Consider the following 133,316-nt stretch of genomic DNA (forward strand, 5'->3'; position numbering starts at 1 on the left):
CAGAAGAGGGCATCAGGTCCCATTACAGATGGTTGTGAACCGCCATGTGGTTGCTGGGAACCGAACTCGGGACCTCTGGAAGAGCAGCCAGTGCTCTTAACCGCTGAACCATCTCTCCAGCCCTCTATCAGTCACTCTTAGATACAAAGTAAATACTGTCTGTTTGAAGCGAAATGAAGATTGAACTTATGCCAAGCTTCTTCCCACACCTGGGTCTTCCTACTGACAGTGACATTGTGACCTGCTCAAGGTCACCACCTTAAGGACATGACCCCCAACTCCAAGCTGGCTGCTGGGGGGAGGGGTCCAGGGGCCTTGACGGTATCAAGAGAAAGAGCAGTAACTAGCACAGTAGCTACCCAATGCAGTGGCACTGGCTCCAGGTGCCATGGGGCCAGCTCCTCCTGTGGCCCTCGCTCCTTTCTTCTGCAAAGTGGAGTGACAGTGCCCATTTCCCAGTCACAGTTCCATAGGCAGCAGATGTCACAGCTGCCCACAGACTTTGTGCCAAGCCAGGGCACCATCTTCCTGCGCTTTGGAGAGCTCTTTTCTGACTTAGAGGCTAATGTCACATTATAATGCTGGGCTGGCTTCAAGGGACACAGTGGCAGGTCACGGAGAAGGTCAGCCATGGGTGAGGTCACTTTGGGTTCCCTAGGTTAAAAATGAGCCAGCAAACTCCTGACACTAACCCTAATGTCACCCAGTTAGCATACACCCAATTCCTAAGCCAGACAGGAGTTTGGATACTCAGCTCTCCCCTGGGAGTAAGGGGGTCAGGGAGGCATGTGCTAAATCAGGCCTTTTTGTGAGGAGAGGGATAGGCTTGTGGAGAGGCCTGGGTAGGCTGGAGTGACAGAGTGCATGGCCAGCTGAGGACAAGGAAGACACAAAATCCAATCTCACTGGCCCTAAAGATCCACACACAGAATCCTTTTGCCCCAGAGTCAGGTGTGGCCCTGCAGGTGCTGGGCAGGGAAGAGCTGATCTTACTCAGGCTTGGGGACGGGGAAGGGGGAGGCTCTTGTGGCGGGCAGGTTGGTCCTGTTAATCCCTATGTTCCACTGATGAAGGCACAAAACATGCAGGGCAGAACACAAGAGTCTCCAGAGTGATGAGCTTCTGGAGTGGACTTTAGCCATCTCTGAGGTCACAAACAGGCTCCCCAAGTCAGGGCCAGCCCCATGCGGCAGACGTGAAAACTGAGACCAAAGGTCTGGGCCACCAACATGGGACTTGAGCCTGTAAGAGCAACACAGGCTCTGGCAACCCCACAGAGACCAGCTGCATCCTCATCCTCATCCTCATCGCCAGGCCCCTCCCGTTTTCAGGCACCAACTCCTCCCAAGAAGCCGACTACACAAACTGCTCCCACTGCCACAGCCCTCAGGGACAGAGTCACAGACAGAGAGCCTGGGTCCCTGCTCCACCTTGTTTGGTCAAGCCAAGCCTCGAGCGATCATCTCAGGCATCCCTGAGTCCCAAGAACCTTTGAGAATCTAACCACAAGCCCTCCCCTCATTTGACTCAGTTTCCCACTGCCTGCCAAGAGGCCCGCATGGAGAAGGCTGAGGCTTAGAGAGAGTATATGCCTTCCTGCCTTCCTTTTGATCGGCTAGCCCAGGTTAGCCACCAATTCTCTATGCAGCTGGGGATGACCTTGACTTTGGATCTTCCTGATTTCCTCCCAAGAGATTACAGGCATGTGCCAGCCGTCTGGGTTTATGAGGTGCTGAGGGTAAAATAAAGAGCCTCAGGCATACTAGGCAAGCACCCTACAAGCTGAGGCACATCTTAGCCCTGGTCCCATCTGAGGAAGGCCCTCCTTTTCCCTTTTCCCTATAGCCACACACACCCTTGCATATCTTTCTGTGAAGATGTGCTCAGAAACTATGCACACTACGGGAGCTCCCAAACGGGCCCCCTCCAACTTTAGCCCTTCATTTCAGCCTTACCTCCCCTCTCAGTGCTCAGGGCCAGCCAAAACCTCCTTTTCATTTGGCCTTTTGGCTGGAATGTGGGAGAGTGACAGGGGACCCTGACTACTATTTGAAGTCATATTTTCTTCCTGGAAAGACTGGAGTCCTGAGCCCTGACGGCAGAGTCCCTGTCCCCAGGGGAAGTTCTCTCACATTTTCGGGTTCCTGGAACAAGTGTTAAGGCCAGAAGGTGACAGTACCCCAGGCTAGGTCAGAAGTTGCCCTAAGCCTGTTAATAGGTGACTCATGGTTGGACGCTGAACAGGGGTCATCTGTGGGTGTGCACTGCGGATTGCCATAGAAACATCGAGAACAGAAATACAGGCTTTCATACATCAGAATGCAGATCAGCCGTTGGGAATCAGAAGTGGGCGGCCCCTTGCTGACGGCCTCAAGCAGACGTGTCCACAGTCAACAACTCCTCGAAAGGATCATGAGGGCGGGGAAACCGGCTTGGGCAGCTTTCGTAGTGTGTTGATTTTTTTTTTTTAAGTGCATCGCAAGCCATTTGTTTCAGTTTACTGAATAAATCTTGATTTTTTTTTTTCTCACAAAGAATGAAGGAAGTGGACGTCTATGGTTAAGAGCACTCATTGCTTTTCCAAAGGACCTGGGTTCGATTTCCAGCACGCACACAACAGCTTACAACTCAGAATCCAGTTCCAGAGGACCCAACGCCCTCTTCTGGCCTCTGCCGGTCCCAGGCACATGCGTGGTGCAGGCAAAACACTCCAACACAGAAAATAACCCAAGAATAATTTTTAAGAGAATAAATGAACTTTCTGGCCTTGACTTCCCGGGCCAGTGTGTGTACTTTAATGTCTCTATCATTTGAGTATGCCGATATCTGTCCTCAGCCGGCTGGGGCTTCCTGGGGAGGACGGGCACAGTGGTGTATACGAAGCGGCTCTGAAGGCAAACCTAGAAACATCATCTATTCTTGGGGGTGGCCTCCTGTTCTCAGAAAGCTACGCCTTGCTTCTGAAGTTCAGACACCCAACATGGAACCTTGCATAGAAATGAGCCTTCACTGAAATGACTGAGTTAAAGATGGACTCATGGTATCCTGAGTCAAGAGATTTGGGGAGTGGGGGGGGGGGGAGAGACAGGGTCTCTCTGTGTAGCCTTGGCTATCCTAGACTCACTTTGAAGACCAGGCTGGCCTCGAACTCATGAAGATCCACTTGCCTCTGCCTCCCAAAGCAGAGTCAAGAGATGTTGATGAGAAGTGGAGGCACGGGCCAGTGGGAAGAGCCATTGTGGCAGAGATAGAAGGTCCAAGGGCAGAGGGTAGCAGAGGCTGGACCATGCCTCCTGATCCCACAGCGGAAGAGTTGCTCCTTTCTGGTGACCTTCAGATGCCCTTGAATCCAAGGTAGAGGTATTTTCCTTATTGGAAAAACAAAATCTCCTACCTGCCCTCCCTGTCCAGGTGCCTTCATGTCACCACAGTTACTATGGGACCCACAGTCACAAGACCCCCTGTGATTGTATGCTTCGAGTTTGAGTACAAAGCAGGACACAGAAGGAAGCTAACAGAAGAGAGGCAGATAACAGAGGCCAGAGTGTGTTTGTGGCATGATTGTGTGTGTGTGTGTGTGTGTGTGTGTGTGTGTGTGTGTGTAAGGGTTGTTTGTGGTATGTGTATATGTGTGTTTGTGTGTGGTATGGTGTAGTGTATGTGTTTGCACTGCGTGTCTATGTGTGTACTCATGCATGCTTGTGGCATAACTTCTGTGTGCCTGCATGTGCGTTTTCCTTTCTGTTCTATTCTAATGGTGACAGCCTGCACACACAGGCTTGTGGTCTGCCTGTAAACTCAGTCCTCAGCCAGGAATCTTGGAAGAAATCCCATGTCCTTGGGGCTCCCAGCCTCTCAGCTAACAACAGCAGCCTCACCCCACTCCCCACCCCCCACCCCGGGGTGGGGCTCAGAAGCTGAGGGACCTCCTTGGACAGCTGCAGCCTGGGGCTGAGCCACCACCTTGCTGGGCCTCCAGCCTAAATGGGGCTCCCCTCTCAACCATCCTGAAGTGGCAGAAAAGGGGATGGGGGTAGGGATAGAGGTTTAAGGGTGAGGAGTTCTAACCTGCATATATCCTGGGACAGACCCTGGCCCTAGCCTTCAATACCCACCCGCCACCCCCCCCCCACCCACCACACCCCCCCCACCCGCCCTTCATGCCTTTCCCTCTAAGCTGGGACTGTCCCACATGAGAGCAAGGTTCCTGGCTCTTTTTTTTTTTTTTTTTTTTTTTGGCTGGCAACAAAAAGCAGAGCCAGGCTGACAGAACCTGTGATTTCAACACCTGTGTTAGCTGAGGCCTAGTAGGCCCTCCCCTCCTGGCCTCCCAGCCCCCACATGGGTCTCTGCTGCGTGGCTGGCCGGAAGGAAGCAGTTCGCACAGTCTCTGCCAGAGGCTTCCCAGGAAGAAGCTATAACCCCTGGGGCCCAGCAGCAGGCTCACAGCTCGCGTCATTATGTGTAAGAGCTGCAGCAGAGAGTGCAGGCCAGCACGGTGCTGGCCTTCATTAGGCAATCTCTCCTTCGAAGGATTGTTCCTACAGCCTCATTACACAGAAACACTTTGACTGCTCCCCACAGGTCCTTTGTGTGTGTCCAGCTCAGGATCTCTGCTGGCAAAGACTCCTGGGGCATCTCCTACAGTTCCTCGGCACACAGGCAGAGCCCTTACTCCCTCCAACCAGGCTCTGCAATGTTTGTTACCTACCACTCCCTGTCTCCTAGACCAGTGAAGGTGACCCTTAAGGCTGGTGTCCTTGAGTTGGTGCTGGCCAAGGTCTTGCCTTTGAGGTAAGGCCTCTACTGCCACCTGGTGGTGGTGGTGTGACAGACCAGTGGTTAAACTAACTGGAATCTGATATTGCAGACTGATAAACCAGCCTGCAGCCACAAGGCAAGTCCCCAACAGAACAGGACCAGCTTCTACCTGCCTTCCTCAGAGACCCCAGCCTGCAGATTTCCTGTGACACTATAATAACCTTCCACCAGGGGGATCCAGAGTGCTGGCTTTAAGGTCAGGAAGCTCTCAACCTTCCTAATGCTGCGAGCCTTTAATATAGTGCCTCATGTTGTAGTGACTCCCTCAACCATCAGAGTATTTTGGATGCTACTTCACAATTGTAATTTTGCTACTGTTTGAATGTAAACATCTTATATGCAGGACATCTGATATGCAACCCCCATGAAAGGGTCTTTGGACCCCCAAAGGGGTCACAACCCACATGTTGAAAATGGCTGCTTTAAGATCAGAGGTGTATACTACCCCAACCTTACTAGGCCAGTGACTCCGTTTCTTCTTCTTCTTCTTCTTCTTCTTCTTCTTCTTCTTCTTCTTCTTCTTCTTCTTCTTCTTCTTCTTTTTCTTCTCCTTCTTCTTCTTCTTCTTCTTCTTCTTCTTCTTCTTCTTTTTTTTTTTTTTTTTGGTTTTTCAAGACAGGGTTTCTCTGTGTAGCCTTGGCTGTCCTGGATTCTCTTTGTAGACCAGGCTGGCCTCGAACTCACAACGATCCACCTGCCTCTACCTCTGCCTCCCAAGTGCTGGGGTTAAAGGCATGTGCCACCACGCCCATCCCTGTGACTCCATTTCTAAAACCAGGATTCTTTCACCTAATATATGTGACCAAGTCACAGCTTCTGTGTAGGTTGCATGAGGACTGTCAGTTGCCAGTGTGACCAGTGCTCTACTGGACACAGTAAGCCCTCTGTTAGGGAGTTTCCCCACTAGACAGATGATGGCATCACCATACTACAGCTGGCAATGGCGGGGAAAAATGGCATCACCATGAAGGTGACCATCCTAATTAGCATTAGGTATCATCGTTGGCAGAGTCTAGGATCACTGGGGGCAAGGAGAAAAGTCTCCATTGAATGAAATGTCATTTATCAGATTACCCTGTGAGCATGTCTGTGGGAGATGGTCTTAGTCATTAATTGGCATGGGGGGGGGGACCAGCCCACTATGGGCAGCACGGTCCTTTGGGCAGGTGGTCCTGGGCTGTATAAGAAAGCTGGTTAAGCTTGAGCCTTGGAGCGAGTCAGCAAACAACACCCTCCAGGATTTTTGCTTCATGTTCTTGCTCTGGTTTCTGCCCTGGCTTCCCTCAGTGATGGACTGTGACATGAAAGTATAAGCCGAAGGGACCCTTCCCTCCCCTAAGCTGCTTCTAGTCAGAGAGTTAGTAAAACTAAGCTTAGCAAAAAGCAACAGAAAGAAAACTAGAACAGCAACAGTGGTGATGGTGATGCTGATGGTGATGACGTCGTCGTGATGGTCTTGGTGGTAGCGGTAGTAGTGGCAATAGCATCAGCAGGTTGTCAGGTCTCAAACCTGAGACAAATGGCTAACTGAGGTGCTAACATATCAAAGTGGATGCTGCCCACCAGCTTCTCTCAGCATTGGACTACCTGCTACAGTATCATCCGGGCTCGAGTGCCTAACCCTAACCCTAACCCTAACCCTAACCCTAGCCCTAGCCCTAGCCCTAGCCCTAACCCTAACCCTAACCCTAACCCTAACCCTAACCCTAGCCCTAGCCCTAGCCCTAACCCTAACCCTAACCCTAACCCTAACCCTAACCCTAACCCTAACCCTAGCCCTAGCCCTAGCCCTAGCCCTAACCCTAACCCTAACCCTAACCCTAACCCTAACCCTAGCCCTAGCCCTAGCCCTAGCCCTAGCCCTAACCCTAACCCTAACCCTAACCCTAACCCTACTCCTAACCCTAACCGTAACGCTAGGCTCTCCTGTCCCATAGTTCAGAAATTCTTCCCACAGCCTATGGGACTAGCAAAGACAGAAGCCCCATAGCCAGGCAACCTCTGACAGCTAATTAGACCCCAAGAGGGCAGCTTGAAGCCACAGACACAGTTGTACCCAATATGTTGGTGTTGGGTCATCCTAGCCTCCTATAGGACAGCATCCAGCAGACCTCACCATGACCCCCAAAGAGGTCAGGGTCACCTGCTGAAACTCCTAGGCATGTAGAGTCTATGAAATTAGCCCAAGTGGATCCTAGAGATTTCCAGGCCTTTCTGTTGGCTGCCCCAGAGCCTCACAGTGTCCCTGACTAAGTCTAAGATCCTCCTAGACAAAGATGACAGGGCTGATCACTAGGGCTGCCTTAAGCATGGCCATCTGCTCTGGGCCTAGGGGAGGTCTTGGGACCTTGGTCCCAATAGTAGCTGTGGTGACATAAGGTCACCTGGAATCCTGGGCAGGGAGGGCAGGTGGGGAGCCATAGGCTTACAGGCAGCCCCAGAAGGAGTGTGCAACCAAGCCCCAGGACTAGTTTTTCCTATTGTAAGAAGGGGAGTCTCTTGGGGATCTCCCATACCCCCACGATCCCAAAGCATCTCAGAGGGGAAAAGCAGGCCCATCTGCAGCCTTTGGGGCTCCCAGGTTTTAGAGGCATGTGAACAGAGGGTAAGAAGACAGCACGGGGAAGGAAGGGAAGAAGAAATAGAGGGTCCCAGGGGAAGATTTTTCTAGCACCAGCCCCAAAATGTGACTATGGGACAGGAAAGCCCCAAGTGGATTAAATGGTGGAAGAGCCTATGGGTGTCCTGCGGTAAGATATAGAGTAAGCATGGCTAGGGGGGGGTCTTTCCGGGGGGGGGGGAAGCCATCTTATACAAGTTCAACATGAGGGGAGTGTGTGTGCACAGTGTAGAGTATGTGGTGTGTTTGGTGGGTTCGCTCTGCGTGATAGGTACCATGTATACACTGTGTGTCTGCTGCATAGTGCATGTGATATGTTTGGGATGAACGGCGTGTGTGTGTGTGTGTGTGTGTGTGTGTGTGTGTGTGTGTGTGTGCGCGCGCGTGTGTGCATGCGTGTGTGCGCGCGCGCGCGTGTGTGTGTGCGTGTGTGTGTGTGTGTGTGTGCGCGCGCGCGTGTGCGTGTGTGTGCGTGCGCGCGTGTGCGTGTGTGCGTGTGTGTGTGCGCGCGCGTGTGCGTGCATGCGTGCATGTGTGTGTGTGTTATGCATCATATGCATTTTGCTGTGTGCCATGCATGTGATGGGCAGTGTGTATGCTGTGCCTCATGGGTCCTGAGTGCACTACCGGGGCCTGTGTGGCCATAGTGCCACTCCTAAGAACCTGCTGTCTCCTGCCTTATCCCAAGTGGAAGGCTGTGATCCTCCAGACAAGGCCTCCCCACCACTGGGATCTGAAAAGGCAGCAACAGGCTGCCCTGGGTAGACACAAACTTCAAGGCCCTAGGTCTGCTCTGGTGAGGGAAGGTGAGAGGGAGCCTGGTACCTCCAGCATGGAGTTAGGACACAGCAGGGCAGAGCTAGCTGTAGAGGGGACCATGGGCTTAGGAGGCAGGAGGAGATGCCAGAAACCCTCTCAGGGCAGGCAGGAAATGCCTAACGCACCCTCCCAGGCACCCCACCCGTCACCCCAAAAGGAGACAGCATGACACCAGACTGCAAATTGCTTCTGTTACCTGCTCTTTATTGTCTGCCAGGGGCTCCATTCTCATGGGTGACCAGGGTCCCCAGGAGCAATACTACATAGAGAAAGTTACAGGAAGAGGGTCTGAGAGGAGTGGACTGTCTGAGGCCAGCACATGAGCTGGCAGAAAGTGTGGGCAAAAAAAAAGAAAAAAAAAAAACAGAGGCTGCCATCCAGGGCCTCAGCAGAGGGCTGTCAGAGTTGGCTAGCTACCACTCACTCTGCCTTTGGAGCAGAGCTCAGATGCCACATTCCAGGAGGGCAGGTCATATCTTGAGAGTTCAATGCCATCATTATCTCTGACTGGATAGTGTTGAGCCTGGGTCACCCAGGACTCCATAGCACCTCAGGCCAAGACCCCAAGCCCTCTAAGCCACTCACTCAAACCCTCAGCCCTCTGAGGAAGAAGAAAGGAAACAGAAAGGAAGGAAAGTAAGAGGGTGGGCAGACTCTGCTGTGGGCCCTGGGCTTGTCAGGGGCCTCAGGGGACAAACCAAGGTGAGGCCTGCTCAGGACGAGGGTGCCGAGCTGGGCTTCTCCTCCCGTGACACAGGAATGGCCCTCTCGCTGTGGCCAGCATCCAAGCCAGACTGGACCTTGGGGCCAGAGAAGGTCAGCATACCATCCGCAGACAGGGAGCAGGAGAGGGCAGACTGGTCCACATTGGAAGGCAGACGGTAGCGACGGTGAAACTCACGAGAAATGTAGCCATGATCATCCTGGGAACCACCGGGGAGAAAGGCATGATCAGGGATGATGGGGCAGCAGTGGCCACCATCCCACTGGAAAAGGAACCTCCCAGACCACACAAGGTGGCCAGGGTGCAGGGGATCTCACCAGGGCTAGGCTTTAGGATCAGAGCCCCAGGGCCTAGCTATCTCACCATGAGATTTACAGAGTCACAACCAGGCTCCTTAAACCCTAGATTTACAGCAAGCTTCCGAGGGACCTCTAGTCAAGGCTAACTACAGATGATGGGCCAGACCAGGGCCTGTGCTGTGGAGCTGGCTTTTGCAGATTTGATGGACTATGTTGTCCTTGCTTCTGCACCTCTCCCAGCTTCCTCTCCCCTTGGACCCACAGGGATTGCCCAGGACTAGCTGTCAGCAGTCCCACCCAACAGAAAACTTCAGCCAGGCAGGAAACTCATTTTCTCTGGAATCCTTGGGGGCAAAGGCCAGGAGGTTGAAGGTATACTCCCAAGCCTGGCCAGGGGTCGGGGAAGCCTTGTCCTGGCTCCAGCACATAATGAGCTTGGTTCAAATGCTGACTGAAAACTCAGCCAAGAAAAACTGGTACTGAGAGAGATGGAGAGATGGCTCAGAGGTTAAGAGCACTGGCCGCCCTTCCAAAGGTCCTGAGTTCAATTCCCAGCAACCACATGGTGGCTCACAACTATCTGTAATGAGATCTGATGCCCTCTTCTGGTGTGTATGCATGCAAAAACACTGTATATATATGAAAAATAAATTAGTTTTTTAAAAAAGAGAGAGAGAGAGAGAGAAACTAGTACTGGGGTGAAGACCCTTGCTCCTAGCCCTTCTCTGCCATCTGGCTCACATGGGCACTACACACCTAGCCAGCCTCATTGAGCTTGCTGCAGAGGTCCAGCTTTATGAGGAGCCATTGCTTCCAGCCAACATCAGTGCCTAGGGTTCCCTTAATCCAAAGCCCTGAAGCTTCTCCATATGATCAAGAGCTATAGGGCAGGGTGAGGAAGCTGGGAAGAAGCCTGCCTCTCCCGGCAAGGGGCCTCCTTATGCCTCAGGACTGCCACTTATTAACAGAAATACCACAAGGGCTCCTCAACTTTTGGTGTATATAAATGCTAGCTCTATCCGGGCGGTGGTGGTGCACGCCTTTGATCCCAGCACTTGGGAGGCAGAGGCAGGTGGATCACTGTGAGTTCAAGGCCAGTCAAGGCTACACAGAGAAACCCTGTCTCGAAAAACCAAAATAAATAAATAAATAAAAATGCTAGCTCTTCTGTCCTCCGGGTTCTCCCTCCCCAGCCAGGTTACATGTGAAAGTATGGCTGGGGGGGGGGGGTTGCGGTGGGGGTAGGCTGGGGGAGCTACCTTCAGCACTTTGCTCCCTCCCCCCCCCCCCCCGGGTCATTTCTAATCCCTTGTCATCCAGAAGATCCAAGGGTGATAGCTAGAGGCATGCCCAATACAAAGGTCCTCATCCTGCATCCCTGAGTCCCTTTTCCTGCTGCCTGGACCAGCCAGGGCTGAGGACAGTAACCTCCATGGTCCTGGGAGGGGCCATCCCAGGACAGGAGCATTTAGCCCCTCCCAGCAGGAGCAGCTGAGCCAGCACAGCCTCCCTTGGTCTCTCCGGGCACACAGGTGGGCTTCTCTGTGGAACTCACCTGCCTCTCGTTGTGCTTTCCGTGGATCTCCACGAAGTCCTCCAGAACCTTCACGGTGAGGTCCTCAGGAGAGAAGTGCTTCACGTCCAAGAAAATGACAAACTTGTCCCGGTCGGATCGGACCTGAAACCCAAACCCATGCGTGGAGCTCCACAAAGGGCCGCCAGCTCCAGGGACAAAGGATGGAGGAAAACAGCTGCGGGATCCCTGATGGGTTGGATGGGACCAGCCAGGGAAGTGCCTGGCCAGCTGTCAGAAGCGAAAGTCAATCCTGCCACGCCTCTACTTCCACAAGCCAAGAGAGCCCATGCATGCTGGAGCTGGGACTGTCCCCTGGACCCCACAGGTAAGACCACCACTGACCTCTAGACCCAATGATTGGGCAGTGCTTGCTTACTGCTACCCAGCCGATACTGGGTCAGCCGATTGATTATAAGGTGGCTGGCTAATTGGTTATAGGCTGGAAAGCTGGTCATAGTAGGATGGCTGGTTGGTCAATGAGTGTCATGGCTGATCACAACAAGGTATTGGTTTTCAGTTAGCTGATGACCAGTTGTTTGGTTATGGGCTACTGGCTGGTAGTGAGTTGGGGGGTGTGTCTTAATGGGTTTTAAGTAGCTAGTTAACTAAAGGTAGCTGGTTGGTTATGGGTGATTATGGGTGCCCCAGGAGCCCACATCACCTGTCAGTGCTGCAGCAGTTCCACTATGGCCTGCTAGCACAAAGCTTTTTGCATGCACTCGTCTTTCCCTACCCTGACTAAATCCTGCGTTTGGGCGATTTGCTTCCTGGGGTTGTGGCAGAATCTGTTTCGGGAGCCGCCTTTTGAAGCAAAGGGAGACTTGGCTCTTCCAGAACTGTGCACCACTTGGGTAGGGAGGATCGTGGCCTTTCTTTGGCCATCAGAGAAGCTGGAAGGGAGCCCCACCCCCCTGCCTGCAGCTTTGCCAGCTACAGAAGGCCCCTGCCCTGCTGTAAGAAGAGCTTCGGGGCAGTACATCCCACCCCCACACCAAGAAGAAAAAGTACAGGGAGCGGCCAGCACAGGATGCTCGCCTTTGCCATGTAACTTGCCTTGATGGGGTTGGTCTTGGGGTTTCCAGCATGTGGTTGATGCATTACAAACCACATATGGGTCATGAGCTGATGGGAGGAAAAGACAGCAGTCGGGCTCGGGCGGGTCTCCTCCTCTGACCCGGTTCCCAGGGATGTGGGAGTCTTTGGCAGCTAGGCATGGGGGCTCCCACCAAGCCTCTGCAGGGTACGAGGCTGGGAGAGGCAGGGACACTGCTTAAGGAGAGCATGGGTCAGCTGTGCCCCTCGAGGATCCCTAGCTGTCTTCTAGGCAAGGCCAAGACCCCTCTGACCGGCAAGGAGAAGCCAGTGTGGCTGCATCTTACCTCAGAGATGCCAGAGTCCAGCACCGTGCGGAAGAGGGACTGGCGGTAATAGGGGCTGATGGTGGAAGACAGGAAGGGCAGCAGGTCGTATTCAAAAAGGCCCTCGCCGAAGAACTGGTCGAACAGTCGGCTGGGGTAGAAGGGCCCCAGGGCGCGCTTGAACCAAGGGTGCTGGATGGTGACGTCCATGTTGTATCTGGCGATGCAGGGACCGAAGGCTGGCGGTGGGTCAGGCAGGGGCCTCTGGGCAGTGCAGTGGCGAGCTAGCATTCGGACCCTCCCTATATACGCCTGCACAGAATAGGTGGGATTAAGGGATTTCCCAAAAGGCCTGTGCTCAGCTCGGGAGGGAGGCTGCACCGTCAGCAGCGAGGTTGCTCGCCCAGCGACACACAGGGGCCAGTTCTCCGTCCAGATGCCCCCAAGGAGGTCTATGGAGAGTCTTATCATCCAGGCCAGGGACAGCACTACTTCCTCCCGTGCTGTACTGAGGGACAGACACTCCTGGCCTCCCTTGGAGGAAGAGTTAGGATACATGGATACCCGGATACCCGTTTCACAGGTGGGGAGACTTAGGTACAGCTTAGCAAGCCACACCCAGTTCTCACAACCTCCCTTGTGAAAGCTGTATCTTCAAAGCAAAATACGATTTGTTTTTTCTTACCCGTAACAAAAATTACACAACTCCCAGAAATTTCAAGGAAGACGGGAAAACAATGAGGAAACGGGCCAAGAATCCTGTCCAAATCCTCCTCCAAGTCCCTGCTCTTCCCAGGGTGTCTGTATGCTGGATGTGATTCTGGATTTTTCCTGGGCTGGAGAGATGGCTCAGTGGTTAAGAGCACTGCTGCTCTTCCAGTGGTCCTGAGTTCAATTCCCAGCAACCACATGGTACCTCATGACCATCTATTAAAAAAATGGGGGAAGGGGTCTGGACTTTTCTCTGTGCAGCTCCTTCTGAGCTCTTCTTCCCATGGCCACCATCCTCAGCAATGTATCAAGTCTTCCCCACATGACTTGCACACGCAGAGTATTAAACCAGCTGTGTCTGCCCAATCCAGAGCTTATGCAAATCACTCTCAGGTCTTCCTGGGTCTTAAGGGGCAATGCTAGAGAGGATTCTGCTCCTCGATGTGGGGCTCTCATCCAGGTACCACCAGGTGATAGGCATCCCTGAACCCCCGCTGTGTGTGGCACTGGCATCTGATCAAAGGTCCTAAAGGAATGGCTTTTGCCCTGAAAGCTTGTGATCCCAGAGGAGGGATTTCCTGGGGGTTCCAGAAGCAAAGATGCACGTGATAAATGCTGCAGGAAGCAATGGGCACCTCACAGTCTGCCCCCCCAACACTTGTTGACCACAATTTAGTAGTTCTTCAGATGACACTAGGAGGCAGATCCAAGCATCACCCTGTAGGGGGTCTCTTCAACCACCATGGCGTGCCTCATGAGAGGCAAGCAAGCAGTTCAGTTCAACATGACTACATAGCTGCTGTTGGCTCGAACTTCAGGAGTCTGACCCAGGGGTGGTTTATTTTAGGCATGGTTAGGCACGGCACAATTTGGTGACAACTTTTCTGGAGATAATGAATTCAATCCCTCGTGCACAATAAAGCAGACATAAGTCTCTTTGAGGAACAAAGCCAGTTAAATAAGGGCCAGACGTGACTACATTGAAATTCTTTGTAAAGTTATGTACGGCACCTTCCATAAAGTTAGGTTCTGAAGGTTGGACTGAGAAAAACAAGCTTGTGAGAAGGGTCTGGGGAGGAAGGGTCTAGGGCGGTCTCCAGCCACACAGAGAGTGCAAAGATCTCCATGCCAGAACGCAGGCCTCATCCCAGCCTTCTGGGAGGATGACAGGTGTCGCGGCGTTCCTACCCTCGAAGGAACAACCCAGTGTGCTACAATGCCAGAGTCCCCTAGTGTTTATCTGTGAGCACAAGGGCCTCCGTGCCTCCTGTGTCACTCCCCTTTACAAACCAAGAAAGTGGGGCTTAGGAAGGCTGGACGCAGGAGCACATTGCTGCACTTTGAAGAAGGGAAGGGCATCCAGTGCAGAGGAGGGCTCAGACAGTAGCACATCGGCACTGGGACCAGCATCTAGGCAGTGGCAGGGGTTAGTGGGGAGGGTGATCTTACTATGTTGAGGGCCTGGGCTGGCTAGGTTGAGAGGGGTTAACCCATGGAATGGTACTAGCTATGTCCTCATGGAAAGGCTCAGTCAAACCAGGTCCATGATCAGGGCTATACAGAGCCGTCCTAGAGCCTGAGAAAAGGAAGACAGTAGTGTTCATTTATGCTCAGGCATTCGGGGTCCAGCAAGAAGGACCAGCAGGCAAAGGGGCTTGCAGCACAGCCCATCCCTGACCCACGGAAAGAGCTGAAGGAAAGAATGCATCCCACAAGGTTGTCCTCCAACCTCTACATCAGATGGCCACATACATACGTGCATACATGCATATATGCATACATAACAATAACTTTTTTCTTTTGGTTTTTCGAGACAGAGTCTCTCTGTGTAACCTTGGCTGCCCTAGACTCACTTTGTAGACCAGGCTGGCCTCGAACTCACAGCAATCCGCCTGCCTCTGCCTCCCGAGTGCTGGGGTAAAAGGCGTGCGCCACCACACCTGGCCATAATAAACAACTTATAAACCAAACAAAAACCAATCAAGTCTAGCCTTGGGGACCAGTAGCTACTCCAGAAGCTGAAACAGAAGGATCTCAAGTTCAAGGCCTGCTTTGGCTAGAGTGAACTCAAGGTCACACTGAGAAGCTTACAGAATGGTCTCAAAAGAAAAGCAAGGAGGGCCTGGGGACGGAGCTCAGTGGGTAGAATGCTTGCCTAGCATGCACAGAGCCCTAGGGCGGGGCTCTAGCACTACGTTAGCCAGGTGTGGGGGTGCATTTAGGAGGTGGAGGCAGGAAGATTGGGTGTTCAAGGTCAGTCTTGACTATATAGCAAATTCAAGGCCAGCCCAGCCACATGAGAGCCTGCCTTTAAATAATAGATAGATAGATAGATAGATAGATAGATAGATAGATAGATAGATAGATGGATGGATGGATAAGGGCTTGGGGGCTGTTATAGTGGTAGAGTGCCTACCTAGCTATCATGAATGAAGCCCTAAGTTCACTATTCACCGGTATCACACACAAAAATTAAATTTTATATTTTTTATCACCGATTTTTAAAAGTCATTTTGACCTCTTTAAATGCTTCACTAAGGGCTGGGCATGGTAGCACATGCCTTTAAAAGTAGAAGTAGGCAGATCTCTGAGTTCAAAGCCAGCCTGGTCTACAGAGCCAATTCCAGGACAGCCAGGGCTGCACAAAGAAACCCTGTCTTTAAAAAAAAAAAAAAAAAATGTTGGGTTAAGACAAAAAGACTGTGTATTTTCAATTTCCACCCACAACACTGAACATAGAAGACAGTATTCTGTTCTGTCTCCTAAACAGACCCTGTATGTGAACAGAGTCCAAGCTGGGACTACAGGCGGGAATAAGGCCAAGGTACCAGCCTGAGACCTCCTCCTGTGCGTCACATAGCTCTCAGTGCCACAGAGGACAAGGCAAGCTTTTATATCCCTCATATTCCTGCTCCTAGAGAGAGTGTGGGTTCCTAGTGGTAAAGGCTCAGTGGGCTCACAGCCCTCACGATAGGCCTGGCCTTCGTTATAGCCAGGCCTGAGTGTACACTGCATGGTGAAGGTCAAGGTCAAGCGAGGGAAACTTAAAGGGCCCACCATTCTACCTCAGCTCAGGTTGCTGTGTGAATACCCTGTAGCCACAGTCTGGGTGGCTTGAACAACACAGATGCATTGCCCTGTAGCTCTGGAGGCCAGAAATCAGCAATGTATTCTCTTGGAGCCGAAGGAAAGGTGCTGGCTGGGTAGGGCCTCTTGGAAGCCTTGGAGAGAATCAGCTTCCTGCTTTTCCAGATTCTTCCAGCCCGTGACTCCGCCTCCACCTTCAAAGGAAGCCAAGGATAGCCAAGTCTCCCTAATATCCGCGCCCCGCTCCAGCTGTGACATTCGTTATCCCTCTTAGAAAGTTGTTCTGCTAGGTGTGGTGGCGCACGCCTTTAATCCCAGCATGCAGGAGGCAGACTCAGGCAGATCTCTGTGAGTTCGAAGCCAGCCTGGTCTATAGAGTGCATGCCAGGACAGCCAGGACTACACAAAGAAACCCTGCCTTGAAAAACAAAGAAAGAAGAAAGGTAGGAAGGAAGGAACGGAACGAACGAACAAAGATCTGTCCCTGAATGCTACAATATCAACCTTCCAGGCAAGATGTGCCTACTGGTACAATGGCTGTTACAGGAGTAATCAACCACTTTCTACATGGACTTGAGGCCAGCTCCAAATGCGTTAACTCATGCAAACCTTATTAAAAGCTCATGGCTAGTGAAGTCACAGGTGCTAACCGGAAACCTACTAGTACTGTTTTACTAAATGGACACATTGTCAAACTACCTTCTAAACACTCGCGTTCAGACTTGTAGGTTAGTGCTGCTCTCACCCTTGGTCAGAGAAACTTCTTGTGGCTATGGGTAGCAGTCAATCCACAGACTTCTAGCAAGCCAAAGTGCTGAGAGCAAGTGACTGTTAAGTGATCAGAGCTAACTGGAACATTTATACCGACACACTCAAGTGTCAAGGAACATCTCAGAAGAAGGGATGGAGGGAATAGAAGAGCTTGGGGGGGGGGCTGTAAAATGCTCTATTCCAGACATGGCAAGGCCGATGCTCCCATGAACCCACAGAAGCTGCCTGAACAAAATCGAGACAGTGGGCATTTCACCGTGGATAGAAGAGGGGGTATTGGCAGTTGGTGGCTTCTGGGAGAAAGGAAGTCATTTTTCTTTGGGGGTATTAACCACATTTGGACAGATGGTTTCACAGCCACAAGCATGCAGGCTATAATATAGAACTTTGAGCCGGGCATAGTAGCACACACCTTTAATCCCAGAACTCGGGAAGCAGAGGCAGGCGGATCACTGTGCATTCAAGGCCAGCCTGGTCTACAAAGTGAGTCCAGGACAGCCAAGGCAACACAGAGAAACTCTGTCTCAAAAAAAGCAAAATAAATAAATAAATAAATCTAAACATTTACTCTCTGGGGAAACTTTAGGAGTCACTAAGCCCACGATCATCAGTGTCTGGCCGGGCATGTTTCTGTCTGAAATGCCCTGATCTAGCTGTAGTTGGCGCCATGTGCCTTTAATTCCAGCACTCAGGAGGCAGAGGCAGGCAAGACTGTGAATTCAGGGCCAGTATGGTCTACCTAGCAAGTTCCAGCCATGGCTACATAGTGAGACTCTGTCTCAAAAAAGGGGGGAGGGGGCACTTACCGCTCTTCCAAAGAACCTGAGTTTGATTTTTGGCACCCACATTGGTCACCTCACAATCACCTGTAACTCCAGATCCAGTGCCCTCCTCTGGCCTCCCTAGGCACCTTCAAACACAGCATTAACTCACACAGACACCCATGTACACATAAATAAAGTAAGTCCTGGGTGGGAGGAGTCAAGACAGTGTTTCCTGTGTAGCCCTGGCTATCCTGGAACTCACTCTGTAGACTGAGATGGCCTCGAACTCAGAGATATGCCTGCTTCTGCCTCCCACTGCTAGAACTAAAGGCGCGTGCCACTACCACCCAGCTTAAAATAAATATTTTTTTGTTTGTTTGTTTGGTTGGTTGGTTTTTTTGAGACAGGGTTTCTCTGTATAGCCTTGGCTGTCCTGGACTTGCTTTGTAGACCATGCAGGGCTCAAACTCACAATGATCCACCTGCCTCTGCCTTAAAATAAATCTTTTAAGGCACTAAATATGACTCAAAGGAAGAGCCTTCCTGATATGAGACCCAAGAGGGCACAGCATCTTCTGATTGACTCTGTTGAGAAAATTTTACTAGAGAAAATTTCTCTGCCATTTTGCACACATCTTCAAAAGATGGCAAAGGCTCGGCACCCCTTGATTCTGGATTCACAAATGTATTTGGACAAATAGGTGCCACGAGTGGAGCTGAACTCCCAAGTTCACACCAAGTCCTAACCTTCAGTACTTCAGAGGGTGTACTGAGACAGGGGCTTGGAGAGGGTAGTACATGTGGAATGAGATTACACAGGCAGGCCCTAATCCACCATATCCTTGTAGGAAGAACACATTCAAACATAAGGAAAGAGACTGGGGGGGCGGGGCGGTGCACACAAAAAAGACCACACGAGGCTCAGCAAAAAAGATGCTCTGCAGGCCAAAGAGGGAAGCCTTGCAAAGTTTCAGGGGGTGGGGGGTAAGGCAAGAGTGTCCTGAGGAGCCTGCTGGGTAGTATCCCCCTGCCCGGTGTCTCTGAGCTGTGTACTACCAGCCCTCAGTCAGTGTTCCTGTGACACACACACACACACACACACACACACACACACACACACACACACGTTTACTTATTGGTTTCCCCCAAGTACAAGCATAGCAACACAACACTAGGGACTGGGAGAAGCCGATGAGAAGCTGAAAGAGACCTCTCCTGGGTGAAAAGGAGAAAATGCTCAACTCTACAGAAATTGCCAAGCTCTAGGGTGAGAACAGTTGTGCCGCAAAACAGTGAAGAAGGGGCAGGGAGTTTGTGCTGTTGCTACTCAGAATGCAGCGACGGTGGAAAGGGCAGCCATCAAGGGCTTGGTACCCTACAAGGTGCATCCAAGGTCTTGGAACCTACCTTCTGCCCAGGGGAAGAAGAGAGGCTCCCTGACCTTGTCACACAGCCCTGCATGCTTGCTCTATGGAGAGCCTATCATCTCCACTACATGGGCAATGCCTTACAAGGCTTTCTGGAGATGGAGATGGAGGTCCAGAACTCCTGTTAGGGGTGTGGATGGATCCCTGGGACTCTACAAATCTGCATGCATGGATGATTTTCAAATGACCTCAGTTTCGGGGGTGGGGAGGAGGGGCACTGCTGGATCAGTGCTGATTCTGTGGCCCTCGGGACCACTTGTGCTTTATTGCAGGTTTAAAGCTGTAAATTGTAGAACTGAGTCCAAGCCAGGCATCTCATTTAAGTGCAAACATCAGCCCGTGCCTGAACTATGTCACCGAATAGATTTGCAGTCTCCTTCCTAATTGCTAATTGCTTTAAGGAACAAACTAGAAAAAAAGTCGCCGTTATCCATAATTATCACTTGATTACACTGAAACCAATTTTGTCCTGTGAAGGGTGGAGCGTTCATAAAGCAACCAACCTGCACGCGGCCGCGCATTCTGCCATCTGAGGGGCAACAGCGTGAATTCTTTGTCCCATCTTCTTTTCGGGTTACCCAAGTTGCCAGCATGGTGCTTCTGCTTTGGGGTATTAGTAAGTTACAGAATCACAAACTCACCAACCCTGGCCAGCAGTCTCAATCCCCCTTGACTGGGACCTGGGAAGTGGCCAGCCCAGCATGTCCCATCAACAGGTGATGTCCCCACTTGCAGGTTGAAAAAAAATCCATTTCCCCAAGTCAAGGAAAGACAAAAGACTAGTCTCCTGGACCTCAAGGGTCTGAGCAGACAGGAGTCCCTGTGGGAACTCATATCACAGACCCATGCTGAGGACTGAGCTGCTAAAAGCCTGAATGCAAATGGCCACCCACCTGCATCCAGCATCCTGGGGAACCTACAAGGGAGGCCTTAGGCTGCGGAAGCTGCAGGAACAAACGTTACTCTTGACCCAGGAGATGGGAGTGTAGGCTTGATGTCAGATATTCTCAAGAGAGGAGTCAGGAGCAAGGTGCCAGAAGTGGGGAGATGTCAGGAAAGTACTCCAGTTAACCATGTGTTTGAAGAGACATTTCTACTGAGTGTCATGTGCCGTAAGTGTGGGCTATGTGTGTGATTGTGTATCTATAGAGTGGAGTTGGGTGGAGTTGGGGATAAATATGTGTATAAAATTTGTGTATAAAAGAGTGTCCTTCCAGCGAGGTACAGTGGCACATGCCTTTAATCCCAGCACTTGGGAAGCAGAGATAGGTGGATCACTGTGAGTTCGAGGTCAGCCTGGTCTACAAAACAAGTCCAGGACAGCCAAGCTAACACAAAGAAACCCTGTCTCAATAAATAAATAAATAAATAAATAAATAAATAAATAAATAAATAAAAATAGAGTGTCCTTGGTGGAGTGTAGACCTTCACCTTGCGGACCCCTCCCCCCCCCACCTTCTCCAGTGTCTAAGCATAGATGCCTGGCAAGAAGGCCCTAGTGACTTGCTTCCATGTCCTCCCCGTCTGGTTTGGACAGCAGATTTCCACCCAACCTCAGCATTCCCGCTTCACTGCACAGGGCTCAGCCACCCCACCCTGGCAGAGCTGACATCTGCTTGGATTCCTGCGACGCCAGCAGTCTGCTGCGCAGTCAGAAAGCTTCGTTCGATTTTCCACCCCAGGGGCCAGGGCTCCTGCACAAAGCAAGCACAGGGCGACCAGCATTGTGGTGGGACAGCAGGAATGCGCCCTGCTAAGCCCTGGCCCCAGCCTCAGGGGTCAGCAGGTCAGACAGGACTGTCTGCTGCCGACACCACCACATCCGGGAAAGGAATGAGGGCCAGTCTTGCTTGCCAACCCCTCCCAGGGCAAAGCTGCTGGCTGTGCATCAGTGAAAACCCCCCACCGAGCATCTGAAGAGGCCAGCCTGGGAATTGACCCACACCCCACCCCCATCAAGGACTCAGAGGGAAATGCTGTTCTTTTTCTTTTCTTTTTTTTTTTTTTTTTTTTTTTTTTTTTTTTTGGTTTTTCGAGACAGGGTTTCTCTGTGTAGCCTTGGCTGTCCTGGACTCACTTTGTAGACCAGGCTGGCCTCAAACTCACAGCGATCCCCGCCTGCCTCTGCCTCCCGACTGCTGGGATTAAAGGCGTGCGCCACCACGTCTGGCAGAAATGCTGTTCTTAACCTTTAATTGTCAGGGTGATAGCTCTGTCTACTATACTTTAACTCTTAACTTTCAGGCTGGTAGCCTTTTCATTTGGGGTCACTGTTTGAGGCAAGAAACTCTCTCTCTAGCTGTACTTTAGCTCTTAAACTTTCAGGCTGGTGGGCTTGCTATTTTGAATCACTACTTGAGATGAGAAACCACAAATATATCTATATTGTAGGATTGCGGAATCATCAATTCATTTAAACAGCACTATGACATGAGTGTACATCTTCAATATAATCTGCAGGAAATCTGCCCAGCAGAGCAAAGCGATAGACAGTGGGGAGGGGGGTCTCTACCAAAGCGATAGACAGTGGGGGTGGGTCTCTACCAAAGCGATAGACAGTGGGGGGATCTCTACCAAAGCGATAGACAGTGGGGGGTCTCTACCATGGCAGATAAATGAGACAAGCATGGAAAGGTGATATGGCAACAAGCAGTCTTGAGGCAAAAAGCCCTGGAGATACACCCATCCGTCGTCAGCCATGCACAAACCACCGGGCTGCCTCCAGGATGTTTGCTTGCCTGCTTTGGCCAATCCAGCATCCAATGCTCCCAGCACGTTCCGTTCCTTCTCAAGGCTGTGTTATACCCTATCCTCCAGACGAGCTGCATCTTAGAAAGATGCTGGGATCCTGGTGGGATGTGGACAAGCTAAGATCAGGTCCTCAGGGAGCTCCCAGAGGAGGAGCAAGCTTAAAGAGCCTTACTGGGACAAGAGGTGTGGGTCATTTGGTAGAGTGCTTGCCTAGCATGCATACGGTCCAGGGTTCAATCCTGAACCCTGATTAAAATGAGTAGGGTACTGCATACCTGTGATCACAGCATGTGGTGGCAGAGGCAGGAGAATTATAGTTTCAAGTCTTGGCTGCATAGTGAATTGGAGGCTAGCCTGGGCTACAAGAGACCCTGGCTTTGTGGTCAGACATCTTCCATGCTGCAGCAAAAGCTATTGTTCTGGTTCCAACCCTGCTTGGCTCTGTTCTTCCCCCAGGGGCCTCAGAGTGCTGCAACAGGGGGCTGCACCACAGTGACACAAACAGACTCTTGGCAAAAGTGTGAAACTTAAGTGGGTCCCAAAATCTACAGGAAATGGTGCAGGTGGAAGTGCAGATGGCAGGGTGTGCCTCCAAGGAGCCAGCACATGTACCCTTGCTATACCAATTTCCAGAGGGCTGGAGGCTTTTCTGTACACCAGAACCCAGCCACAGAGCCCTAGAACACCCCCGACCCAGGGTTCCAGAAGAAACTGGAATTCTATTTCCAGGGAGCCTTCAGATGGTGACCCCAGGGGTTATAGAGAACCCCCACTGTTGACAGGAGGGCTGGTGGAAGCACTGTTTTTAGGGAGTTCTAGACTTGGGGAGAGAAAGGAAAGGCCACCTGCAAAGATACTTGCAAGATGCAATAACAAAAGCCAAGGAAATTAACTCAGCACACAAAGTATTCATGAGGCAAAGAGAAGATTAGTCATTATTTAGAAGTCATTGCTAATGGTAGGTATGACCACAGAGAAAGAGTATTTATTTATTTATTTAAAATATTTTCTATTTAATTTTAATTTATATGCGTTGCTGTGAGGGTGTCAGATCTTGGAGTTACAGACAGTTGTGAGCTGCCACGTGGGTGCTGGGAATTGAACCCTGGGTCCTTTAGAAGAGCAGGCAGTGCTCTTAACCACTGAGCCATCTCTCCAGCCCTATTTACTTACTTATTTATTTATTTATTTATTTATTTATTTATTGTGAGACAGTGTTTTTCTATGTAGCCCTGACTAGCCTGGAACTCTGTAGACCAAGTTGACCTCCAACTCAAAGATCTACCTGCCTCTGCCTCCAGAGTGTGGGATTAAAGGCATGTGCCAACACACCCAGTATTTTGTTTTTTGAGACAAGGTTTCTCTGTGTGATAGCCCTGGCTGTCCTGGACTTGCTCTGTAGAGCAGGCTGGCCTTGAACTCACGGTGATTCACCTGCCTCTGCCTCCTGAGTGCTGAGATTACTGATGTATGCCACCACCCACCACACCCGGTCCCATACCTAGTGTTTATCTGTGAGATTTTAATTATTTTATTTATTTGTGTGTGTGTGTGTGTGTGTGTGTGTGTGTGTGTGTGTGTGTGTTGGAATTTCACTTGTGTGTAGATACCTACAGAGGGCATCAAATGCTCTGGACCTGGAATTACAAGTGGCTATGTGCCACCCAGTGTGGGTGCTAGGAGTCAAACTCCAGTCCTGTGGAAGAGCTGCAAATGCTCTTAACTGCTAAGCCATCTCTTCAACTCAAAAAGGGTTTATTTTAGTTCCAGTTCCAGGTTATAGGACACCATAGCATGGAAATCATAGCATCGGGAGCTCGAGAGAGCTAGTCACAAGACAGCAGCACTCAAGCACAGAAACAATGGTGCATGCATTCCCATGCCACACCCCTGCTCTCCCTTTCATTTGTGCCACAGCCCAGCCCATGAATGGTGGCACCCACATTCAGGATGAGCTTTTTCTCTTCTCAGTTATCTGGAATTAAAAAAAAAAAATCCTAGGGGCTGGAGAGACGACTCAGAGGTTAAGGGTCCTGAGGACAATTCCCAGCAACCACATGGTGGCTCACAACCATCCAGAATGTGATCTTATGCCCTCTTCTGGCTGTGGGTGTACATGCAGACAGAGCACTGTATTCATAATAATAAATAAATCTTTTTTTTTTTAAATCCCTAACATTGAGTGAAAGTGATGCATGCCTTCCAGCACTCTGGAGGCAAAAGCAGGCATATCTCTGTGAATTCGAGGCCAGCCTAATCTACAGAGCAAGTTCCAGGACAGCCAGGGATACACAAATAAAACCAGTCCCGAAAGCCAACAAAAACAGTAACAACAAAAAGATGCTAACTCTCTTGGCTAAAGGACTTCACATGGTAGGCCCTGGAACGAGCCAAGATCCGAGAGTCCCACACACAAGTCTTAAGCCTTGTTAATGACTGTACTTCATGTGGGGTATCTACGCACATCTTCCCCTATTTTCTGTTGCTGTAACAGACTGCTTCAGAGTGGATAATTTATAATGAACAGAGATTTGTTTGGCTCAAGCTGAGAAATCCAAGAGCATAGTTTTGCCACCTGACAAAGGTCTTGGTGCCATATCATGCCACAACACAACAAAGAAGGGCAGAAAAAGAGGAAAGGCATGAGCCACCTTTATCAGGACCCTACTCCCACCACCGGAAGAACCTTCATCTGGCCTCCTAGGCAGAGCCCTCCTGGTTCACACCTTGGAAACGCCCCACCTCTCCACACGGTGGCGCTAGAGACCAGGTTTCCCCACACGAGTTCTGCCTGGGCCGACTACAGCAACTGGCCTGCGTTAAAGGGAAGTGGCAGACCCAGCAGAAACCCACCAACCATGGTTGTTTTATACCCAGTCAGCCAAACCGAAGCGCACCCCCCCCCCCCCCGCCCATGGCCTCTGCCCAGCCAAAGCTCCCTGGGAGTGTCTTTCCTGAGTGTCCACTCGCCTCCCCTAGGCTCCTTTGGTTCTAGATTCTTCTCCTCCCCTGGTATCACCCAACCCATCTCCTCCCGCTCTCTCCTCCCAGCGCCCCAAGCTCCATGTTTTCAAGCACTGAGACAAGTGCTGAGACATGGCCCTTGCCACAAGTTCCAGGATAACTCAGGATTTACTTGCTTGTTTGGTTGGTTGGTTGGTTTGGTTTTCTGTTTGTTTGTTTGTTTGCATGCTTGACTGATTGGTTGGGTTTTTTGTTCTTTTGTTTTGTTTTATTCTGAGACAAGGTTTCTTTATGTGCCCCCAGGCTAGTCTGGAGCTCACGATGTAGCCAAAGATGATCTTGAATTAGTGGCAACCATCTTTCCTCAGACTCCTGAGTTAGAGATATGAGCCACCACACCCAGCAAGTCCGAGGAAAAGAAGCCCAGCCCCATGAACAGTCATCCCCCACTGTCCTTCCCAAGCCCTGGGCAACCTTATAACACACAACAACAACAACAACAAATTCTTTAAAACCTTACTAAAACAATCTAGATGAGCAGGGTGTGGTGGCAGCACTGAGAGGCAGAGGCTGGCCAATCTCAGTGAGTTCAAGGCCAGCCTGGTCTACAACCAGGACAGCCACAGCTACACAGAGAAACCCTGTCTCCAAAAACCAAAAGGAAAAAGAAAACAACCTAATTTAAAAATTGGCTGTGAGCCGGGCAGTGGTGGCGCACGCCTTTAATCCCAGCACTCAGGAGGCAGAAGCAGGTGGATCGCTGTGAGTTTGAGGCCAGCCTGGGCTACAAAGTAAGTCCAGGACAGCCAAGGCTACGCAGAGAAACCCTGTCTCGAAAAACAAAAACAAACAAACAAACAAAACCCCAAAACACTACAGTTCTAGGTGTCAGGCTCCTAGAACTGGAGTTATAGACAGTTGTGAGCCATGTGGGTTCTGGAAATTGAACCCAGGGCTTTTGGAAGAGCATCTGGTGCTCTTAAGTGCTAAGGCATCTCTCCAGCCCAAATTTTGTAATTTTTATTTTATGTGTGTGGCTAAATGTCTGTGTGCTCACTATTTGTATGCAGTACCCAAAGAGACCAGAAGAGGGCACTGGAACTAGAATTACAGACAGCTGTGAACTGCCCTGTGGCTGAACTTTCTCTCAAAGAGTACACATTTTTATACAAATAGTTACAAAGTCTCATTTGCAAGGATCATGGAAATAGAAGGAAATTAGCGGCATTCTTTCAGAAAACATTGAAACAAACTAACCAGTATCAACTGAAAACAAAGAACAAATAGTATCTATTTTATGACCTATCAGGGCCGGCTCCAGGATTCCAAATAAAATAAATTCACATTTTTGCAACTAAATAACTCATGCCAGCAGAGGGATCGCATTACACCTGGCTTCCAGTTGACTGTGTGGTCACTACTACCTAAATAGTAACAAAGTGACTTGTTAAATACAAGGTAATTACACACTGGGATCTTTCTGATGTTGATTGCTGGGAAAGCTTTAAACTTAAGTGGGCTGTGTAGAAGCTAAATGCCTGTCTGTATTGATACCTTATGAGTCAACAGGTTCACGTGTTAGAGGTCCTGAGAGTAAATGTGAGCATCAGAGGCAGGCGTGGTGGTGCATACCTTTAATCTCAGCACTTGGGAGGCAGAGGCAAGTGGATCTCTGTGAGTTCGAGGCCAGCCTGGTCTATAAAGCGAGTCCAGGACAGCCAAGGCTACACAGAGAAACTGTCTCAAACAAACAAACAAAGTGGGCATCAGAGGGAATGGAAGGGAGTCTCAACTTCTGAGGCAGCACCAGGAAGTAAGAGTCTAAGTCACCAGACTTATGACTGAGCTGGGTTTTTGTTGTTGTTGCTGCTCTTGTTTTTGTTTTTGTTTTCTATTACTATTTGTTTGGGTTGGGTTGGTTTTGGGTTTTTTTGAGAAAGAGTCTCTATATTATCCTGGCTGTTCTGGAGCTTGCTATGTAGACCAGGCGGGCCTTAAATTACCAGACTCTACTGACTTTGATTCTTGAAGACTGGCCTTAAAGCTGTGCACCACCATGCCAGAGTTGGCTGGATGTTGTTTTGTTTTTGTTGTGGTGGTGGTGGTGATGGGTTTTTTTTTTTGTTTGTTTGTTTGTTTTGTTTGTTTGTTTTTGTGTTTTTTTTTTAATGGGGAAGGCAGAGGCAGGTGGGTCTGCCAATTTGGGGCCAGCCTGGTCTATATAGTAAATTCCAGGACAACCAAGGCTGCATAGTGAGATCCTGTCTCAAAAAAATAAGACAAAATCCGAGTGGTGGTAGATTCACTTGGGTGACAGAGGCAGGCTTATCTATGAGTCCAAGACTAGCCTGGTCTACAGAATGAGTTCCAGCACAGCCAGGGGTACAGAGAAACGTTGTCTCTCAAAAGCATTAAAATTAAAAACAAAACAAAATTTAAAAAAGAAAGAAAGAATTGCTTTGGCCCAGAGACCATGGGAGCACACAGTGAAGGGGCTAGTCAATTGTCTTGTTTTTTGTTTGTTTAATTTTTTTTTTCTTTTTTGTTTTTGGAGACAGGGGTTTCTCTGTGTAGCCTTGGCCATCCTGGACTCACTTTGTAGACCAGGCTGGCCTCGAACTCACAGCAATCCGTCTGCCTCTGCCTCCCAAGTGCTGGGATTAAAGGCGTGCACCACGACGCCCGGCTGTTTTTTTAATTTTTCGAGACAGAGTTTCCTCTGTGTAGCCTTGGCTGTCCTGGACTCACTTTGTAGACCAGACTGGCCTTGAACTCACAGGGATCTGCCTGCCTCTGCCTCCTGAGTGCCAGGATTAAAGGAGTGCACCACCTCACCTGGCTCAATTGTCTAAACATTTGCAATTGTGAATGTGGTGGTGTTGGCATTAAATCTTGCAAAGACAGACAGTGCCAACATCTACCTATCAGTGGTGGGACATCCGAATACTTCTCGAGGCATTTATCGTCTCTGTCTTAAAGGAAATAAAACTTCTTTCACAAAGAGAGGGAAAAGTAAATGTCAGAAACATGACTATTCAAAAGACGTTCAGGATGTGTTGAGCGGCTGTGCAGAATATCAAAGCCTGCCTTTTCTTTCATGCCAGCTTATCTGTTAGGAGTTTATGGAACTTACCAAGCCAGCCAGGCAGGACACATTTCCTGGTTCCTTTGCATAAGAGGCAAAATGCCCAAGTTCACACCTGAAGCCTTTTCCACCCTGCCAGCTTCACCGTGCCACCTGTTGTTCCTCTCTTCGCCCACCCGGCCTCCTCAGGCCCTGGCACCTGTTCAAACTATAGTTTTCCACACAGCAGATTCACAGAAAACCTGCCAGGGTGGTTTTCAGCTGTTTCTGGGTAAGAAGCTTTCCATGGTGACAGGTGGCTTTCCACCCTGGCACATTTGCATATTCATGCTCACCTTTAAAGTTCAGCTGCTCCTGCTACATTGCAGCTTGTCATGACCAGCATAACCACTCCCCGACATATGGTGGCGTCCTCACTGCCAGCTCCATTACTGGCAAAGATATTCCCACATTTGCACTTATACATATTCCCTCTCTCTCTCTCTCTCTCTCTCTCTCTCTCTCTCTCTCTCTCTCTCTCTCTCTCTCTCTCTCTCTCGGCTTTTCCAGACAAGGTTGGTTTCTCTCGGTAGCCCTGGCTGGTCTGGTACCCACTCTGTATACCAGGCTAACCTTGCTCTACCTGCCTGTCTCTCAATTTATGTTTTGTTTTTGTTTTTCGAGACAGGGTTTCTGTGTGTAGCCTTGGCCATCCTGGACTCACTTTGTAGACCAGGCTGGCCTCGAACTCACAGGGATCCGCCTGCCTCTGCCTCCCGAGTGCTGGGATTAAAGGCGTGCGCCACCACGCCCGGCTCTGTCTCTCAATTTAAAGGAATGTGCCGCCTCCACCACGGTGGCTCATGCCTTTGATTCCAGCACTCAGGAAACAAAGGAAGGTGCATCTTTGAGTTCAAGGCTAGCCTGGTCTACAGAGTGAGTTCCAGGACAGCCAGGGCTACAACAGAGAAACCCTGTCTGGAAAAACCTAAAAACAAAACAAAAAGTGAACAGATGCCTTGTGTGTTCAGGGCCTTGGGAACCAGGAGGAATTGATTTCTCCGGGTTCGTCCTCGGGTGGAAGAGGCTCCATAGGCAGAGACAGCAGGCAAAGTCATCAAACCAAGAAAGATGACCCCATAGCCTGGGTCTCAGCCTGAGATAACGGGATTAGGCTCTGCCTAGAAATTTGGTAATTTGAAGGTGAGCTGGTGAGCTATAGGTTTCAATTCCTCGAGGAAGCCAGACAGGGATTCTTGTCTACAGCTGCACCAGTGGGAGGTCTGGGACAGGATAGCCAACAAGGGGAGAGGGCGCGGTCCCAGCGGCGGGAGCGGGAAACTGCGGTGCTGAGCACGCGCGGAACCGCTGCGCGCGGGACCCACCAGGGCGGCAGGGAGTGCGCAGGCGCCAGAGTCGGAGGGTGGAGCCTCAGCCCGCTCTTCGTCCCGCCTCCGCGCCAGCAGCGTCTCTCCCAATTGGGCGACGCCTCTACGACGGGCGGGCGGGGGGCGGGGGGAGCGCCGTCGCGTCCGGTGACGTCTCCCGCGGACGTCGATACAGTCGGCGGCGTCGACTGCCGAGTCGGACTCGTCCGCTGGAAAATGGCGGAATACTTGGCCTCCATCTTCGGCACCGAGAAAGACAAGTGAGTAGGGCCGCCCTGCCGGGACCTGGGCGGGGGTGGTAACGGGCAACGGGTGCGGGCCGAGGCAAGCAGCGGTCGCGTCCAGGTCTAGCGGGTGGCTTGGCCCTGGCGGCCTCGCGCGGCTTGGCCCCGCTGCCTCGTGGGCCGGGCGGCTCGGGCTGGGCCTCGGCGCCTAGGGCTCCACGGTGCCCCACGCCGGGTTCTACGTGGGGCCCTGCTCCACGCCGCGCTCCTGCCGCCGCCCCAGTCTCCTGTGGCGAGATGAACACGTTTCTTGCAACTTCGGGCTTTGAGTGTCGTGTCGGAAGTGCGGTGGCACCGTGCTCGCGAGCACTCAGTCGCTGGGGCTGATGATTGGAAGCGGTTCCGACTGAATAAACCTCCGCCTGCTTAAGTCTTGGTGGACCCGCTTTTTTTTTTTTTTTTTTTAAGGTTTGCATATCCGTAGGTAACTGTTAGGGTAAGTGGAAAAAAATAACAATAGTTCCGCATGTATTTGTATGCCATTGTGGCCCATACTCATTTCCAGTGTGTCGGCCGAATCTTAGGTTAAAGGAAATGTCATCATACGCTTTGAAGGATCATTCCTACTTTGAAAACCTAAAAGTTAATTGTCTGGCTTAATCTGCTATCAGTAAGTAATCACCGTCTTTGTATTTTTGAATTTTGTTATAAGGTTTATGCAGGTATTTGTCACAGTAAGCATTTGCAATAGTAACATTTTTGGTGCCACATTCTCACTGTTGAAAATGTTCTATTTTCCAGGATGGAGGCTGTCTGATCAGGGACCTTTATTATACAGTCTACTGTGTTTGAAAGGGAATGTTTCTAAAAGTCTCATGGCCAAATCGGCAGTCACTTTGGAGACATTTTATTGGGTGCCAGGTCTAGGTCAGTCTTCCAAGAATCAGATGGGATAAAATTCGCGTTCTCAGGAAGTCATGGAGGAAGGCTGTGTGTGTTGTGTTAGTTAAAAAGATGACTAAAATACATTAAAGGCACTGGAGAGGTGACTCAGTGGTTCAGAGTGTGAACTGCTCTTGAATCGGCCAGGAGTTTGGTTTCCTGAATCCACTTCATGCTCTCTGATGTTTCTCTGCCACCTGTAACTCCAGATCTGGGGAGATCTGTTGCCTCTGCCACCACACACACCTGCACTTAGGTATTACACCCCTTCCCACACATATAGGTAGGTCAAAGTAGAACCTTTAAAGTACTTTAAAATCAATGTCCAAAACCAGGTGTTGTGGTACACTTTGTCCCAGCATTCCAGAGACAGAGGTAGGTGGATCTCTGAGTTCCAGGACAGCCAGAACTACATACAGGCCCTGTTTCACATGCACATTTGTTTGGTGCTATGGAAGATTGCAGTCTCTAAATTCTGGGGTTACAGAGAATATGGCCTGGAACATAGTGAAATGTGTGTGCCAGTTCTGCCATGAGGTTTCCCTGCCTTGATGCCGAAAGGCTGGGACTTACAGAACTTAGGGCATAGTAGTCTGCCCCTGGGTTCATAGCTGTGTTGAAGGGCCATCTTAGCAAACTATTTAGGATTTTTTGGTTGGTTGGTTTTGGTCTTCAGAAACAAGATTTCTCTGTGTAACATTGGGTAGCTGTCCTGGACTCACTTTGCAGACCAGGCTGGCCTTGAACTCAGAGATATGCTTGCCTCTGCCTCAGTGCTGGGATTAAAGGTGTGCACCACCACTGCCCAGCAGTTAAACAAACAAACAAAAAACTAGGTTACTTATGTTATTACATCTGAAACAGGCGCATGGGGTGCCTCTTAACTTTGGGGTTTTTAAAGGGGAAAAATGTGGGTCTTTACTAATTAAATATTTAGTGGTGATATTATTATAAGCTATATTTTTCTGGGCCCAGCTTGTCTGATAGAAATCACCCTTTTTTTCCTTGTACTTCTTCCCTGCCTCACCCCCCACCCCCCACCCCCCCCCCTACTCCCCGAGACAGAGTTTCTCTGTATAACTTTGGCAGTCCTGGAACTCTCTGTTTGATTTGGTTTCGAGACAGGGTTTCTCTGTGTAGATCCGGCTGTCCTGAACCTGCATTGTAGACCAGGCTGGCCTCGAACTCAGAGATCCCACTGCCTTTGCTTCCCAAGTGCTGGGAGCACAGTTGTTCATCAGGTTCCTCCCCTGAGAAACTTAGATTACTTTCTGATCATCAGTAGAGGATAACTGGTCTTCGTGGTCACTAAATTTCACTGAGGTTGAACCTTCAGTCCTTTCTTCATGGTGAGGACTTTTGGTAAAAGTATCAGTGAGGCAGCATTCCTCCCTCTGCAGCTGGCTTCTGAAGGGAAGCTGCACCAAGTACCTGTTCACTCCACGATGGCTTTGGTTGCTTGTGGCAGCACGGAGTATCTGTGGTGCTAAGGGCCTTGATGGCAGGCAAGATGCTCCTGTGTGGTTCCTCAGGCTGGGTCTCTGGATAGCACATTTGCACTGAGGTGAAGCCAAGACACCTGGTTGCTGCAGAGCAGTTTGGAGCTTCCCTCTTGGTTTGGTGGCGAGTTGGAGACAGCCTCCGCTGGCCTTTCAGTTCTCTGTAGATAATGATAGCACTCCCGTGTGGCTGTGCACACACCTCAGTTCCGGAAACAGCACCTCGTTGGCAGTGTCCTGTTCTTATAGGTGGCATCCAGGATCCAGAGGGAGACAGTCTTTAAAAAAGCAAAGAAAATATTACACAGAGAGGGGGTTTGGAGTAACAGGAAGCTGGTTAGAGTTAGAACACTTCTGTGGGGAGCTAGGGTAATGACCACTGACATACTGTCTGCAAGAGGAAACAGCCAGCAAGAACTGCCTAACTTCTGTCATCTGGAAGAAAAGGAGCTGGGAAGTAGGATGAAGGTAATGGTGTTCCTGCCATGTCCTTCCAGAACTAATCGGATCTTATTTTCCCTTACAGAGTCAACTGTTCATTTTATTTCAAAATTGGAGCATGCCGTCATGGAGACAGATGTTCTCGGTTGCACAATAAACCGACCTTTAGCCAGGTTTGTGTGTTGTTGGGTTATTTATTTATGTATTTATTTTCTTAACGTCAATTATCAAAAGTTCTTGTGCTTTCAGGGACAGTTAATGTTTCCTGCATTTAGCAGGTCACTTTTTTCCCTCTAGTTTTATTTTGCATTTGTTGCAGAGGGTGATGGACCCACCCAGTGGAGAGTCTTGCTGTTCTTAGCCTTAGAGGGGCTTCTTAAAATGTGGCTGGATGTTGGCTGCAGCTGAGGTTCACTGCCCTGTTCTTCCCCTTATGGATAGACACTGGTGGATACAGAGGGATTTCTGCTCACTGGGCAGTAGTGATGTAGTCCCCGGGCAAGGCATGCTGGCATGAGTGTCTGTCAGCAGATCCAGCATGTTCTAATACCCAAGAGGACCCCCTAAGGCATCATGATCATAGAAACTTAATGATAGGCCAGGCTGTGGTGGTGCACACCTTTAATCCCAGCAGAGGCAGGTGGATCTCTTGAGTTCAAGGCCAGCCTGGTCTAGAGTGAGTTCAGGGCTCCAAGGCTACACAGAGAAACCCTGTCTCTAAAAGAAAGAAAATAGGCATAGAGGCCAGAGATTGGAAGTCTTGCTGAGGCTGTCTAGCTTGGGCTGTAGGGTTCTAGCCCACACCTGCTTACAGGGTCCCTTTAAGCTACAGATAAATCTTTTTTGGGGGTATGCATCTTTCTTTCGCATATTTTGCCCTTCTTACATGCTATAATATAATCTTTCTGTAGAAGTTTAAGAAATTGCCCATTTGAGCCAGGTGTGGTGGTGCACGCCTTTAATCCCAGCACTTGAGAGGCAGAGGCAGGTGAATCACTGTGAGTTCGAGGCCAGCCTGGTCTACAAAGCGAGTCCAGGACAGCAAAGGCTATACAGAGAGACCCTGTTTCAAAAACCCCACAGCCTCCCCCCACCCCAAATTACCCATTTAATACAAGGAGGGAGAAGAAAGGGATCTTGCTTTTAGAATGTAAGCCCTCAGGAAACTATGCCTTGGATGGTTTTGTTTTGTTTTGCTTTTAAGATTTATTTATTGTGTGTACGTGCTTCATGCATGTACACCTGCACACCAGAAAAGGACACTAGATCTTATTATAGATGGTTGTGAGCTACCATGTGGGTGCTGGGAATTGAACTTGGAACCTTTGGAAGAGCAAACAGTGTTCTTAACCCCTGAGCCATCTCTCCAGCCCCCAGTAGTGGATGTTTTAGAGGAGAAAGCATAATGATAAGTTTCCTTCCTGATCATCCCTGACTACCCCATGGTTAGTGTAGGAGGTGCCTGTCCTCTAATAACCCTAAAAGTGTCCCTCTCTGTGAATTTTAAGACTATTAGAGCACCTGCTTTAAACTGTGTTATGAATGTGGTGTTTGTCTGACGATTATTAACAAAATCTCCTACCTGACATGGTGGGTGGTTGTAGGCTGCTGACTTTGCATGCCTTCAGTGTCCTTGTGCTGGTTAACATGCATGTGAGGTAGTGGGCAGAGAGACTGTTCTTGTGAGCCAAAAGCCTTTGCTGCCTAAGCACTATGGCCTGGAACAAAGTAGGGAAGAGCAGGCCCCGTAGATCGTAGATCAATGATACAGTAACGGCCTCAGTTGTGTTGGGTTGGCTAGTCAAGTAACTGTAGCTTCCCCTTTACAGTGCTTTCACTACAGTGAGAGCTCTTTATGCCTCAGTACTGGGGAGACCTGCAGGGGGACCAGGCATCCACTTTGCTCCCAGTTGGAAGCTGGGTAAAGTCAGCTCTGAAAAACTTCTGAAGGTGCAGGCCCAGAGTGGTAGAGGACTCAGTGGTTCAGGGTGTGTGGTCTGATGTTCAGCCTTCCTCCCAGGTGGGTTCCAGCAGCAGACCTGTGTCCCAAACACTGTTCCCTACCCTACACCCTTTGAGCACAGCTGGAAGCCAAGCTCACTGGTCTGCTGAGCGCTTAGAGTTGCTCTCTTTATAGCAAGTTGTTGAGAGGCCGTCTGTGCTGTGGGTCACGCAGTCTGTTGGCTAGCATAACGTAGTGTAATTCAGGGTGGGTTTCTTTGTAAGCTCTAGTGATGTGGACGTGAGATTGATGTACTATATTAGCTTACTAACTTAAACATGGTTTGTTTTTTCAGACAACTTGATTTTAAGAAGAACGGTACAGTGTAAGGTTTCAAGTCTGCCTGATCCAGTTTAAAGCACAAGGGCTAAAAGGATTTTTTCCTTAAAAGAAGGATCGCAAAAGAGCAAATGTTTTAACTATTGTATTATGTAAACAGAGACCCACCAAGAAAGTGTAAATAAGAGTCAGGTATCCAAGACAACGGGCGTGGCTGTTTTGCTAAGAGACCTTGAGTGCTGCATACAGTTGAAGTATGCATTTGGTTAAGAGAGATAACTGTGTGGGGAATATGATTATTATGTGACTTTTTAACATGTTCTTGTGTGCTGGCTTGAAGTACAAGAAAATGTTAGTGTTCTCTTCTCTTGTATAGAAGCACTTTATCATTGGTAATGGGGACCACTCAAAACGACAACGGATACAGTTCCTTCTTGGTTGCTGGCTGACTTGACGACCCAAGTCACTGCTCAAACTCTGTTTTCATAATATGATGGTTTTGGTATACTCTGCACAAGACACAAGTGTCTGACTTGTGGCAAAACAACAAACAAACGTTAACCGTTTGCAAACAAACTGTCTCTTTGCAATTGTCTAATATATGCACAGCAGCCAGTAGAATTCCCCTTTTTATTTTTTTTTTCCCCGCAGACCATCTTGATTCAAAACATCTATCGTAATCCCCAAAACAGTGCACAGACGGCTGACGGCTCACACTGTAAGTCCCACAGTTGGAGAAATTTTTTTAAACGATGGTGTTCAAGAGCCCACTCTTAATTGAGACCTAACGCTGGCTCTGAGCTGCTGACATAGAGCTGTTGCAAACAGGACACGGTGCTGGAACCGCGTGGCGCACAGCCAGAACTTGACAGGGGCCACAGGCGCTCAGGAGGCACTTCTCCTAGGGAAAGTCACTGGCCGGCCTCTCCTGTTGACTAACATTTGTCACGAGAGTACCTGCCCACATGAAGCGGGTTTTAACCCGGGTAGCCAATTGCTGGCCTTTACCGTGACTGAACCCTGGCCTTTCTTAAGTTCTTTCTGTAAAGTTAAAATGGTAGGAATATTAAGGAGTCAACAAGGTAAGTTGCCCAGTAAGTGTGGGTTTTATTTCACCATTATGATTTTTCCTCTAGGAAGTGGAGATTTCATGACATGAGATATTGTATTTCTCTGGTACAGCCCTTGGTTGGTCTCAGGTGTGAGCTCTTTTCCTCTCAGTCTCGTCAGCTAAGAGCCAGTGCCGTCCTCGCTTGGCTGGCACTTGGCAGTGGAGAGTCCACTGTGGGCAGACGTGCAATATTGGCATCTCATGAGATCTCCCAGCACTGCAGTGTTAGCGTAGTTCAAGACAGCCACCAACCTAGGGGACACCTCTGCTCTAGAGAAATAACCTGCTCTCTTTTCAGCACTGACTCAACTGAAGCGATCGTCACAGGCAGCCGGTGAAGTGTGTACATTCAATTTCCATAATATAAAGTTGTTGCGTTTTGTATTTCAGACCATTGCCCTCTTGAACATTTACCGTAACCCTCAAAACTCTTCCCAGTCTGCTGACGGTTTGCGCTGTAAGTTCATACAAGTTCCTTCCCCGGTTCCCTGGGCTTGCGTGTCAGAGCTCAGTGTCCACTCCACCTGGTCTGCTGTGCTAGTGTCAAGAGCCGCCCACGTTCCTAGAGGTGGCAGGAGCTGTTGTCCCCTCTCACCTGCTGGAGATCTGAGTTCCTGTCCCTTAGTCAGGATGACAGTGACTGGCAAGGGCACCCCTGAAGTAGTTGGGACTTGCTGCTCTTTGTTCCCTCCGCACTTGGACCGTCACCCTAGGATGCACTGGGATTACAGTGTTCGAGGTCTGCTCTTCCCTCTGAAGAGCAGCAGCATCTGAACGGCTCTCTCGCTTTCTGGAACTCAGTGCAAATTGCTTAGAACTTTTCAGATTTTGTCACTCCATAAACTGCATGTCAGAGGTCACCCTCTTCCGTGAGGGCCTTGTTCTGAGTGTTTCCCAGGTGAGGGTCTGCAGCCCGCACTGACCCACGCAGGTGTGCTGACCAGAAGAGCACTCCGCAGAAGAGATGCTCGGAGTCCAGGCGCCCACTTTGCATAGATAGCATCTCAGCTTCTGGGAGGTAGCGTGCTGCATCTGGCAATAAAGGGTACTCATGGGGCAACAGCTTGAACCTGTATCCGTAAACACTCACTGCAGATTTCTTCATGTGCTGGGAGTTACTATACTTAGGTTGTGATTGCCTACAATGGAACACTGGGATGAAGTCGTGTCCAAACCCAAGGTAGACTCCCTTGGATGGCCAAAGGCTAAAAACCCCAACCTACATGTCTTGGTTGGCCTACCCTGGGTAAATAGATGGTCCCAGGGCCACTGCCCATTGGAGCTGCCCAGGCTAGGAGGCATCTGGTGCTCGTTGAGGGGCCAGGTGTTGTGCAGTGCTGACCCTGACCTGACACTAGAGCAGTCTCTAAAGTGAGAGAGCAGTCACCTGGCAGTCAATCCCTGGTTTAAATACTTGGTTTTATTTTTTCATTTTTAGAAATAAGGTGTATAGGAGGAGGGAAGTGTTTATGTGTGGCTTGATTAAGTAATGTTTGTTCCTATTCCCGCCCTGGGGTACAAGCGAATGGAAAACAGGTGATTGGCAACGATGATTGTTCTTCGTTGCCTGGTTGCTCACTCGGGGACTCTGCTTTGCTGACAGGATGCTGTGTTTGCTGTCTCTATTTGCAATTCACATTTTGAAGTGTACTGTAAACTGACTTTTCGGCTCTTATTAAATCTTCCAGTCTTGGGGGTCCAGGTTGTAGAAAGTAAATGAAACTAACTCTTCATTTTAGAGCAAAGTAGTTACCACCTTGACATGTGTAGAGGAATGCACTTCAGATACACAAATTAAAGTTAAATGTGAACCTTAGTTTTAAGAGTTGCATTTCTGTAAGAAAAGTAGTCGTTTTCTAAGTTATAGTACTTAGAATATACTGAGCCCACTGGTGTTCTGTCTGGTCCATGTCTTGGGTGCTGGTCTCAGTCCTTTTGAATGGAGTAAGTGTAGCTGTCCTAAAACCACCACCAAGTGTCTTTCAGAGACATGAAAGCCTAGAGCTGTGGGGGTGGGGGTACTTTTTCCTGTTCTCATTCCACCCGAATACAGAAGGCCTTGCCTTTAACTGCTACAATCTGCCTGTGGAACAGGCTCCTAAGCCTTTTGCTTTCTAAGCCTTCTCAGCCAGGCCTGGGCACCCCTGAAGGTTTGGTCAGGCACCACATACGCGGGGCAGGCTCTTGTCAAGAGAGCCTGGTGCATTCAATTAAATTTGGGTTTTCAGGCCAGCTCATTTCCTCAAAATTCAAAATATCTAAAGCAACTCCAGATAGAGATTAGAGGGGAGCTGATGTTGTCATAATCAGAATGTGGGTTAGCTCTTAGTTTCAGATACCAAAAGACTTTTGAGGAAGCTCCAAGACACTGCCCCATACCCACCCAAGATGCCCTTGGTGGGCACCAAAAGAGGGAAGTGGGTCTGGGGCTCTCCTCTTGTCCAGAAATACAGCTCACAGAAGGGGTCGGTCAAAGACCCGGCCTGGCCAACAAACCAAATCCCTACCAGGCCCTTGCCAGCTCTTCACCCAACTGGTCTGTGGTGTCTTGGATTGAGGCTGAGGTTGTGCTTGCTGGAATAGCCTGAGCCTGGGCAAAAGTGCTCATGAACAGCCATGACTTCACAGTACTGAGTGTGGCTAACATAGTAAACTTGGTGCAAAGCTTGGAAACACCTCCAACAAGGTCTAACTGTCTTTGTAACAAGACATCCAAAATGCTGCCGTCTGGTGGCTTTGGTTTCCATCACAGCAGGAAGAGTTTTCTAGCAGTCAGTGCTTGGCAGTGTGTAAAGACACATGAGCTCTTGATCACTCACCCTGGGTTCAGCTTCCATTTTGACCTAATAAAAGGGAAATCAGTGTGCTTTCCTGGCCTCCAGTCTTAAGGAAAACATTTTTATTTTTAAACATCTTGATCCAAGAGTCACCTTTTTCCTTGAACTTTGTGTGGCCCTTTTGGTACCAACTAAAGCTGGCTGTGGTTTTGGTAGCCAGGACTGAGGTGGTGGGCATTTAAGATCTCAGCAACTCCAAGGCACAAGCAAGTCGGTGCTCCTGTAGCGTGCAGCTCTGGCCTGGCGTCCTCTAGACAGTCACTGTAGCAGTTGAGCTTGAGGACGGCAAGGCTGCAGGGCTCTCACCAGCGGGGTGTTTTTGGCTGCAGGTGCCGTGAGTGACGTGGAGATGCAGGAGCACTACGATGAGTTCTTTGAGGTAAGTGTCGGGACACGGTGGGAGAGGGGCCGCCATGGGGGCGGGCAGTGTGCAGTGCTCACCAACCTGTGTTCCCCTTCAGGAAGTCTTCACTGAGATGGAAGAAAAGTACGGAGAGGTTGAGGAGATGAATGTCTGTGACAACCTAGGAGACCACCTGGTGGGGAACGTGTATGTCAAGGTACAGACAGATGGGAGCTGTGGGTCGCCAGGCGGCTGTGGCTCTAGTGAGGAGTAATAGCTGGGTAGAAGCTGCTTGGACTGGCTGGGATTAGTCGGTATACTTTGTTTCCTTTTCCAGAATAACACTTAGGGGCGCTCTTTGTGGGTTGGAGTTAAAAGGGAAGGCAACACTAGCTTCCTGGGTCCATCATGAGGGGCCGGGAGGGGCTCTACTGCATCAGCCCATAAGTGTTCTGCCTCTGAGTGTGTAACAGTAGGCGGGTGGAGAACTAGGCGTCAACACAGGAGTGGAGTGGCAAGCATTTTGGTTTGCCTTTCCAGTTCCGACGTGAGGAGGATGCGGAGAAAGCTGTGATCGACTTGAATAATCGTTGGTTTAATGGGCAGCCTATCCATGCAGAGCTGTCCCCAGTGACTGACTTCAGGGAAGCCTGCTGTCGCCAGTACGAAATGGGGTAAGTAAGGATAAGCGCGGCTCTGTGGTGGGGGACAATGCTCAGTCAGCATGGGCACGATGTAACTAACATGTCTGGATGTGGCCCACAGAGAGTGCACAAGAGGAGGCTTCTGTAACTTCATGCATCTGAAGCCGATCTCGAGAGAGCTGAGACGGGAGCTGTATGGGCGCCGGCGCAAGAAGTGAGTCCTCTGGGTGCATGGTGAAGTGGGAGGCTCCCCAGTGCCGAAGGAAAGCAAGCTTGGGACTCCCTCTCCCCCAAGTGTCTGCTTAGATCTTGGTCATCATTTCAATACAAAGTGCTTGGGGGAAGCCTGCCCCTGCGGTACAGAGCGGCACCTGTGCTCCACAACTGTACGCGGCTTTCGGGGTTTTTGATGGTGTGCCAGTTGTCTGGTTTTTCCTGTGTTGTGGGGGAGGGGGGAATGCAGGCACTAGGGCCATCCACTGTACTGCTTACATACGGAGGGGTGCTGGGCTCTTTACTATTCCTGTATCCCAGCAGGGGTCAGGATGAGTCTTGTGAGTTCACTGCTTCTAGATGGTTCCCCTTACACATGGCTCAGAGCATAGACCTTGTTGTGATTGCTTTTATTGCCAGCAAGAAGCAGCTCTCCCGCCCTAAAAATTGGCCTGATAGACTCTGCCTAGCAAGCCCTGAGGAGCAGGTCAGGTTGGAGATGGGCTGTGCTGGCAAGTCAGTGGGTGTCTGTTCTGTGCTGATTTCCCACAGCATTTGGGTTAGTTTTAAAAACAATAGAATGCCAAGTACACCACACATGTTCAGCTTGGAGGTACATTCTTCCTGAAGATAGCATTTAAATTTGAGGTGTGTTTCATACTTGGGGCTTGCAAGCCACCGGCTTCGTGTGTCATCTCTGCAGTCGGGGCTGTCTGTGCTCTGCTTCTGATGCCATTTTCTTGTCCTTGGTCTAGGCATAGATCCAGATCCCGATCTCGGGAGCGGCGTTCGAGGTCCAGAGACCGTGGGCGTGGCGGCGGCGGTGGAGGTGGAGGTGGTGGAGGACGAGAGCGTGACAGGAGGCGGTCAAGAGACAGGGAAAAGATCTGGGCGATTCTGAGCCGAGCCGTTTTTACCGTGTGTCTGCTAGACAGTGTTGTAGTTGGTTGACAAGCCAGTTCATAATGGGATTTTTTTTTAAAAAACAACAAAAAAAAAACAAAGATGGGTTTCTGAATAAAATTTGTAGTGATACAATGCAGTATTGGTATGCCTTCTTGTAAAGTGCATCTTCCTTTTTCTTTTTTTTTAAGATTTATTTATTGCATGGTGGCGCACACCTTTAATCTCAGCACTTGGGAGGCAGAGGCAGGTGGATCTCTGAGTTGGGGGCCAGCCTGGTCTACAAAGCGAGTCCAGGACAGCCAAGGCTACCCAAAGGGACCTTGTCTCAAAAAAATAAAAAATATTCTTTATACAGTATTCTGCCTGCATATGAGTCAACAGGCCAGAAGAGGGCACCAGATCTCATAATAGATGGTTGTGAGCCTCCATGTGGTTGCTGGGAAATGAACTCAGGACCTTTGGAAGAACCTCTGAGCCATCTCTCTCTCCAGCCCCTGCAGTTTCTTTTCTAAAAGTGCTAGTCCCATGTCCTTGAGGTAGGTTCACAAAGTTTAGGGCATAAAATCGCAGCAAATGAGAGGGTAGGTTCATAAGGAGAGGACGCCAGCTGCTCTAGTGTCCTTAGTGACCAGGAGTTTCTCCTCAAGACTTGTGAGAGGGTCTCTGCCCTCCTCTGCTCATCACAGCCAATGAGCCAGTGTCCAGCTACAGCCCTTTGAGCACTCAGCATCAGGCCACAGATGATCTTTTCAAGAGAGCATGTCCTGGCGTGAGGTGCAGCCCAGGAACCTGCGAGGTTATGTGACCTGTGTGTACAGAGCATGCCTGTGAGACAGAGTGTATTTACATGTCTAAGCAAGGATTGTGCAAGATTCCCAGCACTACAGCCACCAGAGCCCCAGCAGCACTTGCTGTCTTCTCTTGCCCTGGTTGCCGGGGTTACCTGTGGTATGAGCTTCAGTGCCAGGCCTGAGTCACACACCATCCTGAGTGGCACTCAGCTACTTCTGGGAGTTGCCATGTTGCCTCCTGACAGCTCTTCATCCTGGACAGGAACCCAATGTGGGTGTCCCATGGATTGTTCTAGGAAGTATTGGTTCCTCCCGTGTGCTCAAAACATCGCTCTCGGGGTTGGAGGACACAGATCTGTCCCTACATGCAACAAACACCTCAGAAGGAGGTACTTCCCAGTCTTGTCTCATGATACAGTTAGAGGTAATTCACTTTATCATAGAGTCTGAAGAAGAGGCTAAGCTGGGTGTGTTGGCGCATCCCAGCACTGGGGAAGCAGAGGCAGGGGGATCTCTGAGTTAGAAGCCAGCCTGGTCCACAAAGTGCAGGACAGCCAGGACTATAACACAGAGAAACCCTGTTTCAGGAAGGGGTTAAAAAAGAGACTCTAGACCTCTAGACCAGCAGGGTCTGTGTAACAGCCCTGGCTGTCCTGGAACTCCCTCTGTAGACCTCACAGCCATCCGCCTGCCTCTACCTCCCCACTGCTGGGATTAAAGGCGTGTGCGGCTGCTGCCACGCTGGTTCAGCCAGCAGTTCTTATGCCCTGGGTCACAACCCCCTTGGGGGTTGAACCACCCTTTCACAGGGGTCTCCAAAGTCTGTCAGAAAGGACAGATACTTACACTATGATTCATAACAAAGCAAAACCAGAGTTACGTGAAGTAGCAACAATATACTTCCATGTTTGGGGGACACCACAACATGAGGTCGCAGCATTAGGAAGGTTAAGAACTACCCGCTCTAGACAGCTCTTCCTTTTCAATCTGCAATATAACCCAAAATGGCACGGATTTAGCAGTGTCTTCAAACCTTGTTAAGGAAGGGTTTTTTATTTTTGTTTTGTTTTTTGCCACCCATGGTGGCAGGAGTGTGCAGTGACCGATCCTGTTTGTCCACTGTGAGGAAGCAGAGACAGATGGATACTGGTCCTTAGCTCACTTTCTCCTTTTTATTCAGTTGGAGATCCCAGCTCCAGGCTGGTGCAGCCCATGGATAGGGTGGGGCCCACACCTTAATTAAGCTATATACATAATCCTCATGGATATGCCCAGAGATCTGTTTGTAAATCTCGGGGATCAAGTTGTCAGGGAACATAAATTGTCACAAGTCCTGATTGGGACCATTTTTCCATCAAATTGAAAGTAGATGTTATAACTGATTTAACAAACCAAGCCCTCCTGAGAGAGAGAAAGGCACCAGGCCGCTGGCTATGGCTTCTTTTATCCTGAGCCTGAGGACCATGTTTACTTCTGGAGAGGATGGGACAAGGTGCCATCTTGGAAACTGGGACCAATCCCCCTCACCAAGCACAAAACCTGCCAGCACCTGGATCTGCCACTTCCAGCCCCTGGAGCTTCAGGCAGAACACTTCCAGCCACAGATGTGATGTTAAGGTTTGAACTGTTCCCCACCACCAGCTCCTGTGTTTGCTTCAGGGTCTGCTGACTCAAGGTGTGGAACCTTCAGGAGCTGGAGCCTCAATAGAGAAAGTGGATGGATCACTGGAGGCAGTATAGCTTCCTGTGCTCTCTGAGATCTGAGCTGCATATTCCCACTGCTATGGAGCCACCTGCCACTGTACCTTTTCCAACCATGAGGGACTCTGCCCCCTCAAACCATAAACCTTTGAGTTACTTTGGTATCTGTCAAAGCGACAAGAAGGCTGGGCATGGTGGCACACGCCTTTAATCCTAGCACTCAGGAGGCAGAGGCAGGGGGATCTCTGAGTTGGAGGCTAGCCTGGTCTATAAAGCAAGTCCAGGACAGCCAGGGCTACACAGAAGAACCCTGTCTTGAAAACCCAAAAAACATAAAAGTAAAAAAGACAAAGAAAGAAGAAAAGAAAAAGTAAAACAAGTATTTTCCTCAACAGGGACTATCCCAAGGTCACCTTGGATTATAGTCATGCACAGATGTCTTGGTTAATGACGGATGCTGTCACCTCTTCTGCCTCACCTCATGAGTCAGAATCTAACTCTGCAAAACAGGCCGAGCCTTTTGTCCCCTTTCAATCACCCAGCAGACATCTGTATGTTCAAGTAAAAGATTGGAGTTTTAGCAAAAGTGGCTTTCAAGTTTCTTCCAAGAAACATGGACAGATGGTTTTATGACCCAGACATGAGACACTACCTCCAGCCACCTAGTAGTGCAAAGCTGATTACAAATAAATAGGCCAATTAATATAAGTAGTGCGAATGAAAAAAGGGGGATTTATTCAATGTGGCCACCTTGAGAAGAGGGTCAAAGAAACTCAATGGCCCCCACCCCAGTCCATCTTCAAAGGACTCCAGCACAAACATTTTGTTGTTTTGATGATTTAGTGCACATGGAGGGGCACTAATTTTATGTGTGCTATGGCACACATGTGGACGGTTTCAGGAGTTGGTTCTTGCTTTACACCTTGCTGAGGTGGAGTCTCCCTGGCCCATCCTGATGAGGTGGGGTCTCCTTGTTTCTGGGCACTCCAGGTTAGCTGGTCAGTAAGCCTCTAGCCACGAGTCCCAAGACTGGATAGATCTGTACCACACAGCTGCATCTGGCCGGCTCTTTAAGGCTATGGGATGTGTGAGCCTTTACTGGGGCAGCCACATCAACAGCCTGAAGCTTAGGTCTAAATGGAGACCAGAGAGGGTGTACATAGCTAAGCAGTCTGGTCAAGGTGTAATCCTGACCATCATGGCCTCAGCTCAGAATTCTCCTGCAAAGTGGTCTCAGGAGCGCTTAGAACCGAGTGAAATATCTTTGTGGGGTACAAGTGTCTTCTCACTGGCATTCTCTCAGCATTCCACTCCTGAGGAAATTCCAATTCCTTGTAGTTCATATTCTCTCTCTCTCTCTCTCTCTCTCTCTCTCTCTCTCTCTCTCTCTCTCTCTCTCTCTCTCTCTCACTCTCTTGCTTTCTCTCTCTGTGGCTTTACGAGACAGGGTTTCTCTGAGTAGCTCCATCTTGGAACTCTGCAGACCAGGCTGGCCTTGAGCTCAGAGATCCGCCTGCCTCTGCCACCTGAGTGCTGGGATTAAAGGTGTATGCACTACCACCTAGTTCATTATCTCAAATTTTGTGGCCAAGTGGAGAGACACAGGTATTTCTGTAAGGTGTCTTCTTTGTCTGTGGGGGAGCATATGGTACTGCACAGCTGTGTGAATTAAAAAATCAGTGGCTTGTAAGTCAAGTCAGAGAAAAGGCCAGGGTTTTGCTCGACATGGTGGGACAGCCTCACGGGGGCATTGTGTGAACAACGGTTTTCTCCACAACTCACTCCTCTCCATGTTTCTGATTTGTGTCTTGTAAGAAACCTGGGTCTCCCCAGTCTGGACCAGGGACACGAGTGTTTTGACAGGGCTGTCAGGAGAGTTCAAGGATGGATCATTCTAAAGTTTATTGAGAGCAGATATGAAGGGATGTCATAGCACTCTGCGTCCGAGGCCAGCCTAGGCTCTACAGTGATATTCTATAAGATAAACAGCCAAAGCTATACACAGAGAAACCCTGTCTCAGACAAATAAACAAAATCAGTGGATTCACAAACAAATGAATAAACCAGGCCAGACACAGTGGCAAATGCCTGTGATCTCAGTTCCCAGGAGGTAGCTAGGCTTCATAAAAGTCTGTCTCAGACACACACACACACACACACACACACACACACACACACACACACACACACACAGACACACACACACACTATATCTAGACATGGTGGTGCACACCTTTAATCCCCATACTCAGGATTTGAAGCCAGCCTGGCCTATAGAGTGAGTTCCAGGACAGCCAGGGCTATATAGAGAGACTGTGTAAAACAAAAACGCGCCGGGTACTGGTGGCGCACTTGGGAGGCAGAGGCAGGTGGATCTCTATGAGTTCCAGGCCAGCCTGGTCTACAAAGTGAGTTCAGGACAGGCAGTGTTACACAGAGAGACCCTGTCTCAAAAAACAAAAACAAAAACCAGAAAGCAAACAAGCAAAAACAAAAAATAAAATATACAGTCAATGATCCATGAGGGAGGGCAACTTTTACCAGGTAAGGGCCAATGATTAATGTGGAAAGAACAATGTAGTTTAAAAAGTTATTAAAAGGGCTGGAGAGATGGCTCAGGGGTTAAGAGCACTGTCTGCTCTTCCAAAGGACCCAGGTTCAATTCCCAGCACCAACATGGCAGCTCACAACTGTCTGTAACTCCAGTTCCAAGGGATTTGACACCTTTACACTAATGCCCAAAAAATAAAAGTAAATAATTATTTTTAAGTCATTAAAAATTGATTCAGTGTTGATATTAGAGTGTGAAAGATCAGGATACCTCCATGGCTACAAAGTCTCCCCAGAAGATACTTAGTGAGTGGCAGAGGAACTTCTCAAGGAGATAGAGGGCAGATTGCCCCCCCCCAATATCCTTAGAGTCAGGGTTGCTGGCCAAGGGTGCACCAGTGGCACCATAAACTGTCATCCCAGAACTCAGGAGGTGAGGTTCAAGGTCACGTTAGTATTGGCAAGAAGACAAAACAAGTGGGGTGGGGGTAGGGGTAAGGGTAGGGGTGGGGATGGGAATAGGGGTAGGGGTGGGAGTGGAGGTGGGGGTGGGAGGGCTGTGGGCATAAACTCAGCATCTGTTTCTTGGCCTTCCAGCAAAGTGTGTCATTCCAGGGTCTGGCCAAGAGGAGGGACGTGTTCACAAACCAAAATCAATGCTGCAAAATGTCTGCCCTAGGCACCTCAAAATGTTTCTATTCTTCAAATACAGAGTAACCTTGAAACTGCTCTAGATTTTAAAAAAGGGGGGAGGGGGAGTGAGGGGCACAGATCCAGGAACTTGGCAGAGGGCAATATCGGAGCCACTGGCAAATTGAGTAACGGCAAGCAAACACCGGAGCATCGTTTGTGAGTGCGCTAAGTTCCTGATTTGACGGGTGCTTTGCGGATACGGAAAGCAGTCCTGTTCTTAGGAAATACTGAGGTACTGAGCTGAAAGGATGGCTGTGCGTGCTAGTTTTCTGTCAGCTTGATATAACCAGAGTCATCTGGTTGGCCTGTAGGAGGGCCTGTGGGGCAATTTTCTGCATTAATGACAGATGTGGGAGGGCACAGTGCATTGTGGGTGATGCCGGCCCTGGGCAGGTGGTCCTGGGTGCTGTAAGAAAGCCAGCTGGGCAAGCCAGAAAGAGGGCGGTAAGCAGCACCCCTTGGTTTCTGCAGCTGCTGCATTCAGGTTTCAGCCTTGAGTTCCTGCCTTGATTTCCCTCAAAGATGGCCTGTTAACAGGTAAGCCGTATAAACCTATTCTTCCCCACGTTGCTTTGGTTACGATGTTTATCACAGAAACAGAGCAAACTAGGATAAGGCCTCACCTGTCTGAAGTTTGTTTTCAACAACTCAGATGACAAGTGTGAGTGTCAGTGTGTGTGTGTGTGAGAGAGAGAGAGAGACAGAGAGAGAGAGACAGAGACAGAGACAGAGAGGGGGAGAGACAGAGAGAGAGAGAGAGAGAGAGAGAGAGAGAGAGAGACAGAGACAGAGACAGAGACAGAGACAGAGACAGAGAGGGGGAGAGAAACAATGGGAAAGTCTGCATCAAAGGCACTCCACATTTTAGGTCAAATTTATCAGTTTGTTTGTTTGTTTGTTTGTTTTTTCAAAACAGGGTTTCTCTGTGTAGCCTTGGCTGTCCTGAGCTCACTTTGTAGACCAGGCTGGCCTCAAACTCACAGAGATCCACCTGCCTCTGCCTCCCAAGTGCTGGGATTAAAGGTGTGTGCCACCAACCCTCCTCCCCCCTTTAATCTTCTTTACTGGAGGTAGCAGCCAGCCAGGAACAGGCAGATGCATGCCTGCATGGGACTGTTTCTCCATTCAAATTCTCATCTTCTCTTAAGGACTCCCGTGACTGCAGGTTTAAGTCACTAGCATGGATAATGTACTTTAATCACACCTGCTAGGACCGGGATTTCTATGTATGGCCAAACATTCAGGAACTTGAGAAAAGGTCCCTGGGAATGCCTGTTAGTATTCTTGCCCTTGGTATGACAAAATAAGCTCTGCTGAGAGGCAAAACAACTCAGCCTGCTAACACTCCCCCGCCCCCACCTCCTGCAAAAAGCCTCACTCATACAGATATCTGGATCGCTCCCCCCAAGCTTCCCGCTTCCCCCTTCTCCAGCCACTTTCCGTGTTGGTGTCTGGTTTCTCAGTCCCACTTTGCTCTTCTTGCCCCAGGCGTTTACACTCTTTCTAGCCCAGAAGTTTTCTTCCGGGAACAAGATGTAGCCCCTCTTATCAAATGTGGCCTGTGGCTGTGCATGGTGGCCCAGAACTACTATCCCAGCTCTGGGGGGAGGCAGGAGGATCAGGAGTTTGTCTCAACAAGCAGAAAAACAGGGCTGGAGAGATGGCTCATCAGTTAAGAGCCCTGGCTGCTCTTGCAGAGGACTGGAGTTCAATTCCCAGCAACCACATGGTGGCTCACAACCATCTGTAATAGGATCTGAGGCCCTCTTCTAATGTGCATGAAGACAGCATACTCATAGACATTAAATAAATATTTAAAATAAATAAATAAATAAATGAAACTGAGATCATCTACATAGCTACAGGATGAGACTCATCAAAATCAGTCCATTTATTTAGGTGTTTGCTTCCCCGTCCCACCGCCCAAAGGTCTCCTTATGTAGTCCAGGTTGGCCTCAAACTCAAACTTGAGATCCTCCTCCCCTGGACCTCGCTCCAATGCTGGGATTCCAGGCGAACACCACAATGCTCATTTTTAACCTCATACGGGTATCGGTAGTGGGACGTCCTTCCAATGGCACGACAGACCCAGGCCCCTCAAGCCCGTTGCTTGGAAGAGCCGTGGGCTCTTTGCTGTGAGCGTCAGGCTCCTGCAGTTCAGAGCAGAGATGCGTGATTCGAGCATTCCAAGCCAGGACGCCCCACCAGGCACATTCTGGAGCGGAACGGGTCTGGGAAACGAAGCTCCCTAACACTCCACCAGGCAGTGGCGCAGGGTGCAGACCTTTGGGCACAGACCTGGGGCCCCTCCAGTGCCGCACGACAAACGTGTGTTAGACGGTAGAGCCTCTCGAACTTTCGAGAGGATCTCTCAGAATTCTTAAAGAGCAAGAAGATGCCCCGGTGTGGATGTGGGGCGTCCATCGGGCCCCTGGAGGAGCCAGAGTGGGGGTGGGGAGGGGAAAGGGGTTGGGGGTGGGGAGGTGGGCGGCCGCTCTGCGGCTTGGGATTGGCGAGTTCCGGCCCTCCGCCCCCCCGTCGCTGGGCCAATCGCCTGAGCCTGCTGTGGGCGGCGGGGTCCGTAGACCGGCCACCCCCCCACCCCGCCACTGCCCTCACCAAGGGTCCCCATCTGAGCCGTGATTCTGTTCGTTCGCGCGCTCTAGCCCGACCCAGCCCGCACCGTTTTCCTGTGTGAGTCCAGGTGAGTTCTGGTCACATTGACTCCCGCGCTGCTCACACAACCAGGACCTGACCAGGGTTCGGTGGCCCGCGGGCGCTCCCTATCCCTGCGCACAGACTTGGCTTCAGCTGCAGTTGGACGCGCAGAGCAATGCCGGTTCCTAAGTCCTGTGTCCTGGTCGCTAAGGTCCCTGTGATCTCACCCTGAGCGTCCTGCCGTCCCGCTGCAACTAACTTCCCATGCCCCCTTGGCGCAAACATCGACTTCCGCGCAGCCCTACGCTGAGCACCCACTTGGCCCCGGACCCCACGGCCGCGAGTCTCAGAGCGTGGAGCTGGGTTCTAGGGCGACGCGCTGCCCCGCTACAAGTCATCGATTTCCCGCTATTTCGCAAAGTGTTCTTTTGGGCCTTGGTCCGGGTGGAGTAAATATTGATGTAGTGGCGCTCCGGGTGGCTGTGGCAAGGGCGAGCAGGTTCCGCGCCTTGCGCCGGGCCTTGCGGGGGGATGGGGCGCGAAACCTAGGGCTGTACAACTTGTAACTTTTGGAGGGTTTCCCACCTCACTGCCACACACGGTCCCCAACCTCTCCTTCCGAAGGAGGAAGGTTGCTTGGCGAGGGGTGGGGGTGGGGGGGGGGGACCGCAGGATGCCCTGGAGCATGGTCGCTAGGATGAGTTTGAGTTCGGGTTGCTCTGGGGCTTCCTGGTCAGCTGGTTACCTTGAGGGATGGCGCTACCTGCGCCAGCACAGCTTTCTAGAGAGCTCCGCAAGGAGGGTGGGCGCCCAGCAGGAGGACGCTCCAGAGAGGGGTCTTGGGCCAAGCACAGAAGCACCTGCCTAGGCCACTGCTTGGGCACACGCGTTTTGCTGTTAGTCACGGCAGCTGGTGCTCCACATTCCCGGCAAGGGAAGGGAGTAAAGTGGGCCGCGGCCAGGTGGGATTCTTCACCTGGGAGTGCTAAATCCTGTCCCTATTTCTTTTCCTCCTTCATGGTCTTCATGGCTCAGATTAAGACTGAACTCCTGCCAGGCGCCGTGCACACCTGTAATCCCAGCACTCTGGGAGGCAGAGGCTGGTGGATCTCTGTGAGTTTGTTTTTTCGAGGCAGGGTTTCTCTGTATAACACGCTGGCTGTCTTGGACTCGCTTTTGTAGACCAGGCTGGCCTCGAACTAACAGAAATCCGCCTGCCTCTGCCTTCTGAGTGCTGGCTTTCTTTCTTTTGTTTTTGTTTTTTCGATATAGGGTTTCTCTGTGTAACCCTGGAACCTACTATGTAGACCAAGCTGGCCTTTTGGGGGTTTTGTTTGTTTTTTAAGATTTCTCAAGCCAGCGGCGTGGTGGCCCACACCTTTATTCCTAGCACTCGCGAGGCAGAGGCAGGCGGATCTCTGTGAGTTTGAGGCCAGCCTGGTCTACAAAGCAAGTCCAGGACAGCAAAGGCTACACAGAGGAATCCTGGGGTGGGTGGGGTCCGGGGTCAGGATTTATTTATTTTTATATAGTATTCTCCTTGCATGTGCGCCTGCAGGCCAGAAGAGGGCACCAGATCTCATTATAGATGGTTGTGAGCCACCATATGGTTTCTGGAAGTTGAACTCAGGACCTTTGGAAGAGCAGCCTTTGAGCCATCTCTCCAACCCCCAAGCTGGCCTTAAACTCACAGAAAGTCACCTGCCTCTGCTTCCTGAATGCTGGGACTAAAGGCATAAACCATGACACTCAGCTTTAAAAACTTTTTTCAAAGGAGCTGTGATGCTGCATTCTTCTTGAAATAATAACCAAAAAAAAAAAAAAAAAAAGTGTACCCATTTTTTGTTTTGTTTGTTTGGTGTTTGGTTTTCATTTGTTTAAAAAACAAAACAACAAACAACCAAAACCCAGGGCCTGGCACTTGACAGCCACCAAGCTACACATCCAACCTCTGAAGAATTCCTATCTGCAGTTTAGTCTGAAGTGCAGAAATGGTTGATCTATCTGGAGGCTGTATCTTATCACTTTATCGACAGTATTGTGCAACTGCAGTGACTCTCTACAAGGTTTTGGCCAGTGTTAAATATCACCTCCACAGAGTTTAGAGTCACCTGATAAGGGATCTGAACAAAGGGACTGTCTAGATCAGATTGTCCTGGGGGCACATCTGTAAGGAATTGTCTCCATTATTACTTGATGTGGGAGGAGCCAGCCCAGTGGGCTGCCCTGTTCTCCAGGCAGGGAGTCCTGAACTGTCTAAGGCTGGAGAGGCCAAGATGGAAGCAGGCAGCCTGAGTGCATATGTTCCTCCTGGCTCTTGACTATGAAAACAGTGTAAGGTGGTTAAAGCTCCTTCTCTGACCTCCTGGAACATAGATGAAATAAACCCTTGCTTCCTCAGTTGCTTTTGGTCAGTATGTTTTTATCACAGCTACAGAATAAAAATAGGACCAGACTCCTGTCTTCTCATCATCCCCAAAGCCCCTGTGCATGAAATAATTTCTCTCTCTCCTCACACTGTGACCTTGACATCTTCTCTGCTATAATTTACCTGTTCTGGGTCTGTCACATATGTCAAACCATAAGACATTTGGTTATTCTGGGCATTTCGTATAACTGCAATTTGTTTTTTGTTTTTGTTTTTTATTGGCTTCTTTCATTTAATGCCCTGTCTTCAGAGTTAGTTCATTCCTTTTTTTTTTTTTAAGTGCTTACTTGCCAGGCATAGTGGCACAGGCCTTTAATCTCAGCGCTTGGGAGGCAGAGGCAGGTGGATTTCTTTGAGTTTGAAGCCAGCCTGGTTTATAAAGCGAGTCCAGGACAGGCAAGGAAGGCTACACAAAGAAACCCTGTCCAAAAAAAAAAAAAAAAAAAAGGCTTACTTATATATAAGTATATGAATGTGTGCAAAGATCTGAACTCCAGTCGCTCCTCACGACTTCAAAACAAGCACTTTTAACTGACGGACCGTCATCACTACAGCCTCCACCTGTTCCTCTTTGAGGACAAATACTATTCTGGTGTATGGATGGAACACATTTTTGTGCATCTGTTCATCAGTGACTTTGGGTAATGTTCACCTTTGGCTCTCAAAATTACCACGAGAATGAGCACACTAAATATTTATTTTCATGCTTTTTGGATCGCTGCCTTGGCATTGAATTACTGGGTCATATGGTAGTTTATGTTTAACTTTCTGAAACGATCCTAACCATTTTCCACAGCAGCTGGAGCCTGCCCCTTTTCTCCCATCCTCGCTGGACTCCCAGAGGAGACAAAGGAGCCCACTTCTAAAGCAACAGATCTCAGCACCCCACCCCCTCCAGATCCCAGCATGCCTTTAGGGACATCCCAGAGTGAAGATGGCTCTGCAGGGTGCCCCCAGCACTTGGAGGTGCACTCAGGCAAAGGGCACCGGGAGAAGGGCCCTTCAGGGGACAAGGAACGAGTCTGGATTCGACCCGATACCCCAAGCAGATGTACCTGGCAGCTGGGGATGCCCACAGCAGACTCACCACATTACCATACAACGCCGTAAGTCTCGGGCTTTCATCCCAAGATGGTGGGTCTGTTTCCTTGAGGGATGGTGCAGGGGGTTGAGGGTGGGACGGTCATACAGCCACCAGGCTCAGAGCTGGGATTTCCTGCCCGGTGACCGCTGTGGGTCACAGCAGTTCTGCAGCTCACATGAAATGTGGCTCTGGTCTGTTCCTTTCATGGTTAGACAAAGACTGTCATTGGCGCTGCTAGATGTCTGCCATGACTTTATTTGAAGTCACTCCAATCAAAACCATTCCTTTCCATACACGGTCAGTAGTTTGGCCCGGGAACCTGCACTATGTCGCACCCTGTTCTAAGTGCCCAGGTTGGAGCCATGTAGGTTCCTGCCCTGTTGTAAAAGCTCTTAGGATTATCTTCATTTCCTTAGTTTAATGTCTTCGAATTAGAACAAGTAAGTGAAAGGATTTGTGTTTTCAGTCTTGCAGTGAGTCTCGCTCCCCGTGTGTGGCCAACCGACATTTATGGTTATTGGTTCAAAAGTCCCGAGAGAGACTTGGGCAGGTGTGGGGGAGGCAGTGCTTTTCAAGGGGTCAAAGGCAAAGAAATGAAAACTTGCAAACTAGAGGTGGTACCCATTGCATGGGTTCCAGTGCTGGGGACCTCGGGAGACAAGTGACACCCCCCCACCCCCCCCCCCCCTCCCCAACCTCTGTCAGATGAGTTTTTGCCAGGACAACACAGCAGGGGGGAAGAGCCTGTGGCTGCAGGACATGCAAGAGAGCTGACTCCCTGAGGGCTCCTGGGGGCCTGGGAACTGCTTGTTCAAAGACAGTTGTGTGGCACACAAAGGCCTTAAGGGCCTTAAGGGCAGGTTTGTCATCAGCTTATCAGCCCTATCTTTGTGAGAAGTCATTGGAAGGCTAGGGGGTAGGGGGAGTGGGAGGAGTGGGGAGGTGGGGGAAGTGGGGGGGGTGGGGGGTTCAGGGAGGCTGGGCCGGGCACTACAGTGCAGGGAGGTGCTGGCTCAAGGTACCTGGTACCGGACCAGATATGGGAAGAGAGAAAGATGGACAGGTTGACTGGGGTGAGATGAACCAGCCACTTCCAGAGGCGCCTGATGTGGTAGCTGCAGAGAGAGGAGCAGGCATCCTGGATGAGGAATTGGGGCTTCTGAGGACCTGGGGGGAGGGGGTGCTGCTCATCTGAGCTGGCAAAGCACAGGAAGTTGGGCTGGATGATAAATCTGAACCATTACCTGTACAAATATCTGATAACTTTCCTGAGTGAGCACACCTGAGTCTCCAGCTGTGTCCTGGTGCCCTCCCTGCCTGGCCCCCCTGGGGTGGTTTCAGGGTCAGGAGTTCTTGGCCTTGGCCCAGCCTATCTCCACTGAGGCCAACCAAGGGCAGCCTGGGAACGGGGCATGTCCAGCTCTTCTGCAGAGCAAAACTCTGCCTCTCTGGAAGCCCTGGTTGGAGCCTAGCCTGTTGCTGCCTGTTAGGCCCTCCGGGCAGCTTCTCCTTGCACCCCGGAACTCCAGACTCCTTTACCCTCCTCCCCTGATGGGGCCAGGGAGGGGGGTGCAGCAGCACAAAGGTGACTGAAGCTTCTGTTTAGTCAGTTTGGCTCCACTGTGAGAAACTTGAGGCAGAGAGGCAGGAAGCCAGGACCCAGCAGCCTGGCAAGCCTTGAAGTCTGGCTTGTGGGGGTGGGGATGGGGTGCAGGTCCCTGAGCGGAGGTGGGGGGTTGGGGGGGTGTTGATGAGTGCAACTAGGCATAGGCAGGGAGTGTGTGGAGGTGCAGCCACCCCTGAGCCTGTGGATGGACAGCCATATAGAGACTGTTCTGGAAACTGCTTTGGTCATATTGTGCTATTATTGAAATGCTGCGGAGAATCCATAGGCTTGGCCTATCTATCTACTGGCTCATAGCCCTGGCCCGGGCATCCAGCCTTGGGGCCTTTCATTTCTGTGCACCACTTCTGTCTTGCTGGCCCTGTAGTGCCAGGCTTCTGGGGCTTCTGGTAGCAAGATATCTGAGGACCGACCCCTGAGAGGGAGGCACCTCAGTTGTTCAGGGAACTGAATTGAACGGAAAGGAAATAAATATTCTGGCCACTGAATGCTGAGGGTTCAGCGGATGAGGATTCTCAGGCAAAACAGGCTGGGCCTATTATCTCAAAGTCTCGAAAAGAAATTGCTTTGATTGTGACAGAGTCTTGTTATATACCCTAGATTGGCCTGGGCCCTGAACTCACAGCACTTCTCCTGCCTCAGCCTCCCAAGTACTAGAATTACAGGCATATGCCACCATGCCTGGCTCTTTTTGGTTTGAGACAATAGCTTGCTGCTGTGGGAAATAGCATCTGGAAGGTTGGTGGTGTGAGCGGTCAAAGAATTTACCAGGGTGGGAGCTGGAGAGATGGCTCAGCCGTTAAGAACACTGTCTGTTCTTTCAGAGGTCCCACCAACCATGTGGTGGCTCACAGCCATCTATAATGTGATCTGATGCCCTCTTCAGGCATGCAGGTGTCTATACAGATGGAGCACTCATATATATACATTAAGTAAATAAATAAGGCCAGGCAGTGGTGGCGCATGCCTTTAATCCCAGCACTCTGGAGGCAGAAGCAGGTGGATTGCTGTGAGTTCAAGGCCAGCCTGGTCTACAAAAGCGAGTCCAAAACAGTCAGGGCTACACAGAGAGACCCTGCCTCAAAATACCAATAAATAAATAAATTAAATAAATCTTTAAAAAAAAATTCTAAGCTGGGCATGGTGGCTCATGCCTTTAATCCCAGCATTTTGGAAGAGAGGCAGGTGGATCACTGTGGCTTTGAGGCCAGCCTAGTCTACAAAGTGAGTCTAGGACAGCCAAAGCTACACAGAGAAACCTTGTCTTGAAAAACAATAAATAAATAAAATAAATTTTTTTTTATTAACCAGGGCTCAAAAGAGAGGAAGAGAGATAATTTATTGAAATATGCTCTCTGTAGCAGGTGAATTCCCAGAGAGGGGACATGTGGCTGAGAGGGAGAGAGATTTGGGGAAGAATGTCAGAGAGAGAGTCTCGATGTATCCCAGGCTAGATTCAAACTTACTATGTAGCCAAGAATGACCCTGAAATCCAGATTCTCCTGTGTCTGCCTCCTAAGGGCTGAAGTCACAGTGTGCCACTTTGCCTGCTTGCCAATCAGGGGGAAGGTACATCATCTCACCTCCTGGGCCGTTTGTGCTGGGTCTGTATTTGTACACGTAGACAGGATGCCACTGTCTTGTTAAATAGTTTTATAGCACAAGTCATCTATTTTGAGAGTGGCCAATTGTCCAGGCAGCATGGGTCATAAAGAGTTAGGCTGACAGATCAGCAAGCCCAAGTCATTAATTGGGGGTGAGGAGGGGCAGTGAATGTCTTCTTGAACTGTTCTATGTCTGAGTAGGGGCATGGGGGTGGCTAGTTGGCCTTTCTGATCCATCATAAGGGCACAAGGCAGAAAGGCATGGAAGGCGGGCGTTTTAGAAAGCGGAAGAGACAAAGGGATCTCCAGGGATGGGAGACAGTACAGATGGGTTGGAGAGAGTTGATATCCCTAAGATGGTACCATCTGAAGCTGTGACCCGTGAGCCACCCATCCTGCCTCAAGGTTGAGCAGGGGCAGAAAATACAAAACAGAATTAAAAAAAAAAAACAGAGAGGGGTGGGGACTGGAGAGATGGCTCAGAGGTTAAGAGCACAGTCTGTTCATTCAAAGGTCCTAAGTTCAATTCCCAGCCACCACATGGTGGCTCACAACCATCTATAATGAGATCTGGTGTCCTCTTCTGGAGTGCAGTTGTACGTGCAGAACATTGTATACACAATAAATAAATAAATCATAAAAAAAAAAAAATCAGAGAGTGACACTGGGGTCCATTTGGAATAATGAACCCATGACACTGCTGACTAGAGGGTCCGTCCCATGGTTTTTTGGGTTTTTTTTTTGTTTGTTTGTTTTTTGTTTTGGTCCCATTTGGCCGGATGTAGAGCATGACATTTTGGAAGAGGTGCCCAGTGCCTTTCTTTTCTTTTTTTTTTTTTTTTTTCGAGACAAGGTTTCTCTGTGTAGCCTTGGCCATCCTGGACTCACTTTGTAGACCAGGCTGGCCTCGAACTCACAGCGATCCGCCTGCCTCTGCCTCCCGAGTGCTGGGATTAAAGGCGTGCGCCACCGCGCCTGGCTCCAGTGCCTTTCTTGTAGATCCATTTGAAGCATAATATAATAAATTCTGGAATAAATGAACCAAATTAGATGTTGAATGTTGTCTTAATTAAGGTTTTACTGCTGTGAAGAGACACCATGACCACGGCAGTTCTTTGAAAGGAAAACATTTAATTGGTGCTGGCTTACAGTCTCAGAGGTTTAGTCCATTAGCGTCATGGCAGGAAGCATGTCCCTAATGTAGCTTCCCATCCATAACATCCTATGAGACCCAAGGGCACGTTCAGACCCAGGAGTGGAAGTCCATAGAGGTCCAGTCCCTCAAATGTCACTGTATAAAAGTAACCTTTATTCTCGTGGCTCAATTGTTGTCTGGGAGGCTTGCTGCCTCCTTCTGCTAACCTAGGCCTAGTCCTGGAAGCTTCTAGCCTCCGTACACTCTAACCTAGGCCTAGAATGTTTTCAGCCTCTGAGACTTACTGCTTAATGAGCTCACCCTTACTTGTTCTTTCTGAGCTCTGGGCTGGCTGGCTCAACCCAGCTGCTCTGGGTCAAACTCTTCTCCCAGCTGACTTACTTAATCTGGCTTCTCTCTCTTAGCCCAGAATTACTCTGCTTGGCCTCAAACTAACTCAGCAATCTGCTCTAATCTTCTGGCTTCTTATTTTCTGGCCTGTTTCATCATCACCTGAGTTCTCTCTCTGCAACCCATGTTTTTATTACTGACCTGGTAAAATGGCCTCTTAGGTAGCTTCCCTTTCCTCTCTCTTCTTGTGAAGTTGGGTGTATCCTATTCTGTCAAATCTTTTCTGGTTTGTAACCTTTCCTGCCAATTAGACATCACTTTCAAACATGGATGTTTCCTTCTACAAACTAACTTTACCTTCATTTGGGATTAAAGGCATGTACCACCACTCTCAGACCTAAACTTTTCTTTATCTGAAACTTGCTCTATGCCAGGCTGGCCTTGAACTCAGTCTTCTGGATTAAAGGCCTGTTTGTATTCCAGCTGGATCGCATAGACCTAGAAGGTCTTTGGAGGTGATCTCTTGCCAGAACAGCCATGTTCTGAATTAACATTCCTCTACATCACTGCACTTGGCTTTTCCAGGTGTTCGGGTGGGTGCTTGTATGCGTGTTATTTATGCCAGGTGTGGATCTGCCAGGCAGCCCACAACCCAGGTCCTTCCCTGAGGAGGTTCTTTATTTCTTGATTTCCTAAATGCTCACAATGCCAAGGCTCAAACTGCTATCCTGTTTGTTTCCTGAATGGCTTCCTCTCTCCTCTCTGTTTTAGGACAAAATCTCCAAAAATTTTGCCAGATATTCTGAGGAAAATCGGGAATACCCCCATGGTCAGAATCAATAAGCTCGCAAAGAATGCGGGACTCAAGTGCGAGCTGTGTGAGTATTCGGCCCTATCAGGGGTGCCTCTATCCTGGACCAGGGCCCTGGGATGGCTCCTAGCTGAGGTTTTGGGGGTGTCGGCAGTGGGGTCTGCTGGAATGCTGGCTGTATTCGTGATTGAGGCAGCGCCTTTCCAACTGATGGTCAGAGAAGCTTGAGATGACAATGCCAGCCTGGGAAGGCAGAGAGAGGTCAAAGGTAGAAGTTAAGCAGAGCTGTGAGAGAGTGTAGCTTGTTTGATTGGTTGGTTTTATTTTGTTTTTTGACTGTTTGTTTTTGAGACGGAGTTTCTCTGTGTAGCCCTGGCTGTCCTGGTGGATCTCACTCTGCAGACCAGGCTGGCCTCAAACCACAGAGATTGCTTGCCTCTGCCTCCCGAGGGCTGAGGTTAAAAGCAAGAGCCACTATGTTAGGCAGAATATGTCAACGAGGAGATTGTGTGGGGTGGTTTTACCTCAGGAGGAGTGGAGGGTCCTATGTGGGGGCGGAGCTTGTGCTGAGTGGCAGCCATGCCTGCTGAGGAAGCATTTGGCAGTGTCTTCTCCTTAGTTCCATGGAGTCTGGCAGGTCACCCAACCACACATGGGACAAAGAGTGGGAATTAGGTCCCAGATGAATGCAGACCATCCAGGAACGGGTTCCTTGCAAGGAGCTGTTCCCAAGCAGCGGTGTGGGCATTCATAGCCTGGGCTATTGTCTGAAGTAAGGGCTAAGTTGGCTTGGCCAGGGGTGGGGGTGGGAGGCAGTGTTGCAAATCTGAGGGCCCAAATGAGCAGACATCAAAGCCCCTCTTTACCCACAGAATCTCTTTTAGCTCTTGGGGACAGTCTGTTTGTGGTAGGTTTCAAGAACCAGCCAAGAAGGTGGTCTGTGGGAGTGTGTGGGCTCAAATCCAGCTGCCTACTACATGTACTCATTTCATTCTGTCCGGACATGTTTTGCAACCGTCCACCCACGGGTTCTTGACTGTCTTTCCACTTAAGTGTTGCCATGGGTCGGCGGGGCAGGTGGGAGACAGGCCAGCTGTAACCAGGAGTGTCCAGGTACAGGGGTGGGCAGTGGGTATGGAATGGCAAACACCAAGGCCGGTCCTCATTCGAGGGGTGGGTGGTGTCTCAGGTAGTTGAGGTGGGGACCAGAGTCCTTACTCTGAAACATGGTCGCCTTTCAGTGGCCAAGTGTGAGTTCTTCAACGCGGGTGGGAGTGTGAAGGACCGAATCAGCCTTCGGATGATTGAAGATGCTGAGCGAGCCGGAACCTTGAAGCCTGGGGACACAATCATTGAGCCGACTTCTGGGAACACAGGTAAGGACAGGGCCTGTTGGGGGCAGAGTAGAGGCTGAAAGTCCCTGGCCTGTGTGGACCTTACAGGGAGGGAGGTTGAGAGGAAAAGCACATTTGTGTACCCGGCTATCAGAATACATTCCTCTACGGTCCGACATCAGGGTGTGGGGTTCTTCCCCAGAACAGGAGCCCTTTGTTCATGTTTCTGGAGTTTGTCCCTGGTGTCCCAGGTGGGGGCAAGGAGGCACTAGCCCCTCTCACCCTCTGTATGTCACCCTCAGGGATCGGGCTGGCCCTGGCAACTGCTGTGAAGGGCTATCGCTGCATTATCGTGATGCCAGAGAAGATGAGTATGGAGAAGGTGTGCCTAGGGCAGTCTTGGGTGGGGTTCGGTGGAGGGCGTGGCCAGTGGGAGGGTGTGGCTGGGGCAGGGCGCTTTAGCTTCCAGAGTGTTCCCCCCTTTGCTTTAGTCTTTCTCTTTGCCTTGCACTCGATCTCTCTCTCTCTCTCTCTTTCTGTGTGTGTGTGTGTCCATCCATATGTGTCCTCACCCTGAATAAAAGCCTTTTTTTTACTGGCTAAAAACAAAGGTGAGCTTGGGTGTGTGAAAGGGCAGGGCCCCAGAGGGTACCATTTAGGCTGGTACGCAGGCACAGTGATGAAGATGTGGTTTTTTTCCTGGGCAGGTGGATGTGCTGCGGGCTCTGGGAGCTGAGATAGTGAGGACACCCACCAATGCCAGGTTCGATTCCCCTGAGTCTCATGTGGGAGTGGCATGGCGACTGAAGAACGAAATCCCCAATTCTCACATACTGGACCAGGTCAGGTGCCCCCACCCCCACCTCCATCCGCCCACCCCACCCCAACCGCCCTAGGAAGCAAATTTGTTATCAGAGACTTGTGCTCAAGTGTGCTGTTTCCTAGGGGGACCTGGTCTCTGCCCAACATCAGATGAGCAGAGTGACAGTGTTTCCTCAGCAGAGGTACTCCAGGCCCTGCTCAGTGGCACAGCTTTTGGTTTTTGCTGTCCCAGTGCCAGTGTTGGGGGGTGGGGGAAGGAAGTGGCTGTCCCTCTGGACACAACCCAGCTGTGCTGGGTCAACAGTGAGATTGGTTATCCTTTCCAGAACTCTGAAAATGCAGAATAAGAACTTGTGCCCCCAAAAGGCCTAGTCTTCTGCTCATTTCACTTCTGGGTTAATTTCACACTGTGGGGACCTGGTTTTAATATCTTGTATATGAGGGTGTTGCTGCCGTGGGACTTGCTGGCCATCACGGAGCTGACTGACCAGTGTCCGTGCACGATGCAGTCGGTTTCAGCCAGCTCACAGCCCCTCTGTTCTTCTGCACAGTACCGCAATGCCAGCAACCCCTTGGCGCACTACGACGACACAGCGGAGGAGATCCTGCAGCAGTGTGACGGTGTGTGCGGTCCGCCCCTCCACCCGCCTTGATTGCAGTGACCGCTTATTCAAGTTTCATTTCTGTCGCTGTGATAAAACACCAGGACAAAAAGCTACTTAGGGGAGAAAGGGCTCACAGTTCCGGGTTCCGGTTCTTTATTGTGGGGAGTCAAGGAGGCAGGAACTTGAGTCAGCTGGTCATGGGAAAGCCGCACTCCAGAGCAGATGGAGGAGTATGCATTGTACGCCCAGTGCTCAGCTCAGGACCCCCTACCCAAGAAATGGTATCACACACAGTGGGTGGGTCTTTTAACACCAATTAATAGAATCAAGACAGTCTTTCAAAGACATGCCCATGGGCCGACCTGATGTAGACCATCCTGAGATGCTCTCCCATCTAGGTTGTGTGGAGTCAACAGAACCATCACTCTCAGTCAAGTGTGGTTGCCTGGGAGTGTACAAGGCACTCACCCACTCCTTGGTAAACTCAGCTTAAATGTCCTTTCAGTGAATAGTCCCCTACGTCCTCCAGGCTGTGGGAACTGCTGAGTTCATGGGTGTCGGTGCTGGCCGCCACCTGGGGATCAAGATCTAACTGGGGCATGAATGTGACACTTGGTTTCTCCCACCTGTGGAGCTGCATAGTGATAGCTTCAGTTAGCTTACTCTCAGTATATATGCCACATATAGACTGTGTACATACATACACCATATATGAATGTACGCTGAGCGCTTAGCTCCTGGGACTGGTGGGCCATTTCTCTAAGAGGTCCTTATGGGAGAAGGTCCCACCCTTGGCCTTCCACTTGGAACCTGAAATTGGCATTGGCCCAGGTGCACACTTGTTTTATGCCCAGAAGCTGGCCAGTAAAAGCCCACGTGTTTGCTTTCCTGGTTTTATGAGTGAGAATTCTCACTTGGCAGAGCTGGTGCACATTGCTTCATTCCTGAGTCTGCTGCTCAGACTTGTCTGCTGCTGAGCTGACCCTCAGAAATATGAGGGCCTGGGCCAGTTCTCGGCCTCAGCTTCAGCCATTTTTCCTGTATCCTAAAAAATCTAGTTTGCTTATCTGTAGTCACCGAAGAATCAACCCACCAGACAGACTCAGGGCTGCCCAGCTGACCCATCCTTGAGATTCAGTTACATTGGTAGTTCAAAGGTCAAGGTCACAGTGCAGACAGCAGCCCCTGCCTGGTCATGTGTCCACAGACAGAGGCAGTGATGGGTGATGTTTATCTCAAGCTGATTTGTGTTAAGTGTATTTCCACCAATGATTATTTAAGAGTGGTGGGCTGGCTGAGCCATGGCCTGAGAATGTCCTCCCTCCCCCAGGGAAGCTGGACATGTTGGTGGCTTCAGCAGGCACGGGTGGCACCATCACAGGTCTCGCCAGGAAGCTGAAGGAGAAGTGCCCTGGGTGTAAAGTGAGTATGGCACATGGGTGGTGCTGGTACAGACTGGGTGGCGGAGAGGGTGGGTCTGGACTTGATCTGAGCTGGTCAGAGGCACAGAGTGCTGCTGGCATCAGACTGGATCCCCCTCTGCCTGGGGATCCAGTTCCTCCCACATTCCTATCTCATTGCATTGCTGTTTGGAAGAGTTATATCAGGTTGCCCGGTAGGAACTTGGGGAACACAGGGTCCTGGGGGGCTCCTATGCTGAGTGAGATGAAGCCCTTTGGATTAGTCCAGAAGCCCCCTCAAGACAGTCCCAGGTTGTGTGGGCTAGGGCAGTGGGATCAGATAGCCTGCAAATGGCATATTTACATTACAATTCATAACAGTAGCAAAATTATATTTTAGAAGTAGCAATAAAAAAAAAAGTAGCAGTGAAAATAATTTTATGAACCAGGCGCAGTAGCCCACACCTGTAATCTCAGCACTTGGGAGGCAGAGGCAGGCGGATCTCTGTGAGTTGGAGGCCTGCCTGGTCTACAGTGTCCAGAGCTGTCCTTTGTCCCCGGAGGCTCTTCGATGCCCATGACTGGGACCCTCCCTGGAGCAGCACTGGGAGGACCTTTCTGAGTACTCTGTGTTGGACATTAGCCCCATAGGTGTGGCCTTCCTGCTTCTTGTTCGGGGTTCTGGAGGACTTCACCTTCCTCTGATCTGGGACTACTACTTGCACCCTGTGAGCCATCCTCAACAAGCAGATATTAGTGGGCAGTACCCTTCCTGTTGGCAGCTGCATAGGGCTGGGTTAAGCTTCTTCCTGGCCTGAGCCCTAAAGCCACCTACCCTGCAGATCATCGGTGTAGATCCTGAAGGGTCCATCCTGGCGGAGCCTGAGGAGCTGAACCAGACAGAGCAAACAGCCTACGAGGTGGAAGGGATTGGCTATGACTTCGTTCCAACAGTCCTGGATAGGGCGGTAGGTTGAGCCAAAGTGCTCCCCCAGGCAGAGCTGCAGGCTGCTGCCAGGTCTTTAACTTGGTTTTGTTTTTTTCATTCTGGCACTTTAGCTGCCCCAAGTGTTGAGGGGGGCAGAAGAGGGAGTGCTGGTCAAGGAGCTGAGACAGGGTGAAACACATTACCATGTCTGAGTTCACATTTGCTGCTCTTGACACAGGCTCTGAGATGCAGAGGGAAGGGCAGACAAGGATGGCCAGGATGAATGTGGGATGGCCACCCATAGCAGAGACCTATGAAGATGTGGGTGGCCTGAGTTATTGGGTGGGCCAGCGAAGGGCAGAGTTTAGGTTTGCAGCTCTGGGGAGAAGTCCTCTATAAGGTTGGCCCGCCTCCGAGCCCCCTGCCTGAGCTCAGTTGCCCCGCCCCTGGGTCCCTGCCTGAGCTCAGTTGCCCCGCCCCCGGACCCCCTGCCTGAGCTCAGTTGCCCCGCCCCCGGACCCCCTGCCTGAGCTCAGACCCACGACCCGGTCTTGCCACAGGTGGTGGATAAGTGGTTTAAGAGCAACGATGAGGACTCCTTCGCCTTTGCCCGCATGCTCATCGCACAGGAAGGACTGTTGTGTGGTAAGAGGGCCCTGTGGGTGGGAGGGTAGGTGACGGTCCAGGATGTGCGCTGTCTTCTAGGACAAATGCATGAAAGTCATGGTCATTCTGAGGCTGTGTGACCGCAGTAACGTCCCTCCTCAGTTGGAGCTGTCTGTCTGTCCAGGCTCTTCCTTCCTTAGCTCAGTTTGCTTGTCCTCTGCAGCCTCTTGGGGTCATTCATGGAGACGAGGGTAGGAAGTACAGGCAGGAGCTTCAATTTGCCCTTTTAGTTTTTGAGTTTTTTTGTTTTTGTTTTTGAGACAAGATTTTACCATGTAGTCCTGTCTGTCCTGGAACTCGAAATCAGAGACCTGCCTGCCTCTCCTGAGTGCTGGGATTAAAGGAGACGCCACCACGCTCAGCTGACCTTCTAATTTTTGAGGCAAACTCTTAAGATTTTTTTTTCCTTCACTCATAAACAGTTCTATCACTGGAATGGGATCCACAGGGATAGTTCGATCCACAGCAGCTCAAGGCTAGAATGTGGTGCGTCCTGGCTCCCTGAAGGGGGTGGAGAGGGAGCCCACAGGGAGCTGGGACAGCACTTCTTGCCTTCCCAGTTTTATGTGAAGCTGAGGCACGCCCAGAAGTAACCTCCACAGCCTTTCACCCTGCCTGCACAGGGTGGGCAGAGCACCACTGCCTGGCCACGGGCAGCAGAAGCCTCAACAGCTGAGTTAGACCTGAGATTTGGAGAGCACTAAGGGTGCCTGAACTTGTCCTATAACTGTGGTCCCACGGTTTGAGTCATGTTGGCGGGGTGGGGGTAGGGGAGGCAGTCAGCCCCAGTATGGCCGGGTTCTCAACATCCAAGCACTATCAAGAGAGGGATCAGCCTGAAGTTTCAGCATGACCACTAGGCAGACGCTCGGGGTACTTGAGCTCTCTCTCAGTGAGTTTATACCCCACACTAAGTATAAGTGGTATAAACCTGGGCCTTGATGAGTGGCAGGACCACGGTCCTCTGTGAGAGGCACCAGGATGACTTTTCTGACTGCCTTGCACCTTCTTAGGCTGAGCCCAGAGGAACCCAACTGGAGAGGCAGCAACAGTGGCTTTGGCTCTCTCTGGAGGTCCCAGGGCCATATATGGTCAGTGTCAGAGAATCTAGGGCTCTCATTATAATGGTGCCTGATGTCTCACCTGCTTGCATTGCATGATGGCTATGAGTAATCAATGAGGCACATGTTGTCCTTAGTTGGCTCTTTGCTTGGGGAACCAAGAGCCCCTGTTCTGGCTAAGCATGACGCCTCATTTGTTCCAGGGTCTCCTCAATTCCTCACTGAGGGTGTATTTATGAAATACAAGCTTCATAGACTAAGAGGAAGTTGACACAGAGGGATGGAGTCTTTCCAGAGCATGTATGCACATGTGTGAGATGCACATGGCTGGGTATTCACATACATACCTGAAGAATTCCTACAGATTCTTCTAGAGTGTTGGCATAGATGTGTGGGCTATACATGCGTGTTTATATGTGGATGCACACATGCGCACATGGGCAAGTCTAATGGTCCTCTTGGCAGGTGGAAGTTCAGGCAGTGCCATGGCTGTGGCTGTGAAGGCTGCCCAAGAGCTGCAGGAAGGACAGCGCTGCGTGGTCATCCTGCCTGATTCTGTGAGGAACTACATGTAAGGCGCACCCCTGGTCTCTGTCACCTAAGTGGCGACAGTGGGATACTAGGAACGGGTAATGGTCGGCTGGGCCTTGTAAGCCTTCTAGCTCAGGATCCTCCATGTCTTTGGAGCCAGTGTTCACTTTGCACAGCTCCATCCTGAGCCTCCATGTGCTCTTGTGTACGTCTATACCCATTCATGGACCAGCTCAGGTGGACGGCTGTGCCCTTTATGTACGTCTTCTGTCCTGGTTTCTTTGGGTTGGCTTCATTTCCCCATGGAGTCTCTGAGGCCATAAGCCACCCTAGTTTGCTTCCTGCCCACCAGTTCTTCTGCTTCACCAGCGGTCCTAAACTGGACCCTGGAGGCTGAGTGTACCTGGTTGGGTTCTCACAGGACTTGCTAAGTAGCCTGTGAAGTCTTGTGCTGATACCTGTACTCATAGGACAGGTCCTAGCTCCCTGCCTGGCCACCTTGACCAGCAGGATTGAAGTCTTGTCAGCTGCCTGGGTTCCTGACTGAACTAGGCTATTGGTATAGTTTTTAAATCTATTCTTATTTTGGGTTCCTTATATCTCTTTCCCTCTTTTCCACCCCAATCCCTTTCAACACCAGGTAGGAGAGAAAGGTTAGTGGGGAGAAGGGATGTGGTTTTTCTTAGCTACTTCCTGCTGCTTAGGGTCATCAGGTTCCTTGGGGCAAGTCCAGTCTCCATTTCAGGACGTCGCCAACTTCTCATCAGCAACCAGGAAGCACCAGCAGCCGCCTTCTTTATTGGAGCCCCCGTCTCTCTCTGGGTCTGGCATTTATTCCCACTAACAAAGATCACGTGCCCTCTCATGAGGGAGTTATCAGCTGTGGACAAACTGGAACAGCCTCCAAATCCCATACCTGAGATTAAAAACAAAAACATGTTTATATATAACCCAAAACCTCCACAACACTAGGGGGAGCTATTTTGTAGCAGGCCTCACGGGCAACAGGAGTGGTACAAAGGAGCATCCCACACCTTCCTTACCTTGGGCTTCATCCACAGCCTGTGAGCTACAGAGTAATGTCTGTATTGAGCTTCATAGCCTGGCAGGACCAGGCATGTTGCACGAGCATCCTGGGGGCTTCCAGGTCAGGTGACAAATAACCCAGAGACCATCCATACCCCCAAAACATGGCTGTCCTGTAGTGTGTGTGTGTGGCTCTGGCTTGTGTGGGTGCATGTGTGTGTTCAAAGGCCTGAAGCACTTGAGCACCTTCTATGAGAGTGCATGAGTATGTACTTCATACTGTTGTTCCTCAGCCTGGCTCTTTGGGACAGATCCTAACAGCTCTGTACCCTGCTCAGCAGCCTCTGGAGAGAATGGGAAAAGCTCCCTCTGTTCAGGCGGTCCTAGGGGGTCCAAGGAGGCTGCCCAGGAACCTGAGAGAGAGGGGCCCCAGAGCCTCCCAGAAGTAACCTCCAAGGCTCCTTCAACTCAGGTGCCCAGTAACCTTCAGTTCTCTGCCTCCCTGGAGCTCTGCTTTTCCTTTATCATATGCTGAAACGGTCAGGCCTAAGGCAGTTGCAAGGCCCACAGCACCTCACCCCTGCCTCTGTATGTGCCTTCCATGGGGTACAGAGGCCTCAGTGACACCCTGACCCTGCAGGTCCAAGTTCCTGAATGACAAGTGGATGCTGCAGAAGGGTTTCCTGAAGGAGGAGCTCTCCGTGAAGAGGCCCTGGTAAGAATGATGCTGGAATCATCCATGGATGAGCAGGAGAGGTAGCCTTCTAGTTTCCCACGTTGGTGGCTCTCTCATGGCCCTGCCTCCTGCTTCACAATGGCTTTTTCTGCCATTCCACCCTCTTGCCCAGGTGGTGGCATCTGCGTGTTCAAGAGCTGAGCCTGTCTGCACCACTGACTGTGCTGCCCACAGTCACCTGTGAGCACACCATCGCCATCCTCCGCGAGAAAGGCTTTGACCAGGCACCTGTGGTCAATGAGGCCGGGTCAGTCTCACCCTTGCCCCTGGGTAGGACTCTGACCTTAGACTGTGCCTGGATTCTAGATCCTGTTCCCCAGGCCTCTGTGCCCATGTCACTAAATGGGACAGGCAGTGACAGGCTGAGCGTGGTCAGTTTGCATACAATGTCCAGAGACCATACAACCCTTTGGACCTTAGTGTTTCTGTCTCCCTCTCCCACACACATACCCACTCATTGTCAGTATGCAGGCCCACATACTGCCCCAGGGAGTAGGTGACAGGCACCCTGGAGGTGGCATACAGAGAACTGCATGGTAGAAAGGCCTGGTTGACCAGCATCCTCTATCATCCCTAAAGTCTGATGGCCTAGTCACCCTGGGCCCCTGTGGGGACACATACTCTACAGGACTTGTAAGCTTGCTTGTTCCTCTGTGGGGTTCCCCTGTTCCCCCTCCCCCAACTATATTTTTATGCATACAAGTATTTTGCTTGTATGTGTATATATGTATGTGTGTGTGCATGTTTGTGTGTGCACAGTGTGCTTAGTGGTTATGGCAGTCAGTATCAGATCTGGACCTGGAGTTACAGATGATTGTGAGCTGCTGTGTGGGTGCTGGGAATTGAACCCGGGTCTTCTGCAAGAGCAGTGAATGCTCTTGACCACTGAGCCATTTAGTGATCCCCATTGAGATCTATGGCTATAGAGCTCCATCTGTGAGATCCACAATGAGGAACTCCACAGTGGCCAGAGACCTCTTTCTGATCCGTCTCTTCTTCACCCTAAATTCTATATTCTTCCCTAGGGCCATCCTAGGAATGGTGACTCTGGGGAACATGCTGTCATCCCTGCTCGCTGGGAAGGTGCAGCCATCAGACGAAGTCTGCAAAGTCCTCTACAAGCAGTTCAAACCGGTATGGGTTTTTCCAGATCCAGAGGTGCAGCAGGCATGTGGGAGGAAGCTCGGCCTTCAAGGCAGAGCATAGTGTGTGTTGCACCAGAAGTGGGTCCCTGACACACACCACCCCTTGGAAACTACAGCTTGCTTAAGGGATTTGAGGTCACTTCAGTTGGAAGTCAACATTGCCACATACATCTTGGGTACATACCCATAAACACTCTATCCTCAGTCCATCTCTCCTTCAGACCCCATGGCCACTGGTGCGGGAGTGAATGACAAGCCACTGCTCAGGCAGCTGCTCTAAGATCCTACCAGGCCTTTCTACCTGCAGCTTGTTGGCAGCTATGGCGAGGATTGTGCCATTTTGTGTTCGTCAAGTCTCTAGGGGCTGATAGCTCTGAGGGCCAGCATGAACACAGCTTCTCTTGCAGATCCACCTGACTGACACACTGGGCATGCTTTCCCATATCCTGGAGATGGATCACTTCGCCCTGGTGGTCCATGAGCAGATCCAATGTGAGTGGGGTCCACTAGGTGCTGGGCTCTTGTTGGGGGCAAGGGTGTTAAGCCCTGGACACTAGCTGTGCTTGGCCCAGGCTCTCATGGTACATACTCCTGAAGCGTGCAGTAGGCAGACATGCTCCCTTGTGGGTGATGGCGAGTCCAAGGTCCTCCTCTTCCCACCATAGCTTTTGACATCCTGAGTCTCTCCCATGTTCCTGTAAATCCAGTCATGTACCCAACGGACACATCAAGCCTCAGCAAGCCCCCATGTCACTTACTTAGCACGGCATTGCCCTAGGTCCACAGAGAAACTTGTGACAACTGAATTTCTTGGCCCTTGGTGACACCCCAAGGAGATACTGATTGCTTCTGATGGACTCCAGGGCCACTCTGGAGGGAAGGACAGCTTGTGTACCACAGGCTGTGCATTCGCAATACTCAGTCTGTCCTTCCTGCTCTCAGAGCTCCTTCCCACTGTCCACAACTGCCTGAAGGGATGACACCCGGTCCCAGTGGGGTGAGGGTACTGATATTCACTGCTCTTTCCATGAGAACTAGAAGGGCCTTGTATCTAGCCCCAAGGCTGGCCTGCATGTGGGGGTGGCCCCGTGTCTAATCCCTCTCCCGTCCTTGGCTCTACAGCACGAGACCAGGCCTTGTCAGGAGTGGTGGGGGGGCCCACAGGTATGTACACCTCACCCATCCCAGCCCCCAGGAAGTGGTCCTCATGGTCAGAGTCACAGCTTTCCAAGGGTACCTAGCCCTGGACCCCTAAGGTTGGGTAAGGGGGAGGGGAGGGACTCCCAACCTTTGAACATCTCAAAAGCAAAGCAAGGCAAAACAAAACTGAATTCCAGCTTCAGGGGTAGCTGGAGCGACTGGCAGAGCTGAGTGTAAGCACAGCCCCCAAACATTCCCCACCTAACCTGCAGTCACCTGCTCCATGGGCACCCAGACCCGGACATGTAGTTCCTGTGCTCCAGTGACTCTAGTGACTCCAAAATGCAGCAAGCTGAGTTTTGCTGTTTGTATGTTTCCCTGTCCTTTCCTGGGGTTCCAGATAGGCCAGTGAGATGCCAGTCATTGATGGGTCTCCCCAAAGGGCCTCTGTCTTCAGTGTGGCTTCTGGGCATCTCAAAGACTGTGCCGGCATGGACTATGTTGAGCACAGGAGAGAGAAATCCAGAGGGAGAGCTGACATGAAGGGCCCAGGCTATCATGGAGGTGGATATGAACCAAGGGCTGCAGGCTATGTTGTCAGCCTAGAGCCCCCTAGAACCGGTGAACAGGTCAAATCCTAAGCCAGAGGCATCCCTACTCTTGAGAAGCCCCTAGGTTCCTCCCAGGCTCTCACATGAATAGGCAAGGTCCACCCACACCTAGATCACCATGTGGCAGAAGCCTGGGGCACCCTGTATCATCTCAAATGGGTAGGAAACATAGCCCTCTCAGCCTGTACGCCATGTGGGGTTGGGCCAGGCCCAAGCTGCTAATGAAGCTCCAGTCTGAGAAGGCTGTCTGCAGACAGACTTGGTGGAGTGCGCTGAATAGATGCTAGGTGCCAGGCAGAGAGAGGGCCTGAGGTTTGTCCTGGCAGTGACACTGCACATGGCCTGTGGACACAGGCTGAGAGGAGGTCTCTCCCATTCTGGGAAGCCTGGGTTGGCTTCCAGTTCTCTGTTCCAGAAAGCACCCAGCATCCTATGGCAGGGCTGGTGAGAGTTGCTGCTCTCTGGTTCCGCCCACATGGCTCAGCAGGAGCACAGGTAGCTGGTATTTGCTCCTTGAAGGCTGGAAAAGAGTCTCTTGCTTCCAACAGACCATGGGCTCAGCTCAGCTCAGCGCCCTGTCCTCTTTAATCCAGCAACTGTTTCTTTCCCTTAGACCACAGCAGTGGCATGTCCAGCAAGCGGCAGATGGTGTTTGGGGTCGTCACTGCCATTGACCTGCTAAACTTCGTGGCAGCCCGTGAGCAGAATCAGAAATAGAGCCTGGAAGTCAGCACTGGCTTCCACTCTCCCTGCTGGGCCTTCTTGGCTTTCAGAGACGCCTACCAGTTTCCACGCCCAAGTCCAGCGGTGGTGTGAACAGGTGGCTATTTAGACCAGCTGCAGAGGCCCGGCCTCCCCTCCTAATACTCAGCTTCCTAAAGGAATCCTCTATGCCTGAGCAGCTTCCGTGGGTTTTCCTCTGGTGTGACTCCCTTCTGGTGTCACAGAAGAATTGAGGAATGTCAGGCAGGAAAGATGGACACATAGTACAATCGCAACAAGACTGAGGATGCCAGAATGTACCCTCCCCAGAGAAGGATTCAGCATGGGAGCATGTGGGCTTTAATGAAGGCACCGTCCTGTGACCGGAGATCCACGGCTGTGAAGTGAACAGAGTGCGGCACGAAGTGTTACCACCTGGGTCCTGACCTGTTAAGCAGCTCTTCCTCCCCTCCCCTCCTTCCCTGGCAAGCACTTACCTATGCTCCATCCCAGTGGCTCCCTGCTCTGCACACGTCCTATAAATGCAAGCACACACCTGTGACTATGTCTACATTATTTCCCTCGGCGAGTGTCTCATGTTTTCATGTTGCAGCCTCTATCAGTTTCCTTCCTTTTCATGCTGAGCATCAGTCCAGTGCACACACTGGCCCTTGTTTTGTTCCGCTCACCCATGTACAAATATGTATGTAATATATATGTTGTTTTCACCTCTTGGCTGTTAGGGAGGTCTGTGCACATCTGCTTGAGCACATTTCCCCCTGCCCTGTACCTCAGATTGGGCTCTCTGCAATTCTGTGTTCACTTGTTGCACTGGGCTGTGCTGTTGGACATGCTTGCCTGTGTGTCGCTGGGCACCTTTCTCAGTCCTCCCCAGCCTTGGTCCTGCCCTGCCCTGTGGTTTAGATTTTCTGGGCAGCAACTATACATATCCTTGTGCTCCACCCATGTTTAAATTGGGTTGTCTATGGGATGGGATGGATTCTGCATTGGTGAGGGGTTCAGGGTCTCACTAAGTAGCCCAGGCTGGCCTCAGTCTCCCAAGCGTGAGGATGGCAAGCCTGTGCCACCTTGCCAGCTTGTCTTCATTTAGTGTTGCTGAAGTCAAACCTCTCTGGTCATCCCATCACCACATCTAAGGCATCAACATTCATCTTTGCTTCTAGGACTTGTACTGACTGCTGCATTTTAAAATTAGAGATGGGGGCTGGAGAGGTGGCTCAGAGGTTAAGGGCACTGACTGCTCCTCGAGAGGTCCTGAGTTCAATTCCCAGCAACCACATGGTGGCTCACAACCATCTATAATGTGATCTGATGCCCTCTCTTCTGGCCTGCAGATGTACATGCAGGCAGAGCACTATATACATAATAAATAAATAAATCTTTTTTAAAAAAGATGAGAGATAGGTTACAGGTGGTGGTGACACACTTCTGCTCCCAGGACTCAGGAGGCCAAGATAAGGTTGTCGCAAGTTTTGAAGCTAACCTGAGCTACATGGCAAGACCTATTTCAAATGTATATAAACATTTAAAAAAGCACCCAGACCAGCGTCATGGCTATGAAGGTAAAGATTTGCTGCTAAGCCTGCTGAACTGAGCTCAGTTCCTCGAACCCAAATGGCAGAAGGGAACCAGCTCCCAAAGTTTTCCTCTTGACTGCCACAAAAGGGGGTGGGGTGGGGGTGAAGGCCCATGCTCGGAGGGAGGTAAGCAGCGTTAAGAGCTGAGAATTGGGAGGGAGTGCACAGACAGGCATGGGAATGATAGAAGGGTAACCCGGGAAATAGGTACATGGATATGCAGGAGGGTGCACACAGACACCAAGCCCACGGTGATGAGGCCAGCCGGATATTAGCAGGATGTGCCTCGGTGGCCAGCTCCACTTCCTATGTCTCTCTTGCAGTCCTGCCAAAGGCAGGAAAGTAAATCAAAGGCATCACTGCCACTGAAGCTGTCCTTTACAGGGGCTGGAAAGTGAGCTTGGCAGTTCCTCCTGAGGATGACTCCCAGCAGTCATATGGTAGCTCACAACCACCTGTAACATCAGTTCCAGAGGACCTGAGGCCTCCCTCAACAGCAGGCCACACATGCAGGCAAAACACCCACACACATAAAAAGTACTTACCAGATGATTCCTTAAGCTCAGGCCACACTGGCCTTCTAGAACATCAAATGGTCAGACAGGAAGGGACTGGGAGGGAAGAGTACATAGCAGGGCCCCAGACCTTAGCACAACTGACTCCATGATGGAAGTACCATTCAGGCCATAACTCTGCATGTAGACAGCATGTCTGCCAAAATGAAAATAAAGACCTAGTCGATCAAAGTTAACAGTACTGCGGAAGTCTCTAAATGTACCAACCGTTCTTGTTGGCTTCGTAGTTCTGCTTCTGGCCAACTGTTCTTGTTAAATCAAGTATGTCAACCCAGGCCTTGGTTCTTGTGCTTAAGCTCACCGTGAGAAAGGCTCAGTGCTACACTGGGATCCTGAACACAGTGCAGACCAGAATGGCTAATAAAGACTTAAACTCATGTCTGGCCAGTCTTCTCTGGCGAAGGCCCTACTAGAGGGTTTCTAGTCCCTCTGCAGAGGAACGCACTGTTGGCCTATGGAGGTCTGTTCCTCAGGCAGATGTACTCAGATGCCACAGCTGGGGAGGTCTGTGGGCCCATTTTTGTTTTGGAGCCATACTTTGCTATGTCGCCCAGGCTGTGTTTGGACTTTCAATCCTCCTGCCTCTGCATCCATAATACCTGGCAATATTTAGATCTGAAAAATGGAAAGGGATCACAAGACCCAGTGAAGGTGAGAGAGCTAACTGTACAAGGACAAACACACTATCATAGTAAGCCTTCCTCTTTGAGTCCATAGAAAGGCTTGTGGGCTAAACATTGTATAAATCAACAAAATGCAACACCCTAAACTCTTAATGCCACCATATCACTTACCTGCAGTATTTGCTGGGCCACTGTCTGGCTGCTTGTTTCTGTCTAAATAGGGATGTTGGATCTTGGTTACCATAGATGTCATTTTAGAGCTTGATGAAACCTAGGAGCCAAATTCTCCCTTCTCACAAACGAGCCCTTTTGAGAGCCTGGTGCTGGTGGCCGGGGTCTTCCCTGTCCACCTTGGACAGCGGAGCTCAACAGTAACACGCCTTCACCTTCTGAAAGTCAAATGCTTCCTGCGATACTGGCCACCCAAGGTCAGTTCTTTTGTCTTTCCAGATGAGGTCTCTCCTTTCTCAGGTTTAAGGGGTTTGGGTTTCTGATTTCTGACCATCTATTCCCAATGGCCAGGATTACAGGGGTGTGCCACCACTCCACATTTATGGGGTGCTCGCCACTGAACCCAAGGCTCTGTGCATGCCAGGCAGGCATTCTATCAACTGAGGTTTACCTCCAAGGCCTTAGACACACTTCTGAAGAAAAAACCCCATTGGTCCACTGCCCCAAGCAGAAGCTGGGGACCTGCGACACCTGAATGATTTCCTGTGCGCCTGGACGTACCCAGGATCTGCCTCACAAAGTGTGGACCAGCAAAGGTTACAAATCTGCACCCATGAGCCATTCTCTCCTTGTTATGCCAAAATAATTCAATTTAGGAACATTTTTAATGAAAAATCTGTTTTGCAATTTTTTTCCCTGAAAAATGACCAACCGAAGCCCAGGCCCTTGAAGCTGTGAATGAAGTCGAACAGTTGGTGTCGCGTCAGCTTGCCCCTAGGAATTCTGTAAGACGTGTCACAGTATGAGAATCTCACTCAGAGTGGAAAGGCAGCTTTGGTGGCAAAAGCTTTACAGAATTAATCATCCACAAGGCATGTTTCTGTTTTTAATTTTTTCTTTGATAAATCAATCGCTTCACAAAAATCCTTTTAAAGACAACAATCCAAGAAAACATATTGTTACAGTATTCACATTTTAAAGATTGTCAGTTTCAAAGACCGAACTTAACTTGAAAAGTCAGACTGCTGAGTTCTGTCACTACCTGCCGGAGAAGCCTCAGGATGGGCATTCCCTACGGGAATGTGTGGGAGGAACAATTCTCTGCTGCCCCCACAGGTGCACTGGCCACTCAGCAGGCTACACAGTGGCCCATCACTCCTAGCCAGAAGGGCCACCGTGCATATTGCATATACACACTTCTATTTGACAATCTGGACTCAAAGAAGCAGAAAACTGAGCCTACCAGACAGGTGGGTCAGCCAGTCTAGATTTCTGCGAGGCAGCCAGACAGCAGGAATGACACAGGGTGACTGTGGGTCTCAGAACACATTCAAAAGGCTCCAATGTTAGGAAGGACTTGAACAGGAACAAAAGCTAGAATCTGACCATTTAAACAAAGCGCAAAGGAAATGTACTTTCAGGTTTTCTCTACAGGCCAAGGAAAGGAGAGCAGGGGTTCTGCTTGGGTTTTGTGAGACAGGTTGTCACTGCACCAGAGGCCGATCTCAACCTTGCAGCAGCCCCCTGCTCCAGCCCCGAAGTGTTTGTGTATAGGCACACACCACAGTGCCCAGCAAGCAGGTGTCTAAAGGTGCAACTGACAGACGACATGGGGGCAGTAATTCTATGAACAGGAATGGCTTGCTTCATGGGAGTTACCTAAAAAAGCATCTCAGTATGGATGGGGAGGTGGAAGGAAACTCAGGCTATGACCCTGTGGCAGCTCTCTGCAACCTTTTTTTTTAGACAGGGTCAGGTTATGTAGCCCAGGCTTGCCTCCTGTCTCGAGTTCCTGAGTGTTGGGGTTACAGGAGTGTGTCACCATGCTCAGGTTCTGTTATGACCTTTATGCTATTCCTCTGAATTCAGAAGGTGAGAGCTCCAGGCTTAGGAAAAATGATTTCAACTGGAAAGGACACGCTGAATCATGATGTTCAAATCCAAGCTGGAATAGCCACCAGCAGGCACACAAGCAGGACAGTGGGGACTACCTTCCTTTGGGAGAGCGGCAGAGCTCTGCAGGGCTCACGGGCCATGTATTGCTTCCTAAGCCCAGCACAGCCAGCCACTCTTTCAGGCTTTTATACACCTGACTTCAAATAGTAAAGCAGTTTGTGAATAAGTAATAGAAAGGCTGCTTAGAATATTATTCTCTCTTCAGAAGAGTTGCTGGCAAGTTTTTTTGTTTTGTTTTATTTTATTTTGCTGTTTTCTTTTTTGTAGTGAGGGCTCCTTAAGTGGATTGAAAGGACCACTCACTTTTCTTGCTGACTACTGGGCTATCCAGCTGTGCTCTATGCCTGAATGGAATCAAGACATTTGGGGGATGGTGCTCTCTTGGGGAGCAGGATGTGAATTAGCTAAAGATGCACCCTCTAGAGTAACTCTGGTCCATAACCAATCCCCACCCCTGGGGCCCACGGCATGGAACCCTCAGCAGCTGTGCAGCTGCTCAGCTGCTCTCTGTCAGCAGAGGGCCTGGGTACTACTGTGAAAACACAGGCGCTCCACATGAAGCAGGGTGCTTGTTTCCTAAAAAAATGTATCCCAAGTAAACCAGAACAAATCAACCAAACCTCTAGACCTCAGCCTACAGTCTGTTCTGTCTGGATACCAGGAAACAAAGTCTCCAAACTGTCCTAAAATCATGAAAGGGGAGGACCCTGGAAAAGGAAGCAATGACAGCAAGACAGCCACATACACCAGTGAGCCACCAGTGGGCCCACTACCACATGTGCCCATGGTTATGACTTCCAGGTGCTGCCTATTATGTAAGACAGCTTGGGTGTTTTCTGTTTACCCCAGCTCTGAGCCAGTGGGGTAGAACACATTTTATATTAGTTTATAATAAACATTCTATGTATAACACGTTTTAACTAAAAAAAAATAAAATAAAATCTAAAATTACCACCCAGTTAACATGGCCAGGCAGCCAGGTAACTGCAGTCAGTTTTGAATTAGGCTGGACTAGGCATGGCAGAGCCACAACACACTAAGGGTGCCGCATGGTGGCGGCCCTCACTTACCGTACATCCTCCTGAGCACACTCTGTAAGATAACTAGATCTTGTGTGAACGCAATCTGAGCATCACATATGAACACAAAACAGGCGATATTAAAGTTCACTTGACAGTTGTTTCCTTTTAGCAGTTAAGGTGAACCTCCTCCCACCGGGGAGCAGGAGACCGCCGCCTTTCACAACATCCCAAATTGAAAGACAAGCATGTGCTGTTGTTCCTTCTCTAGAAATTTATCCTCGATATAGTCATAATCCAATTAATAACTGATTTATAAAAATAGCTTTTTATCCAATAATCCCAGCAAGGTAAAAATAGGAGTTTCTTTTCTATATAGCAAATGAGACAGACAAATGCTGCCCAAAGAGAACTGAAGTGTGTGGTGGGCACTCGCAGCCCACCAGGGTCAGCGGCCTCTCGCCCTGCAGCCCAAGTGCAGATCATCTTTCAGACCTGCAGGCGACACAAGCAGCAGCCCCCAGACCTGCTGTAAACCACAGAACTCAATTGCAACTGCATAATTCTTTAGAAAATGGCAGCACTGTTCCTTAATCTCATCAGGGACTCAGGGGCAGGGGCCACTCACCACATTCCTAGCATTAAAAACCCACACACGCACATCTGGAGGAAGTTGCTGCACCAGCAAAGACGTCTTGAAGCTTGCTGTGAAATACAAAAGTGCACTCTTCTATATCTACATATAAAACATATTACAAAGAAAACTATGTAAAATGTTTGCTGTGCAAACAATACAGTCAGGTGCCCTAGCTCAACACTGGCCCTGTAGGCGCCATCCCTACTGCAGGGAGTCGCTGTTCTCCAGCACCAGCCCGCTGATGTGCGTGGGCGCCAGTGCGCCCCCATCATCTTCCGTGCTGTCCACAGACTCGTCTTCACTCTGCCCCGCCATCATGACCTGCTGCACGGCCAGGGTAGCCCCATCTGAGGACAGGGACTGAAGGCTGTCCACATTCATGTTTACAGGCGTGGTGATGGTCACGACGGCACCTGAAACGCAGCACAGCGGTGTCACTGCCTTCCCTAGGTGAGGCCAAGCTGTACAGGGTCAACATCAGGTGAGGGAAGGGCCGCCATGTGGCAACAAGAGTAAGAGACAACCCAGCGTGGAAGAGGAAAACACCAGTGCCAGTGCCGTTTACTGGCTTCACACACGGGCCACTGAAGGCTTGAAAAGAGGTGATGGGGAGGCTGGGAAAGTGAGGCCAAGACAGCCAAGTCTACACCGAAAAACCCTGTCTTGAAAAAAAAAAAAAAAAAAGATGTGACTCAGTGGTGGAGTAGCATGTGTGAGGCCAGCTCTCCATATGCAGCTCTCCAAAAACAACAGCAAAGCAATTATAAACTGTCCCAAAGCTGCCTTCTGCCATGGGGAGGGAGAAAGGATAGGAAGGTTGCCTAGGCAATACACTCACACACACCCCAGTGGGAGGCAGTGGCACACGCCTCAGGCAGAACTGCTGAGGAAAAGTGCTGAAGCCGCAGAGCTCCGGGCCATCCAGGGCAGCACAGTGAGGCCTTGTCTCAAAAGTAATGATATACAAACAGCCCAGACTTTGGAGAGCTCACGCAAAGAGAGTTGCTGATGAAACACATCAGAATGGTGGCTTGTGACAGGGAGAGGAGGAAAAGGGCAAAAGCAAGAGACAGGCACATGCACCAAAGACAGAGGCCAGGCGGTGTGAACAGGATGGACTCTGCTGTCTGCACTGAAGGCCAGAAAGGACAAAACTGGACATGCAGGAGAGCGCCTTGCTGAGGACACCTCAAGACCCGAAACCGTTCTCATGGCAATGAATGCGCACACCTGCACTCCCACCACCGGTGAGCCCTAACACTCACCCATTGATGCAGCCTCCTGTTTTATTTAGTATTTAGTATGTGTAGGGTGTGATGTAATGTGGGCATGGTGTGGGGGTCAGAAACTTTGTAGGAGTTGGTTTCTCTGCTGGGCATCAAACTTAAGTCATTAGGCTTGGTGGCAACTTTACCCTATGAGCCATCTTGTCAGCCTTGAATGCAAAGAAACGGCGCCTGCACTCAGATAGACAGCTCTGCATGGGCTCACAGATGGCAGCAGCTGAGCTGGCTCCTTGTCCCCACCTTTGCACATCTGAAGTGACATACCTTCTGACATGGCAAGCTCACTGGGTGTTGCTTGGGCGACTCCCGATGCAAGAGAATCTGGCCAGAACCTTTGAACCGGCCTGTTCTGGGCAGGCTTTTTCTTTGTTTTTGGAGTCTCTGAACAGCTAGAATCCAACATTGGCTGGAGAATCCGTCTTCGGGCATTGATGAACCTGTGTATGGACAAGGGGATACTCAAGCCAAAGAACTTGTGAAGATGTGGGACAGGGCACCGCCCTTTAGGAACCACGCTGACAAGAAGAACATGAGTGACAAGCTCATGGACCACCTAGGTCTCCAGAAAAGCAGTCCAGATCTTGGACATGGCAACATACACCTCTCTTTTGTTCTTGTTTGTTCGTTTTTGTTTTTCGAGACAAGGTTTTTCTGTGTAACAAGCCCTTGCTGTCCCTGGACTCTCTTTGTAGACCAGACCAGCCTGGCCTCGAACTCACAGAGATCGGCCTGCCTCTGCCTCCAGAGTGCCTTGCCCGGCCAGCTGGTAGCACAGGCCTTTAATCCCGGCACTCAGGAGGCAAAAGTAGGTGGATTTCTTTGAGTTCAAGGCCAGCCAGGTCTACATATTGAGTTCTAGACAGGCAGGGATACACAAGAAGAACCCGCATACACCATGAGCCTGCAGGGCCTATGCTACAGAACAGTCCTCCATCTGTGTTGCCAGCAGCAGGCTGAGTCTTCAGCAAGACACTGTGGATCACCCAGAGTGGGGTCTGGGGTAAGAACTGTGTCTTGGGGGCTGTAGAAATGGCTCAGAGGTTAAGAGCACTGACTGCTCATCCAGAGGTCCTGAGTTCAATTCCCAGCAACCACACGGTGGTTTACAACTGTCTATAATGAGATCTGGTACCCTCTTCTAGCGTGCAGGCACACATGCGGGCAGAACATTGTATACATAATAAATAAATCTTTAAAAACAACAAAAAACAAAACAAAACAAAAAACCCTGTGTCTTGGTGCCAGGCAGTGGCAGCGCACACCTTTAATCCCAGCACTTGGGAGGCAGAGACAAGTGGACTACTGGGAGTTCGAGACCAGCCTGTTCTACAAAGTGAGTTCAGGACAGCCAAGGCTACACAAAGAAACCTTGTCTCAAAAAACAAAAAACAAAAAACAAAACAAAACAAAAAAAGAGACAGAGAGAGAGAGAGAGAGAGAGAGAGAGAGAGAGAGAGAGAGAGAGACAGAGAGAGAGAGAGAGAGAACTATGTCTTAGGGCCAGTGAGGGCTCAGCTGGTCCAGGCACCCAGACTCATGTAAGGTAGAAAGGAAGAGCTGACTCCACTAAGTCCTCTGACCTCCACATGCCTGCCATGGCACATTGGACCCTCCACCCATCATGTACACATATGCAGTAATAGAATTTTTAAAGAGACATGTAAAGAAGACAATTTCAAGGGAGAGTCCAGGCACTCTGCCTGCCTGCACACCCAGTGGCATGGGGCCAGCAAACACACAGCAGGGAAATATCTGGCAGAGCTTGCCACTCTGTGAGATGAACTCACACCTGAACTGTGACCCACAGAGAGACATCTAGACAGCACAGCAGAGAAACTGGCCAGGTGGGCAGGACATGGCTTCTCACTGGGTGCATGCTAAGAAGACACACCTCAACCCCTGGCTTCCAGTACACCAAAACAGTTGACTTTGAATGTGAAAATGTGACAAGTGGGGTATAAGAAGGAGCCCAGACCACCAAATCAGCTTTTCCTGATGCAGATGCTGGCATGTTAGGACAGACACCCTCCTGCCTGGCCCTCCCCTGGTGACCCTGCTCCACTGTTCAACTTTGCTAGAGTCAACAGCAATGGACAAGACACCAAAGCATCCTACACAGCTCAATTAGATCAGAAGCTGTCCTGCAGTAGCTCCAACCTGACAGGACCCTGGACGGACCCAGCTTCTGACAGGGTTACTGTGCTCATCCTTCTCTGTGTTGCAGAGGATGAGGAAGGCCCCTCCCTAGATTCCCATCAGCTTTCCATACAGGCTGGCCAAATTCTTGGATTCAGGACAAAGCACTGCTTCTGTATTCAGGTTCTGTGGTGACACATGCTCTCTGAACCCCCTCATCTGTGCAGTATCGGGGCCAGAGCGGGTCATTTAAAGTTCTAGATTGCTGCCTAACAACTTGAGGACACCCTACAATGCACCACTTGAGGGCTTCCCTGAGGTGCAGGAACTCAGGGCAGGAGGCAGGCAGGAGAGCCAGGGCATCGAGGGCAGCCCTTGCCATCTCAGTTGCCATCAGGCACAGGCCAGTGCTAACGATGGCACATTACCCCACCCACCATGCAAAAGAGTCAGGTAGAAGGAGCTACAGGTGGTAAAGGATTTTAGAAACTCAAGAACTCAGGAGACAACTTCTACTTCTAAAATTTAAAAGCTATGGCCAGGCATGGTGGCACAAGCCTTTAATCTCAGCACTCGGGAGGCAGAGGCAGGTGGATTGCTGTGAGTTCGAGGCCATCCTGGTCTACAAAACAAGTCCAGAACAGCCAAAGACTACACAGAGAAACACTGTCTTGAAAAACAAAAAACAAACAAACAAAAAAGCTAGTGTTAAGCCTTCCAGATCAGACAGCCCTGGGAGCTGAGCAGAGCAGCAAGGTGGAGACACAAGGAAGTGAGCGGAGAAGATAAGGTGCCCAAGAGTGACAGAAGGCCTGGAGCCATTGCACTGTGGTTCAGATGGGAGACAGGTGCCTGGCAACTGCAGTAGAGTTGTCATGTGTGCACCAGGGCCCTAGCATTTATATATCATCTGAAAAATTCCCAGAATTCCAAACGTCACACCCTTGCAGAAACTATCTGTAGCTAACAAAACCACATTCCTGCTAGAGCACGAGGCAAATCATAGTCAGGGAAGCAGCCTCATAGCCCCATACCTGGGACTAAAACAAAACCATAGTCTCACAATATTTCTTTGTGTGTTTTTTTTTTTTCTTAAAGAAACCAAAGTTGGACTGGAGAGATGGCTCAGAGGTTAAAAGCACTGGTTACTTTTCCAAAGGTCCTGAGTTCAATTCCCAGCAACCACATGGTGACTCACAACCATCTATGTGATCTGATTCCCTCTTCTGACATGCAGGTGAAACACTGTATACTCAATAATAAATAAAACAAATCTAAAAAAAGGCAGTGCGTAGTGGCACACGCCTTTAATCCCAGCACTCGGGAACTCGGGAGGCAGAAGCAGGTGGATCACTGTGAGTTCAAGCCAAAGATACACAGAGAAACCCTGTCTCAAAAAACCACACACACAAAAAAATGTTAAAAAGAAAGAAAGAAAGAAACCAAAGTTACACAATTCTCACTACAGTCTGCTCTGCCCTGCCATGCAGCAGAGTGACTGCACAGACACAGGCAGAACTGTGTCCCCAAGCTGTGGCATGGCTTTTGTTTTTTGAGACAGGGTCTCTCAACATAGCCCTGGCTGTCTTGGAACTCATTATGTAGTCCAGACTGACTTCAAACCCACGGAGATCCACCACACACTGGGTTGGCATACCCACCAGGTGAAAATAAGTGTCAATAAACTCTGACATGTGATGTCTGCTGCAGCACTCTGATGGCAGCACAGAACTTGTCAGGAGGCCAGGCTCTGCCACAGGAACAGGTATGCTATTAGCAAGTGGTGATCTTACCAGTTATTGACTTGGAGCAGTGTCAAATTTGTCTGAGCAGCAATCTGCTTTTTCTCATCCTCTGTTGGGTAAGGATGCTAAAAATAAAGACAGTTACTGTCACCATGGGCTTTGATTTTTTAAAAGGGAAACCAAAGATTATCTAGGCTAATGGTTCTCAACCCGAGGGTTGCGACCCCTTTGGGTGTCATATATAAGATATCCTACATATCACATATTTATACTGCAGTTCCTGGCAGTAGCAAAATTACAGTCATAAAGTAGCAACAAAATAATTTTGTGGTTGAGGGTCACCACAATAAGAGGAATTGTGTTAAAGGACTGCAGCACTAGGAAGGCTGAGAACTACCTATCTAGGCAAACTCAATGCATACAAATGAGCAGGAGAAAAAGCTGACATAGTACAACATCCAACACACTAGACTTTAGCCTCACAAATCCTTGTTTTAGATATGTTCAGATAAGGGCTGGAGAGATGGCTCAGAGGTTAACAACACCAACTGCTCTTCCAGAGGTCCTGAGTTCAATTCCCAACAACCAAATGGTGGCTCACAACCATCTATAAATGTGATCTGATGCCCTCTTCTGGCCTGTAGATATATGTGCAGGCAGAGCCCTGTGTATATACTAAACAAATAAATCTTTTTAAAAAGAAAAAAAGAAAAAGAAAAAAAAAAAAAAAAAAAAAAAAAAAAAAAAAAAGAAAGAAAGAAAGAAAGAAATGTTCAGATAAGAACAAAGCAACTCTCTTTCTTCCCTGACTGAGCACATTTAACCCTACAGCTCTGTCAATGTGGTGAGATGTCCCAAGGTGCATAGGGAATAGTGACAGCTGTGCGAGCTGCAGCCCTGCTATGGGGCAGCCTCTGTGCCCAGCGCCATCGGAGCCTTGACACAGCACATCTGCATCAACTTCGCTGAGGGTCAGTGCATGTGCAGTGCATGCCACCTACTTCAGCCATGGGAGCAGACACATCACTGACAGCTTGCTCAGGACCAAACCTCTGCTGGACTCACACGGTGCTGTGGTACAGACGCTGACTGCCCTTGCATTGCGGGCATGGTCCTCAGGCTGCTGCTATTGTGGGCTGGTGGAAACTTGGCAAGTGGGGCCAGAAGGAGGAGACCTTAGGCCATTGAAGCTTTACCCTTGAAGGGGACTGTGGGTGCCAACCCCTTCTACTTCCTGCCGTGAGCGGTGCACTTTGTTATATGGTTCCACCACTGCTATTAGGTACCCTTACCTAACATCCAGAGCCACGATCCTACCAATCATGGGCCAGAACTCTAAGAGTGTGATAAAAGATGAACCTTTTCTCCCTCTGAGTTGGTTGTCCCAAGTATCTACTACAATGGCAGAAAGCGGACTAGCCCTCTCTGTCAGTGAAGGAGTAAAGGCAGGGCTGGGCGAAGAGCGTCTACTATACTACCTTTCTTTTATGTATGGTCTTAATATTTCACTTAAAAAACAAAACAAGGGGCTGGGCAGGATTACGGGGCTCGGCAATGGCTGCAAGTGTCAAGTGCTTGCTGAGCAGGCGTAAAGATCTGAATTCGGACCCCCAGCACCCACATAAAATCTGAGTATGGCAGGATGTGTCTGGAAAACCCCAGTGCCGGGCAGGGAGGATGATGAAAGTTGGAGAGCAGAAGAGGAGACTCCATGGCTGGTGCCTGGCCTCCCACACATGCAGGCACAAAACCAAAGCAAAGCAGAGAGAGCATCACAACTCCTGGGGCATTCAAAGAAAATACAGTGTTTCTAGAAAAACAAAACAAATAACCCATACCACTCCTCAGGACTGATGACCCTGTGTGTGGAGGCAAAGAGGCTAAGAACTCCGAATTCCATGATCAAATCTCTTAGTTTGGACTGCTGGGCCCAGGGAGTAAGTGGTACCTATAAAAAAGCCTGGCTAAGACCAGTGGTTCTCACCCTGTGGGTTGCTACCCCTTTGGCAAACCTTTAGCTTCAAAATATTTGTATTATAGGCCAGGCGTGTAGGAACAGGAAAACAAGCAAAGAAGAAATGTGTCCTCACTGACCCTTATAACCAGGGTTCAGGTTTGAGAAACTATTAACTCATTCATTAAAGGGATGTGTGAGAAGACACTGGCACCTGAACAGGAAAGAGGCGCACCCCACTCAGCACTTCTGTGAGGAAGTAGAAGCACTGCACCACAGCCATGTGCTGGCCATCACTTCCTATCCTTTATCTGACACCACCTTTGCTGGCAGCCCTATCATACACACTTTCTGCCCAGGCTACTCATTTTAAAATAAGCCATGTGCTGGCTTTCCTCATTGCATCTCCCTCTTAGACTACACAAACACTGCAGCTTGCGTGTTTGTTCCAACTGTCTTTCTCAGTCAGCCCCAATACACAGTAGGGTTTTTGTGACTGAAAGACACATGATTAGCAGTAGCTTAGTTGATAGCCTTTCCACCCGAGGGATCCCTGCTGCATTTTTAGTTTCTTAAAGCCATTAGTAGGGACCTGCACTCAATCCCCAGTATGGACACAGCATAATATCAACAATTAGACCAGGGCAAAGTAAACACAAGTCAGTGTTCGAGGAACACAGCCAGGAGGGTCTCAGGGTCACTCTTACCCCTATGTGCTGGAAGAGCCAGGAGCGCATCACATTGGTGGCATGCTTCGGCAGGACACCCCTCTTGTTCTTGGAGGAGCCGTCCTCTTGTTGCAAGATGCTGAGATCTTGGTTCAACTGCAACTGAAGCTTTCATACATGGAGAAATAATGTCAGAAAGGCTTTGAAATGACTACACATCGGGTAGCTTACAAGTTCAGATGGAGTTCCCAAGGCTCCTACAGGCTGATTTACAGTAAAGAGGCATGGGCTGAAACCCTGTATAGACTAATCTTTTGAGGATACATGTGACACTGTCAACATATATTTGGACTTCATTCTTACTTTAAAAAAGAAAAAAAGATTTATTTATTTATTTACTTTCCTGTATATGTGTGCTCTATGTGCATGTACCTCTACATGCCAGAAGAGGGCACTAGATCACATTATAGATGGTAATGACCCACCACATATGTGGTTGCTGGGAATTGAACTCAGGACCTCTGGAAGAGCAGACAGTGTTCTGTTGAGCCATCTCTCCAGCACCATTCCCACTTTTTCAGCATGCAAGCCGTACAATTCTTAGACCCTTCACACTGATAAGGGACATCTTCCTGTACGCTGACTGTGCCAACTCTTGACTGTTGTCTCCTGGCAGGCACTGTTCACAGGCCAGGCTGAGGCAGGATCACAGAACCTAACCTCCACAGTGCACCAAGCGGCTAACATTTAGGGTGATCACCAACAGTCAGTGTGTGGTCATTAATCCTACTTATGTCGTGAAGCTGCCAAGCTCATGGAGGGTGGTACACTGGAGAGGAGCCTGAGAGCTCTGTGCCCACCCCACACTACTCCTGTCTCCATCTGCGTCCTCTACAATGGCCTTCAGAACAAGGACCAGTAGAACGGGCCTGGGCCTGGAAGACAGCCCTGAAACAGCTGGCTCTGGCAGGACAAGCACGAGTGATGTGTCACCTGGCACCATGGACACAGACCAAGGGGCCACTGGACACTTACATAATGAAAACCTTGCATACACAAAAATTAAGCACCACTGCAAGCCAGAGCGGTTAAGAGCAGTGCAGGGGCTGGAGAAATGGCTCAGAGGTTAAGAGCACTGACTGTTCATCCAGAGGTCCTGAGTTCAATTCCCAGCAACCATGGTGGCTCACAACCATTTATAATGAAATCTAGTGCCCTCTTCTGGCCTGCAAGTGTACATGCAGGCAGAACACTGTATACATAATAAATACATTAAAAAAAAAAAAAAGAACCACTGCAGAACGCTCAACAGAAGCTGGTGCTGGGTGTTACCAGTAAACATTGGCCTGATGCAACTGGAGGACAGTCAGGGGTGTGAGAGTGGAACCTGCTACAGCAAAAGGCAGACAAAGAAGTTCAAGGGAATTCAAAAGAGAGAAGCTTTCTTTTAGAAACACATTAAGGCCAGGCGTGGTGGCGCACACCTTTAATCCCAGCACTTGGGAGGCAGAGGCAGGATCGCTGTGAGTTCGAGGCCAGCCTGGTCTACAAAGTGAGGTCAGGACAGCCAAGGTTAACACAGAGAAACCCTGTCTCGAAAAAAAAAAAAAAAAAAAAAATGAAAAAAAAGAAACACATGAAAATAGGAAAATAGATGGCTCAAAGATTTGGAGGGGACCTGGGTGAGTAGAGAATTGTTTAGAAGTATGGCCTGCCTATGGTGTCCTGTGGCACAGACAGGGTGTCCCCAGGTGGGGCTGCAGCCAATCAAGTAATCTTGGGTTCCAGGATACACGGCTACATCCTGACACTCAGAAGGAGGGAGCAGAGGATGGGAAGCCCAGGGCTACTCTTGGTTATACAGAGCTTAAGACCAGCTTATGAGACATGAAAACCTACCTCCTGCCTGCCTATTCCTCACTCTCAAAACCATTTTTACATGAGTGTGTGCTATCAGTATAATTAAAGGCTTCTCAATGGTCATCTCCCAGAAGTCAGAGTCAGTACCAGCCTACCACTATCATCATTGGCAGGCCATACATGGCCAGGTCAGAGTGTCCCAACCAAGGCTGACACCCTCCTCAGGGAGCAGCAGCAGGTAGCACTTTCTGACCAGAGGTCTGCATGGTAACATCAGTCCACCTGAGCCTGCCATGTGCCATGCCACACAGGGCCCCTGTGTGACAGTGGGATCTGTGTGGGAACAAGAGTCAGAAAGCATTCTCCTGTAGGATTGCTATTCATTCCTAAGAATACCCAGTTACATGGAAAACTGTCTTTTCATTTGGGAAGCTGAGGCAGGAAGACTATACAGTGAGGTCCGGGCTAGCCAAGGCACAGAGTGAAACCCTGTCCCAGTTCCCACAAAACAAAGAAAAACCCCTTTCTTTTTTAACACAACAAAGGAGCATGAGCTACAGCTGGTGAGTCAGCTGACTTACAATGTCTTCCCCCAAAAAGGACACTTCAATCCTAGAAAGCCCACAGACCACTGACAGGCAGACAGCTGACAGGTTAGCGAGACCCAGCTCTCCCTATGCAGGCCTGGGCTCGAGCAGTCACACGGCTCAGATCGTCCCTGAAGCCCCCGCTCACCTCTGTCAGTGGCACCTGCATCTTTCTCTAGTGTTGCCACCAAACTTTTGTGGCTAAGATGGCAGCCCCAACTACCCAGACCACTGAGGGCCTCTGTAGCCCACTTGGACCACAGCCTTGGCTGGGCATTCAAGTCTTTGATAAAAACACTGACAGAGACCTCACAAAGTGAATCAGTATGCACCGAGTAAGAACTATACTATAGGCTAGTCGTGGTGGTGCACATCTTTAATCCCAGCACTTGGGAGGCAGAGGTAGGTGGGTTGCTGTGAGTTTGAGGCCAGCCTGGTCTACAAAGTGAGTCCAGGACAGCCGGGGCTACACAGAGAAACCCTATCTCAAAAAACAAAACAAAAAAAGAACTATACTATAAACCTTATATTTAATTATTCAAAGTTAAAAAAAAAAAGTTTCTAGAACTTAGAGGGTCTTCCAGGCCAGAAGATCCAATTTCCACATTTGACTACAAAGAAACAGGAAGACTGTAGAGTGGCCATGGCCACAGTATACCATAGGTCTCCTCTTATTCTGGAAGCCAAACACCTGAAGGTGAGAGCCAAGGATTGCTGCTGCAAATGCCCAAAGCATGACACCAACAAAATATCCCAGGCACGCCAAGGGTCCAAAGCAGAGGCCTGGGGCACTTCTAGAGCTTGGGTGCAGCCTCAGGCTAGGGATTCAGTCTGGGCTTTGTGGTTCTGAAAACTCTGCTTCGCTGTTCCACATCTACAAGACTTCAAGTTTCTGGAGACAGGGTTTCTCTGTGTCCAGTTGCTCTGTGTCCTGGACTCACATGTAGGTCAGCCTGGCCTCGAACTCACATCGATTTGCCTGCCTCTGTCTCCTTGCCACCACGCCTAGCTCATTTGAGTCTTGGTGAGTACACAGCACACACCCTGTGCCTGCTTCTAGTGTGTAACATAGGCCACGGCTGCTTCTAGGGCTGTGAATAGCTTCCCTGGTGCCTCAGACTTGTTCTGAGCTGTGCACATTTCTGCAATAAGGAAGATGACACATGAAAAACAAACAAACAAACAAAACCCCCAAAACCAACTGGAGGATACTTGACAAAAGTGACAGTCAAAACGAGGGGACAGTTTGCCCTGCTCCACTGTACTCCCACCCAGGTAACACACCTGGGAGTTCTGGATCCTAATTGTCCCAGGAGATAACGCCTGTGTGACCACTTGGCCTTGTGGAGTGACAACGGTGACAGGCTGGTACACTGTGCCACCTCAAAAAGGAAAAGAGAATTTAAAGATTAAACTACTTTTAAGTCTTAATGATTTAAAGCCATTCTTCCTGATATGCTTGTGAAAGAAGTAAAAAGCCTATTGAGTGAGTCTTTTAACCATTTCTAATACTCAACAATACTTTGCAAACTCTCTGGTCAGACAACCTATCACAGCAATTCTGGCCTGCATGGCTCCCGTCCTATCAACAGGGCCTGGCCGGTCCCTTCCTTTTGCTTCTGCTTCCTTTTCCTACAGTTAACACATACCCAGGATGTAACTAAAGGTGCTGGATAGTGGACACCTTTACTCTAAGTTTTCTGCCGGTCTTCTTTTGTTTGTTTCTGTTTGGAAACAGAGTCTCTCCTCCATGCAGCCATGGCTGTGTCCTCAAGCTCGCTGAGCTCCGCCTGCCTCTGCCTCCCGGTACACCGCCACACCACACTCTAGTTATGTTTCTTAGCAACAGTTCTTTTCTTCTGGTGAGGCCCCCTCCCCGCTCCGTGACGCACGTAGAGTGCATGTCTACTGCTCCCCGCAGACCTGCTCCGTGTCGAGTCTTACAGCTGTGACATCTACATGGAGCAGGAATCCTCCGGCTGTCCCCTTCCTCTAATAGTTTTGTTATAAAAATAAAACTAAGACTAAAGTAATATTTTCCCTTGACTGGCACCACCAATTTATAATACAATTAGGCAGCTTTGGGTCCTGTAAATGGTGCAAATAAAACCCGTGTTATTTGAGAAGGTAACACGATGACTCAGCAGGTACAGGGGCTTGTGATCAAGCCTGGGTAGCCCCAGTCCCATCCCTGCAACCCATGTGGTGGAAAGAGAACTGACTCCTGCACATTGTCCTCTGACCTCCACATACATGCTGTGATGTATGCACATGTGTGTGCACATACATGCGTGCAACACACACACCCAAGTATGTTTTAAAATTATATTGTCTGAAACCATATTTAACTTTTGACACATGTTTTCTTTTCCTTTTTACATTATTATTTTAAAATATGTGTGTGTGTGTGTGTGTGTGTGAGTATGTGGGCATATGTGCATGAGTACAGGTGCCCACAGGGGACTTTGTAGAGCTGGAGTTACAGACAGCTGTGAGCAACCTGATACAGGGGCTGGGATTCCAACTCAGATCTTCTGGAAGAATAGTAAGTGCTCTTAAGGCATCAGCCACTTTTCCACCCCCTTGCTGTGTATATTCAATTCCTATATAAAACTTTTCCCCCAAATGCTTTGGTAGAAAAACACAATCTGTATAATATACTTGCTGAAAATCAACAAGAAGCAGGTATTGAAACTGCTCTGGATTCTAGCACTATTATATCAGTAACAGGCATTGAGTAAAACACAGTGAAATCAAGAAGGAAAAAGAGAAGTTAGAAGACATTTTTATATATATGCTCATTTTAATATAATGGATCTGTTTTCTGCAAAGGCTCATGGAAAGCGTCCATTTTTATGTGGTCCTACCTGCTACTGTTGCCATGGTTACATTTCCCTGTTGCAGGGCTGATGCTGGCACCACAATTCCCTGGGGGCTCAGAGTGCCGGTGATGGCGCTTTGAATCTGCTGAATGTCAGAACATACAGATTGTGGGAGTCATTAGAACATAGGAAAACCATATTAAAAACTTCAAAGGAAACAGTATCTTAATGTTGCAATAAGGAAGGGGAGGCCAGACACACAGAGCAGACTCAGTTGACAGGCTTTGGGAAGCAGGTGGCCCATATGGGACCTGGAGAGATGCAAATCCATCCACACTGGATAGGATATGATGGCCTTGCTGTTTAAGGCCAAGTGGTGAGCAGAAAGACTCTACTTTCAAACCAAAACTTTCTCCTTAGTCTTGGCTCAGGTAACAGTTTTCCAAAACTATACCCTTCAGGACGGAAGCAACACATGCAAAGCTGACACCATAGGCTTGGAAGCGCCAGAAGTCACTGGGGACAAGAAGGGGAAGTCCGCCCTCACAGTTAGTCAGAACTGGTATTTCAACTGCTGCAATGAGGCAAGAAAAGGAACAAACACACAGAGGTCAGAAAGGGAGCAGGGCTGTTCCTATTTGTACAGGACCCAGTGAAAGAAACAACAAACACTAGGGAATGGACCAAATAAACACCTTACTTAGGATGGAAAAATGAACTCACAAGGGGCATAGGATGTGAGAGGAAACATGAGCTGTTGGAAGGCTCTCTGACAGATGGGAAGAGGTTGAGGAGGTAGCAGACCTGTAAGCATGGCCAAAGCGTCTCATACACATGCACGGAACGCTAAAATGAAACCCACTGCTTTCTACAACTGACATCTGCTCACAGAAACACACAACTTTACATGCTTCATGTGGCTTTCTTATGAATGTTCCTGTGACACATTAAAAATTAAAAAATAACTGCCCCCCCTCCCCCCACCAAAAAAAAAAAAAAAAAAAAGAAAGAAAGAAAGAAAAAAGAAAAAGAAAGAAAAGCCAGAAGGTAACAGCACATACTTTTACTCCTAGCACTCAGGAGGCAGAGGCAGGCAGATCTCTGAGAGTTTGAGGCCAGCCTGGTCTTCAGAGCAAGTTCTAGGACAGCCAGGGCTGCAAAAAGAAACTCTATTTTGAACAGCCTCCTCTCCAAAAAATTAACTGCTTTTCTGAAGACTAGCAATGAACACAAAAACCAAAAAGTACACTCCAGAGGCCAGAGAGATGGCTCAGTAGTTAAAAGCGGTTCCCATGAACTACATGACAGCTCACAGCTCCAGCTCCAGGGAGTCTAAAACCTTCTGGCCTCCTCAGGCACCAGACAAGGCACACTTACATCGTGCAGGCCACACTCAGACATCTAAAACGAAGTAACTCTTTACAAACAAACACAATCCGTTTACAGTCATTCAAAGAAACACCTGTGTACAGAGATAATATCCCATTGTGTATGTTCTTCCAGCGGTCCTAGAACTCTGCATATAGACCAGACTAGCCTGACCTCAAACTCACAGTGATCTGTCTGCCTCTGCCTCCCAAGTGCTGGGCTTCAAGGTGTGTGCCACTATACCCAGTTACTTGTGTGTACTCCTCTCTCTCTCTCTCTCTCTCTCTCTCTCTCTCTCTCTCTCTCTCTCTCTCTCTCTCTCTCAAGATTTTTTTTTTTTTTTTTTTTTTTTTGGTTTTTCGAGACAGGGTTTCTCTGTGTAGCCTTGGCCATCCTGGACTCACTTTGTGGACCAGGCTGGCCTCGAACTCACAGCGATCCTCCTGCCTCTGCCTCCCGAGTGTCTCAAGATTTATTTATTTATTGTTATGTATACAGTGTTGTATCTGCATGTACACCTGCAGGCCAGAAGACGGCATCAGATCACATTATAGATGGTTGTGAGCCACCATATAGTTGCTGAGAATTGAACTCAGGACCTTTAGAAGAGCAGGCAGAGCTCTTAACCACTGAGCCATCTCTCCAGCCCTTGTGTGTACTTCTAAGAGCTCATGGATCACTGTGCTGATACAAAACACTGATGAAAAAGCACCAGGTGATATAAATACAAACAGAGACATTGCATGTTTCTGTAGTGAAGAGTCACACAGTGAAGATGTCATGTCCCTAAACTAATGTAGACCGTTAATGCACTGCTGCCAACACTCACGGTGAGCTCTGTTTTAGAGATCTAGACAGCATCATCGACAATTTATATGGGAAGTAAAGCACCCAGAAGAGAGCTAGAACAATTTTGAGAAATGGTGACGTGGGAGGGACCATCTCGTCACTGCTGAGACTTGCCTGGTAGCTGTAATAACCATGGTACAACACACAGATCAGCGGGACAGAACAACACACAGAGAAGCTCCTGAAACGTGCCCACTGGCTTTTAACAAAGTGGCAAAGAAAAGCAGTTCAATAGGGGAGCTTCCAACAACAGGTGGTGGAGCTGTCTAGCAGACAGCTAGAACTTTCAAAACTCAGAAATTTAAGGAAAACAAAAGTTAAAAAATGAGCAAAAGGGATGGGCGCAGTGACACACACCTATAATCCCAGCACTTGGGAAGGCAGAGGCAGGAGGATCTCTGTGAGTTCAAGGACAGCCTAGTCCCCAAAGGGAGCCCAGGACAGCCAAGGCTACACAGAGAAATCATGACTCCAAAAAAAGGGAAAAGACATAGGCAGCCTTTTCTAGTGAAAATGACACTCAGATGGCAGATCAGCACATGAAAATATCATTTGCTATCAGGGAAATACAAATAAAGTCCATGATGAAATGAGTGTTTCATGGGGAGAGGACTTCCTTCGGGGAGTTGGGTAAGTCTCAGAGATGAACAGGGTGGTGATGAGCACACAACAGCGAGGCTGCACTTAATACCACTGACCTACATCCCCTGAAATGGTTACAATGGGGAAAAAAAAAAGAGTTAAGAATTTTATGTCATCAAGGCAGCCAACAATTCTGTAGGAGCTGGAGGTCTCGGAAGTCAGTGCTGAGCGATCACTACTACGATGACCAAAAAGCCACCAGTGGCCCCCAAGGCAAGTACCTGGGACTGCACAGGAGAGTATGGGCTTCCAGGCTCCCCGCTGAGCAGGGTCTCGCTGTTCATCTTTGTCTTCAGACAAGCAATGTACCGACTACAGAAATCTTTACAGAGTTCATTAACCTTCTCCAATTCAAGAAGATGAATGCGCAGGACCTGGATTGCTTTCACCATCTAGAGGCAGAAAGAATAAAGGCTTTTTGCGTGGGAAGTAACGTGCTGTTATCACACATGCTGCTCTTAGTTATTCAGTGGGAACAACAGAGTGGGGCAGCAGGAACAATTACACAGACAGACAACGTGTCCCAGCACTCCAGGGCCTCTGGCTGCACCTGTGCCAGGCAGAGGACCAGGGTGCCTCCGTCAGCATGGCCATGCTGGGGGAGTGGCTCAGTGCTTTCAGATGACTGGATTCTACTCCACCTCAACATCTGCAGCTGCCCTACAGATGGTTCTCACAGTCCGCCCACCAGCTCTGCCTTCTCTAGGCCGCACTCTGTGTCCACTCTAAGAACTCTTTGCCTTGATCTAGATCCCCAAGTTCTTATTGAATTGCATCTCTTTTGTTTAATATGAAGTCACCAAGTGTTGAATATACTTGCTCTCTAGCAATGGGTCATGAATGCCAATGGTGGCATGTCACTGGCACCCCTTGCTGTGAACAGGGCCCTCAGCCACAGGCTCAAGTATGAAGTCACCTACATTCCTGATGCAGTGAGAGAACAGTCAGTAACAAAAGCTGCAAGCATGAGCTGCGAGGCCCTGCGCTTAGAGGAGGAGGTGCTAGCAGGGTGGGTAGGACACCTTCCCTCCACTGAGCTGGGCACGGCCCATCCGTGAAAGCTCTCGGGGGGCGGGGGCGCGGGCGGGGGGTGGGTAGAGATGGACCACACAAGGAGAAATCAAAGCAGCAGCTCTAAGACCAATACAACTATCCATGGTGATGAAGCTTCCAAATGACCCGCCAAAGGCCCAAGGCCTCCAGCCTACTCACAGACCCAGAGAACCACTGCTGCGGGGTTTCTAAGTTCATCTGAGTCTGGAGAGGCTGCAGCTGGAAGGGCAGGCAGTGTGCGTGCCCTGCAACATGATGCTGGCACTACTGGTGTCCTTCACTGGGCTGGACAGGACTGGTGTCAGCACTGGGAGCTGCATCACAGATGACAGCTCAAGCCTGCTTCTAAGGTTAGATCTGTACTAACAACACAAGTGGTGCAGACACCCCGCAGGTGAGTCTGCCCCAGGGAATCTTCAGGCACCTCAGGAGGAAGCAAAAATTAGACTGTTAAAGAGAAACTAGTGAGAAACCAGAAGACTAGGAGGATAAACTGCATGAGCAGCTTTAAATCATACACAAAAATAGAAAGAGAACACGGATGCACTCACTAAGTTGTCAGTTTCCGGATCTTCACAGAAGAAGGGCTTCCCGTCCTTCTCCTGCTTCCTCACAAAGTTCTCAATGTCCACATCGAAGCTGGCGGACGTTGTGCCCTCTGAGCCCTGTGTGGACTGCTCACACTTCTCAAACAACAATGCTAGTAACGGAAACAACGGGTGCCTGCGAGGAAAGAGAGCAAAGGTGTGCGCATCTCTTCAGGACCTGGGGTGTGTCTGTCTGTGTTTGTGTGTGTGTGTGTGTGTGTGCGCGCGCGCGCGCGCGCGCGCACCTTCCCTGCATCCCTCCTCTCTTAGACAGGGTCAGGCTGGCTTCTAACTCAGGCTCTCCTGCCTCAGCCTCCAGGCTGTGCATTGTCTGGCCTGTATGAATGAGTTTTAAGCAGCTTGTTATTTGTTTGTGTGTTCTTTTAAAATGTTATTCCATGTATGTGCACTATATATGTGCCTGGTATCCATGGAGTCAGAAGAGGACATCACATCTCCTGGATCCTCTGGAAGAAGAAGCCATGTTCTTTACCACTGAGCCATCTCTCTTAACCCATCTTTTATTTGTTTTTTAACTCATTTATTATGGCTACTCTGAGTGGAATTCTTTCATGAAACATTTTTTTACTGGTTAGTGTTAAGCTATATGAGAATAATTTTTCAAAACTCCTGATCTTTTTATTAATTTTTTTCTTGTTACTTGTTTGCTATTTGTTTTCTGACAGAGGTCTCACTACACAGTCCAGGCTGGCCTTGATTCATACTCCTTCTGCCCAGCCTCCCAAGGGCTGGGATTACAGCATGTACCACTATGCCTGGATATAAAATTTTAATGTGTCAACAATAAATGGGCCATGCATGGTATTTAGATTCTTACTTGTGTGTCCAGTCACCACGATAAACAGGACACAGAGCAGCTCCAGGACCCCTAAACTCTCTTCTTGTTCTCCCTTTGGTACACCATGCTGGACCTCCTACCCAGCAGGAGTCATCGCCGTCATCAAGCTTTCTCTTGGTGTGATGTAAAGTCTAAGCCTTCTGAGAAGGGCTTCCTTCCCTCAGCATAAGGCAGCTGGGATTCGTGTAAACAGTTGCCCACAGCCATATCCCTTCCTTTTAATGCTGAGTGGCAGACACTGTATGGGCCCACCACTGTTTGAGAAACATATAGGCTGTTTCTCATCTGACAATCATGAGTGAAGCTTCTAATAAACTGTGTACAGCTAAGTGTGCATCTACACGCTGTGCTTATAGTGCACTAATGGTCAAAAGGAGGAAGCCCAGGCTGTGTGATGCACGCCTTTGATGCCAGCACTCGGGAGGCAGAGGCCAGCAGATCTCCGTGAGTTCAAGGCCAGCTTGATTTACATAGTGAGTTCCAAAACAGGCCAGAACTACAAACAGAGATCTTGTCTCCAAAAAAAGGGTGAAGCAACCCAAAATCCCAGTGTCTGCTGATAGATAAATGTGGTACATACACAGTGGAATATTAATCAGCCTCAAAAAGGAAGGAGGTCCAGCACATTCTATTACAGGATCACACTTAAACATTTTATGTGAAAGAAGCCAGTCAAGGAAAGAAATCCAGGAGGTACTGTGTAACTGCAGTGAGTCTTCACCACAGGCCATGGCCTCCCTCAGGAGACACCTGCAGCTGAGCAAAATGACAATCTCTAGAGCTGCATAAGTGGAAGTCAGAGGACTACTTTGTGGGGTTCTCTCCACTCTCTGTGGGGTCCGGGAATCAAACTCAGGTCATCTGGTTTTACATAGCAAGTGCTTTGCTTGTTGACCCATCTCCAGGCCCTTTTCCTTACAGAGCCCAGACTGGCCTGGAACCGACTCTGTGTCCTCTATCCCCAGCGCTAAGATTCTAAATATGGCCGGGTGTGGTGGTGCACGCCTTTAATCCCAGCACTCGAGAGGCAGAGGCAGGCGGATCGCTGTGAGTTCGAGGCCAGCCTGGTCTACAAAGTGAGTCCAGGATGGCCAAGGCTACACAGAAAAACTCTGCTCGAAAAAAAAAAAAAAAACCAAAAAAAAAAAAAAAAAGAGAGAGATTCTAAATATGCACCACCAGGTCTGGCCTGAAGATTTTTCTGAAATGTAGATTTCAGATTTATATTATAAAATATAGATTTATATTATGAATGTAGGTTTATATTATAAAACCCTTTAAAAATTTTTTTTTATTAATTTATTTTTGTTACATCTCAATGTTTATCCCATCCCTTGTATTCTCCCATTCCTCCCTCCCTCCCATTTTCCCATTATTCCCCTCCCCTATGACTGTTCCTGAGGGGGATTACCTCCCCCTGTATATGCTCATAGGGTATCAAGTCTCTTCTTGGCAACCTGCTGTCCTTCCTCTGAGTGCCACCAGGTCTCCCCCTCCAGGGGACATGGTCAAATGTAAGGCACCAGAGTACGTGAGAAAGACATATCCCACTCTCCACTCCACTGTGGAGAATGTTCTGACCATTGGCTAGATCTGGGTAGGGGAAAACCCTTTCTTTTATTATTTGAAGTAACACTCATCTGAAAAGGTTCCCCCCATGGTACCGCCCAGATCAGTGTAGACCACAGCCCTGGGTTCCACATGACAAGTCTGTATTCTCCCTGGCTCTCTGAAAACCACATTCGCACACCAGGCAGTACCTATAAATGGCCTGCTTGTCAGCATCCATTGGGGTCTGAGACTCCATAGGAGGAGGGCTCACTCCTTCTGCATCTGGGTCAGAGCAGTTGGGATCTTGCTCTGTTTTTAATTCAGTGACCACCTGCATCTGTAAAAGGAGAAGTTTGGTTACAAAATACATACAAAGCCCTACTCACCCTGAAGTTGGAAGATTGTATAACTGCTGGTAACAGCAGAAAGAACACTAGTACAAAACTCCTTTGCATCTTGTATGTTCTAAGAGTAGACGGCATAAAAGCCAAATTTATTATGAACTGAGATGATTTTAAAGCCATCGCTATGTACTGCTGACAGAAACTGCACAGTGCAAGCTGACTCTTCTAGCCACACAGCTTACAATTGGTACACAGAAGAATCAAATGCAGCACTACAAACTCTGTGACAGGGTTCAAGTTCTCTCACACCGACCCTGCGCTGTTATGCAAATATGAACATGGGCTGGGTACAGCTCCTGTTCACAATCCTCCCTAGGCTCGACTGCAGCACACTCACATGTACACAATAATTATGTGAGTGTGTATGTGTGTTTGGTGTGTGTGTACATACACATAAATGCAGATGCCCATGGAGGCCAGAAGAAGGAATCAGATGCCCTGGAGCTGGAGTTGTAGGTGGTTGTGAACCATATAATGTGCATTCTAGGAACCAAACTCCAGCCCTCCGCAAGAACACCAGGAGCTCCTAACCAGGAAGCCATCTCTCCAACCCCAACACGCAATTTTAAATAAAGGGCAGTTTAGATAGAAAGTAAAGAACAGGTGTGTTTTCTAGGGTTGTAACATTTACATTGTGTTGAACAAGCTATGCATCTGCCACTCAAAAAAAATGTATTTAAGTCCTTAATGAAACGCTGATTATTCATCCCCTGAAACTTACTGCCATCCTGCCTCTGGCCATCCTGAGGGAGCGATAGCCAGGTGCCCCACCCCTCAGGATGCTTTCCAGCAGTCCAAAAGGACATCCGCTCTGTACAGACAGTACAGCTGTACAACTGGGACTGGAGAGACGGGTCCGTGCTTAAGAGCGCTGACTGCTCTTCTGAGGACCTGGATTCAATTCCTAGCAGCCACATAGCAGCAGCTCACTACTGTCTGTAACTCCTGTTCCGGAGGATCTGACACTCTCATACAGACATACATGCACTCAAAACACCAATGCACACAAAATAAAAATAATTATTAAAAAAGAAAAAAAGAGAGATAGTAACAACACAGAGAATCTGTTTTTCCCCCTTTCAAAAGCAAGGCAACTTGGGGCTAGAGTTAACAGCACTCACTGGCTACTCTTCCAGAGAACCTGGCTATGGTTCCCAGCACCTATAGGGTTCCTAATCACCTCTTAACTCTGGTTCTAGGGGATTTAACACCCCCTTCTGGCCTCTGAGGGCTCCTCCCCAAGTATGGAACACACAAACACAAAGGCTCACACACATGCACATAAACATATATTTTGGCAGGGGGCGGGGTTCGAGACAGGGTTTTTCTGTGTAGCCTTGGCTGTCCTGGAGTCCCTTTGTAGACTAGGCTGGCCTCGAAGTCACAGACATCCGCCTGCCTCTGCCTCCTGAGTGCTGGGATTAAAGGCATGTACCACCATGCCCAGCTAAACATATTCTTAAAAAATAATAAAGCAACTAGCCAGGCCCGGTGGCTCCCACCTTTAAAACTAGCACTCAGGGGGTCAGAGGCCAACAGATCACTGTGAGGTCAAGGCCAGGTCTACATAGTGAGCTCCAGGCAAAACAGGGATATATAGTGAGATGTGTCAGAGAAAAATTAAATAAATAAGCAACGAAAGCCTAGGCAAACACAAGCCTTTTAAAGGTGCTCTGACTGTGTTTGTAAAAAGCATTACGAGGTTTACTTCTGAGTCCTAAATGATTTTGAGAAGGAATAACCCATGTGTTCTACCTCAGGATGGTGTGACTGTCCACACAGGGCACATGCAATGTCCCTGAAGAGCATCAAGCCCTGCTGCAGGAGGCTGTCACTGCTCCTTCTGGTGTGGGGACAGGTAGAAGGCTAGCCTGAACAAAGTTTTATGTTTAATAAAGAAAATGATAAGAAGATAACAGATGTCAGATATTAACATTATATGAGGTTTATTAGACAAGCATGGGGAGAGAAGGAAAGGGGGAGGAGTACCCCAGAGGAGAGAGAGACAGAGATGGAGGAAGAGAGGGGAGAAAGAGGAAGAGTAAGCAGGGGTGTAGAGAAAGGAGGGTCTATCCTTCTATACAGCCTCGAGCAAGACCATGCCCCATGGCAGGTAGGCAGTGACGTCACAGGTAGGCAGACTGAAGCAGAATCCCAACACAAAGACCTAAAGGACAACACTGGAAGAACAACTGCAACAGCCAGAGGCCTCTGGGCAAAGAGATGTCTGAGTGTGTCACAAGGTGCTGGACGGCCAGGCGTCCATCAGGGAAGGCAGGCAGAGTCTGGGCAGCTTGAACCTTGCCCAATGCCCTTGGGGAGGCACTTTAGGGCTCAGGAAGGAGATTTGTTATTATATTTGCATATAAAAAGCAATCACCCAGAGTTGGGTGTGGTGGCACATACCACTGATTTCAGTACTCTGGAGGAGGCAGGGGATGGGGAAAGAAAAGGCTTGAGGCCAGCAACACTACAGGAGGCCCTGCCTCAGACAGTAACAAAAGAAGGGAGGAAGGACAGGAGGAAGGGAAGGGAGGAAAGAGGAGGTGGGCGTGGGGGGATGAAAAAGGCCTAAGGCAGACTCAAAATAGTAAAAACACAAAACAAAAATAGTTACCTGCAATTTCAGAGTGTGGTTGCTCATGCCTTTAATAACAGCACTCTCTGTTAGGAGGCAGAGGCAGGTGGATCTCTGTGAGTTCAAGGCCAGCCTGGTCTACAGGACACCCAGGGCTCTGTTAAACAGAGAAACCCTGTCTCAAAACAAACAAACATCTGCAACCAGACAGAAATGATACAAAACTAGTCATCAAGGAAAGGGTAAGCTGGGCCTGGTGGTGCATACAGGCAGAGGCAGAGGGACCGTTGTGAGTTCAAGGCCAGCCTGGTTTACAAAGGGAGTCCAAGACAGCCAAGGCTAACACAGAGAGACCCTGTCTCGAAAAAACAAGGGGGAAAAAAAAAAAAGGAAAAGGTGGCAGAATTTGCCTTAGCTCCCAGGCACCCGTGACAACCCTCCCTGGTCTGTATCAGACCCTTAGACTGGGGGAAGAGGGCAGGTGGCATTTCTTTTGTGGTGGACTGTAGTGCAACCCTGCCAACCTGCAACACAAAGGCAGAACTGAGAGCACCAGGAAGCACGCAGCAGGATCCCAGGGCTAAGGAGAGGAGCCAGTTCCTCAGCTGAGCACACACCACACCTATAAAGACACTGGACAGCCTCAGTGAGAGGAAGGACAATCAAGAAACTACCCTCATCATAAGCACACTCAAGGTCTATAGTCAAACTCCATTAAGGACATTACTAAGACAGTGTCATCCTATACTTATCACCGGGGAGATAAAACCATAGGATTCCCATTTGATTTTATTTTGATTTATTTATATTTTTAAATTATGTGTGTATATGTGGGGATATATAAAGTATAAGTACAGGTGCTCTTGAGGTCCAAAAGAGGACATTGGATACACTGGTGCTGGAGTTACAGGCAATTGTAAGCTGCCAGGGGTTCTGCAACTGAACTCAGATCCTCTGTAAGAGAAGGATACAATCTTAATGCTGTGCCACATCTCCAGACCCAGGATTCCTTACTTATAATCTCATACTCGGAAGGCTAAGGCAGGAGGGCCACAAGTTCAAGGCTAGCCTGGCCTACAGTAGCATGAGACCCTGTCTCACAAACCAAAATATACAGGCGAGCTAGATGGCTCAGTAGGTAAAGGTAAAAATTGCTTTTTATATGCAAATATAATAACAACTCTCCTTCCTGAGCCCTAAAGTGCCTCCCCAAGGGTGTTGGGCAACTTGCCAGATCAGACGCCTCAAAATAAGGTTGCTGAGCTAGAATGATGGCCTCTGACCTTCACACACTCACTGTGGTACATGTACATCTATATGCAAACAACAAACATTTAAAAACAAAAACAAAAACTGGCTAGAATGATAGCTCAGAGGTTAAGAGCATTGGCTGCTCTTCCAGAGGTCCTGAGTTCAATTCCCAGCAACCACATGGTGGCTCACAACCATCTATAATGTGATCTAATACCCTCTTCTGGTGTGCCTGTGTATATTCAGGCTGAACTCTGTATACATAATAAATCTTTAAAAAAAAAAAAAAAAAAAGGAAAAAACAAAACAAACAAACTAACAAACAAAAATAGAGCCAGGCACATGGTGCACACCTATGTCCCACCACTTAGAACACCAAGACAGGCAGACTGTTGAGTTTAAGGCTATGCAGGAAGACTTTGTCTCAAAACCAAAACCTCTAGAACACCCAGCTCAAGGGGCACAGCAGTGAAGTGTTTGCCAGCATGAGACCCTGAACTCAAGTCACTAGCACTACAAAAAGACAAACACCCACCTGGTTTCTCTTTTCTTTTTTCTTCCCAGTGCTGAGATCAACCCAGGTCTTCACAAATGCTAGGCAAGTGCCCAGTTTGTTTTGTTTTTGTTGTCATTTGTATTGTTTTTTGAGACAGAGTTTCTTTGTGTAACCCTGTCCTGGAACTCCCTCTGTAGACCTGGCTGGCCTTGAACTCAGAGATCCGTCCGCCTCTGGCTAGTGCTGGGATTTAAAGTATGCACCACCAGTGCCCAGCAAGTGCCCCATTTTTAATCCCCAGCACCACCTGCTTGAATGCATCCATGCATGCATGCACAATAAAATACCCTAAAAGTGGTTTGGTGGCTGGCAGGAAGTAGGGAGCTAGCATGAGCAATAGAGAGCTCTGAGCTCTGATATGTAATGGATGCCTAACACATTGAAAGTTGGATGTGCAAGCTCATGGAGACTGAGCAGTCACATAGAGTGCTGTCCACACTCAGTGTCCGGTTGCCTGGCAGCCATCAGGATGCAGGATAGGGGGCAGGCCCTTACTTGCTGTCCGTCTGGATAGCTGTCTATACTTAGCGTCTGTGTAGCCATCATGGTTGATGAGAGTTCACTTCAGACAGCAGATCATCTTGAGTCAGAAGCCAACGGTGTCTGGGGAAATAAGAGCAGAAGAGCACCGGTTAACACGTCCTCAACACTGTGCCTCTTATCCCATAGCATCACGTCATTTCTAAAAACTGTACTTTTACACAGAGAGGGACAATCCCTTCTTAACTCCAGGCCAAACCCTCCTTGGTAGCACTACGCTTGCTAAGTCACTCATCTTACTGTGCAGGGGCCCAACATGCTATTACACGGGCAACGCTCCTTTATCTCCACATACAAGATGGCTGGGCCCTGGGACAGCAGGAGCACAGGAGTCAGGTTAGGAAGGCCCAGCCTCCCTTGCGGGCATGGCACTGGGGGGCAGAATAGAAGACTAGTAGGAGAAACACCAGTGGCACCACAGGATAGGGTCATGAGGGGAAAAGGAGAGGTATGTAGGAGTTCCCAGGATGTGTGGGCAGAGCAGGCTTCCCCCAAGAAAGGGCCATCTAGGAAAGGCTTGACTACCTGCTCAGAGTAGGGAGGAAAAAATGGCTAGTGCAAAATGAAAATACTGTGCCCCACAGGCGCAGATGGCACTCTGACAAATCTCTGTGTGTGCAGCACTAATAAGTAAGCAATTGTCATTTGCTTAGTGATGACAGACACCTCAAAATAATGTTGCTGAGCTAGAATGACCAGGGACCTGAGAAGCATGGAAGGCAGAACGGGATACTCCAGTGTGGCAACTCGGGGTCAGTCCCAGCTGGCCTAGACCAGCAAGCTGGAGCTTGCGTAGATAGCCACTCCAAGACCAAGGGCAGGTACACCATTTGTTCTGCACTAGCAGAACCAACTACGGGTCCCCATAGGAAGCACAGTGGAACTCTAGACTGCAAAACACGAGCACATACAGCCGAGCAGGGCAAACCACGGGCAGGAACGAGCAGCATGTCTTGCGACAGTTCAAAGGGTGTCGACCCCACCAGCAGTGCAGTGGTAGCAACAGCTGGTCCACCTCCTGAGCTCGATGATGCCCACCTCATATCTGACAAGTCAGAATAATAGGGCCAAGGCCATGGAGCTGACCCAAGGTAAACCAGACTCATCTCAGCATCATTCTGAGGTCCCCAGGTACCAGAGCTTTTCACAGACCCAGGAGCTAGCATGTAGGGAAGGGTTAAACATAAGTTCACTAGATGTTATAGGGACAAATGGCTTGGGCATAGATACATAATGTCTGGAGTGATGAGGTACAGGAACCAGGTTGGGACAGAAGATGACTAGGGGGTAGAAGGCACCTTAGCGAGGAGGTCTGACAAGAGAAGTAGTAGCAGGCTACCTACCACCCCTGGGCTGAAGGAAGCCAGGAGCCAAGATGGCTGAACAGAGTGGAGAAGGAGAAGACAGTAGGGATGTGTCTGATCAGATGAGTCTGTGGCTACAGTGAGGACAGCAAGCCCACAGCAGGTGTGAGCAGTGGGAGACTCATGGTCTGACCACATGTGTGTATCAGACTGAATGACTGAGGGGCACAGAGTCAAGGTGGGGAGCTATAGGCACAAGAGTCAGAGGAGGTGAGCCAGGGACCTGCAGGTGGACTAAGGGAGCAGGGAAGGGTCCAAGCTTCCCACCTGAGCACCTGGAAGAACAGAGCCGCGGGTCCCGAGATGAGCAAACAGCTAAGAACAGCTCCGTGTCTTGGGAGGGAAACAAGGCAGGACATCTCAGGCTGCCGACGAGTCTTAGATACCTTCCCGGAAACTGAGCAGAGGAGCCTGGGCTGGAATCACTTGGTCATCGTCAGGGTGCAGTGGGTACACATGGAGATGAGCAGAATCCTCCACAAGGCACGTCCCACTCTAACACCCAGCACCTGAGCATGGACCAGATTTAGAAACAGAGTCTTACAGATGGGATGACAGTTGGGGTCTTGAGATGAAACACCTCTGGACCTAGGACGGAGCAACTGGTTATCTATATAAGAGGAGAGAGGAAGATCTGAGACACACAGAGGCTCATGATGGGAAGATGGGGGCACACACTGTGGTGACACACCTTTAAGCCCAGGAAGCCTAAGCATTGCTTGAGTCATCAGACACTGGAAGAGGCAAGGACAGACCCCTAGAGCCTTCAAAGTGAGTGCAGCCTTGTCTATACCTTGATCACGGATTTCTAGAACCATGAGAGAATCCATATCTGGGGGTGGTAGAGATTAAATCCAGGGCCTCACACAGGCTAGGTGAGCAGTCTACTGTTTAGTATACCCAGTTTGTGGTAATTTGGTATTGCAGTCCTAGTAAACAAATACACATATACACATGATGTAAAGCCAAGCGACTGAAGGAGCCCAAAAGAAAGGCAGAAGACACACTGTGCAAGGAGATGGCCTGGAGGTTGGAGGGTAAGAGGACACGGCAGGTCACGGGAAGCAGAACTGAACTGCTTACACTACGTAAAAGAGGAGGCCATGGTGGAGGAGAAGTAGCGATGTTAAGGACTTCCTCAGGATCAGGAAGAGGGGGACTGAGTCAGCAGCTGGTGAGCAGAAGGCCTGTGGTAGACAAAACAAGAACCATGGCCCCCAGCCTATCTCCAGGAGCCATGGCATCAGCACGCACATTGCTAAATCTGCTGTCTGGACTAGGAAGGGTAGGAAACACTTTGAAAGAAGCAGCATTACAGACAGTCACTCAGAAGGACTGAGTGCAATGAGGAAACAAGTTAAATACTGTTTCTTCTCTTTTCTTTTCTGGAGACAGGGTCTCACTATGTAGACCAGGTTATCCTAGAATGTACTGTGTAGGCCCAGTTGGCTTCAGACTCACAGTGATTCACCTGCCTCTATCTCCCAAGGGCAGGCATTAAAATCATGTGCCATTATGCCATTTCAAAGAGTTAAACCTTTAAAATGCTATTAAATCTGTGTGTTCCATCTCACCCAGGAGCCCATTCTTGGGACAGAGAACCACACACCTGCAACTTGCTCCAGAGCACTTCCTACTGTCCTGTGCTACGATTAAAAGTCTGGCTACCTTCCAAATCCTGACTGCTCTTCAGTTTTGCTTCCACTTGCCCTTCCACCCTCAAATCCAGCACCGCACAGTCCCCTCAAACTTCTATCTCCGCAGCCTCTACCTGACTACCAGAGGCCAAGGCTGGCCTTACTCCAAATCATTCTCTAGGCTCTTTAAAATGCAAACTGGTCATGTGACCGGCCTCATAAAGCTGTGTCTACCCACACCCATCCCCAGGCATCAGCCCACCTCCATCCTATCTCCAAGAGTAGACCCTCAAACCTTTCTCCCTTCTCCTGCAGCACTCTCCCACCACAGGTCCCACCCCTAGAAGCTCCACCTTCCACCTCCCATTCTGGGTGTCTGGCTAGCTAAGTGCACGCTTTAGCATCCACACCATCCTCCTCCTCGGTCTTGTCTAGGGATGGAGACGCCCACACAGAGCCTGGGAAATGATGATCTTCAACCATCAGTCAGCTGGAGGGTTAGGTCTCTGAAGGTCTGAGATGCTTAAGATAGATACAAAAGTATTTTTGAAAGATTTATTATTTTAGTGTAGGTATGTGTGCCTGTATGAGTTTATGTGTACCATGCAGAGGCCAGAGGACATCGGATCTCCAGGAATTGGAGTTCTAGGAGGTTGTAGCTGTCATTTGGTGGTGGATGCTGAGAACTGAACTTAGGTCCTCTGCAAGAGCAGCAAGTACTCTTAACTACTGAACAATCTCTCCAGCCTTATAAAAGTTACATAGCCCTGGCTGTCCTAGAACTCATTATGTAGCCAAGGCTAGACTGGAACTCACAGAGATCTGCCTGACTCTGCCTCCTGAGTGTAGAATTAAAGGCGTGCAATAGGCTGGGCGGTGGTGGCGCACGCCTTTAATCCCAGCACTGGGGAGGCAGAGGCAGGTGGATCGCTGTGAGTCCGAGGCCAGCCTGGTCTACAAAGTGAGTCCAGGACAGCCAAGTCTACACAGAGAAACCCTGTCTCGGAAAAAAAACAAAAAACAAAAAAACGGCACGCCAGTCTAGGAGTGACGGTGTCACAGTTGACGGCTGGTCCTGTGCTGCTTCCAGACAGCTTACACTGAACACTTTTCATGTAGTACAAGGCAAAGATGCCATCCTGCTAGGAGATAGTTTTCCACGAATATCTTCCAGTCTCACTGAGGCAACTTCCTAGGCAAATCTGGCTAAGAGATGATGGCCAATGAACACATCTGGGAAGCCAGGGGCAGTGTAAGAACCCAGAGATTTCTCTCCATGCCTGTTTTTCAGAACAGGGTACTGAGGAAGCTCCCAGAGCACAGCACATGTGCTTCTGCTTGTTCCCACTGACACATCACTAGTCTCACTCTCTCCCCTCAGTGGGTAGGCTGGGCCACGTCGGTACTTACACACGCTCCCCATCTCGTAGTCACGTAGCTCTTTTCCTAAGGCTACACCTCTCTTCTCTCAAGTCACCCTGGGGAACTGGAATATGGGAGAACAAAGTGACCAAGAGACCTATCTGCTATCTGAACCCATGCATACACACTCATACACACTACGGACTTTTCCACTACGGTAGGAACAGAGGGACTGTTTCATTGAAAAGCAGAAGTGAGGAAGCATCCTGAGCCAGATGCATGACCTCCACCCACACACCAGTTCAGCTCCATAATCTCAACTCTTCCAAGAATAGAATGGTCACTTCTTATAAACTCTTGGTCATAAAGCATGCCTGACAGGCCCTGCGGAAGTGTCTACAGAGAGCTCCCCGGAGCAAGCGAGTGATTGATAGACTGAAGGGCCTAACTTTGGGCTATGGTAGGTGAAGGCTGAATATGCTGGAGGTTGTTTAAGACCAGGGAGGTTCCAGAATGGAAAGTAGAATACAAGAGCTGCTGTGAGCCAGGCTTCCCAGTGACAGAGAATGCAGGTGGGTTCAAGGTTCTCTATAGTGCTGGGCAGATGGACTGTTAGTGTGAATTCAGGGTTTCATTGTTTTTGGTGGGGTTTTTGTTGTTGTTTTGTTTGTTTGTTTGTTTGTTTGTAGACAGGGTTTCTCTGTGTAGCCCTGGCTGTCCTGGAACTCACTTTGTAGACTGGACTGTCCTCAAACTCACAGAGATTGGCCTGCCTCTGCTCCTGAGTGCTGGGTTTAAAGGGGTGAGCCAACACACATACACACACACACGCACACGCGCACACGCACACACGCACACACACGCACCCCTCCTCCACTGAAAGGGACACAGTACCGCAAGCACAGAAATGAGCACTTAGCGGGAACGTAAGATGAGCCTAGAACTTGTGCTCAAAAACTTAAGGGGACTTAAGGGGGAGCTGCTCTAGGCTCTAGGCGAGCTGGAGTTGGAGTGAGGCTGTGACCACGCCTCCTAACTCTGGACAGGCTCCTACTCTACTGCAGCTGGCTCTGTGGGCTGCCTTTAACAGGAGACCCCAGGCACAAAGATGTGGCAGGACTTTTGGCCTCTGATACCTGAACAACTACAATATCTAATTAAATCCACCATCCTCAGGAGGTGTCTGGTGACTCTGGCCTGCCTTCAGCAAGAATCTTGTCACATCAGGCTGTTTCCTGATTTTTCCATCTACAGATTCCTGCCCCTGGGTTCTAAATTCCCACTCCCCTTGCTTCACTGAGAGGTGAGCCAGTCTCTCTCCCACTGCAAAGCCACCTGCCTAGCTTCTGTGCATGCTGAGATGTTCCCGAAGTAAATCTGCCTTACTGTTTTTAACAAAGCTACTGGGTAAGTTTTTCTTTAGTAATATAAATATTCAAAATATAGGGAAAGCTCTGAAAGCACAAAGAGTTCTAAGACAGAACTGCACTGGTTACCAGCTCATTTTATTACAAAAGAAGATCCTGTGCTCTGTCTCTTAGTTTTGTTTTGTTTTAATCCAGGCCCTGTGTATAGCATTGGATATCCTGGAACTCCCTCCATAGACCAGGCCAGATTGGCCTCAAACTCAGAAAAGCACCCATCTCTGCCTCCCAAGTGCTGAGATTAAAGACACCATTGCAAGCTGGGTGTGGTGGCACATGCCTTTAATTACAGCACCGGGGAGGCAGATGCAGGTGGATTGCCTTGAGTTTGAGGCCAGCCAGGTCTATCTACAAAGTGAGTCCAGGACAGCCAAGGCTACACAGAGAAACCCTGTCTCGAAAAACCAAAATAAATAAATAAATAAATAAATAAATAAATAAATATTCTCAGCTTCCAGAACTAAGAGCCAAATAAACTTTTATGATTTATAAATTTTCTGTTCTCAAGTGAGAATAGGCAGGGCCTTGTTGGTGGAGTGGTGCCTTGAAGCAGGTGCCTGGACATGCCTTTTAGTGGTAGCTAGCCTGACCCTCTCCTTTCTCTCTGATCACTGGTTGCCATGAGAAGGGAAATTATTCTTCTGCCACGACCTTCCATAATGTCTGTCTTTTTTTTTTTTTTTTTTTTTTAAATCTTTTTTTTTTTTTTTTTTTTTTTAAGATTTATTTATTTATTATGTATACAGTGCTCTGGCTGCATGTACACCTGCAGGCCAGAAGAGGGCATCAGATCACATTCTAGATGGTTGTGAGCCACCATGTGGTTGCTGGGAATTGAACTCAGGACCTCTGGAGGATCAGTCGGTGCCCTTAACCTCTGAGCCATCTCTCCAGCCCCATAATGTCTGTCTTGCTATTATCCTAAAAGCAATAGGCAGCCAAGCATGGGCTGAAGCTTCTGTTGAGTCTATAAGGCAAAATAAATGTTTCCCCTCTAAATTGTGTATGGTAGGGATCCTGCTGCAGTGATGAAAATCCTGACAGGCCAGGTGTAGTGGCGCATACCTTTAATCCCAGCACTCAGGAGGCAGAGGCAGGTGGATCTCTGTGAGTTCGAGGCCAGCCTGGTCTACAAAGAGTGTCCAGGACAGCCAAGGCTACACAGAGAAACAGTGTCTCGAAAAACCAGAAAAAAAGGAAAAACATCCTGACACAGATAACCCACAGATAATGGGTAGAGTGCTATGACCACCTGGTTCACAGCCTTTGGAACTTGTTTGTGGGAGGAGTTTGGGAAAGCCTGAAGAAGAGTTAGCTCTTGATTGCTTGAGGTAGAGCTAGTTGGATGGTTTCAGAGGGAGCCTGGAAGGCCAAAAGGCTGACAGGAATGTGGAAAGTAAACATTGTGTGCTTACAAGGTTTCTAACAGGAATGGGAATTCCATTGAGACTTGGACTACAAGCCACTTGTGTGCATTCTGGCAAAGAACTTGCTACATCTTGTCTATGGTGAATTATGTGGGGCTGAATTTAAAGCAGATGGTCTAATTAACCTTGTGGAAGAAATTCCTAGTCAGTCTGTGCTGTGCCTATTGGTGGGTACTTTTAGATATATTTACAGTGGAAATCGTGAGCAAAAAGCAGAAGAGAAAAATCTGGAAGGAAAAAACAACTTAGACACAAAAGGAGCTCACTGAGGACTACAGGCAAGAACACAACTGTAGAAATGACTACAGATATCAAAAAGAAGCCAAGTACTTTTCACCAGGGCAATAACAAACATGCTGTGAGGACACCTCAGACATTTGCCAGACCCCAGCCCCGCCCCCAGGACCCCATAAAGGTCTCCATTTACTTGACTTTCCCTTTGATGTCCTCCATATGAATCAAGCTTTGCAACTTTACAAATCCAAGATTTGCAGGGTCTTGCAGAGAGTCTTGGCTGTCAAAGGAAGGCCCAGGAGATCACATGGGGTGTGATATAGGGTTGGAGCCCCTGCAGGTAGACTTGAGTGATGTGTGAAACTGTGTGCATTAACTGACAGTAGAAGGGAGATCCTATGGTATGGGAGACAGTGTGATGTAGAATTTCTGTAGAGGGAAGGTACAAGAACTGAGTGGAGCCAGTTTAAGAATGAGGACATGAGCCGGGCGTGGTAGCACATGCCTTTAATCCCAGCACTTGGGAGGCAGAGGCAGGCGGATCGCTGTGAGTTCGAGGCCAGCCTGCTCTACAAAGTGAGTCCAGGATGGCCAAGGCTACACAGAGAAACCCTGTCTCGAAAAACAAAAAAACAAAACAAAACAAACAAACAACAACAATAAAAAAGAATTAGGACTACAAATAGCAACATTACAGATTACAGGTATGGTACACGCCTAAGCGCCTCTTGAACCGTCAACATGATGCTAAAACACCTGTTTAAGAGCTTCAGGGACTTTCTATTAGTCACGAGATGAAGACCATTATTCTGAGCATATCCAATGATGGCTGGGCCTTGGTTTCCCTTCCTTCCTGGCCCCATCCAGCCACTTCAGGTTTCTTGCAGGCTCCACAGTATCTTCTCCAAGCCTCTGAATGCGTAACTTCCACTCCTGTCTAGAATGGCTTCACTCCCACTCTCCTCTCCACAGCCATTATCTCACTGTACAAGCCAACCCTGACCTCTGACCAGCTGCTTGGAGTGAAGCATGCCTTCCTTCCAGTCCTTACCACAGTTGTAATAAAGTGCCTCTTCTGCTGAGTTGCTGATGAGCTTGCTCACTTCCCGATACAAACTTCTGTACAATCCGGAGAGGAACTTTAGCTGTTTCTATTCATCCCCGCATTTCCAGCCACAGCACCATGCTGGGTATATAATAGGGGCTCAATGATTTAGTTAAGTGATTCCTAAAGTCTGCACAACATAGGAATTACCTGCTGTATGAAAGCTGCGCAGTACTCACTCATCTGTGCCTGTACCTAGAAGGTCAGCTCAGACTATGCTGTCTGTGCTATCAAGCAGGTTGTGGTGTTCCTCTTTATTATTATTCTACATAGATGAATGCTTTGCCTGCGTGCATACCTGTGCACCATGTGTATGTATGATGCCTTCGGAACCCACAAGAGGGCACCAGAGCTGCCATGTGGGTGCTGGGAACAGAACCCAGGTGCTCTGGAAAAGCAGCCTGTGCCCTTAAACTCTGGGCCATCTCTGCAGCCCCAATGTGATGAGTCCTTACTTGTTACCTTAAATCAATCTCTCTCTCTCTCTCTCTCTCTCTCTCTCTCTCTCTCTCTCTCTCTCTCTCTCTCTGTGTGTGTGTGTGTGTGTGTGTGTGTGTGTGTGTGTGTGTGTGTAGCTTTGGCTGTCCTGAACTCACTTTGTAGACCAGGCTGGCCTCAAACTCAAGGCAATCCTCCTACCTCTACCTCCCCAGTGCTGGGATTAAAGGCAGCCTATGCCACCATATGTGGCTTTACTTTCTTCTTAATCAAATTTAACAAGCAGGAAATCAAGTTTTCCCTCTTTGGGTTAATTCTACTTTTATCGTAAGCTGAAACTTCAATCTGCTTACTTTCTTATTTTCTAGAAAATGCACCTGTGGAATTAGTTTCTCCTGAGCACTGTCTCTGCTTTGTCCTGAAGGTGAGGATGTATAAAGCAGTTATTCGTTTGTAAGTCACAAAATAGCTGGAGCACTCATTTATTCAAAGGCAGAAAACAGTTTTGGTTTTTGAAACCAGGTCTAACTGTGTAGCCTAAGTGTCTTGGTCTTAAAGCCACACATATCCTTTTGCCTCTGGCCACTGAGTGAAAAGATTTAAGGTGTGCCCCACCTCACCTTAGAAAGGAGGCATGCTTTACTCCAAAGTGAGTATCTCCTCTTTATTCCAAGATATATACAGAAGAGACCCAAAGTTCCTCTATAGAAATCTTTAGCTTCCCTTTTAAAAGTTCTAACTAGTCTGTGTTACTGTGGCTCAGATTCTCATTCATAAAATTAGTTGTTTAGGTTTCTGTTTTTGAGAATGGGTCTCATGGCTGAAGAGAACCTTGAGCCCCCATTCAGCCTATACTTTCTAGAGCAGGAATTACAGGCAGATGTTACCATACCTGGCCTCTCTTCCTCATTTTTCAGGAGAAGGGTCTGCTTTTGAGACAAGATTTCACTGTTTAGCTCAGGCTAGCTTTGGACCCAGCAATTCTCCTGCCTCTGTCTCTTAAATGCTGGAATTACACCACACCCTGCAGAGGAATCACTTTTCTGAAACTTGAGAGTTCTTTTTATCCTAACACAGGGCTAATTTTGTTGTGTTTATGTTGCAAAAACAATCTACATTTTGTTTATTAAGCACAAATTTCTGTCCATGTTTATTAGTTCATTTGTCATGTTGTTTAAACCCAGTTCTCAGATGGAGACAATTTTGGCACTCAGGGGACATCTGGCAGTACCCAGAGACATTTCTTAACATTGACGCATGTGGGATCCTGACAGGGTGATCTGGCACATGACCTGCCTGACAGTCTCACTCCTTTGAAACCACTTGGTCACCGGGCTGCTGGGAGTCACAAGGAGATGTCTCTCCCTCTCTCAGGGAGACCTGTGTCTGTCTGTGTACGTGTGTTAGTTTACTTGCTGTAATCAGTCTTGGTAAGGATAACACAAGGCATAAAGTTTATCATTAGTACTTGGTCCTGGGAGTGACACGCAGTGGCCCTCAGTACTTTTCTCCTTTATCTAGTACTGACACCAGGAGTTGTCTTGCCTGGCAGTTGCTCCTGGAAGGCTGAACTTTCCATCCCTTATTTCCCATATATTTGTCCGTCTTAGCTGACTTATATATTCAGATCCTTTGGCTAAATGTTACCTTTCTGCTTAATCTGGAGCCTTATGAGAGACTGAGCTCTTTCAAACTAATTATGGTTCTTATTTTGGGCTTATGTCACCTGGTTTTACGTTCCTTAATCCTCCTTTGTTAAAAGTTTTTCTGTTCAGTCATCCCATGTATGATGGTGGAGCACACCTTTAATCCCAGCACTTGGGAGGCAGAGGCAGGTAGATCACTGTGTGTCCCAGGCCAGCCTGGTCTACAAAGGACAGCCAAGGGTACACAGAAAAACCCTGTCTTAAAAAAACAAAACAGGGTGGTGGTGCATGCCTTTAACCCCAGCACTCAGGAGGCAGAGGAAGAAGAAGGCGGATCTCTGGGAGTTCGAGGCCAGCCTGGTCTACAAAGTGAGTCTAGGACAATCAAGGCTACACAGAGAAACCCTGTCTTGAGAAACAAAACACAAACAAAAAAGTCTGAACCAGGTTGGGCTCCACCACACACACAGAGTCATGAACCTCTAGAGTTGGTCATACAAATACAGACAACAGGGGCTGGAGAGATGGCTCAGGGGTTAAGAGCACTGGCTGCTCTCCCAGAGGTCCTGAGTTCAATTCCCAGCAACAACATGGTGGTTCACAACCACATATAATGTGATCTGGTGCCCTCTTCTGGCCTGCAGGGGTACAAGCAGGCAGAACATTGTATACATAAAAATAAATAAATAAATCTTAAAAACAACAAAAAAAAAAAAAAAAAAAAAGAAAAAGAAAAAAACAGACCACAACTGGATTCTGTAGTTTGCTAACTCCTGATCTAAATAAAGAAGAGTTAACCAAAGAGAAACCAATCTCTGAGACATGGTTTCTCTGTGTAGCCCTACCTGTCCTGGAATACTCAAATTCCTCTTAAACCACCTAAAGTGGTTACCAGCGCAGGTGGTGATTTGTCAAGCCACTGATAGGCATTAGCACCCCGTGTTCCTTTCCAGCTGCCACAACCAATACAGGACAGCTTCCTTAGCCCTACGTGCTAGCAAAGTGAGCCTGAACAACCCCAATCAGAAAAGCTGGGTATTCTAGGCAGGCCAGTTCTAGTGTCCCCAAAAAGCAAAGCCAGCATTAAGAGGGAAAAACATGACAACAGAAGGGTGAAGACAGCACTGCAGATTGCTGGCCTGTCTCTACATTTCCCTTCTATTAGTAATCCTCTGTAAGAACTGATGGTCCTTGTCCAGGCAAAGCTGCCTTTCAACACACCTGCAATGCCAGGACACCTTCTCTGGGAGCTTTTTGGGGAATTAACCACCTGGCACGAAGTCCAGGGAGTTTTGTTTAAGCCATCTCATGTGACTGGGGCTCATTCCCTAACACAGAGATATCAGTCACTAAGTAACTCAATGGAGGAAAACATCTGCCAAAAAAAAAAAATCATTTTAGTGTTTAAACAAAGCCTGCAAAGGTGCCATTTAAAACAACATCCAATAAAATCAGATATTAGGTCCTGTAAAACAAAATCTGTGCCAGGCACAGTAGTGTACTTGTAACACCCCACACAGAACGCTCAGCCCTTGGGAGGCTCAGGTACAATAGTTTGAGGCTAGCCTGGGCTACACAACAAATAAGCAAATAAATAATCTACAGAATCAAATTATAGACACAGCAAAATCCTAATAACTAAGATACTGTGTGTTAGTGTAAGGGTGTGTGTGCAACAGCATGAATGTATAGAGGTCAGGGAATAATCTGTGGACACAGCCCTTACCTTCTACTTCTTTGTTTGTTGCTGCCATTTGCCAGGCAAGCTGGCCCATGAGCTTCCAGGCACTCTCATCTCTCTGCCTTCCATCTCACAGGAGTGATGGGATGTGCTCTATCAGGCTTTATGTGGGTTCTGAGGATCTGAGCTTGGGGCAAGCAAGCACTTACCTGTTATCTCCTTGGCCCTAATGAAATTTTACAGGCTTTGGAATTTGTTTTGAGGCTGAGTTAGGCAGTCTATCATAGCTATTAAATTCATTATAAAAGCTTTAAGACTATATGACTATCACTGGCATCAATTAAACTGACACATAAAACCTGCCAATGTTCTTGTTATTAGACCAATGAAACTGTCCTGTGAGAGACAGACGGCGGTGGTAATATGTACTCAACATGTATCATGTCCCAGGTTCAATCTCTAGCACAAGGAAAGCAAAGGAAGAAAGAGGAAAATAGGGACCTTAACTTTTCCAAGCCAAGAACCTTTTCCCTAGGACAATCTTTCTGCCTTGGGCACTGCCAGTGCTGCTCAGGGACACTGATGGGCCACTGTAGAAAGAGGCGGGTTTCAACTAAAACTCAGGAGGAGATTCACCTGGTGGAATGCAAGACACAAAGAAGGAGAGCAAGTCTGAAGGACTGATCAAGCTCTCAAACTTTATTAGTCAGGCAGCAATATTTATAAGTCAGAAGGCAGGGAAGCTGCAGGCTTTTCTCAAAACACAGGGAATTCCAGGCAGGGTCATAATGTCCTGCTACACAGGGTATCTGGCTCCACACAGATGGATCTTTGTCTAGTCTAACTGCTAAACCATAACAGGGTTGCTCCATCTCTATCTGTCTTTAGTCTAACTGCCGACCCACAACAGGGTCAGCTAGTTTCTGGTGAAAGGCAAGCTCTGGGAAAAACAGAGACTTAAAGGTGCAGGCTCTGACAAGATGGCTGAACATTGGCCATATGGCCGATTGCCCCTAACATGTAACCCGAGCACCCAGGGAGGCAGAGGCAGGCCTACAAAGGGAGTCCGGGACAGCCAAGGATACATAGAGAACTCTGTCTCAAAAAAGCAAAAAACAAAAAAACAAAGCTAAATGCTCAAAGGCCCTGACAATCAGGCATAACCATAAGTTATTTTTTTAAAAAGTGACACAACATTTTTAATTAATTTCTTTATTGTATGTGTGTGTACAATGGCATAGCGAGGATGGAGGTTAAAGGGCAGCTTGCAGCAGTCAGGTCTCTTCCTTCACCATGTGAGATCTGGGCTTGAACTCAGACTGTCAGGCTTGGTAGCAAATGCCTTTCTTTACCTGCTGGGCCATCTCTCTGACCCAAGTTTACACTTTTAAATTTGAGAAAAAACATTTATGTTAACATGGATAAAATTATATAATAATGCCAGACACAAAAGTACTTTAACAACTTATACATAAAAAATATACACACAAACTAGATTCAAACGCAGGCAAAGAACTTAAAAAGGAAATTTCTCCAAAGAAAACAAAGAAATGTCAAATAAACCCATGAAAAGATGCTCAACATCATTAATCACTAGAGAAATGCAATTAAAACTATAAAATGTCATCTCACACACATGAGAACGACAATTACAACATAGAAAGCTGGTGCTAGGCAAGCAGCTCAGTGACACAGTGCTTGCCCACTGTTCACACAGCTCTGGACCCTTGCCACAAAACAACCAAACACTCACAAGCTAGGATGTTGAGAATCTGGAAAGCTGAAGCACTGCTGAAAACTAGGATAATGGTTCCTTAAGACACAACCAAGGTGGAAGGAGCAAAGTGTCCAACAATGGTGGATGAACAGAATGCAGGGCATACATAGGATGGAGCTCTATTGGGCTTAAAAATAAGTCACTGCAGCTGGGCGTGGTGGGGCCTGCCTGTGATCCCAGCACTCAGGGAGACAGAGGCAGGCGGAGCTCTGTGAATTCAAGGCCAGAAACTCTCTGGGGTGGGGGTGGGGGACAACAAAGGCCAAACGAAACCAACAACAAAAAAAGAAATGCTGGAGCCGGGCGTGGTGGCGCATGCCTTTAATCCCAGCACTCGGGAGGCAGAAGCAGGCGGATCGCTGTGAGTTCGAGGCCAGCCTGGTCTACAAAGTGAGTCCAGGACGGCCAAGGCTACACAGAGAAACCCTGTCTCGGGGGAAAAAAAAAAAAAAAAAAAAAAAAAAAAGAAATGCTGACATAAGCTAAAGTATGGATGAATTTTGTTAAGTGAAATGACCCAATCACAAAAAAGTAAGTTATTATTCCACTTAGATGGGATACCTAAAATTGGTACTTTCATACACATGGAAAGTAAAGTGTGGTTGCTGGAATGGGTGTTTAATGTTTAAAAAGGCAGCCCCCCCCCCATGCCTGAGGTCCGTGTGTGGATGGTGACTGTAGAGAGCTCAGGCCCACGGTAACAAAAGGGAAGGAGGTAAAACTGAGGACCAAGAGAATGAGAGGTGGCGCTGGGTGAGGAGCAGGTGACAGGGAGCCCACTGGGCTCCTGTAGTCTTATCCCACTGAGCACATGCATAGTGACCTAAGGAGGTGTTCCAAATAACTTACACAGGCCTTTAGGATGACAGGGTTAGGGCTACCCTGACACACAGAGCACTGGCAATCCATGCTAATCAGCTGACCCTCAAGAGGGAAGGGCCAAGATAATAAAATCATCTCATAAAGCAAGAGCTCTATCAGTGAGCTACATCCCCTACCTAATGGTTGTCAGGATTCTGCAGACGTTTTACCTCCCAGAAAACATGTGTGTAAGGAGCTGCTGCATGCTCACATCTAGGTTCCTGAAGTATGTCCCAACCACCACAGAGCATCAGAGAAACACAAGTTCTCAGCCACAGCTCAGCCACTACACTGACTGCCTTCTATGGAAATTTTCCAGAAACAATAGCTGAACAGCAGGAGCTGCAGCAGGGAGGACCTGGCCGGCACTGGCACCCGCCCCCCCCCCACCCCCCAAGTAATGTGACACTTAGGCCTGTGTCTGCTTTGCACCGAATGACTGTCCAGTGCAGACTTCGCTCATTCTATCAATCTACGTTTTCTATACACAGCATACTTCCACTTTAGACAAGATCTGCACAGAACTCAAGACACTGGGAGGCAGCATGGCTAGCTGGCTGTAAGACAGCCTAACCCATCAAAGCCCATGGCTACATCACTTACCCTTAACCACACCATGAGGCCACTCTCCTACACCAGGGCATCAAGTGCCCCTGACGGCTGCATTACTTGAATTCTTTGTCATCGCTGCCACCAAAGTCATGTCATGGGGGGGGAGGGGGGGCGGGGACAGCACATTCATTCACGTTCCTACCAAAGACAGCTGAATGTACATGAGTTTCTAATAAGGACCTTTTGAGCTAAGTATCTGAACCTGACAAAAATATCTGCAGAAGCTTCCAGGTGTGCCCCAGCTCTTCCCAGAGGAGGGTAATCACATCAGGAAATGAGCAGCACCAGTGTGAGGTATGCCCACAAAGCAATTGAGTTGTCACAGAAACCTACACACCCAAAGGACTTGGAGTGCTCTGCTCAGCCTGGTTGCACAGTGTGCTAATTTGGAGGCTCTGGTGGGATCTCTTTGGCCCAATCCTGTAAATTGTTTGTGTCAGACAGGATTCTCTGTGTAGCCCTGACTATCCTGGAGCTCACTCTACAGACTAGACTGGCCTCCAACTCAAGAGTTCCACCTGCCTCTGTCTTCTAAATGCTTGGGTTAGGGCTCGCACCACGAAAATACTCGCCTCCACCCACCCACCTCCACGTGTGCGCGCATGCGCACAGGTCGGACAATGCTTTTGACAGCTATTTCGATGCGGCTGGTCCTCTTTATGACCCTGGGAAAGTTACAGTTCCTAGATCCACACTTTGAGCTTTGGCAAATTCTTTCTCAACAGTTCTAGGAGAACTGTTTAGTCTAGACGGCATTTTAACAATGCCGCGCCAAAGTCAAGCTTGTAACTGAATGTTTCTACTCCTGTAATGACTTTGTTTCCACAACTCACCATTAGGGTTTTCCTAAAGTTAGGATGATACAAGACCACAGAAACGTAACTAAATGTGAACTGGAGGCCATGCAACCTGCTGCCATCTTAATAACCGAGACTGTGGGGGACCGCGCAATCTCTTCTTTACAGGCACGCTGCCTCTAAAACATAGGGAACTCTCTTAAGGAACCTCAACTCCTCGTGCCCTGGCGACAAATTTCTCCAGGAAAAACCCTGTCTAAGCCTCAACGCGCTATTGCAAAGGGATGCTTGGCACGCACAAGCCCCAGACTGAGCGGTTTGCCGACTCCTGTATTACACCACATGAGCAACAAAGTGCGCTAGCAACGTGTTCCCGCCTCAGTCAAATTCTTCCTTAGAGTGTTTAGAGAAAGCTCATTTTTTCTAGTGCCATGACAGGAGGCCCGCTTAGGGGGCAGGTTCTTCCATCTTTTAGTGGAAAGCACCCACATTTTAAAAACATAAAAACAAAAACAAAACCCAGCCACTTCTGGAAGAAGCTTCCGTGTCGAGACCGACACTTATGTCTCAGCTATCCAGAATCCCAGGTGTGTGCTCAAACTCGGCCCTCGCTCCCGGGTGGCGTGGGGAGGGGGGCTGGGGAGCGACCGCGCTGGCCGCGACGCTGGGAACCTGGAGTCTCAAACTCGGCTAGCTCCGGTCTCAGCTGCACCGCTTCCCTTCAAAGGAACACACGGGGCAGGCACAGCGGGCCAAGCGCTCCCTAAGAAACTATTCCCGGTGGGCAGTGGACACGCGCGACACGCTGTCAGCGTCCGCGGACTCCCGCGGGAAGCCCCACACCGACTCGGGCCGCCCCTCCAGGCCGCCGACCCCGCCGCCATCTTCCTGCCGCACCGCCCCCCGGCCCTCTGCTCGCCGCGCGCCCCCGGCGGCCCGCGCGCCCCCGCTACCCGCAAGCCGCGCTCCGTGAGCGACGGTTAGGCGCGCGCCTCGAGCGGGCCCAGCGCGGAGGCCCTGTCGCCTTCCAGAAATTTCCGCGCCCCCCTGAACCCACACTGGAAAACAAGCCCGGCGCGCACCCGCGCCGCGGCCGCAGCGCCCCCTCCCCCCATCAGCGTTCCCCTCCCCCGCCCCCCCAGCCCCCGCCCCGGGCGCGGGTCAAGTGCGGCCCCGGGCACCGCCCGCCGGTCCGACCTCCCGCCCGGCCCGCGGCGGAAGAGGCAGCGACGGAGGCGGCAGCAGCGGCGGCCTCGGCCGGTGTGATTGATAGGGACGGCGGCGGCGAGAGCGGCGGCGGCGGCGGCGGAGCGGTTGAGTGACAGCTTACCTGGGTGCCAATCTTCATCACACTGACAAGCGGCTGCAGCAATCGGGACCCGCAGTGCCGCGCCCGCGTCCAACCGTCACGCCGACGCTGGGCCACGCGACACAGCCTCGCTCAATGGGAGGAGGGCGACGCCGACGCGCGCCGCATCAATATTCACCGCGGGGGCGGGGCCTGCCTGTCCCGGGCCCCGCCCCCGCCCAGCGCGGCGGCGGGAATGGGGCGGGGCGGCGGCGGGCGGGGGCGAGGCAGGGGGCGGGGAGGGCCCCGGAGGGGCGGGGCAGAGGTCGGTCCCACCCCGCCGCGCGCCCTCAGCCTGGCCCCACCCAGAGGTCCAGCCCCAGCGCCAGTAGCAGCCTGCCCCGCCCCAGAGGCAGAGCTAAATATCTTATTGACTATGCAGCGAGGGCGTGGCCCAGAGCTCTATAGGACCACGCCTCCTCTGCTCCCTCCTCCGCAATGGGAAAGAGGTTTGGTTGAGCTAGGTGGAACCATTTGCAGCTCCAGCGGGGAGTACGGAATGTACCAATGAGGACCTGCGACTCTGGGCCTCCCGGCTCCAGCCCTTCTTCACCCTGTGCAAGTGCCTGGTAATCCAGGTTTTGGAGCTTGGGCTAGACGCGGGGAGATGGAGCTGCGGGGTATGGTGCACTTTTGAGGATTGGAGGACTGAACGCATGCGACCTGACCGAGTGCATGGGACCTGACCGCGAGGAGGTTGCGGACTGACATCTGGTTTCTCGGGACTCCCTTCTAGGGGACTCAAATGGACTCGAACTCCAGGCCAAAAAGGAAGACTGGACAGTGTTGTTCCTAGTGGGAGCTCAGCCTAACCAGATCATTTGCATTAGCGTACCCACGTGTCCCGTGGCTTCTCTGGAAGATGAAAAGATGGCGCGATGGAGGAGGCCCTTCAGTTTGTTTGGCTTGTCTAGGTTCACTCATTTTATGCAGTGGCCGTGTGTGTGTGTGTGTGTGTGTGTGTGTGTGTGTGTGTGTGTGTGTGTGTGTGTGTGTGTGTGTTTTCACTGCTTCGCATCCACGCACATCTTAAAGCGGTTCTGCTGATCCCACACTCCTCAGGAGGAACCTTGTACACCAGGACTGATGGCTGGAAGGGGCCTGAGGTGCACGCAGCTAGCACAGCTCAGAGGACTCCCTCCTGTGTCCTCAGGGCTCCACAGACACCGGGAAGTCAGAGCATCATGCTCTTTGTAGCTACAGTTCAGTTGACACAATCCATCTGGAAGGAGAGAACCAACTACCAAGGCATGTGTAGTATGCACACACATTTACACACAATAACAACAAAATAAAATTTGAAAAATAAAATGAGTTTGGGGGTTGGAGAGGTATCCCTCAGGTGATGAAATTTTTGTCTAGCCTTCACAAAGCCCTAGGATGGATCCCCAGCACAAATAAGCCAGGTGTACTGACCCATGCCTGTCATCCCAGCACTTAGGAGGCAGAGGCAGGTGAATCACTGAGAGTTCCAGGCCACCCTGATCTACAACGCGAGTCCAGTACAGTCAAGGCTATACAGAGAAACCCTGTCTCAAAAAGCCAAAACAAACAACACCAAAAACAAGTCAGCCAGGCATGGTAGCACATGCCATTACTGGGTAGCCTTTAATCCCAGCACTTGGGAGGCAGAGGCAGGCAGATTGGCTGTGAGTTCAAGGCTAGCCTGGTCTACAAAGCGAGTCAAGGCTACACAGAGAAACCTTGTCTCAAAAAACCAAAACAAAACAGAACAAAAGATTATTAAGAATTTCAAAGTAAAGCTAGGCATGGTAGCCCATGCCTTTAATCCCAGCACTCAGGAGGTGGGTGTCTGTGAGTTCAAGGTGAGCCTGGGTACAGGGCTGGTACACAGAGAAACCCTGTCTCAAAAAACCAAAAAAGAGAAAAAAAAAAAAAAAAAAAGGTGTGTGTGTGGGGTGAGGGGACTGGAGAGATGGCTCAGCCGTTAAGAGCACTGTCTGCTCTTGCAGAGGTCCTCAGTTCATTCCCAGTAACCACATGGTGGCTCATGACCATCTGTAATAGGATTTGATGCCCTCTTCTGTCATATATGCAAATAGAACACTCATATAAATAAAAGAATTCCAAGGGATCAACAAAATGAGGTATCTTGGTTTATGCTTTCCATTGCTGTGGTAAAACACTGACCAAAATAGCCTAGGAGAGGAAAGGGCTTATTTGGTTTATATTTCCACATTATGTGCTGTCATTGAGGAAAGTCAAGGCAGGAACTGAAGACAGAGACCACAAAGGAATGCTGCTTACTGACTTGCTCTCCATAGCTCCATTAGCCAGCTTTCTTATACAACCCAGGACTCTCTACAATCTGCCCAGACTTGGCACCACCCACAATAATCTGGGCCCTCCCACGTCAGTCAACAATTAAGAAAATGTCCCAAAGCCATGTCTACAGGCTAGTCTGATGAAGCAATTCCTCATCTCAAATGCTCACTTCCCAGGTGACTCTAGTTTGTCAAGTTGACAAGACCCAGTGCAGAAGGCAAAAGCCCTTATAAGCCAGGTCCAGCGCAGTGGCCATGGCTGGTGTCCACAGAAGTGGTGGACCCAGGTGTGTGGTCACCCCAAACCCAATGTAAGCTGCTATCCCAGAGTCCAGAGCCAGCTAAGCCCCCTTTTCATCAAACTGGCTTTAGAGTTCACGGATCTAGACTTCTCTGCCTGTTGTCTCAATCCTTCTCCATCATTCCCTTCCTCCTTCACACAAGGTCATTTGTGGGAAAAGGAAAAAGAAAAAGCTCTCCATGTGCTCGGCAAGTGTGACCATCCGCCAGGGGAGCGGACTCTCACAGCAGGGACTCTTGCATCTGTCACTTCCCTGTGAGGCCACACAGGACCTCATGCTAGTGCTGAGATCCAGGATGGCTTCTGAGAAAAGACTAGTGTACTGTTAACCCTCTTTACCATCACTTCTGTGTTTTTACAGTGCCTTTTTTTTTTTTTTTAAGATTTATTTATTTATTATGTATACAATGTTCTGACTGCTTATGTGCCTGCTGGCCAGAAGAGGGCACTAGATCTCATTGTAGATGCTTATGAGCTACTATATGGTTGCTGGGATTTGAACTCAGGACCTCTGGAAGAGCAGACAGTGCTCTTAACCTCTGAGCCATCTTTCCAGCCCAGTTACAGTGCCTTTTAAAGCTTCATCTTTAGGAGCTGGAGACATGGCTCCACGGTTAAAAGCATGCATAGCTCTTCCAGAGGACTGGGGTGTGGTTTTGACCACCGATGTTAGGTGGCAAACCACCTGTGACTCCAGCTCCTAGGATCTACATCCTCTCTGGCATTTGTAGGCACATACTCATAAAAATAAATTGTTTCTAAAAGCTTCATTGTTTTCCTGAGGACCATGTCTCAGGGTTCAGCATGAGAAGACACATACGGTAACTGTATGCAGAAATTGAAGAGTGAAATTCTTTCCCACTTTTCCAATGCTGGATGTGACTTGTAGCATTAAGGGAATGGTCATGGGACTTGAGTTTGCAACCTACTTTTCCCAGTCAGGAAACACCTGGGCATGACTTTACTTTAGCTTGCACATGCTTACTGTTGCTCTCCTAAAAATTTATTGTGTCTCTGTTTTTGTTTGTTTGTTTTTAAGATTTATTTATTTTTTATATGTGGCTTGGTATTTTGCCTGCATGTATGTCTGTGTGAGGGTGTCAGATCCCCTGGAACTTGAGTTACAGACAATTATGAGCTGCCATGTGGGTACTGGGAATCGAACTTGTGTCCTCTGGAAGAACAGCCAGTGCTCTTAATCTCTGAGCCTTCTCTCCAGCACCTGTGTCTCTGTTTTTTTATTCCAGCTGTCACTCATAGAAACGAGGATTGTAGTCCTCTGAGTGTAGGTGCTTGTGGTTTACAAATGTCTGCAGGTACAACAGAAGAAGGGAGGAAGCAGATAGCCACCTGCGCTGAGTGTGTTCCATGCAAAAACCACAGGAAGGGCAGAATTCATAAAGGCATGGGCTTGAGGGACTGAGTTCCATAGAGGGTTGTTTTTTGTTTTGTTTTGTTTTGTTTTTGTTTTTTGAGACAGGGTTTCTCTGTATAGCCTTGGCTGTCTTGAACTCACTTTGTAGACCAGGCTGGCCTCGAACTCCCAGAGATCTTACCTGCCTCTGCCTCCCGAGTGCTGAGATTAAAGGCATGTGCCACCACCGCCTGGCCAGGTAGAGATGGCATCCAAAAACCTTTTAATCCAGGAGACAGAGGCAAGCAGATCTGAGCTCAAGGCCAGCCCAGTATAAGCAAATTGCAGATAAAGAAAACCTTAGGAGCCAGGCACGGTGGTGCACTAATCCCAGCACTCAGGGAGGCAGAGGCAGGCGATCTCTGTGAGTTCGAGGCCAGCCTGGTCTACAAATGGAGTCCAGGACAGCCAAGGCTACACAGAGAAACCCTGTCTCAAAAAAAGAAAGAAAGAAAGAAAAGAAAAGCTTAGGTCCAAACAATGAAGGTAAAGTTTGTAGAAAGAAGCATCCATGTTTGAAAGTGATGTCGGGCTGGAGAGATGGCTCAGAGGTTAAGAGCACTGCCTGCTCTTCCAGAGGTCCTGAGTTCTATTCCCAGCAACCACATGGTGGCTCACAACCATCTATAATGTGATCTGGTGCCCCCTTCCCGTCTGCAGGTGTACATGCAAGCAGAACACTGTGTACATAATAAATAAATAAATAAGTCTTTAAAAAAAAAAAAGAAGTGATGTCTAATTGACTGCAAGAAAAGAAAGTGACAAATCAGAGAAGATTTGACAGAATAGGATATGCCAACTCTCACTAGAGGAGAGAGGAAAGGGAGCCACTTAAGGGCAAAACAGAGAGAGGGAAGGCAGTTTTACTAGAGCAGTAATAGAGAGACAGGGTGCAGAGATTGAGAGAGAACTTAGGTGAAGACCGAATGAGCCAGAGAATGAGAAGGAGCCAGCAGGTTAGAGCAGGTTGCTGGAGTTGGTTTGAGGCCAAGCAGAGGAGCCATTCAGGGGCTGAGAAGCCAGATGGAATAAATGACCCAGGAGAGGAGTTTGAGTTTGAGTTGAACGAGGCAGCCCAGAGCTCAATAAGAACAAGAAAAAAGTGAACTTATTAAGCAGTAAGTCTCAGAGGTTGAAGACATTCTAGGCCTACGTTAGATTGTAGAGAGACTAGAAGCTTGCAGGACTAGGCTTAGGTTAGCAGACAGAGGCAGTAATCCTCCGAGAGCCGGGCAAGTAAAAGTTCCTTTTACAGACAGAGCTTCCCCTCTGGCCCCCTCATGGGCTTAGGCTTGCAAGGGACCTCACAGAAAAAGGATATGGCCCCTGACCACCAGGCCTTCAGTGTGCATACTAGCCCAGTGTATGGAAGCAGTGTCAGTCGACTGGATGCAGCAAGTCCTGCTGTTCCGTGTAGGCTAGGGGAGGACTTTGGGTGTCCTTAAAGGATCTGGGGATCTGGAAGGAGGGTTACGATGAATGTGCAGAGCTTGGCATGGTGTAGGGTACCTATAATCCCAGCTGCTCAGGAAGCTGAGCTTGGAGGGTTGGGAATTCGGGGACAGCTTGAATGATTTAGCAAGACACCCTCACCCCCTCCCCACATCTCAGAATCAACCAGCTAGGCTTAGTGTTGCAGATCTGTAATCCTAGCACTTAGGGAGATGGAGGCAAGAGGGTCAGAGGTCAAGAACAGCCTTAGCTACATAGCAAGTTCCAGGCATGCCAGCTAGGCCTGTATGAGGCCCTGTCTCTGAAAAAGAGAGAAAGAAAGGAAGAAAGAAAGAAAGAAAGAAAGAAAGAAAGAAAGAAAGAAAGAAAAGAGCCAGGTGTGGTGGCACATACCTTTAATCCCAGCACTCAGGAGGCAGAGGCAGGAGGATCGCTATGAGTTCAAGGCCAGCCTGGTCTACAAAGTGAGTCCAGGACAGCCAGGACTGTTACACAGAGAAACACTGTCTCAAAAAAGCTATAAAAAGAAAAAAGAAAGAAAGAAAGAAAAAAGAAAAACAAGGCCAAAAACCAAATCAACCATTATAATTGACTGTGTAGATTCCATTGGAATTATTTTTCTGTTTTACTTTCATCTTTGTGTATTTGTGTGTGTGTGTGTGTGTGTGTGTGTGTGTGTGTGTGTGTGTGTAGTGTCTGAGTTTGTGTGCACATGGGTAGATGTGTAGACCAGGGGCCAACATTGGGTGTCTTCCTCAGTCACTGTCCACGTTAGATTTTTAGCCAAAGTCTCTCACTGAACCTATAGCTACCTGCCAGTTGGGAGATCCTCCTGACTCTACCTCCACAGCTGTGGGATTATAGGTGTGTAAAGCCTCTGGGACTTTTCACATACATGGTGAGGCTCCAAATCAGGTCCTCACATTGTGTTGCTGGCACTTTACTCTCTCTGTAGGCCCTAAAGTGTTTTTCTTATTCCAAGTCTCTTTATACCAGCTATACAAAGTAGCCCTGGGACACCAAGGCTGACCTTCTCAACTCTGCCTCCATCCTCAAGGCACTGTGGGAGAGTCTTCTCCCATACCATAGCTTCTCTCAATGCTTCTTTCCCTCCCTCCTCCCCCGAGACAGGGTTTCTCTGTGTAGCCTTGGCTGTCCTGGACTCACTTTGTAGATCAGGCTAGCCTCAAACTCAGAGATCCACCTGCCTCTGACTCTCAAGTTTTGGGATTAAAGGCATGCACCACCACCACCACCCAGCTCTCTTAGGGTTTCTAATAGCAGTAGTAGTTCTCTGGTCCCCAGATGCATCACCCTGTCCTCCCTTTATTTGCACACTTCCTGTATGTGTTCAGTGTCCAGGCTCCTCTTCCTCTTCTGCAAGGACACGGGTCAGACTGGATCAGTGCCCACCTGGGCATCTCATTTTAACTTGATGATGGGCACTCTTGAGACTTACGCTGGCCTTGCCTTCCTTGCCCCTAAGAGGCATTTACCTAGGACTTTAGTACAGAGCCTGGATCTTTGTGAGTGTTGGGGAAGCTTTGGGAATGAATGCATTGTTGAACACAGCCGACCACTACCTGTGCTGGCCCTACAGCTAAAAAATGGCATCAGAGAACACCTGAGACCCATAGAAGAGATCCCTCTCTCTGCTCACCTGCCCTCAAGTCTCCCCCAGTGTAAAGCATGGATAAATGCACCGACCACCTTATGACTGTCCTGTGCTCATGGAAGCCTCTTCCACAGAGGGCCATGTCACTCCAGATGGTCTGAATCTGTGTCCCTGGACACTGTCTTCAGATCTGACTCAAAGTGAACTGTCTCTTTATTCCTTTTAGGATGAAACGGTACACTCATCCTGTTAGGGCACCTGTGTGGTTTCCTGGGTAACAAGCACTGGAAAGTGTTTCTCGTTGTCTTAGTTAGGGTTTATTATTGTGATGAAACTTTGTGAGCAAAGCAACCAGGGGAGGAAAAGGGTGTATCTGGCTTATGCTTCTACATCTCTCTTCATCACTGAAGGAGGTCAGGACAGGAGCAAGCTGGCAGGAGCTGATGCAGAAGCCATGGAGGAGTGTTGCTTACTGCCTTGCTCAGCCTGCTTTTCTTTTTTCTTTTAAAAGATTTATTTATTATGTATACAGTGTTCTGCCTGCATGTACACCTGTAGGCCAGAAGAGGGCATCAGATCACATTACAGATGGTTGTGAACCACCATATGGTTGCTGGGAATTGAACTCAGGACCTTTGGAAGAACAGGCGGCACTCTTCACCACCGAGCCATCTCTCCAGCCCCTCAGCCTGCTTTTCTATAGCACCCAGGGCAACCAGCCCAGGGATAGCACCACCCACAGTGGGCTGGTCCCTCCTTATCAATCACTAATTAAGAAAGTACCCTATAGGCTTGTCTACAGCCTAGTCTTGTGGGGACATTTTCTCAGTTGAGGTTCCTGCCTCCCCAGTGACTTTAGCTCATGTCAGGCTGATTTAAAACTAGCCAACATATTTGTTCTGGGACTTGCTCTCTGGTCCTGGACTTGCTGGGAGATGGGAAGTTTTTTTGGTGGGGGGCTGGGTGTAGATACATGGTTTCTCTTCTTTGTGTATCCTTGGCTGTCCTAGAACTCAGTCTGTAGACCACGCTGGTCTTGAACTCACAGAGATCTGCCTGCCTCAGCATCCCAAGTGGTGAGATTAAAGGCATGTGCCACTACCACCGGACTGCATCTTTTGTCTTTTTTTTTTTTTTTTTAAAGATTTATTTATTTATTTATTTTTATGTATGCATTACTCTGGCTGTACATACACCTGCAGTCCAGAAGGGGAACCACATCATATTATAGATGGTTGTGAGCCACCATGCGGTTGCTGGGAATTGAACTCAGGACCTCTGGAGGAGCAAAAGGATGCTCCCAACCTCTGAGCTATCTCTCCAGCCCCGCATCTTTTGTCTTAATGAGACAACTCTTAGCATCTCCTAAATGTGGGGAGACCATGAAAAGGACAAGCTCTAATTAGGATCCTGGAGCTTTTGGGCACTGTTCCTCTGAGGAGAGTGTGATGGTTTGAGTGAGATGTCCCTTGGAGTCTCAGGCATTTGAACACTTGGTCCCCAGTAGGTGGTTCAGTTTGTGGAGGTTGAGAGGATGTGGTCTTAGCCAGGCGAGCACAGTAAGCACACCTTTAATTCCAGCACACCCCTGGAGGCAGAGGCAAGTAGTTCAAGGTCTACAAAGGAAGTTCAGGACAGCCAAGGCTACACAGAGAGACCCTGTCTCTGCGGGGGTCGGGGGGTAGGGGGAGCCTTGCTGGAGGAAGCACATCACTGAGTCCAGGGTGAAGGCGGTGTTTGAAATAAAAAAAAAAACCTCATGTGGACCCCACCGAACCCCTTCTGGACTTTGTGCTTGTGGTTCGAGATGTGAGCTCTCAGCTTCCTGCTGTGGCCACCCCTCCTGCTGCTTGCTGCCATGCCCTTCCCACTAGGGTTGGTGGACACTTAGGCCTCTGGAACTTTAATCCTAAATAACTTCCCTCTTCTATAAGCTGCCTTGCTTGTGGTGTTTTGTCAGAGCAACAGAAAAGTACCAAACAGAGGACCTGTGGGATTCAGAGAACTTCTGGTGTGGGAGCTGTGGAAGGTGGTGCCAGCCAAAGGCCTGACAGCCCTTGTGCCCTTCCTATTCCTTCCATTGTAACCTCCTTAACCTGCTTAAACACTATAGCCCCTCCCTTGAGACCTAGTTTAGTTCCTTTTTTTTTTTTTTTTTTTTTTTTCCCCATAAAGTAAGCTTAAATTCAGGTTGTCAGACTCTACCTGCTTGGGAGCTTGAATAACCTTTTACTTACAATTCAATATTTATTGAACATTCTGCTTATATTAAGATTTATGACCCAGCATGGTGGTGCACGCCTTTAATCCCAGCACTTGGGAGGCAGAGGCAGGCTGTGAGTTCAAGACCAGCCTGGTCTACAAGAGCAGGTCTAGGACAGCCAAGGCTGTTACACAGAGAGACCCTGTGTTGAAAAACCTAAAAAAAAAAAAAAAAAAATTATGTTCTACTTAAACAAAACCACAATACCTAGCAATGCTCCCTTCACCCAGAACAGTGGAGAACTGAAAAGTCCCCTAGCCTGTATCCCAGCCAATCAGCTTAAAATCCTTTGTCTAGCTACCTGGACGTTGTGCTCAGAACAAAATAGATTCTTGCTGTGTTTAGCTAATCAAAATGATGTCTTGCTGCCCTCCCCCTTGCTTCCCACCTGCTTACCTGGTTGTTACCTAGTTATAGTTTTTCTTATAAAAGCCTGCCTTAGAAGCAGAGCAAGTATGGCTTCCAAATCCACTGTGTCCCTGGCCATGGTCAGTCTTGGGTATGGCATCCTAATAAACCATCAATATCTCACTGAGACTGAGACTGGTGCTTGGGTGGCTTGTGTGGTGATTATTTTTATTTATTTATTTATTTATTTATTTGTATATTGGGGGTTTTTTTTGAGACAGAGGTTCTCTGTGTAGCCTTGGCTGACATGGACTTGCTTTGTAGACCAGGCTGGCCTCGAACTCACAGACTGCCTCTGCCTCCTGAGTGCTGGGATTAAAGGCGTGTGCCACCACTGTCCAGCCAGGCAATTCTTGTATTGTAACACTCTGAACCTCTGCCACCTCCTCAGTCCCAAGTTGTCCCCCTTAAAACAAAAGGATAAATGTAAGAAAAATGTCTTTCTGAGCTCTGTGACCAATTCTAGCAAATGACAAAATATACTCAGAGGGATTCAAATTCAAGGTATACAAACCTCCGGTTTATAGTGAAGCTATAAACATCATGGTAGCAGCCAGGATCTGAATCTATTGACTGAAGTGGGGTCCATGCTGTGGGGATCGAGTCTTGGCCTGTGGGATCTGATGTTCCAGGTGGAGCCAGGATTGAGTGAAACTCCCACCTGGGCATCGATGTGAGGAGAGAAAGCCACGAGGCTAAGACCTCAGTCTGGTTGTTTGGCTCTATTGTGCTCCCCTGCCACACACAGTTCAACCCACATAGTTGGGAAAGTTGGGCCCGGTGCATGACAGAATTCCAATCTGGAAAAAGCTGTCTAGGAAGTACCAGGTCCTTGCTGTGTGAGGATTCTCTTAGCTGTCCATTCTCCCACCTCCCCCATACCATTCGTGTCCATGCGGTAGCTCAGACCAGGGCACCAGAGTGACACGGTGTACCATGGCAAGTCTCAGCTGTGGTTTGGAGAACGGTCCTCGGAAGGCTGTGTGTGGAAGGCGCGGCCACCAGCCTAGGGTATTACTGGGAGATGATAGGGCCGGTAATAGGTAGAACCTAGGAGGAGGCAGTTAGCTCACTGGAGGCCTGCCCTTCATGAGTGCATTGGAAGCTCAGTCCTGTCTCTCCTGCTCCCTGGACGCTGTGTAAGGAGCTTCTTCCAGCACAGGCTCTTACCTCCCCCGCCCAGCCCCCCTCCCCCCCCACCCGCTCACCACCCACCATCCACCTCCAAGCAGGATATCTTTATGTTATCTTGGCTGTCCTGGACTCCCTTTATAGACCAGGCTGGCCTTGAACTCGTAGCGATCTGCCTGCCTATGCCTCCGAGCACTGGGATTAAAAGTGTGCACCACCAGGCCAGGCAGGCTCTTACTTTAATGTGTTGCATCATCACAGGCCCAGTGCAACAAGGCCGACAGACCATGAATCAGAACCTCTAAAACTATTTATCTTTTTTTTCTTTTTCCCCCTGAGACACGGTTTCTCTGTGTGTAGCCTTTGGCTGTTCTGGACTCTCTTTGTAGAACAGGCTGGCCTCAAACCCACAGCAATCCACCTCCCTCTGCCTCCTGAGTGCTGGGATTAAAGGCGCGTGCCACCACACCTGGCCCTTCCTGCTTCTTAAACTGATAAGCATGGGGATCTTGCAATAGTAATAACTGACCAGTGCATAGACTTAAAACCTGCTCATCTGTAAAATGTTCGCTGAGGGTCCACGATGGAGGTGCCATGTTTGTGTTGGGACTCAGCTGCTGGCAAGGCATGGTCCCTTAAAGTGTAAGCAGTGAGACAGAGCTACAAGGTTCTGGTTTGCGTGGGTCCTGGTTTTACACTGACAGCTTGAAGCTTTGGGTGATTTCCAATGCCTTTGTCTCACCGCCTACCCAGAAGAGCTGTGCTCACGGCATAGCAGCAGACAGCCCTAGGGTCATGCAGGACCTTTAGATGCAGGGCCAGACGCTGGCTTCTGATATCCACGGTGTTCACTGTGCAGTTACACTGTGGGTTAAACAGACCCAGTCTCCTAGGCCCCAAGTGGCCATGCCACACTGTGCCTGTGGCCACCCTGCTCTCTTGCAAGCAGCAGCAGCTTGTGTAGCCAGCTGTAGCTTCGGTTTCTCTCCAGGGTCGGCCAGTTTCCAAGTCAGAGCCACAGACTCAAGGGATGCCGACATCCTGTCAAGTGTTACTCTGTCCTGCCTGAGTCAGAGTCTTGCTCTGTGGCCCAGGCTAGCCTTCAGCTTGGCAAGTCGTTCTGCTTCGGCCTTCCAGATGTTGGAATTACAGTGGTAACCCTCCAGGCCCAGCAACTGTAAAATTTTGTTTTGATTGAAATTAGGCAATTAAGCACAAAAGTTTTCATGCAGGTGCAGGTTCTTCTGCATCCTGCCTGCCCACTGTCGGGCTGGGTCAGGTCAGCTTGGCTGTGCCCGGCTCGGTCTGACAAAGGAGCCAATATGTTGAGTCAAGGTTCCCTTTGTTGTTTGCGATGTAGATTAATCCATTTTTAAACATGTCTCAAAGCCCTCTGGCTTTTTAAAAGACTCTCCCATGATGTAGCAAGAGTCCCTTCCTTTTGAAGGCTGAAGGCTGTCCCATCATGTGGGTGGATGCCAATGTGTTAGTCCATCCATCAGCCTTGAGGCGTTTGGGTTGCTTCCAAATTTTTGATATTGCGAATAGGGCTTTTCTGAACACGGATATGCTGGCTCATATTTTAAGTTTCTCTCTCTCTCTCCTCTCTCTCTCTCTCTCATTTTTGTTTTAGTTTTTTAAAGATTTCTTTCTTTATTATTATGTATACAGTGCTCTGCCCTTATATATACCTGCAGGCCAGAAGAGGGAACCAGATCTCATTATAGATGGTTATGAGCCACCATGTGGTTTCTGGGAATTGAACTCAGGACCTTTGGAAGAGCAGTCATTGCTCCTTACCTCTGAGCCATCTCTCCAGCCCTGTTTTTTGTTGTTGTTGTTGTTGTTTTGTTTGTTTGTTTGTTTTGTTTGTTTGTTTGTTTTTTGAGATGGGGGTTTGTCTGTGTAGACCAGGCTGGTCTCAAACTCACAGAGATCGGCCTGCCTCTACCTCCCAGAGTGTTGGGATTACTGGCATGTGCCACTGTTCCTGGCCATTTTAAGTCTTTTTAAAACAAAGATCTTGTTTTGCCTTGTGTATATGTATTGATGGGTTTGTGCAAATGGGTGCAGTGATCCAAGGAAGTTCTCCCTGGAGCCGGGCTGCTTGAGGCCGTGAATACTTGATATAAGTGTC

At 49.2% G+C, this 133,316-nt stretch overlaps 4 protein-coding genes across 16 annotated transcripts; 2 read left to right on the top strand and 2 right to left on the bottom strand.

Moving 5' to 3' along the window:
* Nucleotides 1-8,660: 8,660 nt before the first annotated feature.
* Cryaa (crystallin alpha A) lies at nt 8,661-12,427 on the bottom strand. 3 transcript variants are annotated; one of them, XM_051152618.1, is made up of 4 exons: nt 12,239-12,427; nt 11,913-11,981; nt 10,839-10,961; nt 8,661-9,183 (listed from the first exon to the last, which is right to left on the bottom strand). In XM_051152618.1, exons 1-4 carry the CDS (start codon nt 12,425-12,427, stop codon nt 8,974-8,976), a joined length of 591 nt encoding a protein of 196 aa, XP_051008575.1. In that variant the 3' UTR covers nt 8,661-8,973. The 3 variants fall into 3 exon arrangements, with proteins under 3 accessions (XP_051008575.1, XP_051008574.1, XP_051008576.1); XM_051152617.1 differs by having other exon boundaries at nt 11,895-11,981; XM_051152619.1 differs by lacking the exon at nt 11,913-11,981.
* Nucleotides 12,428-29,291: 16,864 nt separating this feature from the next.
* U2af1 (U2 small nuclear RNA auxiliary factor 1) lies at nt 29,292-40,718 on the top strand. Of its 4 annotated transcripts, none has more exons than XM_051153369.1 (8): nt 29,292-29,404; nt 32,336-32,423; nt 36,033-36,099; nt 38,809-38,858; nt 38,941-39,039; nt 39,363-39,496; nt 39,588-39,680; nt 40,435-40,718. In XM_051153369.1, exons 1-8 carry the CDS (start codon nt 29,361-29,363, stop codon nt 40,628-40,630), a joined length of 771 nt encoding a protein of 256 aa, XP_051009326.1. In that variant the 5' UTR covers nt 29,292-29,360; the 3' UTR covers nt 40,631-40,718. The 4 variants fall into 4 exon arrangements, with proteins under 4 accessions (XP_051009326.1, XP_051009325.1, XP_051009327.1 ...); XM_051153368.1 differs by lacking the exon at nt 36,033-36,099 and adding an exon at nt 35,183-35,249 and having other exon boundaries at nt 29,329-29,404; XM_051153370.1 differs by lacking the exon at nt 29,292-29,404 and adding an exon at nt 29,934-30,038.
* Nucleotides 40,719-52,311: 11,593 nt separating this feature from the next.
* On the top strand, nt 52,312-71,284 carry Cbs (cystathionine beta-synthase). 4 transcript variants are annotated; one of them, XM_051153374.1, is made up of 16 exons: nt 52,312-52,512; nt 57,976-58,082; nt 59,257-59,391; nt 59,652-59,731; nt 60,057-60,191; nt 60,723-60,792; nt 62,107-62,198; nt 63,019-63,144; nt 63,665-63,749; nt 65,297-65,402; nt 67,029-67,103; nt 67,237-67,371; nt 68,150-68,258; nt 68,677-68,761; nt 69,392-69,433; nt 70,634-71,284. In XM_051153374.1, the coding sequence occupies exons 1-16, from the start codon at nt 52,313-52,315 to the stop codon at nt 70,735-70,737; spliced, it is 1,686 nt and encodes a 561-aa protein (XP_051009331.1). In that variant the 5' UTR covers nt 52,312; the 3' UTR covers nt 70,738-71,284. The 4 variants fall into 4 exon arrangements, with proteins under 4 accessions (XP_051009331.1, XP_051009332.1, XP_051009329.1 ...); XM_051153375.1 differs by lacking the exon at nt 69,392-69,433; XM_051153372.1 differs by lacking the exon at nt 52,312-52,512 and having other exon boundaries at nt 57,942-58,082.
* Nucleotides 71,285-76,880: 5,596 nt separating this feature from the next.
* On the bottom strand, nt 76,881-120,410 carry Pknox1 (PBX/knotted 1 homeobox 1). 5 transcript variants are annotated; one of them, XM_051153379.1, is made up of 12 exons: nt 120,293-120,410; nt 104,237-104,470; nt 102,553-102,660; nt 97,478-97,605; nt 94,823-94,994; nt 93,440-93,610; nt 90,405-90,504; nt 88,822-88,919; nt 85,130-85,258; nt 82,517-82,593; nt 78,852-79,024; nt 76,881-77,714 (listed from the first exon to the last, which is right to left on the bottom strand). In XM_051153379.1, the coding sequence occupies exons 3-12, from the start codon at nt 102,601-102,603 to the stop codon at nt 77,503-77,505; spliced, it is 1,311 nt and encodes a 436-aa protein (XP_051009336.1). In that variant the 5' UTR covers nt 102,604-102,660; nt 104,237-104,470; nt 120,293-120,410; the 3' UTR covers nt 76,881-77,502. The 5 variants fall into 5 exon arrangements, with proteins under 5 accessions (XP_051009336.1, XP_051009338.1, XP_051009333.1 ...); XM_051153381.1 differs by having other exon boundaries at nt 90,405-90,501; nt 104,229-104,470; XM_051153376.1 differs by having other exon boundaries at nt 104,229-104,470.
* Between the last annotated feature and the right edge of the window lie 12,906 nt (nt 120,411-133,316).

The sequence above is a fragment of the Acomys russatus genome, chromosome 11 (assembly GCF_903995435.1).
Source record: "Acomys russatus chromosome 11, mAcoRus1.1, whole genome shotgun sequence".
Lineage (NCBI taxonomy): Eukaryota > Metazoa > Chordata > Mammalia > Rodentia > Muridae > Acomys > Acomys russatus.

What these genes read in the sequence shown, in the direction of transcription:
- Cryaa (XM_051152617.1), bottom strand. Translation starts at nt 12,427, where the DNA reads ATGGACGTCACCATCCAGCACCCTTGGTTCAAGCGCGCCCTGGGGCCC. An exon ending in AGGCAAGTTACATGGCAAAG is followed by an intron (nt 10,962 to 11,894) that starts GCGAGCATCCTG and finishes TTTGGGTTTCAG; the next exon opens with GTCCGATCCGACCGGGACAA. An exon ending in GAAAGCACAACGAGAGGCAG is followed by an intron (nt 9,184 to 10,838) that starts GTGAGTTCCACA and finishes GGTGGTTCCCAG; the next exon opens with GATGATCATGGCTACATTTC.
- U2af1 (XM_051153369.1), top strand. Translation starts at nt 29,361, where the DNA reads ATGGCGGAATACTTGGCCTCCATCTTCGGCACCGAGAAAGACAA. An exon ending in ACTACGATGAGTTCTTTGAG is followed by an intron (nt 38,859 to 38,940) that starts GTAAGTGTCGGG and finishes GTTCCCCTTCAG; the next exon opens with GAAGTCTTCACTGAGATGGA. An exon ending in TGGGGAACGTGTATGTCAAG is followed by an intron (nt 39,040 to 39,362) that starts GTACAGACAGAT and finishes TTGCCTTTCCAG; the next exon opens with TTCCGACGTGAGGAGGATGC.
- Cbs (XM_051153374.1), top strand. Translation starts at nt 52,313, where the DNA reads ATGCCTTTAGGGACATCCCAGAGTGAAGATGGCTCTGCAGGGTGCCCC. An exon ending in ACAGGAAGGACTGTTGTGTG is followed by an intron (nt 63,750 to 65,296) that starts GTAAGAGGGCCC and finishes TCCTCTTGGCAG; the next exon opens with GTGGAAGTTCAGGCAGTGCC. An exon ending in AGTGGTGGGGGGGCCCACAG is followed by an intron (nt 69,434 to 70,633) that starts GTATGTACACCT and finishes TCTTTCCCTTAG; the next exon opens with ACCACAGCAGTGGCATGTCC.
- Pknox1 (XM_051153380.1), bottom strand. Translation starts at nt 102,603, where the DNA reads ATGATGGCTACACAGACGCTAAGTATAGACAGCTATCCAGACGGACAG. An exon ending in ATCCGGAAACTGACAACTTA is followed by an intron (nt 93,611 to 94,822) that starts GTGAGTGCATCC and finishes TTCTGCCTCTAG; the next exon opens with ATGGTGAAAGCAATCCAGGT. An exon ending in ACTCTCCTGTGCAGTCCCAG is followed by an intron (nt 90,505 to 93,439) that starts GTACTTGCCTTG and finishes TCTGACATTCAG; the next exon opens with CAGATTCAAAGCGCCATCAC.